The 144,179-nt window shown below is 42.6% G+C and overlaps 2 protein-coding genes across 8 annotated transcripts; one reads left to right on the forward strand and one right to left on the reverse strand.

Moving 5' to 3' along the window:
- Positions 1-204: 204 nt before the first annotated feature.
- Positions 205-45,878, reverse strand: LOC115835208 (uncharacterized protein C11orf96-like). The gene is made up of 3 exons (XM_030813586.1): positions 45,242-45,878; positions 3,076-3,201; positions 205-280 (listed from the first exon to the last, which is right to left on the reverse strand). Exon 1 carries the CDS (start codon positions 45,836-45,838, stop codon positions 45,248-45,250), a length of 591 nt encoding a protein of 196 aa, XP_030669446.1. The 5' UTR covers positions 45,839-45,878; the 3' UTR covers positions 205-280; positions 3,076-3,201; positions 45,242-45,247.
- On the forward strand, positions 10,458-91,601 carry IPO5 (importin 5). Of its 7 annotated transcripts, none has more exons than XM_030813579.1 (28): positions 10,458-10,882; positions 26,048-26,763; positions 38,169-38,276; positions 50,899-50,979; positions 53,833-54,025; positions 58,042-58,144; positions 59,107-59,203; positions 59,416-59,520; positions 61,829-61,951; positions 62,042-62,162; positions 67,104-67,191; positions 70,130-70,236; positions 71,513-71,637; positions 71,730-71,819; positions 71,910-72,083; positions 75,103-75,321; positions 77,014-77,097; positions 78,835-78,967; positions 79,057-79,178; positions 81,273-81,369; positions 83,110-83,282; positions 84,597-84,708; positions 84,793-84,848; positions 85,793-85,915; positions 87,583-87,802; positions 88,706-88,934; positions 90,120-90,261; positions 90,866-91,012. In XM_030813579.1, exons 5-28 carry the CDS (start codon positions 53,842-53,844, stop codon positions 90,950-90,952), a joined length of 3,114 nt encoding a protein of 1,037 aa, XP_030669439.1. In that variant the 5' UTR covers positions 10,458-10,882; positions 26,048-26,763; positions 38,169-38,276; positions 50,899-50,979; positions 53,833-53,841; the 3' UTR covers positions 90,953-91,012. The 7 variants fall into 7 exon arrangements, with proteins under 7 accessions (XP_030669439.1, XP_030669441.1, XP_030669443.1 ...); XM_030813581.1 differs by lacking the exon at positions 10,458-10,882 and having other exon boundaries at positions 25,753-26,281; positions 26,684-26,763; XM_030813583.1 differs by lacking the exon at positions 10,458-10,882 and having other exon boundaries at positions 25,753-26,281; positions 26,684-26,763; positions 38,172-38,276.
- The last annotated feature ends 52,578 nt before the right edge of the window (positions 91,602-144,179 follow it).

The raw sequence follows: 144,179 nt of genomic DNA on the forward strand, positions 1-144,179 counted from the left end.
AATGACGAGTTAATGGGTGCAGGAAATCAACGTGGCACATGGATACATATGTAACAAACCTGCACATTGTGCACATGTACCCTAAAACCTAAAGTATAATAAAAAAAAAAAAAAAAAAAAGTACTACACGCACCTGGGCAACGACTTCCACACGAACAAGCGCGTGTGCGAGGAGATCGCCATTATCCCCAGCAAAAAGCTCCACAACAAGATAGCAGGCTATGTCACGCATCTGATGAAGCAGATTCAGAGAGGCCCAGTAAGAGGTATCTCCATCAAGCTGCAGGAGGAGGAGAGAGAAAGGAGAGACAATTATGTTCCTGAGGTCTCAGCCTTGGATCAGGAGATAATTGAAGTAGATCCTGACACTAAGGAAATGCTGAAGCTTTTGGACTTCGGCAGTCTGTCCAACCTTCAGGTCACTCAGCCTACAGTTGGGATGAATTTCAAAACGCCTCGGGGACCTGTTTGAATTTTTTCTGTAGTGCTGTATTATTTTCAATAAATCTGGGACAACAAAAAAAAAAAAAAAAAGAAGGGCTCATAGAAGCTATAGTCATTAGGCCGGGTGTGGTGGCTCATGCCTGTAATCCCAGCACTTTGGGAGGTCAAGGCAGGCGGATCACAACATCAGGAGTTCGAGACCAGCCTGGCCAACACAGTGAAACTCCATCTCTACAAAAATGCAAAAATTAGCCAGGTATGGTAGCACACTTCTGTAGTCCCAGTTACTCGGGAGGCTGAAGCAGAAGAATCACTTGAACCTGGGAGGCGGAGGTTGTGGTGATCCAAGATCATGCCACTGCACTACAGCCTGGAGAACAGAGCAAGACTCCATCTCAAAAAAAAAGAAGAAGCTATAGTGCTATAGTGCTTGCATCCTGGGTGACTAAAACATATTTGTATGGAGGCCGAGTGCAGTAGCTCACGCCTGTAATCCCAGCACTTTGGGAGGCTGAGGCAGGTGGATAGCTTGAGGCCAGGAGTTAAAGACCAGCCTGGACAACAAGGTGAAACCCCTTCTCTACCCAAAATACAAAAATTAGCTGGGCGTGGTGGCACATGCCTAAAATCCCAGCTACTCGCAAGGCTAAGACACAAGAATCACTAGAACCTGGGAGGCAGAGGTTGCAGTGAGCTGAGATCACACCACTGCAATCCAGCCTAGGTGACAGAGTAAGACTGTATTAAAAAAAAAAAAGTATATTGCCTTTATATTGGAAAATTTTAGCTAGGTTTTAAAAAAAGTTTGTCACACTCTCTTTCTCTAAAGCTTTGTGAGCAAAGCTCCATTGTTTTCTAACACTGAATGTTTCCTGAAGAGTCAGAGGCCAACCTTACGTTTCCCCCTTAAAGGTGGATCAAGAATCTCCTCCCCACCAAAATGCCAAGGTCTCTGGCTTCATCTTTGTAGACTTATAACTTTACCAGATGTTACTGCTGTTGATTAGTCTGTATCAATTTTTTCAATAAGATGGATCCCTTCAAACTGCAGATTCATGTCTTCTATTTCTACTAAATAAATATCTGGAATTTTTTTTCTAATTTTCTGAGACAACTGCACATTCAAATTTCTTTTTACTCCTGGAAATGTTTATTAAACATTTAAAATATCTTTTTTTTTTTTTTTGAGACAGACTCTGTTGCCCAGGCTGGAGTGCAGTGGTGTGATCTCAGCTTACTGCAACTTCCACCTCCCAGGTTCAAACAACCCTACTGCCTCAGCTATCGGTGTATCTGGGACTACAGGCATGTGTCACCACACTTGGTTAATTTTTTTTTTTTTTTTAACTAGAGACAGGGTTTCACCATGTTGATCAGGCTGGTCTCCAACTCCTGGCCTCAAGCGATCTGCCCACCTCAGCCTCCCAAAGTGCTGGGATTACACTGCGCCCAGCCTTAACATTTAAATAGCTTCCAATTTTTTTGTGTTCGATTATTTTCTCTTTGTCATGTACACCTCTTATGCATGTATTAAACATCTTTTGTCTTTCATAGATCAGTTTCTCTCTAATCCTTCTTAAGCATGCTCATTTACATTACATTTTGTTTGCTTTTCTCAATATGCCATCCATATGCTCCTTTGAGCTACTTTTAATGAGGCTTTTATTTCTATAATAGTGAATATGTATTTTCTTCTTCTTCCCTTTAGTCTGTTAGTTTATGTTTCATCTCCTTATGTTGCCCTGCTATATTTTTCCTGAATTTCCTATATTTCTTCTTTAAGCCCTTGTTTTATAGACACAATTGAATCAAACATTAATTCTTTTTCCTTTTTAGGTTTTGAATGGTGCTGTTTGGCCACAACATTCACTTGCTTTGAAGTAACATTTTTCTGATGAGTGTTTTTTTAGCCAGCATTAGTGTTCCTCCTTTCCCCATTTTTTTCCTCATAGTATCGTTGTATGGTTCTCATTACTATTTGCTACAATTTGTTGCAGGTTACAAGTTACAAATGTCTAATTTTCCTTAGTAGTCATTGTTGAATTATTCAGTTCTTTTTATATCGAATAATTGCAGAAATATCATGCGAGAGGGGCTAGGGGATAATTTCCAGAGTATCAGGATCACAGTTAGGTTCCCTGAGTGAGGCTTTGGGTTCCAGGAGGGTTTTTCAGTGTCAACTTTTCCCCCAGGAAATCCAGACTGATAACTTTGCACTGCATGTGATAGCTTCCTCCGCTCCACTGGCAAACTGCTTCTAGCAAATATGGTGGGTCTGTGTGTTTCCCTTTGTTCCAAATTAGGTATTGTTGGTCTTGCTCTGCTGACGTTCTGAGAGATCTGTACTCCAGGCACCTTCTGTGGACAGCAAGCCCACGTTTTACTGTCGTCACTGAATTTGGCCACCCTCCCCCATCTAGTGTGCTTCAGTGCTACAGCTGTCCCCTCGTTTATTCAAACATGGAGTTTTCTTTTCTATTTATTTTTGTTTGGTGGCATTTTTAGAGACAAGACTGCAGAAGAACTTTCTTACTATGCCATTTTAAACACAGCTATCTCATGATTTTTGTAAAATCCAGATATAATTGTTGTCTTTTTTTATTCTTGTGTGAAGTGTGAAATCTTGCATACCTTCATGGTGTTTTGTAATCAGCCCCAGCCTATTTCATCTTCATCTTCTGCTGCTTCCTCCCACAACTTTTGCTTTGGCTACAAGATGATATCATACAAAATCTTCAGTGGCAAATGTGTTTTCTCCTGAAATTCATAACATAAAATAGCCATTAAAGGATGTTAGTCATACTTGATAACTATTACTGAAACAAAAACAGGACTCAGGCATAAGAGAGAAAAGAGTTTATCAAATGGCAATCAGATCAATGGGGATTGTCTCAACAGAGAAAATATTTGACAAAATAAAAGTGAATTCCTTCCCGAAGACACTGGGATATACAAATTGGAAATCCCAGATTTTGCATTAAAAAAACGTGAATTTCATCCTTTCTCAAATTCCTTTATTAATCTTGGGATTCCCTTTAAAAAAAAGCAATGTTTTTATTGAAGTATAAAATACATACAAATAACTTCATGAATCCTAAGTTTACAGCTCAATGAGTTCTCACAAAATGAACACACATTTGTAATCTCCAATATCAAGAAATAGAAAACTACCAGCCCCCAGAAGCTTACATGGGCCACCTCCTAGTCATTAGTCCGTCATTGCAAAGATATCCACTGTCCTGATTGTTCACCATACAATATGCTTTCTTTTGTGTTTGACTTTCTTTAACTTAACATTATGTTTGTGAGGTTTATCTGTGCATTTTCTTTCTGTATAGCATTGTACTGTATAAATATATCACAACTGATTTATCCATTCTACTGTTGGTGGAAATTTGGGGTGCTACGTGTTTGGGATTATTATAAATTGCTGCCGTGTACCTTATTCTACATGTGTTTTGGTGAGTACATATACAAATTTCTATTGTGTATACCTAAGAGCAGAACTATTAAATAATAAGGTCTATATGGCCAGCTTTTAGTGATACTACCTCAGTTTTCCAAAGTTCTTGGGAGACTCTTCTGGAAGGATTTTTATGCCTGTGGTGAATTTGCATCAAAAGCATTTATATTGGTTACTTTTGGGGTCATAACAATCCACACTGAAACTTAGTGGCTCAAATCAACTCTTTTTTGTTGTTCATGATTCTGTAGGTCAGCAATCTGGGTGGCATCCTAGTCCATTTTCTGTTGCTATAACTAAATGCCTGAGACTGGGTAATTCAAAAAGAAAAGAAATCCATTTCTTAATGTGGCACATATACACCATGGAATACTATGCAGCCATAAACATGATGAGTTCATGTCCTTTGTAGGGACATGGATGAAGCTGGAAACCATCATTATCAGCAAACTATCTCAAGGACAAAAAACCAAACACCGCATGTTCTCACTCATAGGTGGGAATTGAACAATGAGAACACGTGGACACAGGAAGGGGAACATCATACACCGGGGCCTGTTGGGGGGTGGGGGGAGAGGGGAGGGATAGCATTAGGAGATATACCTAATGCTAAATGAAGAGTTAATGGGTGTAGCACACCAACATGGCACATGTATACATATGTAACAAACCTGCACGTTGTGCACATGTACCCTAAAACTTAAAGTATAATAATTTAAAAAAAAGAAATCCATTTCTTACCGTTCTGGAGGCTGGGAAGCCTCAGGTCAAGGGCTGCATCTGGTAAAGGCCCTCTTGCTGGTGAGGACTCTGTGCAGAGTCCCAAGGCGGTTCAGGGCATCCCGCAGCAAGGGGCTGAGCATGCTAGCTCAGGACTCTCTTTCTCCTCTTATAAAGCCACTGATTCCCCATCCTCACGACTTCATCTAATCCTAATTACTTCCCAAAGGTCCCTCTTCTCAAATGCCACAGTCAGATTCCCCACCCTCTTAATATGGTTACAGTGGGGACTAATATTCAAACCATAGCAGGTGGCTATGCCAGTCAGGTTTTCTGCTGAGGTCACTAACGTAGCTGCCGTTATCTGGCAGCTCTACGAGGTCAGATGGGATAAAACGACCTCATTATGTCTGGTGGTTGGTTCTGGCTCTTGACTGAGCCGCATGTCTCCCACAGGTCAGCTTGGGTTTTTCAAATTAGCGTGGCATTCAAAGAGGAAGAGAGCAGACACTAAGATCTCCTGAGGCCTCGTCCTCGTCCAGGAAGCCACCCAGCATCACTGCAGCTGCATTTTATAAGTCAAAGCAGGGCACAGGGCCAGTCCACATTCAGGGAATGGGGGATAAGCTCCACTTCTTTTTTCTTTATTTTTTTTTTAACTTTTAAGTTCAGGGGTACAAGTGCAGGTTTGTTACACAGGTAAACTTGTGTCACGCGGGTTTGTTCTAGATTATTTCATCACCCAGGTATTAAGCCTAATACCCATTAGTTATTTTTCCTGATCCTCTCCCTCCTCCCACCCTCCACCCTCCAAAAGGCCCCAGTCTGTGTTGTTCCCCTCCAAGTGCCCGTGTGTTCTCATCATTTAGCTCCCAAAACTCCACTTCTTGATGAGAAAGTCAGCAAAAAAAAGTCAGCCATTTTTTTCCAATCTCCCATCATCTTTCATCTGACTACAATTATTTATTTTCCTCTCACAGCCAAAGTATGCTTGCCCCACCCTAGGAACACCAAGTGCCTCATCCAATTATGGCATCATGCTCAAGGCTATGGTCTAATCTGCATTAGGTCCAAGTGAGGCTCCTGGAGGACTTATCATCAGGTGCAGCACCCCTCAGTCTGGACACCTTCAAAATAAAAAGGCAAGTTTTCCACCCCACACATACCCAAAATATCATAGTAAAGCAGGATAACCACAATAAATAATCCTATTCAAAAGGGAAGGATGGAGGGACATAGAAGTCATTTTTCCATGGCAATTCTCAAACACAGCTGGACACATGTTGCCAGGTTCCCCTAAACTGGAAGCCGAGAAAGTTCTTTTTTTGTTTTTTGTTTTTGTTTTTGTCTTTGTTTTTGAGATGGAGTCTCACTCTTGTCGCCCAGGCTGGAGTGCAACAGCGCGATCTCGGCTCACTGCAACTTCTGCCTCTTGTGCCTCAGCCTCCTGAGTAGCTGGGATTACAGGTGTGTGCCACCACACCTGACTAATTTTTGAATTTTTAGTAGAGACAGGGTTTCACCATGTTGGTAAGGCTGGTCTTGAACTCCTAACCTCAAGTGATCTGCCTGCCTCAGCCTCCCAAAGTGCTGGGATTACAGGCGTGGGCCACTGTGCCTGGCCCTGGAAAAGTTCTTGATTAGGGTTCATTGCTGTTCCTTTGGCATGGAACCACCCAGCTCATATCTCGGAGTGGTTCTTGGTTCTACACTACACTAGGGGCCCTTAGCTCAGCCCTCTGAGACAATTTTTCATTTCTGTAAGAAATGGCCCATTTTGCCACTGAGTAGCTTTCTCAGTCTGCCTTCTACCTAGAGAACGCCGGGAGCCCACAGGTCATTTTCTTTTTTTTTTTTTTTTCATTTTGAACAGTCTGTTCCTTTTAGTGAAAGATGGCAGTGCTTTTACCAGAAAATTCTCTTAAAATTTTTGTGGATTTCTTGTGACTTTGCTACAGATCTTCATGTGGCAAAAGTCATATTGATAATTTTTGTTTAGACACTTCTTTTTCTACTTTGGGTCATAAGTCAGGCTGAGTGCAGCAATGCTCCTCTGTCTACTGAGAGTGTTCAGGAGACGCTGCCTTGACTCTTTTGGCAACCTTAAATATGATGTCACAGCTGTACACTTAATTTGGGACTTGGCCCCAGGTCTCATTTCATTTTGAGAATCTTCTATGAGCTGTGGAGACCAGGGATGATCAAACAGTTTTATCTTCCAACGCAGCAAATCTTGGATCCTTTCTTTTTTTATTAATATGTCATAGTTGTACACATTTGGGGGGGTGCATGTGATATTTTGATACATGTATACAATGTGTAATGATTTGGATCCTTTCTGTTTTCTCTGAATTCTACTTGCAAATGAAACAGCTACTTCTTGACTTCAACTCTCTCTTCCTCTACCTTATCATATATGTATTTTAGACCAACAAGCTGACACTTTCAACATTCTGCCTGGGGACTTCGTTAATGAAATCCAAAAGTTTATTAGTAGCATTTGCTGTCTTCCAAGTGATTGTAGACAACAGTCTTGCAGATTGCTCTGTCATTTACCTCAATTGCTGGAGCCATCTCTTCATTGCTTTTCCAATCTCCGCTAATGATTGGTTTGCCACTTACACAGCCTTGATGAAAAGTTTTATCATCACTGTCTGTTCTTTTTCTCCATGTCATTTCTCAGGATTGTTTATTCAGCTAGTAACTTTGAGAGATGAGATGGTGTCTCCCCCATGACAAATGGTATGCTGCTAACTGCTTGCTCTGAAAGTGTTGGGGTCCCAAAGCTCAGTGCTTCTCAGTGGCATCTCAGACCCACTGCATGGGTGGCATTCATCTAGGTCACATTGCATCGTCCCCATAGGACTTGGAGGCAGAGAAAACCAAAGCAAATATGCTGACGCCCATGCTGCTTGCTCTGCCATGAATAATAAAGGCCTTTATCTCTGACATAGGAATCTTTGTCTAGCGCCAGCATCCGTGAAACAGGCACAGGCTCACTTATCAGCTTGTAAGTAGGCCAAAAACAAATCCCAGATCCAACAGTCTCCATCTCCAGAAGGTATTCTCAGATTAATTTCCAACAAACCTCAAGTTAACACTACCAAAATTTGGACATGACCTGAAAAAAACTCACTTCCCTGAGATAGAATTGGAGGAAAAATTATGTTCATAGCATTTTTAAAAATTCAGAACCATGTCAGAATTCAGTAATGGAAGTAAATTCTATTAACATCTCTGTGGTCATGTTTCTGTGTGACCTCAGAGCTAGCCAGCCTAAGATCAAATGAAATATTATAGCATTGTCAAAAACCACGTATTCTCTTCAGGAAGTTTTATCTTCAGGATCATTTATCGATCTAGCAAGAAAAAAAATTCCAATAACTTGCCAACTGCAATGCTTTATGTAGTTTCTGAACAAACATTGTAATCTTTAACTCTATGACTCCCAAATAATGTCTGTGTTACAAAATAACAAGTCAGAAAAAAAAAAGATTAGAGACATAAGGAGGAAAAAAGATAAGTAGCATTCATATCTCACCTACCACATGCCAAGGAACTGTAGAAACTTTGTTGATATTTATGTAAAACCCTATGATAATTGCTACTGCAACTTAAAATAAAAGTTACATTAAAAAAATAACAATTACGTCAAGGATCCATGGCTCATGCCAGTAATCCCAGCACTTTGAGAGGCCAAGGCAGGCGGATCAGTTGAGGCCAAGAGTTCTAGACCAACCTGGCCAAAATGGCAAAACCATGACTCTACTAAAAATACAAAAATTAGCCAGGTCTGGCAGCACATGCCTGTAATCCCAGCTGCTCAGGAGGCTGAGGCACCAGAATTGCTTGAATCCAGGAGGCAGAGGTTGCAGTGAGCTGAGATTGTGCCACTGCACTCCAGCCTGGGCAACAGAGTGAGACTCTGTCTAAAAAATAAAAATAAACAAATAATAACAATTGCTACTGCTTTAATTTCACAATGAATAGTACAGCCTGGTGCCTAGGAACAGACTCTATGACAGACAACCTGGGTTTACAGCTCAGCTCACTGCTAATTAGCCCTAAATGTGGGGGCAAGTTACTCAGCTTCTCCAAGCCTTTGTTTCCTCATATGCAAAATGGGGATACTATTCATTCCTACTTCATAGGCTTACTGTGTTATTTGAGGTAAAAGGGTTAACTCCTGTAAAATGCTTGTAAACGTGCTGTTTAATTTCAATGAATAGTATCTAGGTCAAAAACACTGAATGAGGAGGATGAGAGAAAAAGAAAAAAAGTTACCATGTACAGGAACAGAAATGGCTGGAATACACTCTTAATGATCCAAGAGTCTGGGAGGAAGGAATGCAGTACTTCCAATGCCTGGATTTCTGGATGACTGCAAGTTGACTCCAGAAACTTTTTTTGCATTAGCATCTTTCTAAAATATAGAAATCTAATGTCCTTAATCTCAGACATCTAGCCTCAAAAACTATGAGACAATGCATTTCTGTTGTTCAAGCCATACAGTTTGTGGGTCTTTGTGACAGCAGCCCTAGAAAACTAACACAAAACACACTACGTAAATTTGCACTATCTCTTCTGATTTCTTTTCTTTTTTTCTTTTTTTTTGAGATGGAGTCTCGCTCTGTCACCCAAGCTAGAGGGCAGCGGTACGGTTTTGGCTCACTGCAAACTCCACCTCCCAGGTTCAAGCGATTCTCCTGCCTCAGCCTCCCAAGTAGCTGCGATTACAGGCACTTGCCACCATGCCCAGCTAATTTTTGTATTTTTAGTAAAGACGGGGGTTTCACCATGTTGGCCAGGCTGGTCTCGAACTCCTGACCTCAGGTGATCAGCCCACCTCGGCCTCCCAAAGTGCTGGGATTGTAGGCGTGAGCCACCGCGCCCAGCAGACTTCTTTTCTAAATGAAGACACAGTACAGAAGTGCTTATAATAACAAGTAACAATTCCCTACCCCATCCCTAGTCCCTCTCAGTTACAATCTAAAGAGCCTTTTAAATTGCTGTTAAATTTCCTTCTTCTTTAAAGCCTTTCCAACTACCTGGAAATGCAGTGTGGGTTTCTCATTTTTCTGATATGAATGTTCCACTTTGCAGCACACGAAACGCCTACGCAATGCATATGCATAATAAATTTTTTTTTTTAGTGTTTGAACAACTCCACGTCAGACTGCTTTGGAAGGACGTTGGCTTTATGAAAGTCTGTTTTACATGGAGGTGCTGTGGGCAGCTGAAAATAGCCCAGGCTTCATGGGGGGTCCACTGCCTGCCTGCTCTACCTGTAGCCAGGTGACTTCAGTGCCCCACACATGGTTGCCTTATTTTTTTAATGGATGTAGGAAGATAATATCTCAAAATATGAATCTCAGTGCTCTTCTTTTCTTTTTTTTTTTTTTTTGAGACGGAGTCTCGCTCTGTCGCCCAGGCTGGAGTGCAGTAGCATGATCTCGGCTCACTGCAACCATCGCCTCCCTGATTCAAGCGATTCTCCTGCCTCAGCCTCCCAAGCAGCTGGGATTACAGGCGCCCGCCACCATGCCTGGCTAACTTTTGTATTTTTAGTAGAGACAAGGTTTCACTATGTTGGCCACACTGGTCTTGAACTCCTGACCTCAAGTGATCCACCCGCCTTGACCTCTCAAAGTGCTAGGATTACAGGCATGAGCCACCGCACCCAGCCACCTCTTTTCTTATTTTACTGTGAAATACAAAACATTCACAGTTTAACCACTACCTAAGTTGGAAGATAGAACACTGCCCCTCCTCCAGTAATGTTCCACATCACTCGACATTAAGGAAGTGCAAATTAAGGCCATGATGATCTAACACTACACATGTATCAGAACAGGGGAAAAAAGTGTAATAGCAGCAATAGCAAATGCTGGCAAGGATGCAGAGAAATTGCACTTCTCACACATTGCTGGTGGAAATGTAAAATGGTGCAGTCACTTTGGAAAATGGTGTGTTGGTGTCTTTTAAAACTAAGCATACACTTACCATGAAACCCAGCAATTGCACTCCTGGGAATTATTTAAGAAGTAAAAATGTGTATACATACAGAAACCTATGCACAAGTACTCATAGTAGCTTTATTTGTAACAGGCAAAAACTGGAGGCAACCGAAATGTCCATCAAAAGGTGCATCCGTACAGTGAAATGCAACTCAGCAACACAAAGGAACAAACTATTCATAAGAACATGTGTCAATCTCAAGCGGATTCTCTGATTGTACAAAGCCAATCTCAGAAGGTCATGCATTACACAATTCCATTTATACAACATTTCCAATGACAAAATTACAGAAGAGGAAAATAGTCTAGTGGTTGTTGCCAGGGTCTAGGGATGGCGGGGAGGGGCTGGAGGGAGGAAACTATGAAGGAGACACACACGAGGAGCTTTGTGTATGTGTAATCAAATGACACAGAACTAGATCCATACATTGGACCAATGTCAATTTGTACTATCATTATGGGTGATCCAACTATTGGGGAAATTGAGTGACAGGTATGCAGGACATTTATGCACAGTGTTTGCATCTTCCTGTGAATTTATAATTATTTTAAAATACATATATTTTTAATTCTAAAGTAGCCACCACCTAAGTCAAGATAGGATAGTGGCTGGGCGCGGTGGCTCACGCTTGTAATCCCAGCACTTTGGGAGGCCGAGGCGGGCGGATCACGAAGTCAGGAGATCGAGACCACGGTGAAATCCCGTCTCTACTGAAAAATACAAAAACTTAGCCGGGCGTGGTGGCGGGCGCCTGTAGTCCCACCTACTCGGAGAGGCTGAGGCAGGAGAATAGCGTGAACCCGGGAGGCGGAGCTTGTAGTGAGCTGAGACTGCGCCACTGCACTCCAGCCTGGGCGACAGAGCGAGACTCCGTCTCAAAAAAAAAAAAAAAAAAAAGATAGATAGTGTCTCCTGTCCCACACATTCCTCCCCACTCAAAACCCTCTTCCTTGCCATTGACACCTTGCTTCCTATTATATATTGACCTCCTGTCTTCGTCTGTTTATATTGCTACAAAGGAATATCTGAGGCTGGGTGATTTATAAAGAAAAGATATTTGGCTCATGGTTCTGCAGGCCATACAAGAAGCATGGCACCGGCATCTGCTTCTGGTGGGGACCTCAAGCTGCTTCTGCTCATGGCGGAAGGGGAAGGGGAGCCAACATGTGCAGGTCACATGGTGAGAGAGAAGGAGGCAAGACAGAGTGAGCAAGAAGGTGCCAGGCTTTTTTCAACAACCAGTTCTCTCAGGAACTGAGAGTGAGAACTCACTCACTCCCAAGAGAATGGCACCAAGCCATTCATGAGGGATCCAAACACCTCCCACGAGACCCCACCTTCAACACTGGGGATTAAATTTCAACATGAGACTTGGCAGAGCTAAACAAACTGCATCCAAACCATAGCACCACCTACACATGCTTTCCTAAAAATAAATTATTTTTTGCCTAATTTAAACTTTATACAGATGGAAGCAATCATATGAAATCTTTTGACTCTGCCTTTTTTCACTAAACTTTTTCACTAAACAACATAATTGTGAGTGTCATCCATGGTGCGTGTAGCTGTAATTCTGTATTCCATCAAATGAATACACCACAATGAATGCATCCATTGTGTTGCAGATGACTTTTTGGGTTGTTTCTGGTTTGGGGCTATTATGAGCGATGCTATCAGGAGCATTATTGCACCCTGGTGCATCTGTGCATGCAGATTTCCAGAGAATATACCCAGGAAATAAGCTGCAGGCTCCTGGGGTATATTTATTTTCAACTTTACAAGAGAACAATAAATTATTTTCCAAAGGTTTGTACCATTTTTCACCTCCATTGGCTGTGTAGGTAAGTTCTTCTTGCTTTGTTTAGCTTTGAAAGACAGATTTAGCCATTCTGGTGGGTGCATAATTGTGTCTTGTTGTAGCTTTAATTTGCATTTCTCTGATTACTTTTTGGTTGAGCATCGTTTCATTTTGGATTGTCTCTGTTATGAAATGTTGGTTCAAGTTTTTGATCTTTTTCTATTGAGTGGCGCATCTTTTCCTTACAGATTTGTAAGAATTCTTGTATATTCTGAACACTAACCCTTAGTCTGTGGCTGTCCTTTTCCTTCATTCCCTGCTCTCCTTTCCCAATTCAGCAGGCATGGCCCTTCCTTTCTTCAGCCAAAGGCTTAGGTAAAAAGAAAACCAGTAATAGGAATATAACCAAAATTGAAATACTGTTTATTTTTGTCTCCTAAATAAATTCTTTAAACTATATTAGTTACACCCATGATCATAACAGCTCTATTCACAATAGTCAAAATGTGTCTGCAACCAAAGCACCCATCAATGGATGAATGGATAAACAAAATGCAGTATATCCATCCAATGGAAATATTATTCGCCTTAAAAAGGAAGGACATTCTGATACGTGCTATAACATAGATGAAGCTTGAAGGCATTATTATTGCTAAGTAAAACAAACCAGACACACAAAAAATAGCATCTTTGAGCAAAGTCTGTGGGATTCCACTTATATAAGATACCTAGTCAAATTCACAGAGACAGAAAGTAGAACGGTGGTTGTCAGGGATTAGAGGTGGGGAGAATGGGGAGTTAGCATTTAATGGATACAGAATTTCAGATTTGCAAGATGAAAAGAATTCTGGGCTGGGTTCTGTGGCTCACACCTATAATCCCTGCACTTTGGGAGGCTAAAGCAGGAGGATCACTTGAGGTCAGGAGTTTGAGACCAGCCTAGGCAACATAGGGCATGGACCAGCCCATCTCTACAAAAAATTTAAAAATTAGCTAGGCATGGTGGTGCACACCTGTGGTCCTAGCTACTTGGGAGGCTGAGGTGGGAGGATCACTGGAGCCTGGGAGGTGGGGGCTGCAGTGAGCAGTGATTGTGCTATTGCACTCCAGCCTGGGCAACAGAGTGAGACACTTTCAAAACAAAATAATTCTCAACATGAATGGTGGTGATGGTTGCACAACATTGTGAATATATTTAATGCTGCTGAACTGTACTCTTAAAAATTGGTAAGACGGGGCCGGGCACAGTGGCTCACACCTGTAATCCCAGCACTTTGAGAGGCCGAGGCGGACGGATTGCTTGAGACCAGGAGTTCGAGACCAGTCTGACCAACTTGGCGAAACCTCGTCTCTACTAAAAATACAAAAAATTAGCTGGGCATGGCGACTCACACCTGTAATCTCAGCTACTCAGGATGGGAGGCTGAGGCACAAGAATCGCTTGAACCTGGGAGGCAGAGATTGCAGTGAGCCAAGATCACACTACCATACTCCAGCCTGGGTGACAGAAAGAGACTCGATCTCAAAAAAAAAATTGATGGTAAATTTTGTCATGTATATTTTATCACAATACAAACTGTATTAGTACAGTCATTTAAAATAACCTTTTATTAATACAGAAAGAAGCAATATGTGTATTTTTAAAATTAGAAAAAATAGGCAACATGCTAAATAAATGAATAAAATGTTTTCATTTCTACCACCCTCACTGTGACACTGAATGTAGAACTTCTGATCCGAAATGAGCCTTCTGCTGTACCTGTTTGATAATCTACCTTATTGTATACATGATCTATACTTTTCTTTTTTTTAAATGGAGTCTCGCTCTGTCGCCCAGGCTGGAGTGCAGTGGTGCGATCTCTGCTCGCTGCAAGCTCCGCCTCCCGGGTTCAAGCAATTCTGCCGCCTCAGCCTCCTGAGTAGCTGGGACTACAGGCGCCCACCACCGCACCTGGCTAATTTTTTGTATTTTTTTTTTTTTTTTTTTTTAGTAGAGACGGGGTTTCACCATGTTAGCCAGGATGGTCTCGATCTTCTGACCTTGTGATCCGCCCCCCTCGGCCTCCCAATACATTTTTACATTCAATTTTTTCCAGTTGAGCTAAACACATAACAATCGTTTTAAAGCCAAACCTGAGTTTGGCGTTTTGGTGCTTGTTTTGTTTGTTTGTTTGTTTGTTTGTTTTTAAAGAGTCAAAAAGCAAGGCTCTAAAGAGGCAGCCTATAAGATTCATCCTTAAACAAGAGCTTGGGGCCGGGCACAGTGGCTCACTCCTGCAATCCCAACACTCTGGGAAGCCGAGACATGCAGATTGCCTGAGCTCAGGAGTTCGAGACCAGCATGGGCAACATGGTGAAACTCTGTCTCCACTGAAATACAAAAAACCAGCCGGGTGTGGTGGCAGGCGCCTGTAATCCCAGCTACTCAGGAGGCTGAGGCACAAGAATTGCTTGAACCCAGGAGGCAGAGGTTGCAGTAAGCCGAGATCATACCACTGCACTCCAGCCTGGGCAACAAAGCAAAACTCTGCCTCAAAAAAAAAAAAAAAAGAGCTTGGGAGGAAGTTAGAGCATGCTGGGGAGGAAGAGAAAATGGGAGGAGTTGAGAAGGAAAGAAGGTGGGCCCTCCACTCCTAGAGGAGCAGAAAGTGGCCTCAAGATGGCCTGTACCCTGTCAAGGTGAACACCCTTAGTCTCAGCCCCAGAAAGCAAGCTGGGACCTTGGCTAAAGCCAGCAACTTCATAGCCTTTAGTGAGCACTGCTTGTTGCTGTGCTAATAAACTACAGTGGTTTGCTGTGCCCTGAGTGGACATCCCAGTAGCAGCAGGCAATGTGCCAGGTGACCCCCAGCAAGAGTGACAGCTATCAGCAACTTCAGACTACACAGCCCATCTGGACTCTCCCATGGCCCAGAATATGTGTGGATATCCCTGAATGTCCCGTATTCCTGAGGAAAGTACCACCTGTCACAAAGGGTAGTTTTAAGGATGGAATAACACACCTGAAAGTATCTGGGACAATGGCAATCTCAGCTCTATGGATGTTTATTGTTCTTGATTTTTTTTTTTTTTTTTTTTTTTGTGAGACAGAGTCTCGCTCTGCCACCCAGGCTGGAGTGCAGTGGCGTGATCTTGGCTCACTGCAAGCTGTGCCTCCTAGGTTCACACCATTCTCCTGCCTCAGCCTCCCAAGTAGCTGGGACTACAGGCGCCTGCCACCACGCCCAGCTAACTTTTTGTATTTTTAGTAGAGACGGGGTTTCACCGTATTAGCCAGGATGGTCTCGATCTCCTGACCTCATCATCCGCCCGTTTCAGCCTCCCAAAGGGCTGGGATTACAGGTGTGAGCCACCATGCCCGGCCTATTGTTCTTGATTTTAAGCAGGCCTATCTCTAACTCCAATTACACAGTAATTTGCATGATCCCATTGTTACCTATTCAATGCATCCTATTTGAAGATAATAGCTTACAAGAGAGGAAAAGCAAACATCATTAATCACATTGCGTGGCTATAAGAAATGAGGTTGGTTTTCCTGAGGGATGGTAATCTGACTCTGGAAAGATTCCAAATTCCAAACAGGGGAATTTCCATGCTCTTTTGAGCAAAGGTGGTACCCCTGGAAAACCATACAGTCTCCCTGCTTGGAAGACCATCTCTCCTTTAAGTGTGTCAACTTCTGCGACTATTGTTCAGTTTCCTAAGTTTCATGATGTCATTGATCTCATGAATACCATGAGATATTTGTTATTGCCTAAGATGCTTTAAATTAGCTTTATGGTTCTCAGAAATCACTAGACCCACACACAAAAATTCTGTCTGGACTGCAAATTTTCAATGTCCTATTTACATTGAGCAGTTTAACCTCTTCCATTAGCAGGCAATAAATGTCATCAGTCTTTAATGAGTAAATACCAGATGCATGGCATTGTTACAGGCATTAAGGTGTAACAATGGAGAGATTTGACATGGTCCCTTGACTTCTGGTTCTACTCAGAAACATAAGACACCGGACATGGATGAAGCTGGAAACCATCATTCTCAGCAAACTAACACAAGAACAGAAAACCAAGCACCGCATGTTCTAACTCAGAAGTGGGAGCTGAACAATGAGAACACATGGACTCAGGGAGGGGAACATCACACACTGGGGCCTGTCGGGGGGTGGGGGGCTAGGAAAGGGAGAGCATTAGGAGAAATACCTAATGTAGATGATGGGTTGATGGGTGCAGCAAACCACCATGGCATGTGTATAACTATGTAACAAAACTGCACGTTCTGCACATGTACCCCAGAAATTAAAGTATAATTTTTAAAAAAGCAACATAAGACACCTTAACAATGAGAACAATATAGATGTGAGGGAAGTGGCAACTAGAAAAATGCTTAACAATTTTTATAATTAACATAGGCTTTTACAAAGCCAAATTTGGAAGGAAAATACTTTTTATTAATTTTTAATGCTCTTGTAAGCTTTGTTCACATTAACCATGATTTCATTAAGCTTTTATTTTTATATCTCTTTACATTTTACTATGCCATATTCATGAAGTTTTTTGTTTTGTTTTGTTTTTGAGACAGAGTCTTACTCTGTCACCCAGGCTGAAGTGCACTGGTGTCATCTCCGCTCACCCCAACTTCTGCCTCCCAGGCTCAAGCAATTCTTGTGCCTCAGCCACCTGAGTAGCCGAGATTACAGGTTGTCCCACCACACCCGGCTGATTTCTGTATTTTTAGTAGAGACGAAGTTTCGCCATGTTGGCCAGGCTGGTCTCGAACTCCTGGCCTCAAGTGATTTGCCCACCTCAGCCTCCAAAAGTGCTGGGATTACAGGCGTGAGCCACTGCGCCCAGCCTATATTCGTTAAGTTTTAAGAGGAGATGATAAAACCAAAATGAAATGAATAAAAAAAATAGGTATAGTAAATTTTCTTCCAAGGAAAGAATTGTTTCAATAACAGCACTTTTGTTGTGAACCATATATAAAATATTGTTATAATCTGTGCATTACAATAATATTTACTTGTTTAATCATTCAGTGAGAACATTGCTTAGAGAGAGGTAGGCAGGTTATATGATGCCCATTTTATAGAAAAGAAAATGTACTCAAGAGGTCATGTGACTTCTCCCAAATCTTACCATGAGTCATAAAAGCAGAGATTAAGTTTCCTGACTCTCAGGCCTTTGCTGTGCCCACTTCATGCTGTGTTCACTGATTTTAAAACTTGACTACCTCAGTCTGTTTCCAGCTTCTTTTCATAGCTGATCACAGTTTTGCCTTCCACGGCTCAGAAAAGTGTTTTCATTTGTACATGTTCATGCTTTCTCAAAGGATGCCGACATTCATCACAGGACTTCAGGCCTGCAAGGGGTCTTTGAGATCTAGTCCACTAGTCTCATTTTATAGGCAAAGAATCTGAGGCCCAGAATGGTTAAGAAGCTCCAAGGGAGGTAGAAAGGCAAATAACGGCATAAAAATGAATCCTATAAGAAAAGGTTAAAGGCACTGAAATCGTTTCCTCCAAATGGCTAATATAATGATGGCCTTTGAGTATTAGGTTAGAGGATTTTATGATTCAAGAACAAGGAAGTTTTTTTACTCTTCTCTGTCTCTACCAAAAACAAAACAAGTGTTTATTAGAGTGAGCAAAAAGAAAAATACTAAATATGGGAAAGAATTTTCTGGCAGCCAGGAAGAAACCTAGAGAGATTTCTTTTTCATTCACTCTTTCTTCTTGAGATATAATTCACATACCATACAACTCACTCATTTAAAGGACACTTCATGATTTTTAGTATATTCATAGCTGTGCAACCATAAACATAATCCATTTTAGAACACTTTTATCAATTAAAACCACACCCTATAGCTATCATTCTCCTGCCCCACCCCCAGCTCCACTAGCCCTAAGCAACCATTTAGTCAACTTTGTCTTTATAGATTTGCCTATTCTAGTTCACATAAATTAAATCATACAATATGTAATCTTTTGTGACTGCCTTCTTTCCCTTAGTGTACTGTTTTTAAAGTTCATTCAATGTTGCCACATATATATTTCATATTTCTTTTTATTGCTAAATAATATTCCATCATATGCATGTACCACATTTTATTTATCCATTCCTCAGTTGATGGACATTTGGGTTGTTTGCACTTTTTTTTTTTTTTTTAGAAACAGGGTCTCACTCTGTTGCCCATGCTGGATTGCGGTGCTGCAATCATAGCTCACTGCAACCTTGACCTCCCACGCTCAAGTGATCCTCCCACCTCAGCCTCCCAAGTAGCTGGGACTGCAAGTTCCCTTTTCTCTTGGGTATATGCCGAAGAGCAGAATTGCTGGGTCAAATGGAACTCTGTTTAACTTTTCAAGAAACTGCCAGACTATTTTCCAAATCAGCTGTACCACTTCACATTCCCACCAGTAGTGTAAGAGGATTCCAATTTCTCCACATACCCACCAACATTATTATTATGACTTTTTGATTATAGCCATTTTAGTTTGTATGAAGTGGTATCTCATTGTAGTTTTGATCTGCATTTCCCTGATGACTAATGTTGGGCATCTTTTTTTTTCCCCCCGAGACAGAGTCTTGCTCTGTCACCCAGGCTGGAGTGCAGTGACACAATCTCAGCTCACTGCAACCTGCAACCTCCACCTCCCGGGTTCAAGCGATTCTCCTGCCTCAGCCTCCTGTGTATGGGCATCTTTTTATGGGCTTATTAGCTATTTGCATATCCTCTTTGGAGAAATGTCTATTCAGATCTTTTGCCCGTGAAAAATTTCTTTTTAAAAGGTTAGGCCAGGTGCGGTGGCTCATGCCTGTAATCCCAGCAATTTGGGAGGCTGAGGCTGGCAGATCACCTGAGGTCTGGAGTTTGAGACCAGCCTGACCAACATGGAGAAACCCCATCTCTACTAAAAATACAAAATTAGCCGGGCATGGTGGCGCAGCACCTGTAATCCCAGCTACTCGGGAGGCTGCAGCAGGAGAATCGCTTGAACCCGGGAGGCAGAGGTTGCGGTGAGCCAAGATCGTGCCATTGCCCTCCAGCCTGGGCAACTAGAGTGAAACTCTGTCTCAAAGAAAGAAAGAGAGAGAGAGAGAGGAAGAGGAAGGAAGGAAGGAAGGAAAGGAGGGAGGGAGGGAGGAAGGAGGGAGGAAGGAAGGAAGGAAGGAAGGAAGGAAGGAAGGAAGGAAGAAGGTTAAGTGCAGATTAGACTCTTATTATCTGGATTGCTTCATATCTAGTCCTCTCTTACATAAATTATGTAAGTCCTAATTGTATCAATTAGAGTTCTTCTGGCCCTTTCTAGTTCAATGAATCTATAGTTTAAAAGAATTTTCATACCTGAAGTTTGATTTTTGTAGAACACAAGCTGAAGACAAAATGCTACAAAATGTCCCCTCTCCCACAGAGGTGAATTTTTGAGTAAGAGTCTGCGGAGATGCATTTCAGGAAGATCCTTTGTTTCAGGGGCAAGTCCTACAGAACAGAACAGCCTCTCCATATTGGTGCAAAACCTGGCACAGATCGGGGCCAGTGGGCTATTGGGCTTCATTTCCTCTGGCATTTTAGATTGCCTGCCTGAAAAAAAATAAACCTCGCTTTTGTCTGAATTACAACATGATGGGCTGATTCATCTTCAACCCCCACTGAAAGGGTGTAGCTGAGTTGCTTCACCAAATGTATGATGTAGCATGAAAATATGCGTCCCAAGAAAGGCAGTTCAGCAGGGTCTCTGTATAAGAATATGCTCAGCCTTGGTGGAAATGCCAACACTTGGCTTCCAGACCTTTCGCTTCCTCTCTAAATGAGTCGCTCCATTTATATGTGAACACTTTAAATTTTTTTTTTTTTTTGAGACAGGGTCTCTCTATAGCCCAGGCTGGAGTGCAGTGGAGCGATCTTGGTTTACTGCAACCTCTACCTCCCAGGTTCAAGTGATTCTCCTGCTCCAGCCTCCCCAGTAGCTGGGATTACAGGCGCACAGCACCACGACAGGCTAATTTTTGAATTTTTACTAGAAACGGGGTTTCGTCATGTTGGCCAGGCTGGTCTCAAACTTCTGGCCTCAAGTGATCCGCCTGCTTTGGCCTCCCAAAGTGCTGGGATTACAGGCGCAGGCATGAGCCACCGTGCCCAGCTAAAAATATTTTTTCAGTTGGATTTTTTCTTTCTTTCTTTTTTTTCCCCTGAGACATGGTCCCTCTCCATTGTCCAGGCTAGAATGCAGTGGGGTAATCACGGCTCACTGCAGCCTCAACCTCCTGGGCTCAAGCGATCCTCCTACCTCAGCCTCCCAAGTAGCCGGGACTACAGGTGTGTGCCACCATGCCTGGCTAATTTTTTATTTTTTGTAGAGGCAGGATATTGCTATGTTGCCCAGGCTGATCTCAAACTCCTGGGCTCAGGCAATCTTCCCACCTTGGCATCCCAAAGTGCTGGCATGAGTCACCATGCCTGTCCCTAAGTTGTATTTTTAAAGCCTGCAGGCTCAACATTAAAAAAACTAAGACTAATGATGTTAAAAAGGAAATAAGTATGTACCTGTTTGTATGTGGGTAGATGTGGTGTTAAGTTTAGGAGTTAGAGTAAAAAGTTATGACTACTTCAGGGGCACCTAAAGGCACCACAGTTAATCACTTGAACACAATATAAGCTCACTGAAGATTTTAAGAAATAAGGACAAACATTTTTCTTCCTTTCTCTTCCTTTTTTTTTTTTTTTTTTTTTTTGACAGAGTCTTGCCCTGTCACCCAGGCTGGAGTGCAATGGTGTGATCTCGGCTCACTGCAACCTCCGCCTCCCAGGTTCAAGCAATTCTCCTGCCTCAGCCTCTCAAGTAGCTGGGATTACAGGTGCGCGCCACAACACGCGGCTAATTATTTGTATCTTTAGTAGAGATGGGGTTTCACCATGTAGGCCAGGCTGGTCTCGAACTCCTGACCTCGTGATCCACCCACCTCAGCCTCCCAAAGTGCTGGGATTACAGGCGTGAGCCACTGCGTCCGGCCCCCTTTCTCTTCTTTTAAACAAAAAACAATGTACATTATTATCCATCACTAACACGGACACCACTGCCCATAATAGTATAATAGAATTAAAAGAAATGTCCTGGGCCCAGCCTGGTGGCTCACACCTGTAATCCCAGCACTTTGGGAGGCCAAGGCGGGTGAACCACCTGAGGTCAGGAGTTCGAGACCAGCCTGACCAACATGGTGAAACCCCGTCTCTACTAAAAATACAAATATTAGCCAGGCGTGGTGGCAGGTGCCTGTAATCCCAGCTACTGGGGAGGCTGAGGCAGAAGAATCACTTGAAACTGAGAGGCGGAGGCTGCAGTAAGCCAAGATCATGCCACTGCACTCCAGCCTGGATGACAGAGTGAGACTCCAAAAAAGAAAGAAAGAAAGAAAGAAACCTAAAATAATGTTAACTGAAGGACAACATATTAACATATCTAAATGATCATCAGAGGGCGGACATTTTAGAAGAAGAAAAAAAAACAGACCATGGGGTTTTCCGATTATCCAAGATTCTCACAGCCCATCTATGGCTACATGAAGTGAAATGAATAAAAGGCAAATAAGGCCATTCATATGGTTTGGCTGTGTCCCCGCCCAAATCACATCTTGAATTGTAACTCCCACAATTCCCATGTGTCATGGGAGGAACCTGGTAGGAGGTAATTGAATCATGGGGGCAGGTCTTTCCTGTGCTTTCTCATGATAGTGAATCAGTCTCATGAGATCTGATGGTTTTAAAAAAGTTTCCTGGTCGGGTGCCGTGGCTCACGCCTGTAATCCCAGCACTTCGGGAGGCCAAGGCAGGGGGATCACCAAATCAGGAATTCAAGACCAGCCTGGTCAACATGGTGAAACCCCATCTCTACTAAAAGTACAAAAATTAGGCCAGGTGTGGTGGCTCATGCCTGTAATCCCAGCACTTTGGGAGGCTGAGGCAGGTGGATCACCAAATCAGGAGTTCAAGACCAGCCTGGCCAACATCGTGACACCCCATCTCTACTAAATATACAAAATAGCTGGGCATAGTGGCACACACCTGTAATCCCAGCTACTCAGGAGGCTGAGGCAGGAGAATCGCTTGAACCCAGGAGATGGAGGTTGCAGTGAGCCAGGATCGCATCACTGCACTCCAGCCTGGGCGACAGAGTGAGACTCAGTCTCCAAAAAGACAAAAAAAAATACAAAAATTAGCCAGGCGTGGTGGCATGTGCCTGTAATCCCAGTTACTCGGGAGGCTGAGGCAGAATTGCTTGAACCCAGGAGGAGGAGGTTGCAGTTAGCCGAGATCGCGCCACTGCACTCCAGCCTGGGCGACAGAGCAAGAGTTTGTCTCAGGAAAAAAAAAAAAAAAGTATCCCTGCACAAGCTCTCTTCTCCTGTCTGCCACCATGTAAGATGTGCCTTTCACCTTCCGCCATGTTTGTGAGGCCTCCCCAGCCATGTGGGACTGTAAGCCCAACAAACCTCTTCCTTTTGTAAATTGCCCAGTCTTGGGTATGTCTTTATCATCACCGTGAAAACGGACTAATAAAGCCACAGTGCAAAATATCCACCATAGTGCTCTCTATATGTGACTTTCTAGCCTACCCTTATCCACCATGGTGATTCCTATTCAGTATTCCACTGGTTGTGCCTGCTGATGAAGAAATCAATATATATTCCCCTAAATCCTGTCTTTGGTGTAGGTTTGGAATGCCCAAGGATCAGCCAGTGCAGTCAGGTCTGCTGGCACCTTCCAAAAAACCAAGTGATATGGTTTGCCTGTGTCCCCACCCAAATTTCATCTTGAATTGTAGCTCCCATAATTCCCGTCTGTTGTGAGAGGGACCTGGCGGGAGATAATTGAATCATGGGGGTGGTTTCCCTCATACTGTTCTTGTGGTAGTGAATAAGCCTCACGAGATCTGACGATTTTATAAGAGGTTTCCCCTTTCACTTGGTTCTCATTGTCTCTTGCCTGCCACCATGTAAGATGTACCTTTTGCTTTCCACCATGATTATGAGGCCTCCCCAGCCACATGGAACTGTGAGTCCATTAAATCTCTTTTCTTTATAAATTACCCAATCTCAGGTATGTCTTTTTTTTTCTTTTTTTTTTTTTTTTTTTTTGAGACCAAGTCTCGCTATGTCACCCAAGCTGGAGTACAGTGGCACAATCTCGGCTCACTGCAACCTCCACCTCCTGGTTTCAGTGATTCTCCTGCCTTAGCCTCCCAAGTAGCCAGGACTACAGGCACCCACGACCATGCCCAGCTAATTTTTCTATTTTTAGTAGAGACAGGGTTTTGCCATGTTGGCCAGGGTGGTCTCAAACTCCTGACCTCAGCCTCCCAAAGTGCTAGGATTACAGGCATGAGCCACCATGCCCAGCCATGGTCTTTATCAGCAGCATGAAAACAGACTAATACACCAAGCAACTGGTCAATGTCATAGGCACTAGAGAAACTCCTAGGATTTGCTCTTTTAAAATGTTCTTCAGGACGGGCACAATGGCTCACCCCTGTAATCCCAGCACTTTGGGAGGCCAAGATGCTTCCAGCTCACTTGAGGCCAGGAGTTCAAGACCAGCCTGGGCAACACAGTGAGACCCTCCCCCAATGCACCCCCGACCCAACATCTACAAACATTTTTTTAGAACATTAACCAGGTATGGTGGGGCATGCAGTGAGCTATGATCGCATCACTGGACTCCAGGGTGGGTAACAGTGCAAGACTGTCCCTAAAAAAAACTTAAAAATAAACAAATACATAACTAAATAAAATGTTCTTCATACATTTTGCAGTAACCTTGTAACGTTCAATCACTGATTCTGAATCTATGTAAATTCTGGTATCAGACCCTTGGTAAGATGCTTGAGCAAAATGCCATGAAGACACCTGCCCACAAGCCAAAATGTTAGAAGTCAGGTGCAGTAGCGAGCTCCTGCAGTCCTGACCACTTGGGAGGCTGAGGCAGGAGGATCTCTTGAGCCCATAGTTCAAGACCAGCCTGGGCAACATAATGAGACCCCTGTCTCAAAAAAAAAAGAACCAGTGACATAGGATGAGGACGAAGAAGCAAGGAATAGTGCTGAAGAACTTTCAGGATATGTGGGGTGACACTAGAAAGTGCTTAGACATCACACGTTACCAAGAAAGAAATGTGACCTATAGAAAGGAGTCTGCAGATGTCCTATGAAACAATTTAAAAATCAAAAACAGGCCGGGCGCGGTGGCTCACGCCTGTAATCCCAGCACTTTGGGAGGCCAAGGTGGGCGGATCACGAGGTCAGGAGATCGAGACTATCCTGGCTAACACGGTGAAACCCCGCCTCTACTAAAAATATAAAAATTAGCTGAGCATGTGGCACATGCCTGTAATCCCAGCTACTTGGGAGGCTGAGGCAGAAGAATCGCTTGAACCTGAGGGGCAGAGGTTGCAGTGAGCTGAGATCACACCAACCTGGGCAACAGAGAGAGACTCTGTATCAAAAAATAAATAAATAGATAAATAATAAAAATAAAAAACATGGAGTTTGGCTTTAATTAATGATCTGAATTAACAAAAACAACAAAATGCTAGGCTAGCGCAGGGGCTCATGCCTGTAATCCCAGCACTTTGGGAGGCCAAGGCGGATAGATCACTTGAGGTCATGAGTTCAAGACCAGCCTGGCCAACGTGGTGAAATCCCATCTGTACTAAAATACAAAAATTATTCGGGCATGATGGTGGGCACCTGTAATCCCAGCTACTTGGGAAGCTGAGGCAGGAGAATTTCTTGAACCCGGGAGGTGGAGGTTGCAGTGAGCCGAGATCACGCCACTGCACTCCAGCCTGGGCAACAGAGTGAGACTGTCTCAAAAAAAAAAAAAAAGGCTAAATGTACAAAGCTAGGGCACTGAGAACCACGAGAATACAGGGCAAAATTGATGTTAATCTGTCATATAATAATTTAATTACATCCCATAAATATCTACAATTTTTTATTGTTTATTTCTTGAGACAAGGTCTCACTCTGTTGCCCAGGCTGGAGTGCAGTGGTGCAATCACAGCTCACTGCAGCTTCAACCTCCCCAGGCTCAGATGATCCTCCCACCTCAGCTTCCTAAGTAGCTGGGACTACAGGTGTGCACCGCCACACGCACCTAATATTTGCATTTTTCATAGAGATGGGGTTTTGCCATGTTGCCAAGACTGGTCTTGAACTCCTGAGCTCAAATGATCCTCCCACCTAGGCCTCCCAAAGTGCTGGGATTACAGGCATGAGCCACCCCCACCCAGCCAATATTTATAATTATTACATGTCAACTAAAATAAAAGAAAAAGTAATTTAATTACAAACCCAGTTCACATACATGTATGTAATATGGAATTTCCTGTTGTTTCTATACAAATTTATCCTTGTCTATTTGAGAGATCAATTTCTCTTTTCAGTATTGAGTAGTGAATAGAATCAAAATCTGTAGGTAAAGAAGCTACTCAGACAGTTTCAAAACTGAATTTGATGACACATTTGTACCTAATCTGAGTGGCCCCCAGCAACATGGGTTTTGAGTTCTCAAAGGCCAATAGATAGCTCCCTTTCCTTTCCACAGCTTTGGGAGCTTGGGCTACCCTGTAACGTCTAAATGCCTGTGCAGTGTGGGCCCGTGAAGCTGGCAGGGTGGGCAGTAGAAACGCCCACCAGCAGGAGCCAGCTGACCTCCTGCATGTCACAATAGCAGCCAGGTGTCTCCACAGTGACGTCTCTGAGCCAGGAGGGAAGAACTGTGGGATTGATACATCCCACAACTGGAGCAGCCTTAGTGCCGGGAACAGCTCTGACCACAGTAAGTTATCCCAAAACCTCACAGCCAGATGAAACCATTGAAGAATTTCATCTGCACCAAGGAACAATTTAGCGTGATACTGGAGGGAAAGAGTTTCCCTGTGAGATCCAGGAGGTCCCTTTAGCTCGTCTCCTGACATCACCACAGTCATACCCAAGAGGAAGGAAAGGTCAGAGACAATGATTTGGAGAACATTCTACACAAAAACCAAGTATGAAACAATGACGATTTCATGACGGCTCACTGTTCTTTGGTATCGTGCCTTACGTGAGCTGGGGACTAACTCCGTATCCTTAAGGAGGCATCACTTGATTAGAGTTGCCCAAAAGAATGTGGGTTATTATCCTAAAGGTCTGTGTAGCTATCCTGAAACAGTCAGAAATGAGTTTTTATTTCACTTAGGTGGTTCCGGGGAGAAGCCTTTCCAGGACCCATGTGTAGGCACAGCTGTTTTCCCTGATCAGGATCCTTGAGGCACTCAAGTGAGTCTAGAATTATCAGATTTTGTTCTGTCTCTGTTCACTGTGAATTCTATTCTTTATTTCCTTTAAAAAAAAAAAACTCCTGCTATTTTCTTCTATAATTACAATGTTTGTTTCTTGATCATTTTACCTTCTGTTCACCAATTAATTGGAATCCAACCCATCAGGATTATCTACCCTGCTTTCCTGTGGGGAAAATAAAAAGTGCATAGAAGCAGTCTGATTTTCACTGCCTTTAATTTCTCAAATCTCAAGATGTTCCGTTCAAAATCTTTAGAGTCTCTATTTTGTCTTCTGTACATTATGGTTGTATTCCCTCAGAGGCCGAGTATATTTTATCTTAGTTTTTAGAGATCACTAAAGTCAAGTAAATGAAGGAAATCAGAATTCATTTTCATTATGGGAAAACAAAATCAATCCCTAGGTAGCCAAAAGATTACTTACTTAAGGAACCACCTGGTTAACTTCTTCTCCTAGAACTTAATCCCCTAACTAGCGGTAAAAAAGGCTCAGTGTCATCTTATAAAGTATTAGACACCAGGGACTTGTCAAATGGGAATGCCTTTATTATAGAATGTTTAACTTAGACCTTCCTAAACAGTTTTGCTTTCTTCCGTCATTTGTCTGTGATGGAACCTCAAAGACACTAACTAGTATGCGGGACAGATTTGTGTTGGAACATTGTGTTAGCTTTCCAGCAGAGTTAAAATTCTGGAATGCAGTTATAAACCTCCAAATGAAAAATACCGGCTGGGCACAGTGGCTCACACCTATAATCCCAGCACTTTGGGAGGCTGAGGTGGGAGGATCACTTGAGCCTAGGAGTTTAAGGTCAGCCTAGGCAACATTGTGAGACCCTGTCTCTACAAAATATAGAAAAAAGTACCCAGTTATGGCGGAATGCATCTGTAATTCCAGGGACTCAGGAGGCTGAGGTGAGAGGATTCCTTGAGCTGGGGAGGTCAAGACTGCAGTGAGCCATGACTGTGCCACTGCACTCCAGCCTGGGTGACAGAGTGGGACCCTATCACAAAAAAAAAAAAAAAAAGAAAAATACCTAAGTGGCCAAATACCTTATAAAGTTCACGCATACTACTCTATAGGAAATATCCTCAGCTGTCTTCTCTGTGCCGGGTTCATGTGCTCTTGTGCCTAATTCATACGTGCTTGGTCATCTGCCTTCCAAAGCACACAGCAAATCAGATGATGAGAGCAGCTGACAAGTAGAGACAGTTGTCATTTTATGTTGGCAGCTACAATAAATGACACTGTCTGATGGAGAAAATGAGCGGGAAAAACACTTCCAAAACACAGGCAGAAATATAAGAGTTGAAATCCCAGAGTCCCAGACAATTTCACTTCAGGGCAAGCAAGCCTAAGTGGCCTCTGTATCCACCACTCTATTACAACCCAGTGACATAACCGACTTGATGGTCCTCAGATGCTGGAGCTGGGAGGACCCCCTAGGGCGCTGTCCAACTCGCCCCAATTTACAGATGAGGAAACAGAGGCCTCGGGAAGCATTGAGAGCCCAGTCCAGGATCACAGCTAGTTAAAGGGGAAGCTGCAACTACAGCCAGGATCCCCTGACCCCAAGGGCCAACCTCTATCCTATACGCCCCACTCTGGAAAGGTGAAAAATAATTCAGCGTTTTGGCCGGCCACGGTGGCTCATGCCTGTAATCCCAGCACTTTGGGAGGCCGAGGCAGGCAGATCACAAGGTCAGGAGACCGAGACCTTCCTGGCTTAACACGGTGAAACCCCATCTCTACTAAAAATACAAAAAATTAGCCAGGCGTGGTGGCGGGCACCTGTGGTCCCAGCTACTCGGGAGGCTGAGGCAGGAGAATGGCGTGAACCCGGGAGGTGGAGCTTGCAGTGAGCTGAGATTGCGCCACTGCACCCCAACCTGGGCGACAGTGTGAGACTCCTTCTCAAAAAATAAAATAAAATAAAAGTTAATAATAATTCAGTGTTTCAAAAGGTTTCAAAAGGCCAGTAAGGAATTAATACATGTTTAAAGAATTTTCTTGGCAAAATGGTTGAAGGCTCATTGGTTACATATGACAATTAAATGAGATAAAGCATAGAAGGTTATCCCTCAAACACAGAAAGAAACAAAAATGTTGTCAGTTATTATTATAACTTAAAAATCTGATACATAAAAAAGTGCTTTTTTATAGAAGTCAGAAGAAAGTAGGTTGAGCATTTTTAATACTAATCTTTTAAATACCTTTGCTCTGCCAGAAAATTAATTTTCATAAAGCAATACATTGTTGGATCTCACCCTGAGGAAGATCTTCCCTGGGCACCCTATTTTAACAGTACCCCATCACCTCTAGCTCTTTACTTTGATTTTGTATGCTTTATAACCTATTACCATATGAAACTAAAGATATGTATAAAATCTTTTCTCTAAAGCTTCTAAAGTTCACAGCTAAAATACTATGATTTTCTTCTGGTTTTTAAATAGTCCTCTTGTTAGAAAAGATTTAGCCCTTATCCTCAATCTCGCAGCCACTAAATAGTCAATTCACACAAGCCAAGTGATTTGTAGAATAGGAGTCTCTGCAAACTGAGTCCAACCAGCTTGAATAATAACATCATAACATAATGGGATCCCTTTATAGTGGTAGTGTCCGGGTCCAAATACCAAAATTCCTATTTTGAGCTGTATTAAGATTTTCTAAATGTAGCTATGTTTCAAGAGAAGCTTGGTCTATGGATAGCTGAAGCCATGTAAAACAAGCATTTTTTTTTTTTTTTTTTTTTTTTTTTTTTTTTTTTTTTTTTTTTTTTTTTATGCATGGTACTGCATCCCCCCCCCCCCCCCCCCCCCCCCCCCCCCCCCCCCCCCCCCCCCCCCCCCCCCCCCCCCCCCCCCCCCCCCCCCAAGCATTCTTATCACATGGGTCCAATATCACTGATTTTACATGGCAGATAGACCTTAAAATGCATTCCTACTTTTCCCACTCCCTCCCACATTCTTTAAAAGGGTAGGGTTTATTATCTCTCTGAATACTCAAATGAAAACTTAAGTGTATAAACAAAACTAGACAAATCCTTAGATTAAGATGGGAGGAAGATGGTCTTTTGACCTCTGAATATTAGTTTGATCTAACTTTTTTTTTTTTTTTTTTTGAGACAGAGTCTCATTTTGTTGCCCAGGCTGGAGTGCAGTGGCGTGATCTCAGCTCACTGCAGGCTCCACCTCCCGGGTTCAAGTGATTCTCCCACCTCAGCCTCCTGAGTAGCTGGGACTAAAGGCCTGCGCCACCACACCTGGCTAATTTTTTTTTGTATTTTTCGTAGAGACAGGGTTTCACCATGTTGGCCAGGCTGGTCTCGAACTCCTGACCTCAGGTGATCCACCTACCTCCCAAAGTCCTGGGATTACAGGCATGAGCCACCGCACTCAGCCTGATCTAAGTTCTTTAAATGATCACTCCATATTGTTAAACAATGTTTATAAGTGAGAGGTAGAGAATTATATTAGATGGTAGGAGGCCTGAAAGGTTGAAGACAATTTAGAGAAAACTAGTTATTTCCTTGGCACAAAGTAAATCCTACTACTCCTGAAGTATAAGAAAAAATAAAAATAAAAACAATAAAAATAAACAATTCTTTGATCAAATAATTTTTTTAATTGACTTGTTCTGATCATTAGTGCCTACTTGTTCAGCCCACTATCCTTACACGCATTAGTGGATTCCTTCTCCTTTTTATCTCTGAAGATTCCAGAAGTAGATCAGTGGATTCCTTAAATGTTAAAGAAACCCTGTCTTCTGTAGTCCCACCTACTCTAGAGGCTGAGACAGGAGAATTGCTTGAACCCAGGAGGTGGAGATTGCAGTGAGCCGAGATCACGCCACTGCACTCCAGCCTGGGTGACAGAGTGAGACAGAATGACTCTGTCTCAGAAAAAAAAGTAAAGAAAGAAACCCTTGCAATCAGAGAGAAAAAGAGAATTAGAACTTAAAGTGACCAATGTTAAATATACTATTATATTTGGACTATATATAAACTAGAAACCTCCGGGGCCTGGCCTCGGGTGGAGTTGTCTTGCAGCTGGTTGCTTGGCTCTCTTCTGTCTTCCCAACCTGATGTCATCCACTTCCCAATTTTAAATGCCATGAAAGTGATGGCTTGCCATTTCCAGCCCTGCCCTCTTCCTGGGCTCCATTGTCCCTCTATCCTCAGCCATGTGGCTGTTTCCTGAGTACCACAAAAGTGCCACGAAGGAAACCCAGCTCTTCTCTCCAGACCTTACCCCAAACACCTCCTTCTCATCTTAATAACACCATCAGTTGCTCAGTCACAAAACCTGGGCATTCTTGATCTCTCCCGACCTCACTCCCACCATCGGGGGAGGACTCACCAAAAAACTCCAGAAGCTTAAGTGTCAGGGACTCCCCTTTGCTCAGGACCCTCTATCTCATTTTGTATTATCCCATTGCAGGGTCCTCTATCTCATTTTGTGTTTAGTTTTTATTTTTTCTTATAGAAGGCCTCACAAACCTTGGATCGGCCTCTGCACCCTCTGTCCAGCTCATTTCCAAAAGAAAACTATCTCAAAAAATAAAAATAAAAAAGGAAAGAGAAAAGAAAACCATCTAAAACCGACCACCGTGAACACTGTTGATTGCTACCACCTCAGTCCAAGCCCCATCCTACCCCACCCCATACCGCAGCCAAGATGATCTTTGAAAGTTGAAAGCTTTTCAGGTCAGATCTCTTTCTTAACCCTCCACTGGATTCCCCTTTCCCCTAGAACAAGTCACACTACAAGAGGCAGGACACGGTGGCTCACATCTGTAACCCCAGCACTTTGGGAGGCTGAGGCAGATGGATCACCTGAGGTCAGGAGTTTAAGACCAGCCTGGCCAACATGGTGAAACCCTGTCTCTACTAAAAATACAAAAATTAGCCAGACGTGGTGGCGGGCACTTGTAGTCCCAGCTACTCAGGAGGCTGAGGCAGGAGAATTGCTTGAACCTAGGAGGCAGAGGTTGAAGTGAGCCAAGATCACGCCACTGCACTCCAGCCTGGGTGACACAGCAAGACTGTGTCTCAAAAAAAAAAAAAAAAGAGAACAAGTCACACTACAGAAGTATCACAATGACCTAGTGGCAGAACACGCTGCTGAACTATCAGGGTGCCCTGGGTGATCTGGCCTCTGCTGGACTCCCAACCCTCTCAGCTTTAGCTATCCCCTTCTTTCCTTCCTGGAATACCCCGACTTGTTTTTGCCTCTGTCCTTCGTATTGTCACCTCTGCTTGAGAGAGTCTCCTCCATTTCTTCATTTGCCTCATCTTTCATTGTCACCTCCTCTCAAAAGAGTGTCCCGGCAGGGCACGGTGGCTCATACCTATAATCCCAGCACTTTAGGAGGCCGAGACCAGTGGATCACAAAGTCAGGAGTTCAAGACCAGCCTGGCCAACATGGTGAAACCCCCGTCTCTACTAAAATACAAAAAAAAATTAACCGGGTGTGGTGGCGGGCGCCTGTAGTCCCAGCTACTCAGAAGGCTGAGACAGGACAATTGCTTGAACCTGGGAGGTGGAGGTTGCAGTGAGCCTAGATAGCGCCACTGCACTCCAGCCTGGGTGACAGAGTGAGACTCTGTCTCAAAGGAAAAAAAAAAAAGACTGTGTCCCTAGGGTATGACCCCACCCCCAATCCAGTCATTCGTGATCCCATTATCTTCTTTTTTCACCTATAACTATATGCAAGTATCTTATCAGTTTACTTGTTTATCATCTGAATTCTTTCAAAAGAGCTAATCTCCCTGAAGGTGGGAACCCTGTCCGCATGCTCACCATAGAATCCCCACAGCCTAGCAGCACCTCCCACAGAGGGGTGCCTAATATTTTTCTAAACAAATGAATGAAGGAAATGTTCATTAAACAAATACTACTGCAGTTAAATGTGGCATCAAGCAGTACTACACACAGGGTGCACGGAATTGAAGCCTATGAACCATTATAAGGTCCCTTTCATTTGTTCCTCATTAACTGTGGATGACTAAAAATCCATGCTGCCAATAGCTCCAACTATGAGATGTGGATTGATGTCACAATTCAGACTCCATGATGTATGTCCTCATAATGCAGGAGGTGAAATGTGTATGTGTCATGTGTCCAAATTGTAAGACACTTGCTGTAAGTAGCAAAAAGATGGGAAGGAAAATCTACAGGCCAAATCATATCTGAATCTCCCCATTCTCCCTCTCTACAAATATTGGTTTAGGAATTCTCCGAGGTTTGAAGGTTATGAATGGTTATCATTCAAGGATTCAGAACTGAGGTAAAAATACTGCGAATGATAAGGAAAAAAAAAATCACTAATTGAAGTCTAAATCAATATCCTTCAGCTCTCTGAGGAAATGTATTTTTAATATAATGGCTTTATCGAGATATTCATACACCATAAAGTTCAAACTTTTACTTTTTTATTTTATTTATTTGGTTTTTTTTTTTTTTTTTGAGATGGAGTTTCACTCTTGTCACCCAGGCTGGAGTGCAATGGCATGATCTCGGCTCACTGCAACCTCCACCTCCTGGGTTCAAGCAATTCTCCTGCCTCAGCCTCTTGAGTAGCTGGGATTACAGTCGCGCACCACTATGCCCAGCTAATTTTTGTACTTTCAGTAGAGACAGCATTTCACCATGTTGGCCAGGCTGGTCTCGAACTCCTGACCTCAGATGATCCACCTGCCTGAGCCTCCCAAAGTGCTGGGATTACAAGCATGAGCCACCACACCCGGCCTAAAGTTCAACCTTTTAAAGTGTACAATGGAGTGTTTAGTATATTCAGTGGGTTGCACATTCATCACTATCACTCTTTCCTCACCCTAAAAGAAAACTCCATACCTACTAGCACTCACTGATTCCCCTACCCACCCCATGCCCAGGCACATGGCGAGCACCAATCTACTGTCTATGGATGTGCTGATTCTGGACATTTCCCGTAAGTGGGACCAAAAAAATGTGTGGTCTTTGTGTCTGATTTCTTTCAGGTGGTCTAATGAGTTTAAGGTTCACTCATGTTGTTACATGTATCATTACTTTATTCTTTTATTGCCAAGTAATATTTCCTTGTATAGTTAGATGACATTTTGTTTATCCATTCACCAGTGGATGGACAGTTGAATTGTTTCCACTTTTTGGCTATGGTGAATAATGTTGCCATGAACATTTATGTTCAAGTTTTTGTGTCGACATATGTTGTCTTTTCTCTTGCATGTATACCTAGGAGTGAAATTACTGAGTCAAATGGTAACTCAGGCTGGAGTGCAACGGCACGATCTCTGCTCACCACAACCTCCGCCCCCCAGGTTCAAGTGATTCTCATGCCTCAGCCTCTCGAGTAACTGGAATTACAGGCGTGCGTCACCACACCCAGCTTATTCAGACTGTTTTCCAAATTGGCTGTAACATTTTATGTTCGTATTAGCAAAGTATGAGCGTTTGAATTTCTCCACATTCTTGTCAACACTTGCTATTGCCTCTTTTATTAAAACCATTCCATTGGGTATGAAGTGGTATCTTATATTGTGGTTTTGATTTGCATTTCCCTAATGATGAACGATGTTGCACATCTTTTCATGTGCTTATTGGCCATTTGTATATTTTCTTTGGAGAAATGTCTATTCAAATGTTTTACCCGTTTTTTTAATTGGGTTGTCTTTTTTTAATTGAGAGTAGGGCTTTTTAAATATTCTGAATATAAGTCCCTTATAAGACATATGATTTGTGGCCAGGCGCAGCGGCTCACGCCTGTAACCCCAGCACTTTGGGAGACCAAAGTGAGTGGATCACTTGAGGTCAGGAGTCCGAGACCAGGCTGGCCAACATGGCGAAACCCCATCTCTACTAAAAATACAAAAATTAGCTGGGCGTGGGGGCACACACCTGTAATCCCAGCTAATCTGGAGGCTGAGGCAGGAGAATCGCTTGAACCTGGGAGGCGGAGGCTGCAGTGAGCTGAGATCATGCCAATGCATTCCAGCCTGGGTGACAGAGTGAGGCTTTGTCTCAAAAAAATATATATTATTTGCATATATTTACTCTCATTCTGTGGGTTGTCTTTTCACTTTCTTGATGGTGTCCTTAAAAGCACAAAGGTTATAATTTTGTGAAGTTCAATGTATCCATTTTTCTCTTCTGCCTTTTGTGATTTTGATGTCATAGCTAAAAAATGATTGCCTACCCCAAAGTGATGAAGATTTAGTCCTATATTTTCTTGTAATAATTTTATAGTTTTAGCTCTTACATTTAGTCTATGATCCATTTTGAAGTTTTTATGATGTGAAGTATGGGTCCAGCTTCATTCTAATGCATGTGGATATCAAGTTGTACTGGCAACAATCTTTCCACAGTGAACAGTCATGGCTCCTATATTAGCCAGGGTCCTCAAGAGAAAATGAACCAATAAGAAATAGATAGGATGGGCACAGTGGCTCACAGCTGTAATCCCAGCATTTTGGGGGGCCCAGACAGGCAGATGACCTGAGGTCAGGAGTTCGAGACCAGCCTGGCCAACATGGTGAAACTCCTGTCTCTATTAAAAATACAAAAAATTAGGTGGGTATGGTGAGGCACATCTGTAGTCCCAGCTACTCAAGAGGCTGAGGCACAAGAATCACTTCAGCCTGGGAGGCAGAGGTTGCAGTGAGCCAAGATTGTGTCACTGCACTCCAGCCTGGGTGACAGAGTGAAACTGTCTCAAAAAAAAAAAAAAAAAAAAGATAGAGATTTATTTTAAGGAATCTGCCACATAATTATGAGAGATGGCAAGTTCAAACCCTGCAGGGCAGGCTAGCAGGCTGGAAATTCAGGTTTGAGTTGATGTTGCAGTCTTGAATTTGAAATCTGAAGGGCAAACCAGCAGGTGGAGATTCAGGTAGGGTTTCTGTGCTGTGGTCTTGTAGCAGAACAGTTTCTTCCCCCAGAAACCTCCATCTTTGCTATTAAGGCCTTCAACTGATTAGATGAAGCCCACCCACCTTGTGGAGGGTAATTTGCTTTAGTTAAAGTCAACTGATTATAAATGCTAAATTGTATCCACAGATACTTTCCCAGCAACATCTAGGATGTTTGACCAAACAACAGGGATCCAACAGCCTAGCCAAGCTGAAACATAAAATTAACCATCACAGTACCTTTGTCAAAAATCAATCTGACAACACATGAAAGGTTTATTTCTGGAGTCACTATTCAATTCCATTGATCTACATGTCTGTCCTTATGCCAGTAACACAGTATCTTAATTATTATAGCTTTTTTTTTTTGAGATGGAGTCTAGCTCTGTCACCAGGCTAAAGTGCAGTGGTGGGATCTCAGCTCACTGCAACCTCCGCCTCCCGGGTTCAAGCGATTCCCCTGCCTCAGCCTCCCAAGTAGCTAGGACTACAGACACGCACCCTCACGCCTGGCTAATTTTTTGTATTTTAGTAGAGACGGGGTTTCACCATGTTGGCCAGGATGGTCTCGATCTCCTGACCTCATGATCTGCCCGCCTCAGCCTCCCAAAGTGCTGGGATTATAGGTGTGAGCCACTGCGCCCAGCCATTATTACAGCTTTATAGTAAGCCTCGAATTCAGCAACTGTTAATCCTTCGAATTTTGTTTTTTTTGACTGCTTTGGCTACTCAGAGTCTCTTGCAACTCTAGATTAATTTTTAGAATCAGTTTGTCCAATTTACACTCCTACCAACAGTGTAAAAGCATTCCTATTTCTCCACAGCCTCGCCAGCATCTGTTGTTTCCTGACTTTTTAATGATCACCATTCTAACTGGCATGAGATGGTATCTCATTGTGGTTTTGATTTGCATTTCTCTAATGACCAGTGAGGATGAGCTTTTTTTCATGTTTGTTGGCAACATAAATGTCTTCTTTTGAGAAGTGTCTGTTCATATCTTTTGCCCACTTTTTGATGGAGTTGTTTTTTTCTTGTAAATTTGTTTAAGTTATTTGTAGATTCTGGACATTAGCCCTTTGTCAGATGGATAGATTGCAAAAATTTTCTCCCATTCTGTAGGCTGCCTCTTCATTCTGCTGACAGTTTCTTTTGCTGTGCAGGAGCTCTTTAGTTTAATTAGATCCTATTTGTCAATTTTGGCTTTTGTTGCAATTGCTTTTGGTGTTTTAGTCATGAAGTCTTTGCCCATGCCTATGTCCTAAATGATATTGCCTAGGTTTTCTTCTAGGGTTTTCGTGATTTTAGGTTTTACATTCAAATCTTTAATCCATCTTGAGTTAATTTTTGTATAAGGTGTAAGGAATGGGTCCAGTTTGTGTCTTCTGCATATGACTTGCCAGTTTTCCCAGCACCATTTCGTTTTTTTGTTTTTTTTTTGAAAATGAGTCTCACTCTGTCACCCAGGCTGGAGTGCAGTGCCACGATCTCGGCTCACTGCAAGCTCCGCCTCCTGGGTTCATGCCATTCTCCTGCCTCAGCCTCCCGAGTAGCTGGGACTATAGGCACCTGCCACCACACCCGGCTAATTTTTTTTTGTATTTTTACCAAAAAAAAGTAGAGACGGGGTTTCACCATGTTAGCCAGGATGGTCTCGATCTCCTGATCTCATGATCCACCCACCCTGGCCTCCCAAAGTGCTGGGATTACAGGCGCCTGCCACTACGCCTAGCTAACGTTTGTATTTTTAGTAGAGACGGGTTTTCGCTATGTTGGCCAGGCTGTGTATCTGCTTTTGAATACTGTTTGCATGGTGTGTCTTTTTCTATCCTTTTACTTTCAACCTATTTGTGTTCTAAGAAAAATCATTTAACTTAGAAATGAAATCTTTCTGCTAAGTGTGTGTATATATATATATATATATATATATATATATATATTTTTTTTTTTTTTTTTTTTTTGATACGTAGTCTCGCTCTGTCGCCCAGGCTGGTGTGCAGTGGCGTGATCTCAGCTCACTGCAAGCTCCGCCTCCCAGGTTCACACCATTCTCCTGCTTCAGCCTCCCGAGTAGCTGGGACTACAGGCACCCGCCACCACGCCCAGCTAAATTTTTTGTATTTTAGTAGAGACGGGGTTTTACCATGTTAGCCAGGATAGTCTTGATCTCCTGACCTCGTGATCTGCCTGCCTCGGCCTCCCAAAGTGCTGGGATTACAGGCGTGAGCCACCGCACCTGGCCTCTGCTAAGTATATTTTTATTTCAGGTTTTAAAATGCAACAAATGATTTTTAAAAATCCACTTACCACTTTTAAATGAAAACAACATCAAGAAAAGGTGTTTTTATTTTCTCCAACTCTTAACCAGTCTTCAATTTAACTGATAAGGATTTATTCTTCAAAATCAGATGTGATTTTTAAGAATATCATCTTCAAAATTTAGTACCATCTAATGGTCACCATTCTGTTTCTGTCAAATCAGCAGAGAAAAGAAATTCCTAAGGGAACACTGCTCAGAAAGTACTGTACCATGTCTTCAAATGCCTAAGGATTAAGTTGGAAAACTAGAAGCAACAGAAAACACAATAAGGTAACTGATTTCACCTGGGGAAAAGTCACTTCCTGTTTTGTTTTTTTTAAAAGAGACAAGGTCTCGCCATGTTGCCCAGGCTGGTCTTGAACTCCTGGTCTCAGGCAATCCTCCCACCTCAGCCTCCCAAATTTCTGGGATTACAGGCATGAGCCATCACACCCAGCCAAAAGTCACTTCCTAAATGTCAATGTACAAAGTATGTAGGACCCCTTGTGTAGCTAGTTGGCTATTTTATTCTCTAGCAAAGCACTACCCAATCGAAATATAATATGAGCCACAAATACAAATCACATATGCAATTTTAAAATTTCTAGTAGCCATATTTTTAACAAGTAAAAAAAGTGAAATTAATATATTTAACAATAGTTTATTAATAAATATAACTAATATATTTTATTTAACACAATATATTAACATTTCTACATGTGACCAATATAAAATTGTTATTCCTAATTTCCTACTAAGTCTTTGAAATTTACTGTGTATTTTACACTTAAAATATATCTCAGGCCAGGCTCAGTGGCTCACGCCTGTAATCACAGCACTTTGGGAGGCCGAGGAGGGTGGATCACGAGGTCAGGAGTTCGAGACGAGCCTGGCCAAGATGGTGAAACCCCCATCTCTACTAAAAATAAAAAAAAATTAGCCGGGCATGGTGGCGGGTGCTTGTAATCCCAGCTACTTGGGTGGTTGAGGCAGGAGAATTGCTTGAACCCGGGAGGCAGAGATTACAGTGAGCTGAAATCGTGCCACTGCACTCCAGCCTGGGCGACAGAGTGGGACTCCGTCTCAAAAAAAAAGAAAAAAGCATATCTAAGTTCAAACATGCCATATTTCAATTGGTCAACAGTCATAATGGCTAATGGCTACCATAATGAGCATTGCAACTGTAGCACTGAAAGCTGGAAATAGCCTTTAAATAGCTCTGTGATAATCAAATCAAACTTGATTTTTTTCTTAACCACAATTATTATGCATTCCTGTAACATGATCACTTATATAATGGGAATATAAAAATGCAATAGTCTAACAGGTAGATGTCCAATCAAAATTAAAGTTACAAATTTTAGAGGTTGCAATCTGTATTAGCAATGACAGCCACTATTTATTAAGCATTTACTCTGTGCCCGGCACTACTGCCAGGTATTTTAATCAGTAGTAAAAAATACTTCTATTACGCCCATTTCAGAGAAGAAGAAACTGGGCTTGAGGAAGGTTAACTTGGGCAAGATCACACAGCATGTAGGTTGTGAAGCTATCATTTAAACTTGCACGTTGGCCGGCTCTGGAGCCTCTGCTCCCAGCCTCCCTAAAATGAATCCCTCCACCTGCAGATATCCACTGAATCTCAAATATAAAACTAAGAAAGGGCGCAAAAGAAAACAATCAAGTCAAAATTTCCCTGGCCTGTGTTCCATTCCACAATTTACTGAGGGCCTATTGTGCACAATGTCCTTCAGGATTGTTAGGGTCCCACTTGCCCCTGGCTGGGGTGCACTGACTGTAAAGACTGCACCTGGTACTGTAACCAGACTTGACCATAGGTCAGGAGATCAGAGCCAGGAACTTGAAAAATTTTGATAAAAAGCAGTTGAAAAAAAAAAACTGTTCGAGGAATATTTTCAGCATGAATATTTCAATAATAATTTTTCAACCGTTCAAACTTTCTTTGCTGGCTCTTATCTAGGCAAGAGAAAACATCAATATTAGAGTCAGAAATCTTACTTATCAGCCAAGTGTCTATTGAATATCTGTAATCCATTCCATACACTATTTTACTCTGCACAATTGGGAGACTAATAGAAAATATGCAAGTAGATTTTATATAAACACAAATGTGATGCACATGACTATGCATCAGATGCAGCCTTAAGACTAATTACTTGTTTAAGGCCAGGCGCGGTGGCTCAAGCCTGTAATCCCAGCACTTTGGGAGGCCGAGGGGGGAGGATCGCTTGAGCCCAGGAGTTCAAGACTGTCCTGGGCAGTATAGCAAGACCCCATCTCTAAAAAAACAAACAAAAAGAGTAATTACTTGTTTAAGGTCACATTTAACTCCCAAATCCATCTTACTAATGAAAGAGATAATTATTGAGTATCTACTTATGCAGACACCATACTATGTGAATTTACATATATTATCCTAACTTTCAAAACACTCCTATGAAGAACTATCATTCCAATTTTACAGATGAGAAAACAAAGCCAGCATTCATTTTCATCGTACCAGGTTAATTATTAACAAAAATAATAATGCCATCAGCTTACGTTGGTGTAGTTACAGATTATGACACTTTGATTTATATCATCTAAATTGACCCTCATAATAAATTGTGATATCAAGAGCATAAGCGCTTACAACTACCAGGATGAGGAGTCATAGAAACCCGAGACAACTTAAAAAAATTAGATTATTCACTTGGGAGAATCATGTTATTTGCATTCAGCACTCTGCAAACCAGAAAGGGCAGACAAAACCAAATTCTATCCCAGTTGAGGAAAGCTTTCACAGAGGTCTTACAAGCCTAACTTCTCCAACCTTCTCCCATTTCCAGAACACTCCCGTCAACATGGGAGCCCATAAAACTAAGAGCAGTAGCGGGAGAGATTCTGATGCTCTCTAGTTAAGGAGCCTTGTCTCCTGCAGTATTACAAATAGGCGTCATGCCCAGGCTGCGCAGTACTTCCTAACAGCAAAAACCCTAAACTACCTAGATTTCAAGTACCAGTTGAGAGAGACTTCGTTTTCTTTCCCCCAACCTCACCCTTTTCGTAAGGGGTTGCAAATGCTCCAAGCAAATTTGCCTCCAGCACTTAATGGAAGTAATGTCAAGTCTAACAAACTGAAAGGGAAAGGAGCTGGCCATTCACAAGATAAAGCACTAAGTACATTACTTTGGGGCAGTTTTGTGTTTGTTTTTTTTATTTTAATGTGTCCAAAGCAATGGCAGCGAATACCGAGTGAGCAAAACTCAAAGTTTTCTACCCTTGCATTTTTACTTCCAATTATAAGTTAATGCTAGAAGAACTTTTATGATTAATAATATTATACTTTTTATTATCCCCATTTTATAGATGAGAAATTGAGGCTTAGTGACATTAAACACTCAAGGTTACACAGCTAGTAAGAGACTAAACATACAAATCCCCTAGACTCAAGGTCAACGCTCTTTACCTTCCACCATTTCATCTCCTTGGGAAATAAATAAGTCTGTACTCCTCCAGGCTGCCTTTATGCAATATCTTAGTTATTTTCTTTTCTTTTCCTTTTTTTTTTTTTTTGAGAGGGAGTCTCGCTCTGTCGCCCATGCTGTAGTGCAGTGGCATGATACTGGCTCACTGCAACCTCCGTCTCCTGGGTTCAAGCGATTCTCCTGCCTCAGCCTCCTGAGTACCTGGGATTACAGGCATGCGCCACCATACCCAGCTAATTTTTTTCTGTATTTTTAGTAGAGACGCAGTCTCGCCCTGTTGGCCAGGCTGGTCTCAAACTCCTGACCTCAGGGGATCCACCCGCCTCCCAAAGTGCTAGTATTACAGGCGTGAGCCACGGCACCCAGCCCCTGAGTTATTTTCTTATAAGAAAATGATACTCTTATAAACAATAAGGACACTGTCTATGGGAAATGGGCTTCTAAGTGCAGTAAACTTCCCAGAAGGCTGAGCATTATAAACTCTCCAAAATGGCAAGCCTGCTACCGAAAATACAGTCCCCACCTAGGAGGTTTTCTGGACACCAGAACCAGTCTCCATTGTCAGGACATCTGCTATCTACCCCAAGTTTACTGGAATTTCTCCCATTTTGGGTGGCGGGTGGTCTCTTCATTCATTAACCTTAAAATTCTTCTCCTTCCCTTTTGATTGGATATTTAAAACGTTAAAATAAGGCTGGGCTGTGATTTCGTGTTCTAGCAGTTGATGTCACCACTAATACAAAATTGTTTTGTTTTTAGCCTGCCTGAAATAATCTTAGGTTTACACTTTGCCTCATTAAAAAACAAGCTCCTGGCCGGTTGTGGTGGCTGAGGCCTGTGATCCTAGCACTTTGGGAGGCCAAGGTGGGAGGATCGCCTGAGCTCAGAAGTTTGAGACCAGCCTGGGTAACAGGGCGAAACCCCATCTCTACCAAAACTACAAAAATTAGCCAGGTGTGGTGGCTTGTGCCTGTAGACCAGCTACTTGGAGGGGCTGAGGTGGGAGGATCGCTTGAGCCCAGGAGGCGGAGGCTGCAGTGAGATCACACCACTGCTCTCCAGCCTGGGTCACAGAGCGAGACTCTGTCTCAAAATAATAATAATAACAATAATAATAATAGTAACAAATACCTGCAAACTTGATTGGAATTTCTATTATTTAGTAACTATTAAGCAAATATATGTAATCTACAGACTCATTGCCAATAAAAACACATACCACAACAGTTGTTAAAAAGTAACTGGAGATCGGGCCATGCCCTAAGCAGCCTCTAGGCAATTTATCATATTTCGCTGTTAACCTAGTCATTTGAAGGAGTTGTTTTTGTCTTTGTCTGTTTTTCTTTCCTTTTTTTTTTTTTTTTTTTTTTTTTGAGATGGGAGTCTTGCTCTGTGACCCAGGCTGGAATGCAAAGGCACGATCTCGGCTCACTGTAACCTCCGCCTCCCAGATTCAAGCGATTCTCCTGCCTCAGCCTCCCGAGTAGCTGGGATTACAGGCGCCCACCACCATACCTGGCTAATTTTTGTATTTTTAGTAGAGACGGGCTTTCACCATTTGGCCAGGCTCATCTCGAACTCCTGACCTCAGGTGATCCGCCCACCTCGGCGCCCCAAAGTGCTGGGATTACAGGCGTGAGCCACCTTGCCCAGCCTGTAATTCTTAAAACCTTAATAACCTTGGCTGATGATGAAACCTCCTCAGAATCCAGACACCCCAACTACCCACACACAAAAAATATATCAAAATCAAACCAAAAAAACCTGCCCCAAAGTAATGTGCATAGTGGTTTGTCTAGAAGAAATAGCGTGGCATAAGAATGAAATCTTGCCACATCTAAGAAATGTAAATTCAACAAAGATAGATCTGCAGACCTCCCGTGGAGAACTCATCATCGTCATGGCCCAAAACTTTCTAAGAGAATTTTCTCTAGGAATCAATTAGAATCCTTTAAAAAAAAATCTTGGCTGGCCATCACAACTGCACGTGGATCCCAGGGCTCAGCCCAGATTCTGGACACAGTGGCCAAGATTTAAAATCATTCACCAAAGAGCAAATGTTTTGACTTTCAAAGAGCAGAACTGCAGCAGAATAGCCAACAGGAAATTAAATTCCCTAAGTTAAATACTATGTACTGCCAGCGGTGTGGAACTACTCTCCATCTCACCCAATATGAAACCTCCTCACTAGAGATGTGGTGTCCCTTTGGGGCAGAAATGAATTGTTTTTGTAGCTGGGCGCGATGGCTCACGCCTGTAATCCTAGCACTTTGGGAGGCCGAGGCGGGGGGGGGGGGGGGTATCGCCTGAGGTCAGGAGTTCGAGACCAACTGGGCCAACATGGTGAAACCCCTTTTCTACTAAAAATACAAAGAAGTTAGCTGGGCATGGTGGAACATGCCTGTAATCCCAGCTGCTTAGGAGGCTGAGGCATGAGAACTGCTTGAACCCAGCAGGCAGAGGTTGCACTGAACCGAGATCGTGCCACTGCACTCCAGCCTAGGCTACAGAGCGAGGCTTCCACTGACACCCTTAGCCCAATGTATTGGATTACAACAGGGTCTCAACAAAAATACTCGTTGATTTGTACGCTGCTGCCTTTGGCAGCCCCAGGAATTAAAGAACATTGCGAGTATTATCTACGCATTAGAATGCTGAAATTGAAATTACGCCTCTAGGTTCCTAGACTGAGATTGAGATATCAGCCCTGTAAACCACTGCTCCTTTAGGAAGAAAGGTGTCTCTCTTGACGTTCCCCAATCATTGAGAGAACACAATCCCTAAACAAGGGATTCAAGGGAACAGTCACAGATCCTGGGGTGGGGGCATGTTTGCTACGTGGACATCCGAGGACGACCGCGGGCTGGTGACGGGCGGCCTGGCGGGAGAACCCCAGGCTGAGTAACCCCTCTTCCGGGCAAACCCCAGGCGTGAGTCACTGGCGAGCACGGCGGGAGGAAGGGGCGCCCTGAGTCCACAGCCCTGGGGGAGGTCGGAGGGTCTGAAAGCGGGGAGTCTGTGAGTGGAAGGTACGTAGGCAGTGGGTCTAAAAGGACTGCCTTCCTGGGGTGGGTGAAGGGCTGGATCCCAGGGGGCGAGGGACCAAAGGGGTGGGGCCTGCTCCTGCGGCCGCGGGGAGGGGCCGGGGGTCCGCGAGAAGGAGGCCGACCAGCCCGCGGCGCCGAAATCTCCCGCGCTCAGAAGCGGGCCCCTCCTCCCCGGCCAGGCCTCAGGCCCCTCGCCGCGGCCGTGCCTGCCGGCCGGCTCCTCCCGCTGTCCCCGCGACGCAGCCCTGGCCCCAGCCCAGGTCTCGACCTCGACCTCGACCCCGACCCCGACCCCGATCCCAGCCCTCGCCCGGCGGCGAAGCCGCCACCCTACCCCACCCGCGCACAGCCGGCGGCCCCCGGCGCGCGGCCAGTGACGGCACCGCAGGGTGCGTGGCCAATCAGCGCGGCCCCCGAGGAGGCGGCCTCGGCCCCGCCCCCTTGCGCCCAGGGCCAGTGAGGCGCCGGCGCTGGCGGCCGCGGAGGGGTGAGAGGCCGCGAGGCCCCGCCCCGTCCTCCCCTTTCCCCTTTGCCCCGCCCTTCCCGCCCGGCCCCCCCCCCCCCAGCCCCGCGCCGCCGCTGGTGCCGGTCCCCGCGCTGGGCCCGCCCCCGCCCCTCCCGCGGCCCGCGAGCGCGCCTCACGGCTCCTGTCTCCCCTCCCTCCTTCTCTCTCACGCCTAGCGCAATGGCGGCGGCCGCGGCGGAGCAGCAACAGTTCTACCTGCTCCTAGGAAACCTGCTCAGCCCCGACAATGTGGTCCGGAAACAGGCAGAGGTAACCGAGTTCGCCGCCCCCGTCTCCGCGCCCTGGCCGGCGCGCCGACCCTTTCCCGACGTCGGCCGCGCCGGGCCTCGGCCAGTCCGCGGCGGCCGCGCAGGCTGGGCCCGGCGGGCGGCGGCCGCGCAGCCCACGTGTGAGGCGGCCCGCGGCTCCCGGTCGTGCCCCCGGGCTTTTCCGGCCATTGCTGCGGCGGCGCCCGGCACCAGTTACCTCCCCGCCGCCGCTCGCACCCACGTGCGGCCGCTCCCGACGCGCTGCTCCCGTCCAGGTGCGGGGTGCCGGGCGGGCCCCGGGCCCCAACTCCTCTGGCCACCCCCCTTCCGAGCTCCCCGCTTGCCCCTTTCCCGCTTTCTCCCAGCGGGAGCCCCCACCGCCCTTCCAGCCGCTGTCTCCACCCAGCCTAGCGCTGTGGGTCTCCCAAACCCTGGCTGCTACCTGACCCGTCACGCCTGCTTCTACCCCCTGCTCATCTCCCACACCGTCTGTCCCTCTCTTTTTAAATGTGTGCCCTGCCTTGTCGCTACTGCCTTTTTCCATTTAGTTCTTTCTCTTTCTAGTTCCTAACATCAGAAGCCAGATTTCCCTGCCCCCTCCCACCCCCAGTCTTGTAAAGTTGCCTTTAGGGTTTCTTTCTATGCAGTTTCCTCCTTACTCTGGGCTTATAATACACTTACTGTGCTCTGCAGACAAATTTTCTTTGCTCTCTAGAGAATCGTGGGATAAATGGGATGTAGTGGGACTTCCGTTGTTTAACTGGGCCAGTACCATATGTTTAAGTCTTCAACTTCATTAAATCTAACCGTAATCTCTTTTTTTCACACCACCTCTTGTTCCTGGCCTCCAAAATGTGGAGATACTTTCAAGTGACAGTATTTTAAATATATCTGTAAGTTCATCTACCAAGTTCACTAGAAGACTGATGTTAATTGTCAGCGTTGAGACCACGATTCTTGTGGGATACTTCCAGGGGAGGGAGAAACTTTCCAGTTTCTTAGCTGACCGCCAAACTTGGTTATATATGGGGTTTTTGCAACCATGCGATTGAAGAGTTTTATAAGATTAAGTGAAGGATGTTCAGCCAGATATTTTTAAATAACAAAAGTTAATTTTAATTTAACAAAAGTTAAGTTTAATAGATGGTGGATATGCTGGTTGCACTTAGGGGTTTTATATTAAGTGAAGTAAACACACCCAAAATTCGGTCCTATGTGAAAGGGTTTTTTCAACTATTCACTTCATTAAGTTTTTATTTATTATACATGTAATACATGTTCAGGGTAAAAATTCAAACAGTGAATAGTTTCTTATCCCGTTTCCCAAAGGTAACCGCTTTTAAGTGTCTCGTGAATCTTCCCTGAAAATTTAACATACACATTCATTTTTTACTTAATGGGCTTCTAATACTATTTACACTATTTTGCAACTTGAATTTTCCACTCTATATTTCACATTGCCTCATGAGTGAGTTTTTTGGTCAGCTGTAGATTGTACATCGTATGGATAGATATTTATGTAAGCAACCCTCTATGAAATGGATATTGCGGTTTCCAGTGACCTGCTCTTTTAAAAATAGTACTATGCACAGGAGTACATGTATACCTATCTTTGCATACTTCGCCAGGTTTGCTTGTCGAATACTGAAAAGTAGCATTTGTTCCTAGAAGTAATATGCATGTATTGCACCAGTTTGCCTTGGGGATATGATGATGCTTAAAAAAAAAATTAATGCTTTCTGCTAACTCTTGAGATAATTTTTCGCCAAAATAAGTTTTCAATTCCAGCCTATAATAGAAATTTTCATGTGTTACAAAGCAGAACAGCATTGTAATTAGTAAGCTAGTTTAATTCTCCCTCTTCCCTCCAGTTGCTTAAGTCTCTATTGTCAAGCCTAGTGGGGAATCTCTCTTCTATTGAACTAAATGCCAGTGTCTGGTTTAGCTTGGATTCCAATTGGTGCCTGTTGTAAATCTTTTATCACTTACATCACTTTGGGGATAGTTATCAGCATTCAGCACATTTTCTCATAAAGAACAATTGGAAATAAGTACTGTTATTCTCTTAGTCTCTGTATTCCTAATGAAAACATTCAGATGCTAGGTTTTTACTTTCTTTGTATATCCTGAGAATATATTAATATGTAAACTAAATACTGTGATACAGAATTTTCTAATTTGACCCCCAAAAAAGTAAGTGTTAAGAGAAGCTCTCTGGTGCCATATAATGCCCCTTTTTTGCCTAATGAAATAAGCGTTTTATAAGAAATCAAATGAAATAAAATTAGCATCAAGTCTGATAGAGCAAATATAGAAATATTTTCTGTGAACTGAAAAATTGGCCAGGGCTCAGTAAATATCTTTGTAATTTACTCATTCAAAATAAAAGTACTTAGTCGACACATAAATACCAAGCTGTTGACTAAGGTGACTTCTTTTGTATTCAAATATGGTTATATATTTGGTTGAAATCATTGAAGGGACATCAAAACTCTAAAAAGTTAAAACTTTTTTCATCATATATGCCATTTAGTAGGCTTTATATTTATTTCTATTTTTAAAAATCTGTAAGGATATTTCTCTTTAACTTTATAGAAAATGTTTCTCATTTGAAGAAACGTATGTGAATGTCTCCGAGTCTCAGAATACAATAACGTGAATAAGCCATTGAATAAATAGTTGACAAGTAGTGCAAAGTAGAGTATTCATGGTATTTATCTCTAGACATTTTTATACGACATAAGCTTAAGTATTTATTAATTATATGCATGGATTTTATTTTCTTACTAAGGTTCTCCATACAGAATTTGTTCCTCATTAACTCTAATAGAGAATTTCACTGAGTGTTTTTTGTAGAGATAGGGTCTTGCTGTGTTGCCCAGGCTGGTCTTGAACTCCTGGCCTCAAGTGATCCTCCCATCTCCCAAAGTGTTGGAATTACAGGCATGAGCCACCACACCCAGCCCATTGTTGAGATTTCAATAGACAGAGGATAACATTGAAAAATATACCTGATTGTTGAGGAACCAGGGTGTTAATAGATAAAAGTCATGCGTCCCCTCTTTTACTTTTCCTCATACAAGGTAGGCTCGCTATAAATATTTATGGAATGAGATGAGTACATATGAGCATTTCTTCTTCGTGGGCAGGGAAGAGGCGGAGGAGAAGTCTTTGCATTGTGTAAATTGTATAAGGTGGAATCAAATCGAATTGAAATTTTGTTTGCCACAACTGGTAACATTCACTGAACCTAACTGGACTAGTGCTGGGAATAGTATTAGAAACAGTCTGTATAATGGTACTCAGATACAAAGATAAAGAGTTACCATCCCTGTCCGTGTGGAACTTAGACTGTTTAACTATTATCCTTGACCATTGTGATGGTATTGATGTAATCCTATATTTGGATTACCACAATGGAACATATCAGATGGAGAGAACCCTCGCTCAACAGACATCATCTGTCACTCGTATTAAACTCTCCCACCATTGGCTTCTAATTCATTATGGAGTAGAGATTAATATTTGACCCAGTGTTAAGTTGGGTCAAATGTTAAGTCTGCTAGTTACCATAGTCACACCAGCAGTTCCCCCTGGGCAGCCTCAGGATTTATATTAGGTTTTCTGAGAGTGACAGCCTAGTAGAGAAGTTTTTGGCCGGGCGCGGTGGCTCATGCCTGTAATCCCAGCATTTTGGGAGGCCGAGGCAGGTGGATCACGAGGTCAGGAGTTCAAGACCAGCCTGGCCAAGATCGTGAAATGCCGTCTCTACTAAAAATAAAATTAGCCGGGCGCGGTGGCAGGCGCCTGTAATCCCAGCTGCTCAGGAGGCTGAGGCAGGAGAATCTCTTGAACCTGGGCAGCAGAGGTTGCAGTGAGCCGAGATTGCACCACTGCACTCTAGCCTGGGCGACAGAGTGAGACTCCATCTGAAGAAAAAAAAAAAGTTTTTGCAAAAACTTGATTTAGACCACTGAAAATTTACGTGTTAAACATTGATCACATTACCAGTGTTAAAGTGGCTAAGCTGGGTGCTTTTTATTGTATAGTGAGATACTTTTTAAATGAAAACATACTACTGGCATAAGGAGCTGCTTTGGTAAATATTAAGTGAAAAGTCTCAAAGGTACATAACCATTTTTGCATTCAGCTTGTGAATATCTTTACATAAATTATCTCTTCTGGATAAATAAATTCAGACCATCTTCTCTCCTCAGCTGTGAATACTTTTTGGCACAGTTTTCAGCATTGTTATGATCCTATGTGCTTTTTACTAGAATGGGAACTTGAGGTTATCAGAAGATCTTGAATTCTCCTTTCCCCCAAAATCTGTTCTTCCCCACACAGATATGTTTGAAAAGTTTGAAAACTGTGTAGCACTGCATAAATAGAACTGGTTGTTTAATGAAGTGAAACAGAGCTTTCAGTACCAGAGAGATTTTGAATATGGTTGGCCTTAGAGGACCAGAGTTCTGTCTGCTGTTCATTGTCTGTGATCTTGGGCAAGTCACTAACTTATAAGCCTTTATTTCATTATCTGTTAATATCTCATGGATGCCATGGGGTGCTTAGTAAAAGGTTTAAGGTAGATGTGGATTCAAAATAGCCTTGTTTTTCCTCCCTTGTCACTTTGTTCCAGAGAAACCACGTAGATAAAGAGGTATGGTAACAATGGGGAGCAGGTAAGCTCTAAAGAAATTGTCACCCACATTAGACTCAACTCTAAATTGCTAGATAAGAATGGATTATCTATTTACTAAGAGGCTTCTTAGAGTAAGCAATTCCAAGTGTACTTAAATTGATTTCTTTTCCACAGTGAACGAATACCATTAGAAATCTTGCATATGAATCTGCACTTCTCTGGACAGCATATAGTTGGTTCTTGTCATTTAATCCATTCTGATCATCTGTCTTTTAATTGGTGTCAACTTTTTTTGTTAACCAGTTTGTTGTGATTTTACATTATTAGCAGAGGATAGAGTGTCCTGAGTCACAAACTTCTTGCTAATAGATCTGCAAAAGACAATAAAGCCTTCTGGCCAAATTTATCCTGACCACATTCATTTATCTATGTAGTAAGGTTTTAGTATGATCCTTGCTTGGAAGAAAATGTAGCATAAAGGATTTGAATACTTTGTTTCTCTGACTTACTTCCAGGTGTGTGTCTGGTGGTTCTAAGTAGCAGTAATTTGAACCAGTTGTACATCATCCAGTGTCAAAAATGTTAACAAAACAGTTTCTCATGATGTAAGGTGATTTTAAGTGAGCACTAAAGTTTGCAGCACAGTGGCTTAAGTCACATTTGGCAATTTTTTGGCCCTCTTAGGCCTTGAGTTTTGTTAACCAGGGAGCATAAGTTGGGAAAACATGCACACACATTAGAAACATTTAAGAAATATATGTAGAAAGGAACTTGATAAGTAAACCTTTGGACATCTTCTCTTCCCTAACGTATCTGAAGTATATTTCATGTCACAGAAGGTGTTAACACCAGACCTAGATTAAGTAATTTCTCATGCATCCTTCCCACTCTTTATTTCTTTCACTGGTTTACTCATGAAGTTTTCTAACATTCTTTCCTAACCATTTTTTTTTTCCATGCAGGAAACCTATGAGAATATCCCAGGCCAGTCAAAGATCACATTCCTCTTACAAGCCATCAGAAATACGACAGCTGCTGAAGAGGTACTACCTTAATATTTGTGACTTACATTCTTAGGAAATAAGTTATTAGATGATCATAGTACAAATGAGAATTGTGATTAACCACATAGACTTTACTAGAACTTTGTACTTATTATTTGCTAAAAGCTACTTAGGAGTTATAATGTAATTTTTTGAAGTACTTTGTATTAAGAATGAGAATTGCCTTTTTTCCGCATAAGATAATGTGTCCAGGGTAGATGAAGGTTAATGGTTTTATAAGTAATTGCATAAGAATTATTAAATTAAAGTGATTTGATTTGATTGATTGATTTTGAGATGGAGTTTCACTCTGTTGCCCAGGCTTGAGTGCACCGGCACCACCTCGGCTCACTGCAACCTCTGCCTCCTGGGTTCAAGCAATTCTCCTGCCTCAGTCTCCCGAGTAACTGGGATTACAGGCGTGCGCCACCATGCCTGGCTAATTTTTGTATTTTTAGCAGAGACGAGGTTTTGCCATGTTGGCCAGGCTGGTCTCAAACTCCTGTCCTCAAGTGATCTACACCCTTCAGCCTCGGAAAGTGCTGGGATTACAGGCATGAGCCACCACGCCCAGCCTAATTTAAGTGCTTTTTGCAGCTAAAAATTTTCTTTCCTTGAAACAATTTATTCTAAAGAAGTAAATTAGTTCAGTGTTTTGATGCGTTATCAATGTTTTGAAAAAATATTTTTTTCCAATCTTTAAAAATTTATGCTTATAACCATCTCTAGATGACGTATATGTACTAAAGATATACTTAGGAACAGAGACATTTTCTAGAATATTTTATTAGAATCATGGTTTTTAGCTAATTACCTAGTTCCTATACCAAATTCAAATTTGTTTTAATTTTAAGAATTACTTTTTCCTATGGTAAAACAAGGCTATTTCCTAGGATTTTATAGTTTCCTACTGCTGATTGGGGCATTTTGTAGCTAATTTTCTTCTCCCCCCCACGCCCATCCCTCTTATAAGTTAATATCCTCATAAATATTGAATGCCATTAAATATCTGTTTACTTTGGAAAAAGTATAAAAATACCCAAGTCTAAAAAACTGTTCTACCTACAAAACATTACATTTAGAGTTTGTAGTGTAAGACTTTTTTTGCTAGCAAACTGTATATAAAATGCTTATCCTTGATAGAAATAAGTCACACTAAACTTTTACATTATGTTTCACCTGACTTCTTCCAGTCAGTTTTCTCTAAGCAGATGAAGTCAATCAGTTTAGACTAGCCACTTCATGTTCTCTCAACCACTTTAAAAGCCATATAAAAGTATCCCAGTTTTTTTTTTTTCTAGATGACAAGAGGTACTTCTTTGCTTTTGTAACATGTTCTTTTCTGTAACTCAAAATGGATGTCAAATGTGAAGAACCCTATATAGGGTAACTTCTATCACTAAAAACAGATGACTTTTAATTCTTGAAGATCAGTGCAAGTTAGCTAGTAAACCAATTTTAAAGCCAAGAATACTGAATTTTTTTTAATAACTTGTATTAAGCCTTATTTAAATCTTAACTTGATTTAAGAATTAGATAATTGTTGTGAATTAGTGACAGCATCTTGATTGTGGCTTTATAGTTTTTGGTATATGTGTGAGAAGAATTGCACATGAGTTCTGAGTTTTAACCACTTTTATAAGAATTACAATCACTTTGAATTCTTTCTAGAGCATGTTAAATATTTGTAAAAGTTTCTACCTACCATAAATGTTTCAATAAAAAGATTTCTCAGTGAAAAGTAATGGAGGAAAAAAAATAGCCAATTTTATTTGTATAGCTTAACATTTTTTGTTGGTCAAATTCCCAAAGTAATTATAGTGATAATGAGTAACATCAGCTTGGAGAAATTGAGAGCAGGAAAGATTAGGTTCAATATTCCCAATAGTTTATTGGCTTGATTTGATAAAATTTTAGAATGGCATTTGTCTTAGCTTTTCTTTTGATAATCTCAAGAAACGTTATACAGAAAATGCCAAACTTAATTACATAGATTTGAAAATGAAAATTCAGCCGGGCGCGGTGGCTCACGCTTGTAATCCCAGCACTTTGGGAGGCCGAGGTGGGCGGATCACGAGGTCAGGAGATTGAGACCACAGTGAAACCCCGTCTCTACTAAAAATACAAAAAATTAGCCGGGCGTGGTGGCAGGCGCCTGTAGTCCCAGCTACTCGGAGAGGCTGAGGCAGGAGAATGGCGTGAACCCGGGAGACGGAGCTTGCAGTGAGCCGAGATCGCGCCACTGCACTCCAGCCTGGACGACAGAGCAAGACTCCGTCTCAAAAAAATAAAAATAAATAAAAATAAAAAAGAAAATGAAAATCCAAGAATACACATGTTGAGATGGATTAGCACTTTTTAGGTATTGGGAACTTGTAATGTTTGTTTGCATAAAAGAAGCATTTTATCTAAGATGCCATTGAAAGGGCAGGTATGTAACAAGTTAGCCCAGGCTAGGATCCTAAGGTTGGGTGGGAAAGGCGCTTGATATTCTAGAATGAGACCAGACAGAGAGGTAGGAAAAGAGCATTTGTTATAGGGTTTACAATTTAAGATTTGTTTTTCTCCCAAATAATATGTTAAAAACAGGGATGAAAGACAGATTTATCATTGCTAAAATACATGTTCCTAATTGAATTGTAATGTGATTAGGAGTTCTCCTCACCTTAAGTACAAATGGCTTATTTTGTGTCACTAACAAAATAAGTGTATAATAGACTAATGTAATTAGAAAGAGTTATATATTTACTTCTTTAGAAAATTAACAAGGTGCTTTTGAAATATAAAAATACTACAGTGAAATACATCAATGGCAGAGTGAATCTAGTTATTAACAATGTTATCTGTTTATAGGCTAGACAAATGGCCGCCGTTCTCCTAAGACGTCTCTTGTCCTCTGCATTTGATGAAGTCTATCCAGCACTTCCCTCTGATGTTCAGACTGCCATCAAGAGTGAGCTCCTCATGATTATTCAGATGGAAACACAATCTAGCATGAGGAAAAAAGTTTGTGATATTGCAGCAGAACTGGCCAGGAATTTAATAGGTGTGTATGCAGGTGCATTCATGTTACCAAAAACATGGGTATATCCTTCTTTTTTTTTTTTTTTTGAGACGGAGTCTTGCTCTGTCCCCCTGGCTGGAGTGCAGTGGCGCAATCTCGGCTCACTGCAAGCTCCGCCTCCCGGCTTCACGCCATTCTCCTGCCTCAGCCTCTCCGAGTAGCTGGGACTACAGGCGCCCGCCACCACGCCCGGCTAATTTTTTGTATTTTTAGTAGAGGCGGGGTTTCACCGTGGTCTCGATCTCCTGACCTCGTGATCCGCCCGCCTCGGCCTCCCAAAGTGCTGGGATTACAAGCATGAGCCACTGTGCCTGGCCTTTTTTTTTTTTTTTTTTATGGAATCTTTTAGAGTAAGATTCATAAGTACCTGAGTACCATTTATTCTGTTTAAAATGAGTGTGCTTATGGATTTTGCATTTAGAGCCAGAAATTACAGATAGATGTTTGTGAAATCCAGTAATAGGACTCACCTATTGGTATTCAAAATACCCATGTGAGGCTAGGCACCGTGGCTCACGCCTGTAATCTCAGCACTTTAAGAGGCCAAGGTGGGCACATTGCTTCAGTCTAGCAGTTCAAGACGAAACTGGGCAACATGGCAAAACCCCACTTGTACAAAACATTAGTGGGCATGATGGTGTGCACCTGTAGTCCCAGTTATTTGGGAGGCTGAGATGGGAGAATCACCTGAGCCCGAGAAGCTGGAGACTGCAGTAAGCTGTGATCATGCCACTGCACTCCAGCCTGGGCAACAAAGCAAGACTCTGTCTCAAAAAAAAATCCATGTGGAAAAGTAATTTTGTAATTTGCTTGAAAATTGGCAGTTACATTTCCTCCTAAATCTATAATGTTTTAGAAGCACAGGCTAATTAATGCTATAGCCTACTTTGTACATTAAACTTGCCAGTTGAACTAAAAATCAGTGACTCCAGTGCTTTTGCTGTTGTATATGTATGGTGACAAATACATACGTATACTGTTATGTGGCTATACTATGTACTTTTTTTTGGGGGGGGGGGTGGGGGGGACGGAGTTTTGCTCTTACTGCCTAGGCTGGAGTGCAGTGGTGCGATCTTGGCTCACCGCAACCTCCGCCTCCCAGGTTCAAGTGATTTTCCTGCCTCAGCCTCCTGAGTAGCTGGAATTACAGGCATGTGCCACCACGCCCAGCTAATTTTTTTTGTATTTTTAGGGTTTCTCCATGTTGGTCAGGCTGGTCTGGAACTCCTGGCCTCAGGTGATCTGCCCATCTCGGCCTCCCAAAGTGATGGGATTACAGGCGTGAGCCACCGCGCCTGGCCTACTATGTACATTTTTAATGCCCAAAAATTTTTTTAAGTGAGGTAAAAGGCAAACATCATAAAAAATGCATTTTACTAAAGGTAAAAATCCTTTTTGGTCAACTGAAAATAATAATGTAATTGAACATGGTACTTTTTTATCTTGCTGCAAAAAGCTTTATTTCCATTTGGTCTAGGGCTTGGGAGAGGACTCCAGCTTGGTTAAAAAGCTACCTAATGGCTGGAGGGAGAGGCTCAGGCAGAAGCCCTGATACATTGAGAGGGACCCTCAGAGGTCACTGGGCTTTTAGTGTTGTTTGATGATGAGCCTTTTGAAGAGACGCTTGCCCAGCTCAACATGGGAGCCAATTAGCCTGCGGAGGTTGGTCACGTGGTCCCCCATCTTAATGAGTTTTCACTTCTTCATCTAGGAAGTGGCTCTCCAAGAAGTCACAGAGATGGGGATCTGTGCAGGCAGAACCCAGGGCATGAAGATCCAAAAGGGCCTGGTTCCTGGTTCAAGTTCTTCAGGGCCGTGACAGCTTCCATGGTGTCTCGGGTTTTGTCCCACTCATCTTCATACTTCCTGCTCGTAGAAGAGAGTGTGGCCACCACTTTTTTTTTTTTTTTTTTTTTTTTTGGACAGAGATTTATAAGTGTGGTTGTAAGCGCAGCTTGTTTAGATGGCATTTTTAATAGTTGAAATGAAGATCAAGGTTAAATGGGAGATTACTATTGATTGAGCTTAGTACGTTATGACACTAATTTTAAAATCTCATCAACCAATAATACAGCTAGCAGATTGTATCCTTTCTTATGTCAACCATTTCTTAGAAACTAATGGGGAATGTGTCAATTCTTTATATTTTAGATGAGTTCAAATTAATTTTTTTTTTTTTTTGTGAGACGGAGTCTCGCTGTCGCCCAGGCTGGAGTGCAGTGGCGCAATTTTGGCTCACTGCAGGCTCCACCCCCTGGGGTTCACACCATTCTCCTGCCTCAGCCTCCCCAGTAGCTGGGACTACAGGTGCCCGCCACCTCGCCTGGCTAATTTTTTGTATTTTTAGTAGAGACGGGGTTTCACCGTGTTAGCCAGGATGGTCTGGATCTCCTGACCTTGTGATCCACCCGCCTCGGCCTTCCAAAGTGCTGGGATTACAGGCGTGAGCCACCACGCCCGGCCCAAATTAATTTTTTTAGACAGTTTTGCTCTGTTGCTCAGGCTTGAGTACAGTGGTGTGATCATAGCTTACTGCAGCTTCCACCTCCCAAGTTCAAGTGATTCTCCTGCCTCAGCCTCCCACACGCCCAGCTAATTTTTGTATTTTTTTAGTAGAGATGGAGCCAACTGGGTTTCACCGTGTTTGCCAGCCTGGTCTCGAACACCTGACCTCAAATGGTCTGCCCGCCTTGGCCTCCCAAAGTGCTGAGATTACAGACGTGAGCCACAGCAGCCAGCCCTAACTTTGAATATTTTTAAATTGTTTAGAAAATTCTACTTTCCAGTTTTAAGTATGCAGATACGAATTTTTACAGGTGACATCATTTCTCATTCAGAAACACTTAACAGTGCAAACCTTTCCAAAGTATTCAAACTGCTCTCTTAGATTTTTTTTTTAAGCTGCTGTTTTATTTCCCCTCAAGGCATCATCTTTAGGTTGAAGAGACATTTAATGTCAGCTTAGCAGCACAATTGTCATTTCACAAAAGTTCAAATATGGGGGGACGTTTAAAAAGAAAACATCTATAATTCATCTTTAAGTTGTATAACTCTTAAGGTCTTTGTGGCAATATAACCAGAGTCTTATAAGTGGCACAGTAGATTTTTGTGGTCACTCATTTTTATTGTAAAGTATTATTTAAAATCTCTTAATCTTGTTAAATAGTAAACATATTAATAACATCCTCTGGCACTATTTGAACCAAACTGCAAAATGTGAGCACCCTGTGTGGGTCCTGAGATTCTAACCCTGATGTCTTCTCAAGTTCCAAAGTAATGGTTACTTTGGTTTCAAGACCATGCCTCCAAATACTAGCTTTGCCTACTTTTTCAACTGTTCAATAGCAATGGTATATATAAAGGAGTCAATCAATCAGATATTTGTACAGTTAAAAGTGCTGCCTTCTCTTCAAATTCCACTCCTTAGAAATAATCTCTGCCAGCCAGGTGCGGTGGCTCACGCCTGTAATCCTAGTACTTTGGGAGGCCAAGGCAAGTGGATCACCCAAGGTCAGGAGTTTGAGACCAGCCTGGCCATCATGGCAAAAGCTCGTCTCTACTAAAAATACAAAAACTAGTCAGGCATGGTGGCGGGTGCCTGTAATCCCAGCTACTCGGGAGGCTGAGGCAGGAGAATTGCTTGAACCCTGGAGGCAGAGGTCGCAGTCAGCTGAGATCGCGCCATTGCACTCCAGCCTGGGTAAGAGTGAAACTCCATCTAAAAAAAAAAGAACCTCTGCTAATATCTGATTATCTAACCCAGATACAGAGTTGTTTGGTTTGTTGGTTTGTTTGGTCTTTTTTTTTTTTTTTTAAAGCAATTATGATGCCATTTTTATGGCTAAAGGACAGAATTTTATGGAGTTTTTAAAAATAGCAAAAGTGACATTTTTCACTACTCCATGTTTTGAATGAGGCTTGTGAAATGAAAGGATTTACTCTTAGTATATTGAAGTTCTGACTTAACACACTTTATGTCTGGATTTCTTTACTTTTAGATGAGGATGGCAATAACCAGTGGCCCGAAGGTTTGAAGTTCCTTTTTGATTCAGTCAGCTCTCAAAATGTGGGACTGCGGGAAGCTGCCCTTCACATTTTCTGGTATATACATGAATCTAGTTTTTTGAGACGTTTGATTTAACAAATGCCCTAAACACCTTTTAACTGATTATTTTAGCCTAATTTAACTTTATACTTAAAATGAAAATAATGCCTTTACATAAGTTTTGTTTGTATTTGTATTGGAAGCAATTTTTTTTTAAAAGGGCCTTTTATTTTACATTATGATCTTTTTTGTACACAAAGGTTCTCTACAGCTTGCTGGCTTTCTCTTTGTCTTTTATGATTCTGAAAGTTTTATTGAACAGTGTCCTCTCCTTTATTTGGAGATTAACACAATACTGGATGTAGCTTTTCGAAAACCACATTAATAATGGTGTCTTGAAGAGGAGAAGGAGAATGCAGGTGAATCCCCATTATGTTTTCTGGGTCTTCTGTGACCAAATTTTATAATATGTTAAGAAACCTGTATATTTATAAGCAAATAGTCTAAGTTTAGAATTAAGTGCTTATTCTTTGCCCCACTGTGCTATATTTTTCTACTACACCTAAATTGTGATCGAGATCATACACATTTTAGGCTTTATATCATTTTCTACTTTAGTTGTCATATATATCTTTGTTTATATCAGTAATTCAGATTAGAGAATGCAGATGGCCGGAGAGCATAGTTCTTGTAGTTTTCATCTGAAAACCTGTGGTTGCTCTTGTCCCATCCTGCGCTCCAGGTCAGCTTTCGACTGAGACAGAGTAATAAGGATAAAAGCATGTAGCTGGGAATGGGCTGCTGAGTAGCCTCTACTCCCAGCCCAGACTTCTCCAGTATGTTTTCATTCACTTAACCCAAAAACAGGATTGCTTAGAGAATGGGTAGATGATGTTCAACCTATGGATTAATGCATACTGAGTCAGGTAAACAAACAGTTCATTAGAGATTCTAGCTCATACTTTACCAAGATATTAATATAACGTAGCTTTTAAAGAATGTTTGGATTATCTTTTAGGAACTTTCCTGGAATTTTTGGGAACCAGCAACAGCACTATTTAGACGTCATCAAACGAATGTTAGTTCAGTGTATGCAAGATCAGGAGCACCCGTCGGTAAATAATTTCAATCCTATTAATATACCCATCTATTTTAATCTAATTTGTGAAAGAAATCAGTCTATTTTAGGAGGTTGTTTTTACTTTTATACTTTAAAATACAAACATCAGTTTTACTGATAAAGAGTAATTTGATCTTGAGTAAGAAAACTTGAATTTGCGTTTATCAAAAATTTCTCATGTTTGACATTTTTTCCTCTTGATTTTAGATCAGAACATTATCTGCTAGAGCTACAGCTGCATTTATACTTGCAAATGAGCATAATGTTGCTCTGTTCAAACATTTTGCAGACTTGCTACCGGGATTTCTACAGGTATGAAAACAATATAGAATAAATCATAATTATATCTTACTTGGTTATTTAATGCATTCAATCATTTATGCAATAAATTCATATTGCCTATTATGTTCTGGCACTAGGCATACAGCAGTGAACAAAACATGCAAATCTCAATCTCCATTAAACTTATGTTTACTGCCTTTGAAAGACATTTTTAGTCTCTTACAATATTTATATTTATAAAATTTTTCTGTAATGTAAATGTTGTAAGCGATTATATGCTTATTGTTGAATTTATGGTCATGTAGATTATTTCCATTAAATCAACCAAATAACCTGTGAGATTTAATGCCCATTTTACATAAGGAGAAGCTACTCTTAACTACAGGGTGTGTAATAGTTTGTATTATAATGTAAGAATACTTTCTGTTTTAATCAGAAAGCAAAATAAGATTAGACAAGATAGAGCATATATTCAGGGCAACTTGAATCTGTGCTCCTGGAGAAAAAAATTTTGTATTAATTAAAATTTAAAAGATTGGACAAGTTAGTGGTTCCCAACCTTGTCAGACTCCAAACTCCTTTTTTATGACAATCTTTTAGTAATTTTTCATAGACTCTTCTAAAAATGAAATGCATAAGTAATGTAATATATATGCACAATTTTTTAGAATATTAATATATGGCCTTAACTAAATACAAAAAAGAAATGCAAAGAAACATAAAATGGCTTGCTTTTCCTTATGTAAATGGTCAGACAAGACTACATTGGAAGACATAATAGACTAGGTGGTTTCCAAGTGATCTGTACAAATGCAATAGCTAAAACTGGACTAATAGCAAAGATATTGGCAAGTCAAATACCACAGTTCCCATTAGAATTGGTGATAAGATTTCCTAAAATAGTAAGGTTCTGAACAAAGCAAAGTAGAGGTTGAGTGTCTCTTATTCAGAATGCTTGGGAGTAGAAGTGTTTCGGATCTCAAAATTTTTTCAAATTTTGAAACACTATATTTGTGTTACACTTACCAGTTGAGCATCTCAAGTCAGAAATCCGAAATACTCAAATGCGCATTTCCTTTGAGTGACGTGTCTGTGTTCAAAAAGTTGAGGATTTCAGAGGATTTTGGATTTGGGATGTTCCACCTGTATGTATCCATTCTTGATTGATACAGTAGTTACATTGGAGGGGGGGATAACAGTTGTTAAAACCAGGCAAAAAATAATTTGTGAGTTAGGTTCTAGGTTCAGATGATTATAAAGAGTTTTTTCCTTTTTATAAATGTCTGGGATTTGTAATAATGTGAAATGCATAATGAGAAGATCATGTAAGTCCCTTGTGCTTGTGTCACAGGTGCAGGACATTTAGTATCCATGGCCTTTGCCCATCCTCAACCATGAGACCATCAAGAAATATCTCCTGGGTGAAAAACCATTCCTCTTGAGAACCACTGAGTTAGACAGGATTTAGACTAGCTAAAATTGAAGGTTTCCACGTGATAAAAAGTTATTTAAAGGATTTAGTGAAACTTCTCTCCCCATGTTTCACAATGAAAAGATAGTTTCGTGACAGAGCATAAACTATAACATACTATTGCTTTAGTAGTTTATTATCTGAAATCTCTAGTTACTGTTGAAATCTAATCCCAGTTTTCTTCCTCTGGATTTAGATAAGTTAAAATGTTTACCACAGCTTTTTAGAGTTGTTACTCTGAAATAGATAATGATAAACACAAAATGCATACTTTAATACCACAGTGACCAGACTTAACATCCAAGATAAAAAAAAATGGGTAATATTGGACACTTTAAATGTATTACAGGTTCTAATACTTACTATGCGTATGAAAAAAACTAGGACATGGATATAAGAAAGGACAGAAGAGCCAGGTGCGGTGGCCACACATGTCCTGGCTACTAGGAGTCTGAGGCACAAGAGTTGGAGGGTACTGTGAGCTATGATTGTGCCACCACACTCCAGCCTGGGCGACAGAGCGAAACCTTATCACTGAAAAAATAAAAGGACAAAGGAAAGGGACTCCTGGTTTTAAAAAAAGTAATTCCTTGGCAGCCTTAAGTATTGTAATGGTTATTATAGTTTCACTGATTTTCATTTCGACTTAGATGTAAATCTGTTTTGTATGTTTCTAGTTAACATCCATCAGAAGGAAGGTATACATGTGCCTGCAGGTAGAACATTTGTATAATATAGATTGCTAAATTATTTAGTGAAAAATAGTTTAGTAATATTTCTTTATTGTCAGCATCTTAGGAATGTTTTGGCTAATGAGGCATCATAAAGTCAGTCTTCAACACCGACTTTCTATTTCATCTTTTCTAGGCTGTAAATGACTCGTGCTACCAGAATGATGATTCTGTCCTAAAATCCCTCGTTGAGATTGCAGATACTGTTCCGAAGTATTTGCGTCCTCACTTGGAAGCAACTCTACAGCTAAGTCTAAAGGTAAATTAAGTATGTTAGTAAACGTTCTGTTTGTTATTTTCAGGGACTAATCTAAATTATTAAATGTATACAAATATGTCTTCTTTGTAGTTGTGTGGAGATACTAGCCTCAACAATATGCAGCGCCAGCTTGCCCTTGAAGTGATCGTCACCCTCTCTGAGACTGCAGCTGCTATGTTAAGAAAACATACCAATATTGTTGCACAGACGAGTAAGTCAGTGGTCTTCAGATAGTTTATGTGTAATGTGGCCAAATTTTTGGATAAATTTGCTGAGGGTTGTGTAACTTCTCAGATTGTTGAGAATATAATGAATATCCTTTTAGAATCAGATGAATTTGGGAAAATGCATCTCAATACATGCAAGCATGGACCCCCACATTGTGGTTATGCCTTTTTTTTTTCTTTTCGAGACGGAGCCTCGCTCTGTCGCCCAGGCTGGAGTGCAGTGGCGCAATCGCTGCTCACTGCAAGCTCCACCTCCTGGGTTCACGCCATTCTCCTGCCTCAGCCTCTCCGAGTAGCTGGGACCACAGGCGCCCGCCACCATGCCCAGCTAATTTTTTGTATTTTTAGTAGAGACGGGGTTTCACTGTGGTCTCGATCTCCTGACCTCGTGATCCACCCGCCTCGGCCTCCCAAAGTGCTGGGATTACAAGCGTGAGCCACCGCGCCCGGCCGGTTATGCCTTTAAGACTTTTCAGACACCCGGAAATCTAGTGTTAAAAATAACATTTCTAGAGTGGAGTGTGACAGACTCTATCATTTATATGTTAATATTGGGCACAGTTAATAGAATCAAAAACAATTCAGCGGGGATATATAGATGCATAGTAGCGAACTGCAAACCAAAATAGCATGTGTTGCTTACCAGTGAAGACAAGATTAGAAAAACAAGGTCTAACACTAGTCATGGCTCTGTTCACTATATTACATTGCTTTTGTTTTATAGACCCTCGTTGCAGCAGAAACTTAAATGGCTATTGTGCTATGGAAATACTACTTTAAAGTTTCGCTGTGCTGGGATAAGGAGTTGAGAACTAACCTGATCTTTTTCTGGCCTAGCCATTTCTTAATGAGCTAATGAATACTTGAACACTTAATTTAGAGGGTAAATACATCACCAGATTTATTTCGTAGTGGTACCTAACTTTTGTCTTACACTGAGATAGTGGTTGGAATTTTAGAAACATTCCCATTAAAGTCAGGAACAAGAAAAATACCTCCTTTATCACTGTTCATGTTGTACTGACTGCCCCAGCTGATGCATTAAGAGATAAAAATAAGTTATAAGCATTAGAAACAATGGCTGGGTGCGGTGGCTCACGCCTGTAATCCCAACACTTTGGGAGGCCGAGGCGGACGGATCACCTGAGGTCAGGAGTTCGAGACCAGCCTGGCTAACCTGCTAAAACCCCGTTTCTACTAAAAATACAAAAAATTAGCCAGGTGTGGTGGTGCACACCTGTAACCCCAGCTACTCAGGAGGCTGAGGCAGGAGAATTGCTTGAACCCAGGAGGTAGAGGTTGCAGTGAGCCCAGACCATGCCATTGCACTCCAGCCTGGGCAACAAGAGCAAAACTCGTCTCAAAAAAAAGAATTAGAAACAAAAATACTGCTTATTTGTAGGCTATGTGGTTATTGTCTTCAAAAAGTTTTAAAGACTCAACAGATAAACTGCTAATCAAAGGGTTAAGCAAGATCCTTAGATATGAGAACATTTTATTGTAAGTGTTCCATTATTCATAGTAATCATTTAGAAAATTTTATAGGCATGAGTTGTAGTAACTGGGAATAAATCAAAAGATGTAAGACTTATATGGAGAAAGTTGAATAACATATTGAAAGACTAATAGAAGAAGGAATTATCAGTTCTCAAATTAATCTAGGGTTATGATAGAACAATTCTGAAATTCTTCTGAAAGAACATAGGGCCTAAAGTAGCCAAGACAATTTTGACGAATGAAGTGGAGATCTTGTTTCATCAACTCTGAGTTTAGAATGCATTGATGATGCAGATGTTGACAATGGATTGGATGGGGCCGGGCACAGTGGCTCACGCCTGTAATCCCAACACTTTGGGAGGCCGAGGCGGGCGGATCACGAGGTCAGGAGATCAAGACCATCCTGGCTAAAACGGTGAAACCCCGTCTCTACTAAAAATACAAAAAATTAGCCGGACATGGTGGCGGGCGGCTGTAGTCCCAGCTACTCGGGAGGCTGAGGCGGGAGAATGGCGTGAACCCGGGAGGCGGAGCTTGCAGTGAGCCGAGATTGTGCCACTGCACTCCAGCCTGGGCCACAGAGCGAGACTCCATCTCAAAAAAAAAAAAAAAAAGACAATGGATCGGATGGAACAAAGGGTAGAGTGTAGGAGAGGATGCACTCACATGGGAACAAAGCCATTTTTAAAAACATAATTCATCAAAAGTTCTTGGGGCCAGGCATACTGGCTCAGGCCTGTAATTCCAGCACTTTGGAAAGCCAAGGTGGGTAAATTACATGAGCTCCTGAGTTTGAGACCAGCCTGGGCGACATGACGAAACCCTGTCTCTGCCAAAAACACTAAAATTAGTCGGGCATGGTGGCACACACTTGTGGTTCCAGCTACTCAGGAGGCTGAGATGGAGGATTGCTTGAGCCCAAGAGGTCAAGGCTGCGGTGAGCCAAGATCACACCATTGCACTCCTGCCTGGGTGATGGAGCGAGACCCTGTCTCAAAAAAAAAAAAAAAAGTTTCTGGGATAACTGGTTCATTCTTTCTTTCATTTTTTCTTTTTTTTTAATAGGTTTATGGGGAACAGGTGGTGTTTGGTTTAGTGGTGATTTCTGTGATTTTGGTGCACCCATTAAGGGAGCAGTGTACACTGTACCCAACGTGTAGTCTTTTATCCCTCACTCCCCTCCCACCCTTTCCCCTGAGTCCCCCAAGTCCGTTGTATCATTCTTACGCCTTTGCATCCTCATAGCTCAGCTGCCACTTATGAGTTGAGAATATAACTGGTTATTTCTATGGGGAAAAAAATTCCAACTCTAGACAACTTATTAAAAAAATAGGCCGGGCGTGGTGGGTCACGCCTGCAATCCCAGCACTTTGGGAGGCCGAAGCGGGCAGATCACGAGGTCAGGAGATCGAGACCATCCTGGCTAACACAGTGAAACCCCATCCCTACTAAAAAATGCAAAAAATTAGCCAAGCGTGGTGGTGGGCGCCTGTAGTCCCAGCTACTCGGGAGGCTGAGGCAGGAGAATGGCGTGAACCCGGGAGGCGGAGCTTGCAGTGAGCCGAGATAGCACCACTGCACTGCAGCCTGGGCGACAGAGCAAGACTCTGTCTCAAAAATAATAATAATAATAATAATAATAATAATAAAATAATAATAATAATAATTGGGGTCTGCTCAAGACCTGAATATTACCTTGCACGCTGGAACTAGTTAAAAAAGTTAAGGGCTAAATATTACAGATGTATTTTACAAGTAATGCTTAATAGATAATTTTTTAAGACTGAATCACAAACCATTGATGTAAACATTGCCAAATTTGCAAATGCTAAAACAATTTTTTGACCAATCAGATACACCATAAATGAACTGAAAAAATAAGCCACAAACTGGAAGAAAATAATTACAGTGCACACAATCAACAGTTTGTTATCTAGAGAATACACAAAGGCTGAGAAGAGGAAATTCATTGCTTTTTTCTTCTTTAAGATGGGGTCTTGCTCTGTCACCCAGGCTAGGGTGCAGTGACGTGATCTCAGCTCACTGCAGCCTCCCAAGTAGCTGGGACTACAGGCACACACTACCACACCTAGCTAATTTTTGTGTTTTTTGGTAGAGATAGGGTTTTACCATGTTGCCCAGGCTGGTCTTGAACTCTTGGGCTCAAGGGATCCTCCCACCTAAGCCTCCCAAAGTGCTGGGATAACAGGTGTGCACCAGCAGGCCCAGTCAGGAAATTCGTAAAAGAGGGATCTGAAATAGCTAATGAACCCTGCTAAGTCTCAATAAAAACAAGTGTAATTGTGGAATACAAGTTGTCCAAAAGTTTGACAATATCAATTGTTAATAAAAGATGTGGAACTGAGAGGACGCTTATTCCAGCCCCAGGGGACTTAACATATTTTTGTGAAATAACACAGACCTCCCCTTGAACTTCACATAGTTTATGCAACAGCTGTGCAGAGCACAGCTTGTTTGGTAATTTTTTTTTTTTTTTTTTTTTTTTTTTTTTTTTGAGACAGAGTCTCACTCAGTTGCCCAGGCTGGAGTGCAGTGGTGCCATCTTGGCTCCCAGCAAGCTCCACCTCCCAGGTTCACGCCATTCTCCTGCCTCAGCCTCCCGAGTAGCTGGGACTACAGGCGCCCGCCACCACACCCGGCTAATTTTTTTGTATTTGGGGTTTCACTGTGTTAGCCAGGATGGTCTTGATCTCCTGACCTCGTGATCCGCCTGCCTTGGCCTCCCAAAGTGCTGGGATTACAGGCATAAGCCACCACGCATGGCCTTGTTTGATAATTTTTTAGTACTATTTGAAGATAGTAATAACAATTTCATGCCTAGACTCATGCTTGTCAAAGAGAAGATGTAATAATCTCATCAAAGCAAATTTTATAGGAGGAAAAAATTGGAAACAACCAAAATGTTTATCAGCTAGACAGTGGGTAGTATGTGTGTATAATGGAATGCTATTAAATAAATTGAAATCCTTATGTGTTGAGAAAAAAGCAAATTGCCAAGGTACATATATTATGAAACCATTTATTATATAAAAAATCAAATCTTGAAATAGTACTATAATTTTGTATAGAGATATAGAAAATCTGTAGTTAAAGTGTGAAAAAACAGTTGGGGAATGGGAAACATTTGTGATGTTGCTTCTTACCTCTGGTGACGGGGGAGTATGTAATCAGATTTGGGAATTTCATAGGAGGGTTTGACTTATGAATGTTACTTTTTAAAGAAACGATAAAAGCAAATGTGACAAAAGGTTAAAATTTAACAAACCAGGTTTTGGGGGCACAGACAAATAATTGTTTTGTCTTGCTCTCTTAGAGGCAAAGTAAAATCTTAAAATTCTTGTTTATAAATAGTGATATGGATAAGATAAAGTCACAGTCTTCGGGTATGAAATAATTGTTTACTTTAGTTCCTCAGATGTTAGCAATGATGGTTGATTTGGAAGAAGATGAGGACTGGGCAAATGCAGATGAACTAGAAGATGATGATTTTGACAGGTAATCAAACATAGTGTCCAGGGTGGCAGTGAGAGCCCTAGGGCTCCAAGGTCCATCTCTTCACTATTGCACCCTGTAACCTGAAGGTAAACTGTTAAGCCTGGAATATGGGGCACTTTGCCTTGCTGTTGTATTTATTGCTGTGTCACATTTTATAAGTAGTATTTTCTTTAGTTTTCATGTATAATTTATATTAATAAAATTTATGTTTCTTGGAAGTTCATAAAAATACTTTAGTAGTTAATACGTAAAGTTGTATTTTATAATCAGGAACTGAAAGATACCTACAACAACAAACAAGGAAGTTTTTCTTTTTTAAAAAAAAGTATGATATGAAAACAGCAAATAAAGCAGCTATGTTTTTTTTTTTTTTTTTTGAGACGGAGTCTCGCTCTGTCACCCAGGCTGGAGTGCAGTGGCGCAATCTCTGCTCACTGCAAGCTCCACCTCCCGGGTTCACGCCATTCTCCTGCCTCGGCCTCCCGAGTAGCTGGGACTACAGGCACCTACCACCATGCCCAGCTAATTTTTGTATTTTTAGTAGAGGTGGGGTTTCACCATGTTAGCCAGGATGGTCTCGATCTCCTAACCTCATGATCTGCCCACCTCGGCCTCCCAAAGTGCTGGGATTACAGGCGTGAACCACCGCGCCCGGCCAAGTAGCTATGTTTTTAACTGTCTTACTCTAAATTATTTCCAAGTTTTTTGTTTGTTTTTGTTTAGTTTTTGTTTGAGTATCTTTTAAAACATGTATAAAGCAGCTTTTTTGTGATAAATGCTTTTACAGGCAGAGACTTCCCTTAGAATAATTGTTTCAACAAAATTCCCTGCAATACACGTCATATTTTCCTAGTAAAAGGCAGTTTAATTTTAGGATAGACAGCATCCAGTGGTGAAAAGATTAGAGTCACACTGGGTGACAGTAACACTGGAATTACTATTGCGCTTATTTATTTCAGCTTAGGAAGTCCCATGAATACAGGAAAAGTCAACCAAAATCTATATTCACTGTGCAGTAGTAATGATGGCCCCTTACATGTATATGAAACATAGCACCTCCGAGCTCTGTTACTTTAATGAACTTTATTGGTAGCCCCAGAGGTATATTATATTACAGATGCAGAAAGGGAGATTGAAGATTGAGTGATTTGTCTCAGGTTATGTAGCCAGTTAATGGGCTGGGGTTAATTACCATTTTTTTCATTCTTCCCAGTGCATTATACTACCACCTTTTCTTCAAAAAAGCTGAAATTGGCCGGGTGCGGTGGCTCACGCCTGTAATCCCAGCACTTTGGTAGGCAGAGGCGGGCAGATCACCCGAGGTCAGGAGTTCGAGACCAGCCTGACCAACATGTTGAAACCCCGTCTCTACTAAAAATACAAAAATTAGCCGGGCCTGGTGGCAGACACCTATAATCCCAGCTACTCGGGAAGCTGAGTGAGGAGAATCTCTTGAACCTGGGAGGTGGAGGTTGCAGCGAGCTGAGATCACGTCATTGCACTACAGCCTGGGGAACAGCGAGACTCCGTCTCAGAAAAAAAAAAAAAGCTGAAATTATTCCCCTGAAAGACTTGGAGTCAGTATAAACTACTAGGTTAATAAAAGTAAAAATTAAAGACATTTGGCTTTAGAACATATGGTGCATTTTTGAGACTTAATCCCATTATTAAAAATGACTGATTTCTGGCTTTAATACTATTTTGAAGCATATGAAAGTAGTCTTTCACTGGAATTCACCTGATAACGGCTGAAGAGAGGACCAGGGCTAGGTCAAATTTCCTTTGTGGTTCAGTTACTGTAATGTGCTGCTGCCTGTCCTTTAATTTGCCCTGTAAATGGCGCTTAAATTTATACAATTTAAGAAACTTTGTTTTCTAGACTAGATGAATAAGATTTTCTAATTTGTGAAACAGGGCATAAATATATTTTCAAGGTGAGCTTTTTTTAAGTCTAAAAACCTGTTCTGAAGATAATTTATAGTTTCACTTTTATAGTATTGTCTTTACACAGTAAAGATAATGCACATGAAATACACTACTGATCTTCTAGTTCTAAGCCAGGATAAGTCCAAATGCTTTTATGCCCACATCCCTTTGGCTTTCAGAGAAGACAATAGAATTAAGTTTCACATAGCTATGCATAGTTTGGCAGTGCAGTTTGCGCCCTTTTAAAGGTGAATAAACTCACAGTAGGGAAAATTATACATTCTCTGCACCCTTTTCGGTTTTCTATGTTCTGTTCATTGATAAGTTTGAAGACTGTATTTCTAGGAAATGAAATACATGAGGCTCTTTCAACACTGCTTTTACTGGAGTGTTGAAAATGTCAGAAGCTGTGTCTGAGAACAGTTTTTAGCCAGTAGCGGGTGGGGGTGGTCTTGAAAAGCAAGATTCAGGCTGGGTACAGTGGCTCACGCCCGTAATCCCAGCATTTTGGGAGGCCCAGGCAGACGCATCACGAGGTCAGGAGATCGAGACCATCCTGGCTAACACGGTGAAACCCCGTCTCTACTAAAACTACAAAAAAATTAGCCAGGCATGGTGGCGGGCACTTGTAGTCCCAGCTACTCAGGAGGCTGAGGCAGGAGAATGGCGTGAACCCGGGAGGCGGAGCTTGCAGTGAGCCGAGATCGTGCCACTGCACTCCAGCCTGGGTGACAGAGCGAGACTCCGTCTCAAAAGAAAAAAAAAAAAAAGAAAAATAAGATTCAGGCATGACTTTCTAAACTATGGTGGATCATGATAAAAACATTTACTCTTTTTTCTTTTCTAAGCTGTAGGGTTTTTAACCTCTAATTTCAATTCCACATTTAAAGACAGCTTGAATTCTTTCTCAGTCTTAGTTTAATAATAATATGGTTAGAAGTATGCCTGTAGAGTATACTATTTCTTTTGTGTTTCAGATATATTGAATACACAATTCTGTTTATGTGTTTAGCAATGCAGTTGCAGGCGAGAGTGCTCTAGACCGAATGGCTTGTGGACTTGGTGGAAAGCTCGTTCTGCCAATGATCAAGGAACACATTATGCAAATGCTTCAAAATCGTAAGCTGTGTCCTTCAAATGCTAGAATAGTGAAGTTGTGCCCTTTCTAAAGCTTAAATTCTAAGATATGTTTAGACCATTAAAAATTAATCTTTATCTTTTTATCACCCATATTTAACCCAATTCATTTATTTTACCTATAAAATTGTCAATCCCAAAGAAAATGTACAGATTTACTTCCTAGCCAAAAATATTTAGATTTGAATTTGAAAATGACGTTATTTGAATTTTTATGGAATATTAGAATCATATACTCTTCTTTCACCCAATATCTTTTATTTTTAAAAGAAGAAATTCTATCTAATGTTATCAAAAGAGAGACCACTTCTTTCTTTCTGTTTTTGCCCCTGACCGAGGTGATGGTGGAAGCCCACCTGCCTTGGAGGGCAGCTGTTGTTGTTGTTGACACAGGATTTCGCCATGTTGCCCAGGCTGGTCTCAAACTCCTGGCCTCAAGCAGTCCTCCTGCTTCAGCCTCCCAGAGTGCTTGGATTATAGGCATGAGCTACCACACCTGGCCATCCTTCTTTTTTATTTCTATGAATATTTCCCTAATATTTGGTCAGTTACCTTTGTACCTGTAATATATATATCAATCCCAAAGTTTATTGTTGTATATGTTTTATTTTCATTTGTCTTTTTTTTTTTTTTTCTTGAGATGGAGTCTTGCTCTGTCGCCCAGGCTGGAGTGCAGTGGCACAATCTCGGCTCACTGCAAGCTCCGCCTCCCGGGTTCACGCCATTCTCCTGCCTCAGCCTCTCTGAGTAGCTGGGACTACAGGCGCCTGCCACTACGACCAGCTAATTTTTTTGTATTTTTAGTAGAGACGGGGTTTCACCGTGGTCTCGATCTCCTGACCTCGTGATCCGCCCGCCTCGGCCTCCCAAAGTGCTGGGATTACAGGCATGAGCCACTGCACCCGGCCTAATTTTTGTATTTTTAGTAGAGACGGGGTTTCGCCGTGTTGGCCAGGCTGGTCTTGAACTCCTGACTTTAAGTGATCCACCTCCCTCGGCCTCCCAAAGTGCTGGGTTTACAGGTGTGAGCCACTGCGCCTGGCCTGATACATATTTTTAGAATCAAGTAGTCACGCACTTTTTCTGTTCATTTTTCTAAAAAGTAAATATACAAATGTTTTTATATTATATATACATATACCTTTCCGAAAAAGTTTTGTTACTCTTTTCCAAATAAGAACTTTTATACATCTCCCTCTACCAGAATGACATGTTTATAGTGTCTAATTGCTATTCCATCTGTAATTTTTTTCTGTAGCTGACTGGAAATACCGGCATGCAGGATTGATGGCCTTATCTGCCATTGGTGAAGGGTGCCACCAGCAAATGGAAGGAATTCTAAATGAGATTGTAAATTTTGTTTTACTTTTTCTCCAGGATCCTGTAAGTACCAGTAAATATTTGATTCAAAATGATTAGTGTAGCTTCGTGTGGAAACCTTCTTGCTTTTACTAATGAAAGGGAACGTTTTCCAGCATCCAAGAGTGAGGTATGCAGCCTGTAATGCCGTGGGACAGATGGCTACAGATTTTGCACCTGGTTTCCAAAAGAAATTTCATGAGAAGGTAAGTAACAAGTCCTCAAACACCCAAATCAGACTTTAGGAAGAGGGGTGGACATTTCAACATGTATGCCCGTTTGGTTTCATTTCACAGGTGATTGCAGCTCTGCTGCAGACCATGGAAGACCAAGGCAATCAACGTGTGCAGGCCCATGCAGCTGCTGCCCTCATTAACTTTACTGAAGACTGTCCCAAGTCACTACTTATTCCATACTTGGATAATTTGGTGAAACATCTGCATTCCATTATGGTACTGAAGCTTCAAGAGGTAAGTTTTAAGATCCATAGGCTGCTTTCTGTTTGTAGATTAATTTGGGTTGATTTGATGGGTAAGAACTGGAGAAAGAGGGACTTGCAGCATGACCATAAAGAATATAAAGTAAAAAAACTGAGGAGGCTATTCGGAGTTGTGGAATCATGAGTAGAGAAATTCAGATTTGATGAAAATGTGGGCTGATAATTGGAATTGGGAAAGATACAGCTAAAGGTCAGGTAAAATCAGTGTATATAGATCACCCTGAAAATAAGGCAGAGAAGTTTTTGAACTCTGATTTATGTAAAGTGTGAAAAACCATTCTATGTTCTTAAATGCTGCAAGAAATGATCATATGGTAAGAAATTAGTGTAGTAGCATTGGGTGAGGCATACACAAAAAAGGCAGAAGATGTAAGGCAAGACCATCATACTGTCATCGTCCAGGGAGCTTAGATAGTAATAGTGGAAGAGGTGATTCTAAAAGACATTTCATGGGAAGCACTAACAGTTTGTTTCTGGCAGCTTGAATTTTAAAAGATGAAAGGGCCCGGCATGGTGGCTCACCCCCGTAATCCCAGCACTTTGGGAGGCTGAGGCAGGTGGATCACCTGAGGTCAGGAGTTCGAGACCAGCCTGGCCAACATGGTGAAATCCCATTTCTCCTAAACATACAAAATTAGCCGGGTGTGGTGGTGCACGCCTGTAATTCCAGCTACTCGGGAGGCTGAGAGAGGAGAATCACTTGAACCCAGGAGGCAGAGGTTGCAGTGAGCTGAGGTGGTGCCACTGCCCTCCAACCTGGGCAATAAGAGCAAAATTCTGTTTCAAAAAAAAAAGATGGAAGAGAAGAAATTAAAAACCGTTGACTATTCTAACCAGAGTGACAGAAATACAGAAGTTGTAGAAACGTCATTTTTGAGTATCCAAGTAAAAATGATTATAGTTACAGCTGAAGTAAGGGATGCAACCTGAAAACAATTGACTTATGTTAGTCCAGCACAGTGCGTGAGAGATGTAGATGTGAAAATCAAGGATTTTAGCCCAGTTTATTGTCAAATGCAATGAAAATGGATTACTATTATAAAAATGAAATGAATAGAAGGCATAGAAAATAAAAGATATAAACCTGCTCTCAAATTGCTATTAAAGTTTCTAATGCCCTCAATTCTTATACTTAATATGAACTGGTAGCAAATAGTTAACAAACCACAGTTTGCGTAGCACTGGTGATTGGTCAGAGAGCAAGACAAACAAGAAATGCAATGTCTCAGAAGCCAAAGACAGAGGACTTATAAACAAAGGCCCAAGTTCTCAGTATCAGATGACAGCAGACTAAGAATATAATAAAGGAAATATTCATGTGCCCGAAGGCAGACCGAGGTGGACCCAAGTTGAAGGCAGATTGGTTGGTTAGTTAAATCAGTAATGGATGGATCCAACATGACTTTACAGGTTTGGGTGGATGGCTGTGGTATGATAGTCCCTGTGTACCCCTGTCCTTCCTTCCTGCAGTGAGGCACTATATGGGTTTTTAAAGATAAGTGGAAGGAGTTGTTGGGATGGGATGGTAGGAGGACAGTGTTCACGAGGAAGAGTTGTGCAAAGAGAAGGTAGCCTAGCGGAGGAGGAAAGACATTTCCTCTGAGGCCAGCAGCACAGTCCACACTAAACATGGAGCAGAGGCTGAGGTGCAGAAGCAGGAAGTAAGATAACTTCCTCAAGACATAGTTGAATGTGTAACACAAGGTAAAGAACTCTGCTGAGAGTGTGGGTGTAGTTGATGTGGGGAATTATGAAAATCTGGAGTAGTAACTGGGTCAGGTTCATATGAGTCAATAAATATTTTATTTTATTTATTTATTTTTATTTTGAGATGGAGTCTTGCCCAGGCTGGAGTGCGATAACGCAACCTCCGTCTCCCAGGTTCAAGCCATTCTCCTGCCTCAGCCTCCCGAGTAGCTGGGGTTACAGACATGCACCACCACACCCGGCTAATTTGGCTAATTTTTGTATTTTGAGTGGAGACAGGGTTTCACCATGTTGGCTAGGCTGTTCTTGAACTCCTGACCTCAAGTCATCCGCCCACCTGGGCCTCCCAAAGTCCTGGGATTACAGGTGTGAGTCACCGTGCCCGGCTTCCTCTTTTTTTTTTTGAGACAGAGTCTTGCTCTTGTCAACCCAGCTGGGATGTAGTGGTGCAATCTTGGCTCACTGCAACCTCTGCCTCCCAGTTCAAACAATTCTCCTTCCTCTGCTTCCCAAGTAATGGGATTACTGGGGTGTGCCGCCACACCTGGCTGATTTTTATTTATTTATTTAGTAGAGACAGGGTTTCACTATGTTGGCCAGGCTGGTCTTGAACTCCTGACTCAGGTGATCCACCCGCCTCAGCCTCCCAGAGTGCTGGGATTACAGAAGAACTACTGTAAAATATTGCTGGTGACAGGACGGGCCCAGCAGCAAATAGGTAGTAAGCATTTATTACTAGCTGGGTCAGAACACCAGATCTTTGGTGCAGAGAAAAAGGTCATCTCATCTGTTTTCAGCAAGAGAGATGCAAGAGAAGGCAGCAGGGTTCCTTGAGGGATCTTCTGGGGAGGGGGAGTTAGAAAATAAAGGAAGGGGCCAAAGAGGGAATTTTCTTTACGACATAGTAAGACAGCACAAAATATAATCATAAGTAGAGGAAATCAGTGAAGAAAAAAAATGAGTATGAAGTGTAGGCATTAAAGTTGATGAACACAAAAATTTTGATTCCGTATCTGTACTCAAGAATTAGCTGTGCTTTGAGATGAGACAAAAATGAGTAAGGGGTGTTGTGTTAATAGAAGAGAGAAAAAAAATCTCAAATAGTTCAACATAGATTCTTTTTATAGAAATTTCCTCCAAAACCTACAATCTCTACTTCTAGAGAGGTGGTCTCGTTCAGCTGTTTGAGAAAAGCATTCAAGAACTTGAAGGGAGTAGTAATTGTAAATTTAAATACTTCTTCCAGGTTTCCTTTGAAGTAATAATTTGTGTCTTCCTTCTAGTTGATTCAGAAAGGCACCAAGTTAGTTTTGGAACAAGTTGTGACATCCATTGCATCAGTTGCCGATACTGCAGAAGAAAAATTTGTCCCCTACTATGATTTATTTATGCCATCACTGAAGCACATTGTTGAGAATGCGGTTCAAAAAGAACTGAGACTTCTGAGAGGAAAAACTATTGAATGCATTAGCCTCATTGGTCTGGCTGTTGGGAAGGAAAAAGTAAGTAATTTCTTTCTTTCTTTTTTTTTTTTTTTTTTTTGAGACGGTGTCTTGCTCTGTCGCCCAGGCTGGAGTGCAGTGGCACGATCTTGGCTCACTGCAAACTTTGCCTCCCGGTTGACGCCATTCTCCTGCCTCAGCCTCCCAAGTAGCTGGGACTACAGGCGCCCGCCACCACCCCCAGCTAATTTTTTGTATTTTTAGTAGAGACGGGGTTTCACCATGTTAGCCAGGGTAGTCTCGATCTCCTGACCTCATGATCCGCCCGCCTCGGCCTCCCAAAGTGCTGGGATTACAGGCGTGAGCCACTGCGCCCGGCCAGTAATTTCTATTATGTTAAATTTACTGTATGTAACTTGGCTGTGGAGGCATTGAGAGTACTAGAGGGATTTTTTCCTTCTGATAAATGGTTTTCTGGATGCTTGTTTTTTTCCTTACTCCTTTCACATTGCTCCTGTTTTATATACAGATTAATTCCTGTCTTCATCTTTTCATTGTTTGTTTGGTTTGGTTTTTCTTTTTTTTTTTTGAGACCAAGTCTCACTCTATCACCCAGGCTGGAGTGCAGTGGCATGATCTAGCTCACTGTAACCTCTGCCTTCTGGGTTCAAGCGATTCTCCTGCGTCAGCCTCCAGGTAGCTGACATTACAGGCACCTGCCACCACTGCCAGCTGATTTTTGTATTTTTAGTAGAGATGGGGTTTTACTATGTTGGCCAGGCTAGCCCTGATCTCCTGACCTCAAGCAATCTGCTCACGGGTGTGAGCCACCGTGCCCAGCCCGTCTTTTTGTTGTTAATATTAGGGTTTCTTTTTAGCTCAGCTATGCTCTTGATGCCTCCTCCTTTCCCCACCACACACAGTGCATCTCGTGGGAGGTGTGTAGAAATCAGTATCCATGTTTGTTCCCTTTAAATATGTGCTTGGAAACATGTCATTTGCTTTCCTATTAATCTAAAATGCATCAAGTGTTCTAAGAGAAATCTATGCATATAGATCTTCAGAAAATAGTTACCAAGGACCATTGGCCAGTGTGTTTCTCAGCCAACATCTCAGAATTGTTCAAGCTAATGCAAAAGAAGTTTCTCTGTCATTGAACCCTCATGTTCTGACCCTCAGAATTATCAGCAGGGAAGCTCTGTCTTGCCTTCTTCAAAACCAGCATCAGTATTAATTTATATTTGGAACTGGTTTCTGTGAGACACTGACCACTAAAACATTGGTATGTTTTATACCAATAAAATATTTTTATGTCCCATACTCTATATATCTGGCTTTCAATGTCTCTTTAAAACGCTGCCTGTCTATACAATGGAGATTACCAGAACTGCAAAGAGTTAAGTGAAAATCACAGACAAAATTTTATGCAGTGAATTCTATAAACAATCCAAAATTTTCTTTCTGAATTTGAATTGTTTTACTGCTTGAAATGCGTAAGCCATAGACTAACACGTGATGCCATTAGAAGTACCTTTATACTGTAGTTCACTGCCCTTCAGTGGAAAATATATTTTTCTAGAAAGTGAACTGAATCTGTCACAATATAGATGAGAATTTTTCAATATGATAGTTTTATCTTTGGAAGTTATGACCTATGTGGGCAATGTAGTCGATTTTTTGGCAACGCTTTACTAATTACACAAGAAACAAAATTCAGTATCAACAAGTGTGTCTCTACATATTTTCCTCTAGTTCATGCAGGATGCATCAGATGTGATGCAGCTTTTGTTAAAGACCCAGACAGACTTCAATGATATGGAAGATGATGATCCTCAGGTAAGTGATCTTAATGCATTTGCTTTGATCCGCTAATGAGTTGTGGACAGCACACGGTTCAATATATTTAAAACAAAAGTAGTGATAGATTTCTTGACATACTACCAAACCCTGCTAGCAGAGACATTCTTCACTGATTTTCCTTCTGTTTCTCAAGCTACTTTTCTCAGTCTGTTGTAGGTTGCTCTTGCTTTCTCTGACTCTCACTCAAGTTTTGGTGTTTGTGGGTTCTGTCCAACGCTCTCTTATCTTCTCACTCCTGTGGAGCAGTGTCACTCACAGACATGGCTTCCGGTTTCCTCTGTGTGCTTGCAACTTTCAGATCTTCAGAATTGAAGATTCGTTTATCCAACATGTAGTAGACATCTCCATTTGGGTGTCTTCTAGCCCTTTGAGGGCTGCATGACCTCCCTCCCTAGCAGAAAATACAGAACCCAAGAATCTCAGGACACACTGCTTACCTCTCTGCCGATGAACAGACAAAGGCATTTCATTAGGAAGAACCCCTGCCTCTCGACACACACGCACATACACACATAGGTATACACACCCAGCTAACGCTTGCTCATGTTTCTCATCCTTTACAAGATTTTCCTGATCTGTTCAGTCTCAATGGTGGGCAGTGCCAACACTGTTATAGTAACATCATAAATGTTTGTCATATCTTGATGGTATTCCCAATGCCTAACATATAATAAGGCACTCAGTAAATAATTGTTGAGTTAAATTTTGACTTTACATAGCCACACTGTAATAGTTTAAGTAGGTAAACATACCATTTTGCAAAGAAAGCATGTTTTGTTGTTGTTTGCTTTCTTTGCAAAATGATATGCAAATATACATGTATGTTTTGTATGTACAGAGATAACAGGCAGGAGGGATACTTAGCAGACTGCTGACAGTAGGGAGGCTGAGGGGACTGTAAGCTGTAGGGAGGGGTGGTAAGGACGAGGCATGTTGCTCACCTTTGTATCAGCCAGCATATAGTTTAATGCCTGGCATGTGAGAAACACCCAGTACCTATCTGAAGAGTGGGTGGACTTTTACATATGAAATCATTAAGAGGTGGGGCATGTGTCCATGCATGCTCAATAGATAAATAGGTAGGTGGATGACAGATATCAGGGGATAAGAATCACTTTCTAGGTTGCAGGGATGGTGAATGGAACCGGATTCTCTAGGTAATTTGCAGATGATGAAGTCTGTGTAAACACAGTAATAGGAGAAGAGGTGTTTTAAATATATTCAGCCACTTACGAGAAAATTATAACAGCTAAGAGAAAAGGATGTTTTGTTTCTTGGGTTTTAATAAATGTTTAATGAATGGAGTGGCAGGCAATAGGGATACAGAGTCAGATAAAGTACATTCCTGTCTTCAAAAAATTTGTAACTGGGAGTTGGTGAAATGTTTGGTTTTGTTTAGGTGATTAGTTTCATTTAGGTGATTCAGATGCTTAGAAAGAAAACTATTATCACTTACTGAAAGTAGAAAGAAATACCCAAGGTTCTGGTCTTTGTCTTTTGCCTCACCTGCTGTCCATATCCCAGTGTAATGAGTTCACAGGAATTTCATTATTGATTCTGGACCTTTTAAGTACATAACCTTTAGAAATGCTCTTACTGCTTAAAGTACTGTGAACATATCAATAAAACATTGTTTCTATGAAATAAGGAAATGGCTTTATCACATTTACCCATTGTTTTTTAATCTATTTTAATTTTAAAATTTTTCCCCAGATCTCTTACATGATCTCAGCATGGGCCAGAATGTGCAAAATCCTTGGAAAAGAATTTCAGCAATACCTTCCAGTGGTTATGGGACCTTTAATGAAGACGGCTTCAATTAAGCCCGAAGTAGCCCTTTTAGATAGTAGGTGTCTTTAGAAGGACCTATTGGTTATAATAGTTCTCTCTTTGTTATTATTTTTAATATGCATTTGTTTTCTTCTCCGTTAATAGCCCAAGACATGGAGAATATGAGTGATGATGATGGTTGGGAATTTGTGAACCTTGGAGATCAGCAAAGCTTTGGTATTAAAACTGCAGGACTAGAAGAAAAATCAACTGCTTGCCAGATGTTGGTAAGAGAGTACTGTTTTTATTAAACTTTTATTTTACATCTTATATACATTTCATATGAGTGCTTTTAATAGCTGCTAAAGAAATTACTTTGGAGAGCCAGTAATATATTCCTTAAAAAGTAAAGTTTTCTTTCCATTTTAAAAGAAATCGTATGGATAAACCTTTCATTATCACTGCTGTTTTAAATAGCAAAAAAACAACAAATAGCCCAAATTCCTGTTAGTGGGAAGATGAATGATAAATTACTGTGCCTTGGAGTAATATACAGCCATTACGAAAAGTTTATAAGCTACACGAGGGAAGGATTTTTGTTTTGTTCTTAGTCTGTAGTAGGTGGCCATGGAATGTTTTTTAAACAAATGAACAGAAGTGTGTTCATGCTATTTAATGTAAAACAAACTTGTATGATTTCAATTGTGTAAAAAAATAGATATGGCAGGAAAATCAAAATGTTTGGTTATTGTCCCTTATGGTGTTTATGGTGTGCATATGTGTGTTTCGTTCCTAGTTTTCTTTTTGTTTTCTTTATGAGCATGCGTTTTAAAGTGAAGGATAATACTTTCTTTTTTTTTTTTTTTTTGAGATGGAGTCTCTCTTTTTCACCCAGGCTGGAGTGCAGTGGCACGATCTTGACTCACTGCATCCACCTCTGGCGTTCAGTTGATTCTCCTGCCTCAGCCTCCCGAGTAGCTGGGATTACAGGCGCCTGCAACCACAGCTGGCTACTTTTTGTATTTTTAGTAGAGATGGGTTTCACCATTTTGGCCAGGCTGGTTTTGAACTCCTGACCTCAGGTGATCCGCCTGCCGTGACCTGGGATTACAGGCATGAGCCACCGCACCTGGCCAATACTTATTTTTATTAGATTTTAGAAATTATAGTATATTACAAATTTAGCAGTTAAGTAAACCTAAATAAAAGTCGCTTAAATTTTATTTTTTGTATTTATATTACATGTTCTAGTTCATTTAAAGGTGTATTTCTTACTGTCATCTTCAATACTTAGTATCTATAAATTATAAACACTTTGGATTTGTGGGTTTTTTCTCCTGTCTCAACTGGAGAGCACATACAAATAATAACATCTTTAAACAGAATTAATCTTTAGATGTAGTAGAAGAGAATGCAACAATTGGGTTTTTTGGGCTTTTTTTTTTTTTTCTTTTTGAAACAGAGTCTTACTCTGTCGCTCAGGCTGGAGTGCAACGGCTTGATCTCAGCTCACTGCAGCCTCTGTATCCTGGGTTCAAGCGATTCTCCTGCCTTAACCTCCCGAGTAGCTAGGATTATAGGCGCACCCACCACGCCTGGCTAATTTTTGTATCTTTAGTAGAGACGGGTTTTCACCATGTTGGCCAGGCTGGTCTCGAACTCTGACCTCGCGATCCGTCTAGCTCTGTCACCCAGGCTGGAGTATAGTGGTGCCATCCCGTCTCACTGCCACCTCCACCTCCTGGGTTCAAGTGATTCTCCTGCTTCAGCCTCCCAGGTAGCTGGCATTACAAGCACCCGCCACCATGCCTGGCTAACTTTTGTATTTTTAGTAGAGTCGGGGTTTCACTGTGTTGGCCAGGCTGGTCTCGAACTCCTGACCTCGTGATCTACCAACCTCAGCCTCCCAAAGTGCTGGGATTACAAGCATGAGCCACCATGCCCAGTCATGATTTTTTAAAAATACAAAATAACAGAAGCGTTTTCTACAGATTTACAAAGTAAATGCTACAATTAACTGATGGTTTCAGGGTTTTTTGTATCTTTTACAATGATATTTCCTCAATTAAGTGGTACATTTTGTTTGATGTATTGCTGAAACTTGCTGAGTGGAATACGAATGATTCCAGCCTTTGAAGGACAATATATACAACAATAATTTCCTTTTTTTTTTGTCACTCACCAATACTACAATCATTTCATGACCCTTCTTTTAAAACACTTTTTAGTTGGAAGACTAATTTGACAGTTCTACATGCAACTTTAAATGTAGTTCTAGTCAAAATACAACCTCCTATAGTCCTTATGATTTTGCTGTTTGTTAATATTAATGCTTGAAAACTAACATGAATCTTTATTTCCTCCCAATACTTTGGTTACAGGTTTGCTATGCTAAGGAGTTAAAAGAAGGCTTTGTGGAGTACACCGAACAGGTTGTCAAACTGATGGTCCCTTTACTGAAATTTTATTTCCACGATGATATCCTACAACTTTTGAATACAAAACATGTCTAAATTTAGTGAACTTTTAGTTTCTTGGAGTATTAGACAGTGTTCACTGAAGTAGACTTCACCATGATTGATTGTATTTGCACTAAGTGTACTTCGAGATGATAAACTCGGTTCTCTGCATGTGCCTTTGTTTCCACTTGTGCCAAAACATGAAAAAGAAAACGTGACCTATCCTATGTTTGTCAGCTTTCTGTGGCCCACTTAAGGATTTAAGGATAACTAGCAAATGATTACAATTATATATAGTTGCTACTTTCCCCAAATATCTTTTGGTAAATGTTAAGAAAGTAAGACTTTTATTTTAAGAGATGGTGTCTCACTCTGTCACCTAGGCTGGAGTGCAGTGGCGTGATCAGGGCTTACTGAAACCACAACCTCCCAAGTAGCTGGGACCCAGGGGCACAACACTGAGCCCAGCTAGATTTTTATGATGATGATGATGATGATGAATTTTTTTTTTTTTTTTTTTTTTTTTTTTTTTTTTTTTTTTTTTTTGTAGAGATAAGGTCTCCCTATGTTGCCCAGGCTGGTCTCAAACTCCTGGGCTGAAGCAGTCCTCCTGCCTTGGCCCCACAAAGTTATGGGATTACAGGCCTGAGCCACTGTGCCTGGCAAGACCTGTCTTAATAGATTAGAGAACCACTGATAGATGGTCAGCTTTCTGTAGCAGTGAGAATCCTACATTTCAAATGTGGATAGCACCTTTAGCGGAAACATCGCTTGGCACATCTGCATTCTTTTTTGACACAGAGTCTCACTCTGTTGCCTAGGCTGGAGTGCAGTGGCATGATCTCAGCTCACTGCATCCTCCACCTCCCAAGTTCAAGCGATTCTTCTGCCTCAGCCTCCTGAGTAGCTGGGATCACAGACATGCGCTACCATGCCCAGCTAATTTTTTGTATTTTTTGTTTGTTTTTGTTTTTAAGTAGAGACGGGCTTTCACCACGTTGGCCAGGCAGGTCTCGAACTCCTGACCTCAGGTGATCCACCCACATCTGTGTTCCAGTATCCTTCTCAACATAATGATAGTCATAATTAATATTTTCCAGTACATTTTTATGCCTTTACACACGAGAGTGGTAGAGCCCAGACACAAACCCAGATCTGCCTGACTCCAAAGCCCCTTTGTCATTATTCCTCTTATGGTATCCTATAATGGTATCCTTTACAGAAGACAGCTTTTACCCAACAAAGACTTAACTTCCCAGGATGCCAGAGGACAAAGCAGGATTGCTTTTAAGAGGAAGTTATCAAGGCCTTATTTTATAAATGAGATTAGACAGGGAAAGGCAATTTAATCTTTATTGAAAACTGAAAAGGCCAGCATAGGAAGAGGTCCTCGGTAGTTTTTTTCAGGGAAATGCTTCAGTTGCATTTATTAGAAACAGATACTACCTAAGGTTTTGAGGTAGGTACACCTTGAGGCATGCTAATGGTCATGGGTCCTTTCATAGTCATTTTTGTATTTTGGTTTACATTTGAGCAGTAGGCAGCCCTTCACTGCTGCTGGACTCATTCCTGCCACTATTATAGGTGACAGGAGACAGGAGGTATGTCTTTTCTATTTTTATACATGCTTTATATTTAACACAAGCTCTTGGGTATCTTAGATAAACAGAAGTTGCCTAGCACTCCTATTAGTGCATTGAACCCTTTAACATTTAAGCAAAATAATAAACAGTCTTTTGAGGTTCCTTAACAATGAAACGTGTTCGAGTGGCAGCAGCAGAATCCATGCCTCTCCTCCTGGAGTGTGCAAGAGTCCGTGGTCCTGAGTATCTCACACAGATGTGGCATTTTATGTGTGATGCTCTAATTAAGGCCATTGGTACAGAACCAGATTCAGACGTCCTCTCAGAAATAATGCATTCTTTTGCAAAGGTGAGTATTTTTCTCTTAAAAAATAAGTATAAGGTTGTATGTTCATTTATTAGTCTTGCTAAAGTAAAAAAAAAAAAATTGAGACAGAGTATTGCTCTGTCACCCAGGCTGAAGTGCAGTGGCACAATCGCAGCTCACTGCAACCTCCACCTCCTGGGTTCAAGCAATTTTTATGCCTCATCCTTCCAAGTAGTTGGGATTATAGGCATGTGCCACCACACCTGGCTACTTTTTGTATTTTTAGTAGATATTCCCCAGGCTGGTCTCAAACTTCTGGCCTCAAGTGATCCACCTCGGCCTCCCAGAGTGCTGGGATTACAGATATAAGCCAGCTAAATAAATTTTTATATGCTGTAGTGTATGATTTTTTTAAAAATAAAAATGTTAAATTTTTTGTTGTAATATTTTGGTGGTATTATGTTTGTTTTAAAGAGGGTAAATTTGCCTTGGAAGGGCAGTATAGGTAGAGGGAATGATATGGGCAACGGCATGGAAGCATGCATTCTTTGGAAGAAGAGAAGAAATTCTGAATACTCTAGTATTTTCGTCTTGCACTTAATAATCCAACTATAGAAGCTTGGGTACCATCTCCAGTTTCTATTCTTTACACTTTCCTCAATTCTTCTCTGTTTTTTTTCATTGCCCCATCTCTTTTTCATGCCATTGAAATAGCCTCACTTGGTCTACTCCAGATGTCTCCTTTCTTTTCCTCTCAGTTCATTCTCCTTTCCTCAAGCACTGCCTTCCTCTTCATTGAGTCACTTCCTTTCTCATACAGTGTCACTCCCATTTTGCACAACTCTAGTTTGCTCCAATCTTGATTGAAGATTTACAGTTTCTCAGCATCTTTATGTGTCCTTATTTACACTCCTGTAATTCAGAATTCCTTCTGTTTTTCCAAAGACAGCATGCTTCCATACCTTTGCCTATATTATTTCTTCTACCTCTAATGCCCTTCCTTCAATGTTCTCCTTGTATGTTGTGTGTATGGAGTATGGATATAGCAATTGTGTTCCTTAGGAGCTGGTGTGTGTGTATATATATACGTGTGTGTTCCATCTTTGAATCCTCAGTACCAAGCATGATGCCTGGCACCTAGGTGTGCTCAGAAGTGTTTAAAAGAAAATATTTTTTTCTAACTCCAATCTTTAAAATGCTGTCATTCTAACAAATACAAGCTAAGCATATGTAAATAATTAATATTCCAGGATACTGAACTGTGTTCATTTTTCCATATGATTCTTAGTGGAGTTTAACTTTGGACTCTAAACACCCCTAATTTTATGGATTGCTTTCCTTCCTCAACCTCATTAGTGCATTGAAGTAATGGGAGATGGATGCCTTAATAATGAACACTTTGAAGAACTGGGAGGTATATTGAAAGCAAAGCTTGAAGAACATTTTAAAAATCAAGAATTACGACAAGGTAAGTTTTCCATGCTTTTATTTCTGAATATAATCCTTGACCATCTTGGTGATCAGTTAAAACATTTATTTGGGTGTGTTTCAGTTAAAAGACAAGATGAAGACTATGATGAACAGGTCGAAGAGTCACTACAAGATGAGGTAAATTATTCCCTTTGGAACTTACATGACCACTTGCATCTGAAAGACTTGTAAATGCCTCAGTTTCTGATTTATGTGACGTCATTCTGATGTAATTATCAGTCTTTAGCAGAGGAGTCAGATATATTTCCTCTCTTAATTTATGAATAAGTAATTTGAAATTAAACTGATATGTCTTTTGGTGCTATGTGCATTTTGTTGTAATACCTCACTCAACAAAACACCTTGAGGTTTACCTAGTTCATTTATATCCTGCTCACAACAACCATTTGTATTTTGTGGTGCTTTCACTATATTAAAGATGAGTAACCTAAAATTCCAATGTTAAATGATTGCCCAGAGTCACACTGTTGACAGTCTGGGGCCTTTTCCACCATGTTACTTAGTTCTCTCATCAAACCATCTAGGACTGTCAAGCATACTTCATTGTGTGGTTTAGAGTCTAGCATCTCATATGTGGCCGCTTGGTGGGCCAGTGCTACCGTGTAGGTAATACCAGCTTCCTGAAGGTGCCCACGTGCTTGTAGGCCCAAATTGCCACTAACAGCAAGACCCCATTCTCCCCACCATCCACCCCGAAACTACGATTATTCTGCTGAAAACAAAGTAAAAATAGTAAAAACACCTTCGTTTCAGAATGTAGAAATTAGAGATAATTTTTCAACCCATCTTATTTTAAGTATGTTCCAAGGAAAATCTTTGCAATAAATACAGTTCTTGCCACACACCTTTGTCTTTCCAGGTAAGACTGGCCTTTGATTAGTAAGAGACATGATAACCCACCCTTGAAGGTTACTCCAGTCTCTAGACTCTTGATTTACCCTTAAGACAGGAATGAGAAATTGATTTTCTGCATTTTTTAAGGTTTTTATAAATGTTAACTATTGATAATAGAAAATATACTTTTTAATCCATATGGGTGTGTATGTGTGTGTTTTTTTTAGGATGATAATGATGTTTATATTCTGACCAAAGTGTCAGATATTTTACACTCAATATTCAGTAGCTACAAAGAAAATGTGTTACCATGGTTTGAACAGCTGCTTCCATTAATTGTCAACCTCATTGTAAGTGTTACCTCTCTTAATAGTTGTTTTGCATAGTTTACCTGGAATTCTTTTCACTGCAGTGTAAAATCTAATGCTTGAAGTTAAAATGGGTCTCAGAAATGATTGTTTCCATTGTACATCTTTGATTTTATCAAGTTGACTGCATTACCCTGGATATTTTCTCATTCATTATATGCTTGAAGATTCCTAACTTGGTTTTCCATAGGCCAATTCAGTTCTAACACATCTGAAAGATATACAAGTGATTTTTTTATTATTTCAGATTATCTGTGCCCTCCTAAATTAATAAAAGGAAACAGAATGGTTACTTCTTTTTTAGTGGACCATAGATAATTCAATTATCTTTGTTATATACTACCAGCAATCATGGATTATGGATAATGGGCATATATATATACATATATATTTTTTTTTTCTCTCACCCATATATTTGATTTTTTAAAAAATGTTTTATAGACTTTTTTTTTGTTTTTTGTTTGTTTGTTTGTTTTTCTCAAGATGGAGTCTTGCTGTGTCGCCCAGGCTGGAGTGTAGTGGCACAATCTCGGCTCACTGCAACCTCTGCCTTCTGGGTTGAAGCAATTCTCCTGCCACAGCCTCCCGAGTAGCTGGGATTACAGATGCACGCCACCACACCCGACGAATTTTTTGTATTTTTAGTAGAGATGGGGTTTCACCATGTTGACCAGGCTGGTCTCCAACTCCTGACCTAATGATCCACCCGCCTCGGCCTCCCGAAGTGCTGGGATTACAGGCATAAGCCACTGCGCCCAGGCCTAGACTTCCTATTTTAAAGCAGTTTTAGAGTCACAACCAAATTGAACAGGAGGTACAGAGATTTCCCATGTGCCTCTGCCCCTGTGCATGCATGGCCTCAGCACCATTAACACCCTCCATCACAGTGGTAGATACATGTGTTTCCATTTATGGACCTACATCAACACATCATATAATGGCCTATGTGTATTCAGTTTTTTTGTTTGTTTGTTTGTTTGTTTATTTTTAGTTGTGTTTTTTTGTTGGGTTTTTAGTAGAGATGGGGTTTCACCATATTGGCCAGACTGGTCTCCATCTCCTGACCTTGTGATCCGCCCACCTTGGCCTCCCAAAGTGCTGGGATTACAGGCGTGAGCCACCTCGCCCGGCCATGTATTCGGTTTTTTAAAAATATATTATAAAGTAGCAGCTATCATCAGATGTTTAGAATTTTTCTTTTTGGCTTTCAGTTTTGCATTTTATTGTATTAAGTAGTGCATTACATTTTTTAAAAGATTCAGGCACACATGACTTAGCCTGTTGAATAAATGCTATAAATTAAGATCTTTGCAGCTTTTTTTATTACTGTATTTTTTAATGTAGCATTACCATTGTCTTTTTTACGAAGTAAATTTATATACAATGCTGCCACTGTCAGTTCTTCTGTGTGATAGTGTCAGATTGTAGAGTTCTGTAACAAATCATACAAGTCTTTGAAACCTAAATTTTATTAAATCTATGTATTTGATTGAATATCGTTGGTCACAAGAAGTTGTTGTTACTATGTTTTCTTTTTTCTTTTGCCTGTATCAGGAATATCAATGTAAGCAGATAGTCTATAGTGAATAATTCTTTACATTGTTTGTGTACACCAGTATTTGAAGCTTAAAAGAGAATTTCTTTTGTAGTGTCCACATAGACCATGGCCAGACAGACAATGGGGATTATGTATCTTTGATGATGTCATAGAACACTGTAGTCCAGCCTCATTTAAATATGCAGAATATTTCTTAAGACCAATGCTCCAATATGTATGTGACAACAGCCCAGAAGTCAGGCAAGCAGCTGCATATGGCCTGGGAGTCATGGCACAGTATGGTGGAGATAATTATCGCCCTTTTTGTACAGGTACCTTTGCTTTTTCAGTTACGTGCATTTCATTCCAGACATCCTGTGAATCCCTACTTTACTCTCTCTACCACACTCCCAAACATTATTTGCCTATTTCTGCTGTAGTCTGTTTTCAGACATCTCATCTGTAGCATTTAGGATTTTAGATGATAAAAAGATGATTTATTCTCATAGAAATAGAATCAAAGACATCCCCTGCCCCCAGCCTTCCAGGGTGCATTTCTCTTTGCGTTTTGGCAATATACAATAGCCTTAGAATAGGACTTTTTTTTTTTTTTTTTTTTTTTTTTAATTGAGACGGAGTCTCACTCTGTCACCCAGGCGGGAGTGCAGTGGCACAATCTCGGCTCACTGCAACCTCCGCTTCCTGGGTTCAAGCAATTCTGCTTCAGCCTCCCGAGTAGCTAGGACTACAGGTGCCCGCCACCATGCCTGGCTGATTTTTTCTATTTTTAGTAGAGATGGGGTTTCACCGTGTTAGCCAGGATGGTCTCGATCTCCTGACCTCATGATCGGCCCGCCTCAGCCTCCCAAAGTGCTGGGATTACAAGCATGAGCCACCACGCCTGGCAGAATAGGACTTTTAAAACTTACTGGGGAATATAGTTAGGCAGCTTTTAAAGCTTAAGGACCCTCGGAGGATATGGTGAGTACTATAAATCTGGAGGCCACTAATCTCTCTGGGTCTCTCAGTTAGTAGAGGGCTAGTGCTCCTGTCCATGCTGGGGCAGTCCCCCTTCTGTTGCCATTCTGTAATGACATAGCCAAGAAGACAACACTTCCCATACACTTTAACATTTCTTTACCATAGTCAATATCTGAACCAAATACAAAAATATATTATTCATTTGCATGAAAATGTGAGGTTTTAGCTGAACTTCTTTCAAATGCTTATTTTAGAAGCACTTCCCCTGCTGGTAAGAGTTATTCAGTCTGCGGATTCTAAGACCAAAGAAAATGTCAATGCTACAGAGAATTGCATCTCAGCAGTAGGGAAAATCATGAAGTTCAAGCCTGACTGTGTAAACGTTGAAGAGGTCCTTCCACACTGGTTGTCTTGGCTGCCACTACATGAAGATAAAGAAGAAGCTGTTCAGACTTTCAATTATCTATGTGACCTGATTGAAAGGTAGGAAAGCAGACTGTGACCTTATTTCCTTCCCCTCCACAGTGCTTCCTGGTTTTTCTTGCCTAACATCAGTCTTAAGGTTTAACTGCATGATCTCTGCACAGTCCTCAGTTGTATAGGTTTATAATAGTGCTGTCTTTATAAATCATATTAAGAAACCATATCACAGTTAACATTGCCCTTATAATAAGGTCTAATTGTGAGTTATTCTTTATGAAATTAGATTCAACAGATGAGGCACTTTAGTGATTTCTTTGTTTTTAAATTTTTTTGGTAGCGACAAGGTCTTAACTGTTTTGCACAGGCAGGTCTCAAACTCTTGGCCTCAAGAGATCCTCCCACCTCAGCCTCCCAAAGTGCTGGGATTACAGGCATGAGCCACCAAACCCAACCTAAGGGCATATTGTTTAGTGTCTGTTTTCTAAGTCCAAGTTCCCCCCAAATATCAGTCAGATCTAAGCTCTGTCGCTATTAATTATTATTTTTAGGTTATGAATAAATTCAAGGGCTACAACCACTGCCACTATTGTAGCAATAGGCCTAGGCCAACAGATAGATTCTCCATGCTTGTTTAAGTTCAGGTTCACGTAAGAAATGGGTTTGAGTCTTCCATTGAGCATATCATTAAGGAATATAACAGCCATCCTGCAGACTACATGCTCCTTACCTGCTCCTGCGTCTGAAATGACCAGGTCTTAATCATGCTATTTGATCATCTCCCTTGGAAACGACCACTCTGAAATTCTCTTAGTGACAAAGACTAGAACTCTTAAATTCGCTGTTAGGTTTTTTCCCATTAAACTTGCCTGAGTTTATTTCCCAGTTTATTCTTGAAATGTTTATATAATTTTTTTTAACTTCAGAGTTATTTTAGAAGCTATTTTGTAGTAGCAAAATAAAATTTGTATTAAGAAACTTATTCTTAATAATACAATACATTTTTTTAACACATCACAAATTATTTATAAGGTATTTAGAGCATTCTGTTTGGCCCTTAAAACAATCCTGAGAGATGAGCCCAGTATTTTTTTTTTCTAATTTATATAGAAAGAAACTAAAGAGTTCATATATAAGATTGGCTGGTTTTCTTCCTACGGAATTTAAAAGGCCATTGATTTTAGTGAACACATAATCACATTTCTCCTTATAAATTTCACTTACTCAGGTTTTCTTCTCATTTGTCAGTAATCATCCAATTGTTCTTGGCCCAAACAATACCAATCTGCCCAAAATATTCAGTATAATCGCGGAAGGAGAAATGCACGAGGCAATTAAACATGAAGATCCTTGTGCCAAACGTCTGGCCAATGTCGTTCGCCAAGTACAGGTAAGCTGATTTGGTTGAATTGGGGAAGGGGAGATAAAACCTTTTTTTCTTTATATTCCTCTATGAGAAGAAACTAGAAATCTAATGAGCTACGGGAATTTTATTTTTATATTTTCATAGTCTCTTGTCTCCAAGCCTCAAATGGATTATACTTGATGTAATCCATCCATATGTTATTATTTATTAGAATTAAAACCTTCATCTTAGGACATCTTGAGCCTACCAGTTGGTGCTTAACACAAGCTTATTTTGTGTAGTTTTTCTGCCTATCTGAAGAAAAAAAACGAGATTTAATAATAACTTGTCACCTCCAAAAAACTTTGTATGATTTTTACTTCCTATATTCATGTGGTATGTGGGTTACTTTAAGATGTTACCTGCTTAATGTAGCTTTATCAATGCAAAAATGAAGAAAACTTACTGGAAATGAAATGAACTTTAAAGAAATGAACAGATTTCTTGCTTTTACAGTGATACTCATCAAAATAATCTACCTAGGGAGAAGGTATTTTGCCATTATTACGGTCTACCTATGATGATGATTAAAATCCTTCCAAATGACATTTCGTCCTGTCTAAGTCTGTGAAAATGTTTCTTTCCCTAGACTTCTGGAGGACTGTGGACTGAGTGCATAGCACAGCTCAGTCCTGAGCAGCAGGCCGCCATTCAGGAGCTCCTGAACTCTGCGTGAAGGGCCTTAATGTCACCCACCAGAAAACTAACTCCAAATAAACGCTTACCCTTTCGTTTAGGTTTCTTTGTTTTGTTTTTGAGCAAAAGAGATTGGTAGTGTTGTGTGTAGGCCATTCTTCTGGAGAGCCACGAGCAGGAAGAGCAGCGCTGTGTTGCAGAATGGAGTTTCCATGGATTTCTACCAGACCACTGAAGGAGTTCCTGGAAGTCCTGCGGTAGCACTGGAGAGTATTTTTCTATTGGTATAACCCACCACCTGAAGGGGAAAGGGAAATCAAATTAATTTTTCTCATTAGACATAAGGAAATTTAAGGAAAAACAGCTTTAAGAACAGTTACTCAGTATAGACGTGTGTTCACACAAATTGCTCTGTGTTCATTGTGAATTGGAGTGTGAGTCTTTCTGTGGGGTAGAAAGAAGCCTACTACCCAGCAAACCAGTAGACCCAAAAGTTGAAAAAAACTGATGACAAACAACAAGCATGAAGATGGCATATTTGATGTCACTTTGGTTCTTTTTCCCAGAAGGCTTATACAGTGACTCAGTCGGGAAGCTTTCCAGCTTCCAGCCCTTGAATGTGAAGTGTCATTGGCATGTCTGGCAGTAGTCTCTCGTTCACTCCTCAATAAACAACATTGAATACAAAAGAGGCTTGTGTAAAAACTCAGTACTGTCTGGCTTGGATTCATTTCATGTTTTTAATATAAGAATGATCTAATATTTTTTTAAAGTAATGGCTATCAGTAATAGCTGAGTGTTTTTCCCCCTAATATTTTCCTTGTGCAATTCAGACTTAAGCATCGAGTTTTTACCATCTTCCACTTTAAGCTAAGTTATGATACCTATTCCATTCACAATTGGTGTTCTTTTTAAGGTTTGCAAATTTCAACGAATTTTGTAGCTAGGATTGTTTTGATCAGCTCAAAAAGATTTGGCTTCGTGTTTTCATTGCAAATTATAATTGCTGTAGAGCCACACACAACTTTTGAACTTTTAATTGTAAGTATTATGGCTAAAGTTATTTACTGAAAATTTCAGTAAAATGTATGAATGTTTCTTTATGTATTAACCTCATAGCAGTAAATGACTTGCTGTTGTTTAATTTTTCTAAGGCATCTTATAGACTTCTGTTGAAAACTTCAGTGTTAACATTTTTATAGTTTGTACTAAATTTAACCGTGATATAAAAATGAATTTTATGCATAGATCAGAATTTTAAATTAAAGGTTTTTTCTTTAAATGATTTGTATTACTTTATTAAAACTAAATCTGAAATGGAATTAGAAAATAGAATGAATTACATACAGATGGTTTACTTGTTAGCAGATGCCCTTCAAATATATTTTACGTTTGCAGCACAACACCATTGCCTGGAGGCTTCCGAATCTAGCAAAAACAGCGTATTAAATGACTCCACCTGCGCAGTCCTTGTTTTCAGTGGATGAATACCTGTGGGCTCTTGTAATGTGTGGTAATATTTGGAGCTTTATAGCCTGTATTCCTTGGGAGAAAAAAATGGGAATTGGGAGTAAAAAATGTGTCAAGACAACCCCTTTCTGCTTTCTTATGTAGCATCTGCAAAGCCGATTCATGTACTGATGCCAATCAGCTAGAGCAATGTAGGCTTTTTTTAATTTAAATTATTACTACACTTTATTACTACACTTGCAGAAAAGAAACTTGTTAAAAACATGGCACACCTGCAGAATTTCAGATGACAGTGTGGTCAGAAGATGTTTTTTGGGAGAACCTAGTGTTTGCTGGGCACTATGCTAAGCACTTTGGGAGCAAGAACCTTCCAGTTTAAACACCAGTGGTATTGTCAGATACTGTTAGTATCTGAGATGTACTTACAGCAGGGTTCTAAGAGCTCTGAAAGAAGTGCTCTGTTAATTGCAGACTGGCAGCATCCTCCTTGATAAAAGCAGAAAAGCAAAGAGGTAATTGGAGTTGAATCAAGTTAATAGGGAAGGTTGGTAGTAAATGCTGTTAGTGTGACATGATTCTGAAATCCAGAGCTCAGAACTAAGATGTACCGTGAACTAACAATTCTTTGAAAGGACCTGCAGAAGCATTTTTAATACCTCATTCTGTCTATGCAAGATGAAAATTCGTGGAGTTTTTTCTTGGCTTTTGTACCAAATTTAGGGGTCTTGCATGTCAGCAAGTGATATATATTGTTTATAAATGCAAGCTATTTCTGGAGGGGAAAAATGTGTGTGGCTCTTACATTTTCTGGGAATTTTGTAACAAGTTACACGCACAAGTGTTAGAAACTTTGGCATAACTCAATTTGGAGTATTTTTTAAATGCTGTATCTTTAAAGAAAAGTAAAGTTGTCTTAAAGCTAATTTGACACTTCTGTAATGAGAGGCAACCTTATAACTCTGGAGTTGTAGTTTGACAGAACCATCAGTAAAGACATAAGCAAATAAATGGTCTTGGTGCACCTGGTCTGATAATAAATAAGGGGGGGTGCTTACTTACAGTCTTGCAAGCGTTATATTTTTATGTCTAATCCTTTGAGTAGGTGCCTGTTTAAGCAACGTGAAAGGCTAAGGAGCTAGCTAAATGTTTTACTTAATAACTGCTTCATTCTGCCTGGAGAATTGTTGCATCAGTTTTCTGTGTTGCACAGAAATCACGTTGCAGGCAGGCACGGTGGCTCACGCCTGTAATCCCAGCACTTTGGGAGGCCAAGGCAGGCGGATCACCTGAGGTCAGGAGTTGGAGACCAGCCTGGCCAACATGGTGAAACCCCATCTCTACTAAAAATACAAAAAGTAGCCAGGTGTGGTGGCAGGCCCCTGTAATCCTAGCTACTCCAGAGGCTGAGGCAGGAGAATCACTTGAACCCGGGAGGCAGAGGTTGCAGTGAGCCGAGATTGTGCCATTGCACTCCAGCCTGGGCAACTGGGTGAGACTCCATCTCAAATAAAAATAAAAATTAAAACGAAATCACTTTGCTTCTCTTAACCTTCTTTGCCACAAAAGATTAACAGCCAAAACCTGCCATGTTTGCTATTCCTAAGGAGATTTTCTTTTTCAGCCCTAAAAGTATGAGTACCACTATTTTAGAATAAGAAAGTGAATGACCCGCAATGTATGTACATCACCCTTGGGAGGAAGCATGGATATTTATTTCCAGCACTTGGAATTTCTGAATGGTGATGCTGAGGAGCAGGGGTTAATTCTAACAACATCCTGCCCTAGATTTGCACCCTTTTTTCCCCACACAGCTGTAAGCCTTACAGTGTATGCCAGACAACATTTGGGCTGATTATTTCTATGAATCATATTTAAATGGATGAATACAAACATTTTTAAGATAAATTATAGCTATATTATTCACTTCTCAGAATGAATCCAAAAGTGGTACAATATAATTTTTTTGTAAAACATTACAAAAATTTTTTTCTAAATTCCACTAAGGCAGCAGAGTATAATTCTGAAATGTGTTCCTTCATGATTCAGGAGCGTCCATTGTGTATTTCCTCTTGATTGATCTATCATTTGTGTCCTCTTGACTAGCATTCAGATTGTAATGGAAACCAGAATAATGCCACTTGCTATGAATCAGAAATTAGTTCCCCTATTTCCCTAAAAGTTTTGTAACAGATGGGTAGAAAATGTAAGAATTTGGATCAGCCTGACAACTTGCTCCTGTGATCTTAAGGTGCACCTTGAAAGATCATGGTGCTGTATGGTTAAGACCAGAGGTTGGCAAATGTGTTCTCTAAGTTTGAGATAGTAAATATTTTAGCACTCGTCACCGAACAAGTATGTGTTTGTAAGCTATAGAGTCTCACAAACCGCTTAGCCGTTGCAGTGCAAAAGCAGCCATGGACCATAGTAAACAAACGGGTTTGGCTGTATCCCAGTGAAACTTGACAAAGACAGGCTAGCCATAGCTGCTGACCTCTGAATCAAATCACTGCGTCAGTTAAAAAATCCCGGTCTACCTTGTACTCAGCTTACCTAAACTCTGTAACATGCCTTAGTTTCCTTCTCTGTAAAATGGGAACAATAATAGTACATACCTTATAGAGGATTGGGATGGATTTAGAAGCCAGGCACATTAAGCATTAGCTATCAGAATTACACCTAAATTCTATTAATACTTGCAGATAATTTAAGCAAACTTTTTTTTTTTTTTTTTTTTTTTTTTTTTTTTTTTTTTTTTGAGATGGAGTCTCCCTCTATCGCCAGGCTGGAGTGCAGTGGCATGATCTCGGATCACTGCAACCTCTGCCTCCCAGGTTCAAGTGATTCTTGTGCCACAGCTTCCCGAGTAGCTGGGACTACAGGTGTGAGCCACCATGCCCAGCTAATTTTTGTATTTTTAATAGAGACAGGGTTTCACCATGTTCGTGAGGATGGTCTCTATCTCTTGACTTCGTGATCTGCCTGCCTCAGCCTCCCAAAGTGATAGGATTACAGGTGTGAGCCACCGTGCCCAGCTGCAAACTTTTTTTTTTTTTCAAGTTATCTAATCAGCCTTGGCATTAGGAGGAAGCCTAGAAAGTTGTGGAAAATATTGGGAAACTTTGCAAAGTCAGTGAAGTTGTGCCATAAACGTGGTGTGTGTGGACTACTTTACTTTCTTGACACTGTGATTCTGGTGTTTGAAGATGCCTGATCTGCATAAGACATGGCCCTAAATGCACCCATTGCCTCATCTGGAGCTCCCCCCTAAAAAGCAGCAGTCTGTCCCTGTTTGGAGAAGACATTCAGACAGTTCGCTGCAAGAGCTGGTTTGTTCGGTACACTGAAGTGTAGGTCACCAGGGACTTTTGCCACCATGCTGACATAAATCTGGCATCTATGTAGGATGAGATTACTGTCAAGGCCATTGTACAGGAGTGGACAGCTGGAAAGCTTTGTCCCCTGGGGTCACACTTCCTGCCTGGCTGTGGCCCCTTGCGGGAGCTCCTTAATCTCCTATGTAAAACAAAGTTAACGGCTACCACACAGGGTTGTTGTAAGGCTTAATATATGTATAAAGCACCTAGAGCAGTGCCTAGCATTGTAGATTTGATATTATGAGTACACATGCCGAAGAGATGGAAGTACATTTGGATAGCATTTCTTTTTGTTAGTGTCAACCCAAAAGAGGATCATCTCTAAAAAGAAAACATGTTTATTTGGGAGTAGAGCATTGCAATGGGAATGTACATGTCATCATAGATGATGAGTATATTCAGGAAGAAAAAGGTTTTTGTAGGTTTTTTTGGTTTTGTTTAATTTTGTGATGACAGAGTCTCCCTGTGTTACCCAGACTGCTCTTGAACTCCTGGGCTCAAGTAGTTCTGGTTCAGCTTCCCAAAGTGCTGAGATTACAGGCGAAAAGAGAAAGGTTTATAAAGGAAGAAATGAGGATTACATCGTTGTTTTGAGATAATTATCCTTGACTGCACAGGTCAGTAACAAGGGTGATGCCAGTACAAGGTTGACAAGCAGTTGGATGTGTGCTTGCAGAAGTATTTTTTGTGTGAGGTTGCAAAGGCCTTTGCGCAAAATTGTGATTTTTGCGGTGTTTGTCATGCGTACAAACATGAGAACCCTCTATAACCTTCTCCAGCTGTTTGTCCAGGTGTTCTTAACATTAGTGACTCCTTTTTTTTTGAGACAGGGTCTCGCTGTGTCACCCAGGCTGGAGTGCAGTGGCACAATCTTGGCTCACGGTAACCCCCACCTCCTGGGTTCAAGTGATTCTCCTGCCCCAGCCTCCTGAGTAGCTGGGATTACAGGCGTGTGCTGCCATGCCCGGCTGATTTTTGTATTTTTAGTAGAGACGGGGGTTTCACTATGTTGGCCAGGCTGAACTCGAACTTCCAACATCAGATGATCCAGCCACCTTGACCTCCCAAAGTGCTGGGAGTACAGAGTGAGCCACCAAGTCTGGCCTAGTGACTCCATTTTGATTCTGACAGTTTTCAAATTAGTTACCTATGTCATAAAACATGCAAACCATGGAAAATGGAAGTACTTGCTAATCAATAATTTGATTGACTTTTATTAAGCTATTGACTAAAACTATGTTAGGCTTGCATAATAAAGGGCTAAGTAAAACACATGGTCTCTGCTACAGGGGACACATCATTAAGGAAAAAAATGAAAGGGTGCACTGGGTGTACCCTTTGGTGAAGAAATCAAAGAAGTAAATTCACTTAATATTGCAAATAGGATGTGCATTGAGCCGCCTCAGTTTCAGCGTTATAGCAAACTGCACCAAAGATCAAAATACATGTGCTCCTGGTCATTGACAAATCCCTCCCCAGGTGATGCATTTTCCAGCCTTGCTACTCACAATTGGTTGTTCTTGGGATGCTGCAGAGGTGACCCAGAGTGGGGCATTTGTAACCAGACAGGTCACCGTATGTGCTCCCTTGGAAGGTGAGGGAGCCAGAGAGGCAAACAGGAAGTTTTGGTCTCCCAAACTGCCTTACACCCAACCCCAGATCCTTCCTAGGGGCAGTATTGCTATGAGATAGTCCCCTTTCAATTAACTGACAATTGGGTTGGCAATGAAGAAAACCTGCCAGATTATTTGTAGCCATTTAGAAAGTTGGCCCCAACCCCCAAAGCAGTTACTGTCTTGTTTCATCCGTTCCTAGAAATCACGTAATGGGGTATGTGGTCTTGTTTGATGTGTCTGTTTCTGTCCCGAGTGTGCTGCTGCCGCTTAATCACACTCCTGAATTTTCTCAAATCTATGATTTAGGGATTAACTGGCATGTTTTATCTAGTTTTAAGAATTTAGCCAGCCGGCGCGGTGGCTAATGCCTATCATCCCAGCACTTTGGGAGACCAAGGTGGGTGGATCACAAGGTCAAGAGTTCGAGACCAGCCTGGCCAATATGGTGAAACCCCATCTCTACTAAAAATAAAAAAATTAACCGGGCATGGTGGCGGGCACCTGTAGTCCCGCTACTCAGGAGGCCAAGGCAGGAGAATTTCTTGAACCTGGGAGGCAGAGGTTGCAGTGAGCCAAGATCACACCACCGCACTCCAGCCTGGGTGACAGAGTGAGACCCTGTCTCAAAACAACAAAAAAAAGAATTTAGCCATTGAGGCTGGGCGCAGTGGCTCACACCTGTAATCGCAACATTTTGGGAAGCTGAGGTAGGTGAATCATTTGAGCCCAGGAGTTCAAGACCACCCTAGGCAACATGGAGAAACCCCATCTCTACTAAAAATGCAAAAAAAAAAAAAAAAAAATAGGCATGGTGGTTCAGGTATGTAGTCCCAGCTACTTGGGAGGCTAAGGTGGGAGAATAGCTTGAGCCTGGGAGGCTGAAGCTGCACTGAGCCATGATTGCATCACTGCACTCCAGCCTGGGTGACAGAGTGAGACCCTGTCTCCAAAACAAAAGCCATTTAAATAAAGTCCCTTTTGATTAGGAAATATTGAAAGCGAACAAATTTAAGCAGTTAGGACCCTATTGCATTTTCTAATTTAAAAAAGAATGTACAGTTTATTACTGAAGGGTCAAAGAAGATAGTTGTGTTTGAAGAAAAATACAGCCCATCACTATCTTGAGTGTTCTCCAATTGGTTCTCATGGGCAAAGGCTGCCATTACTACAAATGGTCAATAGCCAAAAGACAGGCTCACGTTGTAGCTGATATTTCAAGAAGAGTAAAAATATGAAACAGCAACACTAATATGGAGACTGGCGATGGGCAGAGACAATGACTGCAGTCGGGTCTTTAGTGCAATGACTGGCCCGAGCAGCAATGACAAAGGATCCCAAGGAAGGCCTCGTGGAGGATCTGAGGATACCCCAAAGCTGTTTCACAGAATGGTTTGCCCTTTGCTCCAGAGATAAGATCCTTAAGAGTCTTGGGACCGTGTTGTCGGGGCCGCAATCATCTGTCCAGTTACTTTAGTGGTAGGGTGTGTGAGGGGCCCGCACTGGCCTTCAGGGCAGCCACTCGCCCAAAGCTGCTGCCGTTCCCCAGCAATCTGCCCATGCAGTGGGAAACACCAGGAGGCTATTCCCGAAAGCAGGGCTGATTCCATCCCAATCATCCAACTCATTACTTAAAGCCTCTCCTGCCCAAACTCCCCAACAGACTTCTGCCTGATGAAGGAGCTTGCACCCTCAGGCTTTCTGCTGCTTCCAGAGCTGCTGCCTGGGCCTTCAGGTAAGGCGCTGTTTTCCCAATCCTTGCTTGTGCTTTATGGCACCAGGAGAACATTTGCCCCTTCCCCAGGCCTGTTTCCCTTGCAAACTTGCTGTCCTAGCAGCACTGCCTTCCGCGAGCGAGTGATGTAGAAGAGAACACATTCTTTGTAAATAGTGTCTTCTGGGAGTCCCTCTGGTTTCTGGTGAGAATTAAATGGAAGTCTGTAACTGACGTGCTCAGGGCAGCACCTGCCCAGCACTGGCAGCGGCTAAAGTGACAGCTATGCTCAGACCCCAAGGACCAGCCCCCCAATCATTCGAACATTCTAAAAGCCAACCAAGATTGAGAACCTGCTGGAAATCTGAGCTTCCCGCTTCTAAACTCGTCTGAACAGATGAGAAAAGATTTCTCAAATCCACTGGCAGGGGTGTATAGAGAAGGAATGCGTCTTCCTTTTGTTTTCATGTTATAAACTATAGGGTTATTTTCTCTCTCTCTCTCTCTCTCTCTCTCTCTCTCTCTGACTTTGGAAGAGAGAGTGTTACTTTGTTGCCCAGGCAGGTCTCAAACTGCTAGTCTCAGGAGATCCTCCTGCCTTGGCCTCCCAAAGTCCTGGGATTACAGGCATGAGCCACTGTGGTACCAGTCTATATATGAGTATTTTAAGATAAATTCTAGAGAGCGGTAATTGGTTTGTTTTGGTTTTTTTGTTTGTTTGTTTTTGTTTTTTTGTTTGAAACAGAGTCTTGCTCTGTTGCCCGGGCTGGAGTGCAATGACGCCATCTCAGCTCACTGCAACCTCCACCCCCCGGGTTCAAGCGATTCTCCTTCCTCAGCCTCCCGAGTAGCTGGGATTACAGGCACCCGCCACCACGCCCAGCTAATTTTTTGTATTTTTAGTAGGGATGGGGTTTTACCATGTTGCCAAGACTGGTTTCAAACTCCCGAGCTCAGGCATTCCACCCACCTCGGCCTCCCGAAGTGCTGGGATTACAGGTGTGAGCCACTGTGCCCTGCCGGTTTGTGGGGTTTTTTTTTTTTTTAATTGTTTTACTTTTTTACACAATAGGCCACCTGTACATAGTTCAAAATTCAAGACTTACAAAACATTATTATTCAGTGAAAAGTATCTTCTCTTACTCCTCAGCCATCCCCACCCAGCTTCCTCCTCTTATGAAAGAAAAGTCCACAAACGATCCTGACATAACCTTTTTGCTTAATGTAATTCATAACCTCCTTCTGGAAGGAAATTAATGAAATGCCTACATGTCTTTCTGATGGGTAGGAACTATTCTAAGAAACCACCTGCCCACCTGGTTAACCCAACCTGAATTCTTTAACCAGACATTATGTAAGTCAACAATGAGGCCGGGCATGGTGGCTCATGCCTGTAATCCCAGCACTTTGGGAGGCCAAGGCGGGCAGATAACAAGGTCAGGAGATTGGGACCATCTTGGCTAACACAGTGAAACCCTGTCTCTACTAAAAATACAAAAAATTAGCCAGGCGTGGTGGCGGGCACCTGTAGTCCCAGCTACTCTGGAGGCTGAGGCAGGAGAATGGTGTGAACCCAGGAGGCGGAGCTTGCAGTGAGCCAAGGTATTGCCACTGCACTCCAGCCTGGGCGACAGAGCAAGACTCTGTCTCAAAAAAAAAAAAAAAGTCAACAATGATTATCTACATTTATTTTTTGCCTCTAAAATATCTCTACAACAAAATAAATCTTTGAAATTTACTATAAGTAAATTTATAACACTCATAACTAAATTATCTGAAAAGGGTTTTTTTTAAAACGTCCTCCCAGAAGGAAAGATGATCAATTCTTATCTATCGTTCTAGGGATATAAATATTCAGGAGGCTTTTCAGAATAAAAGTTAAATCATTTTAGCTGGGAATTCTCAAAATTTAACCCTGTTAAAGATGAAACTTGGCTGGGCACGGTGGCTCACGCCTGTAATCCCAGCATTTTGGGAGGCCGAGGCCGGTAGATCACGAAGTCAGGCAATCGAGACCATCCTGGCTAACACGGTGAAACCCCGTCTCTACTAAAAAAAATACAAAAAAAAAAAAGATGAAAGTTAAATATCTTTTGCCCTTTTCAATAAATGACAACCTATAGATTAGTATGGCCAGTGCTGGTGATCATCAAAATGTTAAGAATAGCATCACCATACTGAGTTAGAACCTCATTTCATCTTAAACTAAGTGACATTGGGCTGTCTTCTTTATTACGATTCAGCATATGAAGTTCCATTCTCATTGGGGAGCATATTTTCAAGTATGCGTTTTTATAAAGTATAACGATTGCTTATTTTAAAAAATTTAATAACATTGTTCTGTTTTTAACATTTATTTTATGGTTACCTTCTATTTATGACAAATGGGTCAGGCTCGGTGGCTCATCCCTGTAGTCCCAGCACTTTGGGAGGCTGAGGTGGGAGGCTTGCTTGAGCCCCGGAGTTCCAGGCTGCAGTAAGCTATGATTGTACCACTGCACTCCAGCCTGGGTAACAGAGTGACATTCTTGTCTCCAAAACAAAAACAAATACCAGTTTTTCATTTGTAGTCATGATTTAAAATTTTCTTTTCAAACACTTCAAAAAAATAAGTCAGTGAGTTATTTTTAATGTTAATGTAAACAGAGTTACAGTTCTGAGGACGTGGCAAAAATCATGCAGATGATACAGATGATGGAAGTTCAGGAAATCGTTTTTCTTGGCGGAGGGTAGCCGTGCAAATATATGTTTGAGAAGTTTTGTTCTACTTAGTTTAAAGAGAGACAATGATTCTGTGGGATTGGATGAACAAGGCTCAGTCAGCAAGAAGAATCTGGCTCTGCCAACTTTCCCCATTTAACAGTAAATTCCCACCCACCACCCAAGCCCCTGGCAGCCCCCATTCTACTTTTTCTGTCTCTGTCAGTTTGCCTACTCCAGATGCCTCGCGGTAAGTGGAGTATGGACACCGTATCTGTCTTTTCGTGTCTGCCTTATTTCACGCAGCATTATGTCCTCAATGTTCATCCTGTTACAGGATGGGTCAGAACTTTCTTTTTAAGGCTGAATATGTTGTCTCTCTTTTTTTTTTTCTCTCTCTCTCTCTCATCCTTCTAACATCTATATGACCAGTTTGCTCTACTAAATCCCTGTTTGAAATACCTAGTAAGATCTCTGTTTTTCTGATTAAATCTTGACAGATACTAAACGTACACAACAATTTATTTAGTTTATTCAATGTGTATATTTTTATGAGTAAATTAATAAGAAAAATACATTTTTTACTCTGTGATCCTCAGTTTTGACAAGTTAAACGTTCCTTAACATACTGGTAAGAAGAAAACAATGTATTCAAGAAGGAAATATTCATTTAATATTTTCAAGAAATGAATTCATTATAACAAGTTTCAGTTAATCAGTTCATTTGATAAATTCAGATCATGGATAGTGGGCAAATCGGTGTTTTAGTAACATAGCTTTTGGCAAATTGATGTTTGGTAAAGTGGCCCCACTATTCTCTTTCACCCCCAGCCTGGCTCAAAAGTTATTTCTTTTGTTGTTGTTCTTTTTTTTTTTTTTTTTTTTGAGATGAAGTCTTGCTCTGTCACCCAGGCTGGAGTGACAATCTCGGCTCACTGCAACTTCTGCCTCCCAGGTTCAAGTGATTCTCCTGCCTCAGCCTTCCAACTAGCTGGAACTACAGACACATGCCACCACGCCCAGCTTATTTTTTATATTTTAGTAGAGATGGGGTTTCACCATGTTGCGCAGGTTGGTCTCAAACTTCTGAGCTCAGGCAATCTGCCCGCCTCGGCCCCCCAGAGTGCTAGGATTACAGGCGCGAGCCACTGCGCCTGGCCCCAGCCTGAATTTGAATTGCATGTATATTCTCTATATTTCCAAATATCTGGATTTGGAAAGTGGACTTAACATCATTTTCTGCCTCAGTTCGCTCATTGGGAAATGGGGAAAAGCCTCCTTGGTATGGTTGCTGAGAGAATTGAGTGTGGGCAGGAATGCAGAAGGCCTGGGAACCACGGGCAGATGCCCTGTGCTGTGCTGAGCCAGCAGCAGGCCTGCCTGGCCCTTGTACCTTACATCTCCATTCCTATAAGAAAAGGAGAGTTTCACAGTTTCTAAAAATTAACATCTACGGTGTCTGCTAAATTATTTTATCTTGGAACAAAAATGTAACAGAAAGGTTGATAGTGTACACAGTAAAATAGTAAAATGGAATTTGTGATGACTGATTTATACTGTGATTATCTTAAAACCTAAGAACATTTTATATATATATATATATATATATATATATATATTTTTTTTTTTTTTTTTTTTTTTTTTTTTTTTTTTGAGACAGAGTCTTGCTCTGTCGCCCAGGCTGGAGTGCAGTGGCGCAATCTCGGCTCACTGCAAGTTCCGCCTCCCGGGTTCACACCATTCTCCTGCCTCAGCCTCTCCGAGTAGCTGGGACTACAGGCGCCCGCCACCACGCCCGGCTAATTTTTTTTATTTTTAGTAGAGACGGGGTTTCACTGTGGTCTCGATCTCCTGACCACGTGATCCGCCCGCCTCGCCCTCCCAAAGTGCTGGGATTACAGGCGTGAGCCACCGCGCCCGGCCAAGAACATTATATTTTAAAAGTTTTGCTCTTTTATCTGAAAATGCATGCAAAATGTGTTTTTTATTATATATTTTAAGGATTCATCATCCCTGAATTATGCTACAGGAAAGGCAATTGCCACCCCACAAAATCAGTATATGGAAAGTCTTATTACTGGGTTTTTTTCATAATTCAGACTATCAATAGTTTGCATTCTGAGCAGCTTATGTGTGGTTTTCATATTGTATTTTGAATGGCCTTTTTGGTTATTTAAAAATGTGTCTCAGCCAGGTGCGGTGGCTCACACCTGTAATCCCAGCACTTTGGGAGGCCAAGACAGGCAGATCACAAGGTCATGAGATTGAGACCATCCTGGCTAACACGGTGAAACCTCGTCTCTACTAAAAATACAAAAAAAATTAGCTGGGCGTGGTGGCGGGTGCCTGTAGTCCCAGCTACTCAGGAGGCTGAGGCAGGAGAATGGCGTGAACCTGGGAGGCAGAGTTTGCAGTGAGCCGAGATTGCACCACTGCACTCTAGCCTGGGTGACAGAGCGAGACTCCGTCTCAAAAAAAATAAATAAAAATAAAAATGTGTCTCTCTGGCCAGGCATGGTGGCTCACACCTGTAATCCCAGCACTTCAGGAGGCTGAGGTGGGCAGATCACTTGAGCCCAGGAGTTTGAGACCAGCCTGGCCAACATGGTGAAACCCCGTCTCTACTAAAAATACCAAAATTAGCTGGGTGTGGTGCCAGGCACCTGTAATCCCAGCTACTCAGGAGGCTGAAGCAGGTGAATTGGTTGAACCCTGGGAATTGGAGGTTGCAGTGAGCTGAGATGGTGCCACTGCATTCCAGCCTGGGCAACAGAGCGAGACTCCGTCTCAAAAATAAATAAATAAATAAATAAATAAGCCTCTCTGGAGAAAACTGAGAACCTTGAGGGGGCAGCAGAGGAGCATCACTCACTGCTTTAAAAAGTTAGAGAACGACGGCTTCCGGAGCTTCACTGTCCGAGGGAAAAATGCTTATGTGGAAGCATGTCTAAAGAGTATACCAATTAGATGAGAAACACATCAAAGCTGAGTACTTCTCTCCAGGTGTACGGCGTGGCTGTCGTTTCAGCTGCTGGTCAGGGCCCTGCCTTCATCCTTCCATGCTCAACTGAATTCAGAGGGCAGACAGGCGAGAAGGAAGCTCATCATGAACAATAGAACCCTAGGGGCAAGAAAGGTACAAATGATTCTCTAACGGAGCCATCCTGGGTTAATTATTAGTGTGTCTCCCACGAAGCCGTCCTGGGTTAATTATTAGTGTGTTTATACTGTCTCTTCTGATCCCCCTCCCTTGTTGGGGAAAATAATCTCACTAACAACATAAAATTGGCAAGGCTTGAGGTCTGAGCTATTATTTAATTAAAGTTATTTTGAAATTTTTGTTGTTGTTTTTTGAAACAGGGTCTCACTGTCACCCAGGCTGGAGTGCGGTGGCATGACCTCCACTCACTGCAGCCTCTACAGCCCGGGCTCAAACAGTCCTCCCACCTCAGCTTCCCGAGTTGCTGAGACTACAGGCACAGCCATATCCCTGGGCTAATTTTTTTTTGTGTTTTGTGGAGACGGGGTGGGGCGGGGGGTGGAGGGTCTCAGTATGTTGCTCAGGCTAATCTTGAACTCCTGGGCTCAAGTGATACACCTGCCTCAGCCTCCCAAAGTGCTGGAATTATAGGCATGAGCCACCACACCTGGCCTGAAAGTATTTTTAATTGGGAGATATTTTAGAAACCCTTTCTATACATTCAGTGCCGAATAAATGCAGTCATTAATATATGACAAATAATTAATTGCCATTTGATTATCTAGTGTTATTTTTTAAGTGCCTTTTTCTTTTTTCTTTTGAGACAGGGTCTCACCGTATCACCCAGGCTGGAGTGCAGTAACGTGAACACAGCTCACTGCAGCCTTGACCTCCCAGGCCCAGGTAATCTTCCCACCTCAGCCTCCCAGATAGCTCAGATACAGGTGCACCACCACGCCCTGCTAATTTTTTATACTTTCTGTAGAGACAGGGTTTCTCACTATGTTAGCTGGGCTGGTCTCGAACTCCTGGACTCCAGTGATCTGCCTACTTTGGCCTCCCAAAATGCTAGGATTGTGGCCATGAGCCACCACACCCGGACTTTTTTTTTTTTTTTTTTTTTTCCATCCGGACTTTTTTTTTTTATTTTTTTTAAGAGATAGGATCTCACTCTGTCACCTCTTTTTTTTTTTTTTTTTTTTTTTTTTTGTCACCCAAGTCTGGAGTGATGCAATCATAGCTCACTGCAGCCTCAAACTCCTGGGTTCAAGCCATCCTTCCACCTCAGCCTCCCAGTAGCTAGGATTACAGGCATGTAGCACCACACCCAGATAATTTTTTCATTTTTTGTAGAGATGGGACCTCGCTGTGTTGCCCAGATTGGTCTCAAACTCCTGGCCTCAAGCAATGCTCCCACCTCAGCCCCTAAAAGTGCTGGAATTATCAGCATGAGCCACCACACCCAACCTTAAGGCAATATTGAGATTCCAGATTCCACACATTCCCACTAGAATTATGGCCTGCTACAATATGGTAAGCAAATGAGTAAGAATTTGGAGAAACCTTGAGAGTTTTAGGACCACAAATAGTAACATGGTAGGATTAAGGGAAACATTGAGGATAAATATTAGAAAATGTAAAAAAAAGAACTGTTACCCTAAAATGCAGGTTAAGCTAGCTCTATGTACTTAACACATTTCTGAAAAAGAATGCATGTTCCACATGGTGAATACCTTTTATATTGTTATAAATGTGGCACATGCCCATGGAGAGAATGACAGCCTTTATGCATGATGAAACCCATCATTTTGACATCACCCTGGACTTGCTCAATTATGCCTTTTGCCATTAATACCCATTTTAATGCATTTAGCTCTCCCACTCAAAGTGGGCAAAAAGAATGCTCAATTTATTGATTTCTCTGTATAACCAAAGGCAGACATGGGGGTGCACACCTGTTAACTACTTGAGAGGCTGAGGCGAGAAGGTTGCTTGAGCTCAGGAGTTCAAGGCTGCAGTGAGCTATGATTGTGCTATTGCACTTTAGCCTGGGCAACAGAGCAAGACCCTGGTGACAGAGCAAGACTCTGTCTCTGGGGGAAAGAAAAAAAAACTTGTGTGTGCCAAAATATGTGGCTGTGTGGTGGTTTTCTTTAGAGCAAAAGGGCAACCCCATGACTTCAAGACTTCGAGAGTCAGCACAGAAATTTCCCCTGTGTGGAGTGAACATTTCCATTTCCATCACCCTGGAAAAAGGCAGGTCCTAGATTCGGAACTGGGCACTGGCGAAGCAGGCTTTTGATGAGAAAGTTTGAGACCTAGTCGTGTGGGTCTGGTCTCTGACTGGCCCAAGCCCACGCAAGGGCACTTTCCCATTGGAAGCTCAACCAGCCTTTGCCACATGGAGCCAGCCCAGACTATCAGGGAGACTCTGTTTCTTTTGAGATTAAGTCTCACTCTGTCACCAGGCTGGAGTGCAGTGGTATGATCTCGGCTCACTGCAACCTCCGCCTCTCAAGTTCAAGGGATTCTCCTGCCTCAGCCTCCCGAGTAGCTGGGACTACAGGTGCATACCATCACACCCTGCTAATTTTTTTGTATTTTTAGTAGAGACGGGCTTTCACCATGTTGGCCAGGATGGTTGCGATCTCTTGACCTCGTGATCTGCCTGCCTCAGCCTCCCAGAGTGCTGGGATTACAGGTATGAGCCACTGCACCCGGCCGAGACTCCATTTCAAAGGGCCCCGGGATTGGTTCTGCTCACAGTAGCTGGTGGACTGATGTAGGTGAGCACTAGGATGTGCTTCCCTCCATGATTTCCAAATTGTAAGTGTAATTGTATCCAAGGTTGCAGTCTGGTCCCTGCTCAGCCACTTCTGGAACACCACCACAGAACAACCCTGCTGCAGGGGTTGCTACCTGTGCCATAGTAGAAGGTGAGAAAAACAAGGAGTTACCACCCAACCGTGGACTCTGGAGTGACACTGCTTCGGCTGTGTGCAGGCAACAGGGAGCTGTGGCCCGGCTGCTCTCTCCAGACTTGTTCTGCATTCAGGTTCTGCCCCCACAAAATGTGGACCTGGCCTGCTGCTGCCTCTCACCCCACTCACTTCCACTCTCAGTTCAGACCCAGTGTGAAGGCATCAGATTGGTAGAACTCAAGTTCCATCTGAAAACCTAGGTGTGGCCGGGCGCAGTGGCTCACGCCTGTCATCCCAGCACTTTGGGAGGCTGAGTGGGGGTGGATCGTTTGAGGCCGGGAGCTCAAGATCAGCCTGGGCAACATAGCAAGACCTCGTCTCTACTAAAAGTACAAAAATTAGCTGGGCATGGTGGCACATGCCTGTAATCCCAGTGACTTAGGAGGCTGAGGCAGGAGAATCACTTTAACCCGGGAGGTGGAGCTTGCAGTGAGCCGAGATCATGCCACTGCACTCTAGCCTGGGCAACAGAGTGAGGCTGTGTCTCAAAAAAAAGGCCTACATCTAGGCCTGACGTTGTGCTATAGGCTGGCTGTTTATGTCTCCCCAAAATTCATGTTGAAACCTAATCTCAAACGTGATGGTATTGGAGGTGGGGCCTTCGGGAGGTGATTAGGTCTGGAGGACAGAGCCCGCATAGATGGGATTCGTGCCCTTATAAAAGAGAGCTTGTGGGGAGCTCCCTCACCCACCTGCCAGCAACAAGACAGCTCTATGAAGCAGGAAGCAGGCCCTCTCCAAACACTTAGTCCACCAGTGCCTTGGTTTTGGACCTTTGGACCTCTCAGTGTCCAGAACTATGAGAACTAAATTTCTGTTGTTGACAAGTCACCCAATCTATGGTAGTTTTTGGGGTTTTGTGTGTGTGTGTCTCTGTGTGTGTGTGTGTTTGTTTTTTGTTTGTTTGTTTGTTTTTGACAGAGCTTTGCTCTGTCGCCCAGGCTGGAGTGCAGTGGTGCATGTTGGCCCATTGCAACCTCTGCCTTGCAGGTTCAAGCGATTCTCCCACTTCAGCCTCCCGAGTAGCTGGGATTACAGGCGCCCACCACCATGCCCGGCTAATTTTTTTATTTTAGTAGAGACAAGGTTTCACCATGTTGCCCAGGCTGGTCTCGAACTTCTGACCTCAAGTGATTTGCCAGCCTTGGCCTCCCAAAGTGCTGGGATTGCAGGCATGAGCCACCGCACCCAGCCTATAGTAGTTTTGATACAGCAGCCAGAACAGACTAAGGCAGGTGGGGAGGGTGCTCCAGGTGGAAGGAACCGCACAGGCAGAGGCCTGGCAGTGGGACCACGTGGTGTGCTCTAAGAGCGGAACTGGTGTAGGAGCTGGACAGAACAGTAACGTCAGAGCAGGCATTTCTGTTTCCATCTGGACAAAGAGAAGTCATGGGTAGGGAGATTCAAAAGACACAATGGTTTTTCTCCCTCTCATGATTAATTTGAGATAGATTCAGTAGCTGAGAAGCTGTGGCAAGCTTGGCATTTTAATACTTCCAGAGTGAGTGAAAAATGACCTCCATGCAGAGGGGAAAGCTAACAAATTGAGGGTTGATGGATAGCTTCTCTCTCTTCAAAGAGGGGAGCCCCTTGAAAGGTTTCTGACGTGAAGGTGAGGTTCTAGAGCTGAGCTGTCCAACCCGGCAGCCACCAGCATATGTGGCCTTGAGCTTGAGACGTGGCTAGCACTTTGGATGGCATGTGCTGCAGGTGTGAAATACATACCTGACTGCAGGAGACAGAGCATGGGAAAAAAAGGAATCTCAGTAATAATGGAATATATGGATTCCATGTTGAAATGATACTATTTTGGATATATTCAATTCAACAAAATATATTGTTAAAATTAATTTTACCCCTTTCTTACTTTTTAAAGTGTGGCTACCAGAACTTTTTTTTTTTTTTTTTTTTTTGAGACGGAGTCTTGCTCTGTCGCCCAGGCTGGAATGCAGTGGCGCAATCTCGGCTCACTGCAAGCTCCGCCTCCCGGGTTCACGCCATTCTCCTGCCTCAGCCTCTCCGAGTAGCTGGGACTACAGGCGCCCGCCACCACGCCCGGAGACGGGGTTTCACTGTGGTCTCGATCTCCTGACCTCGTGATCCGCCTGCCTCGGCCTCCCAAAGTGCTGGGATTACAGGCGTGAGCCACCGCGCCGGGCCTCGTTTTTTTTTTTTTTTTTTTTTTTTTTTTGAGACGGAGTCTTGCTCTGTCACCCAGGCTGTCACCCAGGCTGGAGTGCAGTGGCGTGATCTCGGCTCACTGCAAACTCCACCTCCTGGGTTCACGCCATTCTCCTGCCTCAGCCTCCCGAGTAGCTGGGACTACAGGCGCCTGCCACCACGCCCGGCTGTTTTTTTGTAATTTTAGTAGAGACGGGGTTTCACGGCGTTATCCAGGATGGTCTCGATCTCCTGACCTCGTGATCTGCCCGCCTTGGCCTCCCAAAGTGCTGGGATTACAGGCGTGAGCCACTGCGCCCGGCCCATTTTTTTTTTTTTTAAGATGGAGTTTCTCTCTTGTTGCTCAGGCTGGAATACAATGGCGCAATCTTGGCTCACCACAACCTTCGTCTCCCGGGTTCAAGCGATTCTCCTTCCTCAGCCTCCCGAGTTCAAGCGATTCTCCTTCCTCAGCCTCCCGAGTAGCTGGGATTACAGGCATGCACCACCATGCCTGGCTAATTTCGATGCACAGCTAATTTTTTTTTTTTTTTTTTTTTTTTTTTTTTTTTTTTTTTGTATTTTAGTAGAGACAGGGTTTCACCATGTTGGCCAGAATGGTCTCAATCTCCTGACCTCATTATCTGCCTGCCTCGGCCTCCCAAAGTGCTGGGATTACAGGCATGAGCCACCGTGCCCGGCCACCAGAACATTTTTAATTACACACACGGCTAACATTATATTTCTTTTTTTTTTTTTTGAGATGGAATCTCACTCTGTTGCCCAGGCTGGAGTGCAGTGGTGCGATCTCAGCTCAATGCAACCTGCACCTCCCAGGTTCAAGTGATCCTTCTGCCTTAGACTCCCAAGTAGCTGGGATTACAAGCATAAGCCACCACGCCCAGCAAATTTTTTTATTTTTAGTAGAGACAGGGTTTCACCCATGTTGGCCAGGCTGGTCTCGATATCCTGACCTCAAGTGATCCACCCACCTCGGCCTCCCAAACTGTTGTGATTACAGGCATGAGCTACCACACCAGGCCCTAACATTGTACTTCTACTGGACAGTGCTATTTTTGAGTGCCTTATTCTACCTAAACAAAATTCAAAGGAATTTGTTTAAAGTGGTTACCTCTGAAACCCCAGAGCCTCATGCAATTATTTTTCCCTGTAAATTTCAGGTCTGCCATCTCCCTAGCCCTGTCTTGCTTGAGACTAGATTTTTATGTTATAAACCATGCTTCCAATAATATATTCATCTTTGAAGAATGAATTTTGAAGTTACAGAGTTATGCTTTTGGTAACAAAGAATATAATTTAAAATTTTTTTATGGGTCCTTAATATCTTGTGATGTGAATCCTGCTCACTCAGGGCTATCAAAGCACAGAAAGCAGCTGCTCCACTGCCCCTGCAGCCACATCCCTGGAGCCCGAATGGGCAGTTCGAGCCTTGTCTGCCCACATCGCCCTGGCTCAGGGCCAGCTGCAGTGGTCTCCAAGGGAGCAGGAAGGTGGATTCTTCAAGCAGCCATTGCAAAACAAGAATACCTGAGAAGTTGGCTGGGCACGGTGGCTCATGCCTGTAATCCCAGTATTTTGGGAGGCTGAGGTGGGTGGATCACTTGAGCTCAGGAGTTCGAGACCAGCCTGGCCAACATGGTGAAAGCTCGTCTCTACTAAAAATACAAAAAAAAAAAAAAAATTAGTTGGGTATGGTGGTGGGCACCTGTAATCCCAGCTACTCTGAAGGCTGAGGCTGGAGAATCGCTTGAGCCCGGGAGGTGGAAGGTGCAGTGGGCCAAAATTGTGACACTGCACTCCAGCCTGGGCAACAGAGTGAGACTCTGTCTCAAAACAAACAAACAAACAAACAAAACCCCACAAACCTAAGAAGTCCCTCTAACTGAATTCCCTTCTTCCAGTCACTTCAGTGAAATTCTCATGCACACCAGCATTTGACCACCTTCTTCTCTCGTCCTCTTCGTCCCAAAGCCCTTGGTTTCTCTTGTCCTGTTTGTCCCAAAGCCCTGGGTTCCCTTCTTGCCCCCAGGAGCTCATCGTCATGGTTCGCCCCATGTCAGCAGCTCTAGACCACCTCTAGGGGTTACTCACCCTCTCCTCCTTTCCGGCCCATTGGCTGTACCTTATCCTCCTTATTGCTGTGCACACTTGCCCCTAGATGGGGCATTTTCCAGTACAGGCAGCCTTCACCCAGCTGCTCGCGATGGCGACACCTTACATATCAATAGGACAATATCAAAACCTGGGAATTGACATGGGTGCATTGCTATTAACTAGACCTTATTCAGTCTTCACCTTCTTAAAAAATAATCTTCATGTGTGTGTGTGTGTGTGTGTGTAGGCTATGCAATTTTGTACACGTATAAGTTGTGACTTAACCACAATCCATTCTGAATGTTGCATCAGCACCGAGGGACTCCCTTGGGCCCCCTCTTTGTATTCACACTAGCCTCTCTACTCAGCCCCACCCTGGCAACCAATAATCTGTTTTTCATCTCTATAGTATTGTCATTTGCCCGACAGTGGCTCACACCTGTAATCCCAGCACTTTGGGAGGCCAAGGTGGGTGGATCACTTGAGGGCAGGAGTTCGAGACCAGCCTGGCCAACATGGCAAAACCCCATCTCTACTAAAAATACAAAAATTAGGTGGCATGGTGGCATGCGCCTGTAGTTGGGAGGTTGAGGTATGAGAATCACTTAAACCTGGGAGGCAGAGGCTGCAGCGAGTCAAGGTCACACCACTGCACTCCACCAGCCTGGGCGACAGAGAGAGACTCTATCCCCCACCACTCCCCCACCCCCAAAAAATATATATAGTATTGTCATTTCAAGAATGTTATAGAAATGAAATCATACAGTAAGTAACCTTTTGAAATAGACTTTTTTCACGAAGCGTAATGTCCTCAAAGTCTATCCAGGTTGCTGCTGGTTCATTCCTCTGGTGTTCTGTGGTAGGGATATAACAGAGTTGGTTCAACCACTCGTCCACAGAAGGACATGTGCGTTGTTGGCCATAATGAGTAAGGCTGATGTGACCACCCGTGTACAGGATTTTGAGTAAACTTAAGTCTTTATTTCTCTAGAAAAAAACATGCTCAATAATGTGATGGCTGGGTTGCATGGGAAGTGCATGTTTCACTGTGTTAGGAACTATCAAACTGTTTCCAGAGCAGCTGAACTATTTTATGCTCCCAACAGCAAAGTATGAAAGATCCAGTTTCTCGGCACCCTCGCCAGCATTTGGTGTCATCACCGGTTTTTTTTTTTTTAGCTGTTCTAATAATTGTATAGTAATATTGTGGTTTTAACTTCATTGCCCAGGTGGCTAATGATGTTGAACATCTTTTCATATGCAAATTTGCCCTCTGTGTCTCCTGTTTGGTGAGATATCTGTTCATATCTTTTGCCCATTTTACATTTGAATTGCTAATTTTTTGTTTTTGTTTTTGTGTTTTAGTGTCAGATTTGGAAAATTCTTTCTATATTACGGATATAAAGTCGTTGTCAGATACATGATTTGCAAATACTTTCTCAGTTGGTAGCATGTCTTTTCATCCTCTTACCAGGATCTTGTGCAACACAAGACAATACAGGCTTTGTATGCTGAAAAGCACAACAAATCGATGAAATAAATCAAAGATCTCAATAAATGGAGACATCTCCTGTGCTCATGGATTGGAAGACTCAATATAGTAATGATGCCAGTTTTTCTCAAATTGATCTATAGATTCAACACAGTTCCTATCAAAATCCCAGCAAGATTTTTTGTAGATATAGATATTCTAAAATTTATATAGAAATGCAAAGGAACTAGAATAGCTAAAATAATTTTGAAAAAGAAGCATTAAATGAGAAGAAATACTCTACCTGATATTAAGACTTACAATATAGCTATAGTAATCAACACAGCATGGCTGGGCGCGATGGCTCACGCCTGTGATCCTAGCACTTTGGGAGGCCAAGGCGGGTGGATCACTTGAGGTAAGGAGTTGAAGACCAGCCTGGCCAAGATGGTGAAACCCCAACTCTACTAAAAATACAAAAATTAGCCAGGCATGGTGGCATGTGCCTGTAATCCCAGCTACTCAGAAGGCTGAGGCAGGAGAATCGCTTGAACCCGGGGGACGGAGGTTGCAATGAGCCGAGATGGCAAGCCACTGTACTCCAGCCAGGGCAACAGAGCGAGACTGTGTTTCAAAAAAATAAAGAGAGCATGGCAGCAGAAGAGGGACAGAACATAGATCAATGGAACAGAATGGAGAACTTGGAAACAGACCAGAGCAATAGGCATAATGAATTTCTAGGAAAGGTGCAGATCAATTAAATAGAGGAAAGATAGTCATCTCACAAATGATGCTGGAAAATTGAACATCTGTAGGCACAAAGTGAAGTTTGACTCAAACCTCATAGTGGATTCAAAAATTAATTTTAAAATGCCATGGTCAGGCATGGTGGCTTTGACCAGCTACTGGGGATGCTCAGGCAGGAGGATCCCTTGAGTGCAGGAGTTCTGGGCCAGCCTACTAGACAACATAAGGACACCTTGTCTCAAAAAAAAAAAAGTCATGAATGTTAATGGAATACATAAAACACTTTTAGAAGAGGGCATATGAAAATGTGTTTAGGACCGGCCGGGCGCAGTGGCTCAAGCCTGTAATCCCAACACTTTGGGAGGCCAAGGCGGGCGGATCACGAGGTCAGGAGATCGAGAGCATCCTGGCTAACACGGTGAAACCCCGTCTCTACTAAAAATACAGGCGTGGTGGTGGGCGCCTATAGTCCTAGCTACTCGGGAGGCGGAGGCAGGAGAATGGCGTGAACCCGGGAGGCAGAGCTTGCAGGGAGCCGAGATCGCGCCACTGCACTCCAGCCTGGGCGACAGAGCGAGACTCCATCTCAAAAAAAAAAAAAAAAGAAAGAAAATGTGTCTAGTACTTAAGGCTAGGCAAAGAGCTCTTTGACATGACATTAAAAATATAGACCATAAAAGAAACATGTTTTAAATTGGATCTCATCAAAATTTTTACGCCCATCTTTTGTTTGTTTTTGTTTTTTGAAATGGAGTCTCGCTATGTCGCCCAGGCTGGAGTGCATTGACCTGATCTCAGCTCACTGCAATCTCTGCCTCCAGGATTCAAGCGATTCTTGTGCCTCAGCCTCCTGAGTAGCTGGGATCACAGTGTACACCACCACTCCCTGCTAATTATTTGTACCTTCTGTAGAGGCAGGGCTCAGTGTGTTACCCAGACTGGTCTCGAACTCCTGGGCTCAAGTGATCCACTCACTTTGGCCTCCCAAAGCGCTGGGATTATAGGTGTGGGCCACCACACCTGGCCTTTGGCCTTTTATTTTATTTTAAAGATAGGATCTCATTCTGTCACTCCAAGCTGGAGTGCAGTGGTGCAATTATAGCTCACTGCAGCCTCGAATTCCTAGGTTTAGGCCTTCCTTCCACCTTAGCTTCCCAATAGCTACAAGGCCTCCCAGTAGCCACAGGCATGCAGCACCACACCCAGCTAATTATTTTATCTTTTGTAGAGATGCAGTTTCACCATGTTGGTTAGGCTGGTCTTAAACTCCAGCCCTCCAGTGATCTGTCCACTTCAGCCTCCCAAAGTGCTGGGATTACAGGCGTGAGCCACCGCTCCTGGCCCCCATCTTCTTTTAAGGAACTGTTCTTTTTCCTCTCTGAATATGGAAGCTGTCATTTCTTAAGTGATCCCATCGTTACAGGACATCAGACCCAAGCTGGGCCAATTGAAGTACCTAGTCCCCTAGTCAGGGGACTTGGTGCAAAGCATGAACACAAGATGCAAGTGTTAAAGGAAAAAGAAAAAAACTATTTACATTTGTTAAAGCACAGAAAGGATGACTTTATTCATGACCATCACAGTAGGTGAGACCACAGCAATGGGATTTTGCTGTGGGAGAGAGAGAGTGAGCTCACCTCCAAATACAGCATGGGCAAGTAGGAAGTTACAGCCTAGGAGCAGGGGAGGAGTCAATGGATGGAAAATTACTAAAGAAAAATCAGGGTAAGAAGTAGATTCTGACTAAAGCCACCTAACAGGGTTCTTGCTGAGGACAGGCCAGGGCAATGAGATATCATCACCTGGCAGGAGGTAGAGGCTGAGGACCCCGACCAGATATCAAAGGTGATTAGATACTGGTGGTCAGGGCGTGGACGGGGGTGGGTCTCGCTAAACTGACTTAGCAGGGTTCTTGCTAAAACTGGATTTTTTTTTTTTTTTTTTTTTTTTTGAGATGGAGTCTCGCTCTGTCGCCCAGGCTAGAGTGCAGTGGCGCGATCTCGGCTCACTGCAAGCTCCGCCTCCCGGGTTCACGCCATTCTCCTGCCTCAGCCTCTCCGAGTAGCTGGGACTACAGGCGCCCGCCACCATGCCCGGCTAATTTTTTGTATTTTTAGTAGAGACGGGGTTTCACCGTGGTCTCGATCTCCTGACCTCGTGATCCGTCCGCCTCGGCCTCCCAAAGTGCTGGGATTACAAGCGTGAGCCACCGCGCCCGGCCTAAAACTGGATTTTATAAGCAAGTGCAGAGATGGGCCTAGGAGAAGGTTCGGGAGGCTGACTAAAGTTTTGTCAAGCAGAGAATCTTTGCCACAAGCCAAGCCAATCAGAGTAGCCCTGGGAGTGCTCTACCTGGAGCCTGGGGAAGCAAATTCCTTTCTTTTCTAACCACAGGCTGTAAAGATAGGAACCAAGCGGTGTCAGTGGTCACATGAGACAGCAGGTGTGCGGTGGCAAAGACGCTGGCAAGCCTAGGAGAGCAGAGTGACCGCCCTGCACATTCCTACCTCGAGGGGCCTGCCCTGGTTTGCCCGCCCCCTCCCTGGGGCCAAGGGGAGGAACCTCCCAGCACACGTGTAGCCCAAGTGTGGTCCACTCTTCAGGAAGCTCCGCAGTAACCGGCAAAAACCCCTTTTATGTGTAGGCTTTTGGGATTGGGTTCCTGTCACTTGTGATGGGGAATTCTGGCTCCTTTGTGGGGCAAAGACAGTTTGGGGACCCAAGGCCATCTGGTTTCAAAGGCTGTGCCCTTCCCCACCACATGACAGTCTACCTCCTGCACGGATGCCCTCAACATAGAACTACATTTCTGAGAGGTTTTTTGTTTTTTGGTTTTTTGTTGTTTTTTTTATCTGGGATACTCCCTTTCAGGGAGGTCATCATTTGTTAGTCTCTCATGGTTTTCACAACCTTTTCAACTATAGCCAATGCTCCTGTGAGTAGAGAATACTGGCCAGGCATGGTGGTTCACGCCTCACCCATCGTGGCTCATGCCTGTAGGCTGAGTTGGAAGGACCACTTGAGTCCAGGAGTTTGAGACCAGCCTGGGCAACATAGTGAGACCTCATCTTTACCCACCCCCCAAAAAAGAATATTGAGTTTCAGCTAACAGTCGTTGATCGTTTATACTGTGCCACAGATTATGCTTTTTCATATAATACTCAAAGGGATTCTGTGATGTCATAGTTTCTGCATTTCGCCAGTGAGGAAACTGGAGCTCCATGAAAGTGAGGAACTGGCCCAAGGCCATTGGTAATTTCCACCTCACTGATACTCCAGTGTTCTCTGTGAGCACTGCCCTTAATGAGCTCCAAGACATATATGGCTATCCCTGGTACCTTTCCCTTTTTTTTTTTTTTTTTTTGAGGTGGAGTTGTCCAGGCTGGAGTGCAGTGGCACAATCTCAGCTCACTGCATCCTCCCCCTCCCGGGTTCAAGTATTTCTCCTGTCTCAGCCTCCCGAGTAGCTGGGACTACAGGCACACACCACTGCACCCAGCTAATTTTTTGTATTTTAGAGATGGGGTTTTACCATGTTCGCCAGGCTGGTCTTGAACTCATGACCTCAAGTGATCCATGCACCTCAGCCTCCCAAAGTGCTTGGATTACAGGCATGAGCCACAGCGCCTGGCCGCCTGGCCAATAAAGGAAGTTGGAAACTTCCTATATTGCTGATGAAAATGCACAATTATTCAGCCACTGTTTGACTCAAAAACGTTAAACACAGAATTACCATATGACCCAGCAATTCCACCCCTCAGTCTACACCCAAAAGAATTGAAAGCAGGGACTCAAACAAGCACACGTGCACCCATGTTCATAGCCACAGCCAAGTGTCCATCAATGCATGAGTGGATGAACCGATTGTAGTATATACATGTGATGGGGTAGTATTCAGCCATGGAAGGGGGTGAAGTACTGATACAGGTTACTATTAGAGGAACCTTGAAAGTATTATGCTGAATTAAAGAAGCCAGATACAGAAGGCTGCACACTGTGTGATTCCATTTATATGAAATACTCAGAATTAGTAAATTCATGGAGACAGGATACATGGTGTTTGCCATGGGCTGGCAGAGGTGGGGATGGGGTGGGAGGGAACAGAGACAAACCGCTTAATGGAAAAAGCTTTATTTTGGAGCGATGGAAATGTTTGGGATCTAGATAGAGGCGTGGTTGCACAGCATTGTGAATACAGCAAATGCCACTAAATTGTTCACTTTAAAATGTTTAACTTTATGGTATGTGAGTTTCACCTGCATAATATTTTTAAAATTTGTATATATGCATACATATTATTGCACCAAAATGCATAAATATCATCATAGCATATCTCTTATTTTTGGTTTTGGTTTTGTTTTGTTTTTTTTTGGTACAGGCTTTACCTTTTTTTTTGTTTTTTGAGATGGAGTTTCACTCTTGTTGCCCGGGCTGGAGTGCACCGACACAATCTCGGTGCGCTGCAACCTCTCCCTCCTGGGTTCAAGCAATTCTCCTGCCTCAGTCTCCTGAGTAGCTGGGATCACAAGCATGTACCACCATGCTCAGCTAATTTTTGTATTTTTAATAGAGATGGGGTTTCACCATGTTGGCCAGGCTGGTCTTGAACTCCTGACCTCAATTGATCCGCCCACCTCGGCCTCCCAAAGTGCTGGGATTACAGGTGTGAGGCCACTGCACAGCCCAGTCTTTCTTTTCTTATGTAGCTTGGTTTCTCCCCTGTCCCCTCCTCCCTATATCCTCACATCAGCTGTCCCCACCACAGGTAACACATGTCCACACACTGTTTCTCTGTGCTCTTAGAATCACATACAGACATTGTATATATACATAGATGAATACAAGAGGTTTTAGTCGTTTCATAAAGTGGGATCATACCATACATACCTTCTACATTTTGTCTTTTTCACTCAGAAATTACTGCTGAAATATTGACTCAAGTGCTGGTATAACTCTCATTTGCTCTTTTTTTTTTTTTTTTTTTTTTAGACAGAGTTTCACTCTTTGTCGCCCAGGCTGGAGTGCAATGGTGCTATCTTGGCTCACTGCAACCTCCGCCTCCTGGGTTCAAGCGATTCTCCTGCTGCAGCTTCCTGAGTAGCTGAGATTACAGGCACCCGCCACCATACCCAGCTAATTTTTGTATTTTTAGTAGAGATGGGGTTTCACCATGTTGGCCAGGCTGGTCTCAAACTCCTGACCTCAGGCGATCCTGCCCGCCTTGGCCTCCCAAAGTGCTGAGATTACAGGCATGAGCCACCGCGCCCAGCCTAATTTGCTCTTTTTGATGGCTATATATTGCCTTTCTAACAAACATTGAAGACCCCCATCCAATCGACGGTATTTATTGTTAGTCCTTATTTTATTCTCCCCTCAGAGATCCTTAAAAGTTCTCTAATCTTGCCCATCACAAAAGGACTCTGAAAACCCAAGATCAATGAATCATGTACTTGTAAAGTGGTTTTCCGATCGTGCAATGGACATGCCCATGGTGTCCCATTCCGGCCCTCCAGGGACTGGTGACATGCATTTTTTATTTATTTATTTTTCGAAACCGAGTCTCACTCTGTCGCCCAGGCTGGAGTGCAGTGGCGTGATCTCAGCTCACTGCAGCCTCCACCTCCGGGGTTCAAGTGATTCTCCTGCCTCAGCTTCCCGAGTAGTTGGGATTTCAGGCACCCACCACCACACCCGGCTAATTTTTGTATTTTTAGTAGAGGCGGGGTTTCGTCATGTTGGCCAGGCTGGTTTCGAACTCCTGACCCCAGGTGATCCGCCTGTCTAGGCCTCCCAAAGTGCTAGGATTACAGGCGTGAGCCACTGCGCCCGGCCAACATACATTTTTAAGATGGCCAAGGTCGAGGTACAGTTTGTGTCAGGAGCAGAGGTCACTTGTCTACATAGGGACTGAATCCAGGGCTTCTGCCCCTTTACTGCCATGCTTGAGCTAAGGAGACAGTCAGTGGCTGAAAATAATTGTGGTGCAGACAGCCTCTCTCTTCCCATGGGTCTGTAATAACCAAAACAATCTTTTGAAGCAAATAGAACAAACTCAGATTCTTTTTCTGTGTTGGAATGGAATTATTTTCCTCAGCTTCCTCCAATATAAGACTTACTAATAAGGATTGCTTAGGTTAGTCGCACAGGTGGTTTAGGAAAAAAAAAAAAAAAAAACGAAGAAAGAATCCCTGATTTTCTCATTTGACTTGCTGTCAGTGGAAGCCATTTTCACTTCCTTTCTGCAGGCGCAGAGAACGCAGGCCGGGATGCTTTCTTCTTAGATTCTCAGAGCACACCCGGCACAGCGGGCTGCCTTCATCCCAGGAAGGTGCCAGCGTGGTGATTGCTCTGAGGAATGAATGAGTGGTCTTCGCTAATGAAGATTGAGCCATGTGCCAGGTAAGTCTGTCATCCTCAAGGGGGAGATAAAAATGAGATGTGGCCTCAGGCTGAGCCTTGCAAAGTCACCTCGGCCTCAGATGTTCCACAGGCTTCTCCCAATAGGTGGAAAACATGATATTGCTATTTATCAAAGGCAGGAAAGTAACGATAATGTTTTAGCAGGAGAACTTCCAGATTTCCTGGGGTTTTCAAGTCATGCAATTCAAGGGGGCTCTTTTTAAAATAAAATACAAAAATATATTGCCTTTGCAAATTTTACAAAAGTTGGTGACAGGGGAACACATTGGCAGGGGCCTTGGAAAGAACTCCTGCTGGGAGGGACCTCTGACGCTTATGTTCCATAGGCTTTAGTGTAAATGCGCCCTGACTTTTGAGGACCTACTATGTGCTAAAGATTTTCACGCGTGCTTTCATTAAACTCTCCCAACAATCTTGTGATGGTATTAGCACCTCCATGTTTTCAGGGTGTTGAGAAAATTACTCGCTTTTTTTTTTTTTTTTTTTACTTTCTCTTCTTTGAATTTTCTTTCTTTTTTTTTTTTAATAGGGACTGGGTCTCAGTATGTTGCCCACACTGGTCTCAAACTCCTGGACTAAAGCCTCAGCCTCCTGGACCCACCTCAGCCTCCCAAAGTGCTGGGATTACAGGTGTGAGCCACTGTGCCTGGCAATATGTCTGTTGTTTGTTTTTTTTTTTTTTTTTTTGAGACGGAGTCTGCTCTGTCGCCAGCTGAGTGCAGTGGCGCAATCTCAGCTCACTGCAGCTCCCTCCTGGTTCACCCATCTCCTCCTCAGCCTCTCCAGTACTACACGCCCCCCCCCCCACTATTTTTTTTTTTTTAGAGACGGGTTCACGTGTTCGATTCTGACCTCATGATCCTCGCTCAGCTCCAAGTGCTGGATACAAGTTGACCACCCGCCGTTTTTGTTTTTTTTAATGGTCTCACTTGTCAGCCAGGCTGGGTTGACCATCCTGGTTCCTGCAGCTCCCTTCCAAGCTTAGTGATCTCCTGCCTCAGCCTCCGAGTAGCTGGGACTACAGGCCTGCACCACCACACCTGGCTAATATTTGTATTTTTAGTAGAGACGGGGTTTCACCATGTTGGCCAAGCTGGTCTTTTCTCCTGACCTCAAGTGATCCACCTGCCTTGGCCTCCCACAGTGCTGGGATTACAGGTGTGAGCCATCGTGCCCTGCCTGCATTTAGCCTTTTTTTTTTTTTTTTTTTGAGATGGAGTCCTGCTCTGTCAGCCAGGCAAGTCCAGTGGCACAATCTCAGCTCACTGCAACCTCCAACTCCTGGATTCAAGCAATTCTCCTGCCTCAGCCTCCTGAGTAGCTCGGACTACAAGCATCTGCCACCACACCCAGCTAATTTTTTGTATTTTTAGTAGAGATGGAGTTTCACCATGTTGGCCAGGTTGGTCTCGAACTCCTGACCTCAAGTGATCCACCCACCTTGCCCTCCCAAAGTATTGGGACCGCCCCCAGCTGCATTTAACTTTCTATTATAGAAAATTTCAAAGACTCTCCAAAATAGAGAATTCAAAGACTCCCCCAAATAGAGAAAACAGGCTAATGAATCCCTGTGTAACTGCCACCCAGATTCCACAATTATCAACATTCTGCCACTTTGTTTTATTTTCCCCCCACTTTTTCTTGAGTATTCAAAAGCAAATCCCAGACATGAAACATTTCACTTGTAATACTTTAGTACATCACACCATTAAAAAGTCATTCTGGAGAGGTTGCTTTTCTTCTTTGAGGATAAATATGTACCGATTAGTGGCAAAAGTTGGTCACCAAAAACAAACACAAGATACAAAGTTAAGCCTTGATACAGACAGATCAAATCTGTGTTGGACTGTAACTCTGGCAGGATGTTTGTTTAAGCATCAAATGCTGTTTTCCGTGACTGCTGCGTACTGGCACTATGCCAGGTCCTGGGAGCCAGAAGACAGACAAGTCACTGCCCATGTTCGAGTGGACAGCACGGAGGACTTGGTAGAGAAGGACCGTGAAGACATGAGCAGCTGCCATAGAGCAACTAAAGATACACATGATGGACAGAAAAGGCCTGTAAGCCTGTAAGTTCACACAGCTAGCAGCAGATGAGGGGCAAAGGAAACACATCCACAAAAATGGTGGGAATCAGAAAGGAGGAAGGAAAGATCTGCAGTGCATGATAGAAAGAATCAAGAGGAAAAAAATGAGCTCACAAAATAGCCCGAGAGGATTGCTACTGTGGATGTTGTTGTTGTTGTTGTTGAGATAGAGTCTTGCTCTGTCACCCTGGCTGGAGTGCAGTGGCGCAATCTCAGCTCACCACAACCTCCACCTCCCAGGTTCAAGTGATTCTCGTGCCTCGGCCTCCCTAGTAGCTGGGATTACAGGTGCACGCACCACCAAGCCTGGCTAATTTTTGTGTTTTTTAGTAGAGACAGGGTTTCGCTATGTTGGCCATGCTGGTCTCGAACTTCTGGCCTCAGGTGATCCGCCCACCTCGGCCTCCCAAAATGTTGGGATTACAGGCGTGAGCCACCATCCCCAGCCAATTTTTGTTTGTTTGTTTTGTTTTTTGATTTCTTTCTTTCTTTCTTTTTTTTTTTTTTTTTGAGACAGAGTCTTACTCTGTCGCCCAGGCTGGAGTGCAGTGGTGCCATCTCAGGTCACTGCAACCCCTGCGTCCCAGGTTCAAGTGATTCTCATGCCTCAGCCTCCTGAGTAGCTGGGATTACAGGCACATGCCACCTAATTTTTTAAATATAGCCGAGTTTATTAATCTTTACTTATTGCCTCTGGATTTGGGGTCATAATTAGAAAGTCTTTCCTTATACCAAATTTAAAGAGAAATTCACTCCATTTTTTTCACCTAGACTTTGTATGTTTTCATATTTTACATTTAGAGTCCTGATCCATTTGGAGTTTGTGTTTGTGTATGGAGTGAAATGAAAGTTTAATTTTTTCTTCCTCCAAATGGTTATGTAATACTCCCAGCACCATTTATTAAAAAGCCCATTCTTCCCCTAGTGATTTGAGATGCCACCTTTGTTGTATACTAAATTTCCCTGTGTATTTGAGACTAATTCTGTACTTTCCATTCTATTCCAATTGTCTACTTACCTATTTATGTATCAGCACCACACTGTTTTAATTATAGTGGCTTTAGCCTACACTTTAATGTCTGATAGAGTGAATCTACCCTTTATTTGTCACTCTTTCCCTGCTATTCTTGCATGTTTGTTTTCCATAGAACCCGAATCACATTGTTCAACTCTATAAAATAGCTTGTTGGTATTCTTATTGGGTGGGCTTGTATTGAATTTGTAAATTAACTTAGGCACAACTGACATTTTAAAAATGTCAAGTCATCCTATCCAAGCACAGGGGATGTCTTTCTTTTTGTTCATCTATTTTTGTGTCTTTCAGGAGTATTTTAAAAATTTTGTCATATAAGCTGTGCATATATCTGTTCTGCTCTCCTCCTGTTTACCCCATTGGTGAAGAAGGGATTCCCTGCCTTAAACAGCCTGTGATCACCAAACACGTCACCCTGACACTGGACAGATGAGCAGGGGAGCAGCTCGTTAGTCACATATGCTCACAGCCCAGGGGAAGAGGACACTGCCTGCCACGCAGAGTCACTTGGAGCTGCCCGCCGGAACAATGAACCAGCAGGGACTCTGGGAGGCAGACTTCATAGTAACAAAGGGTGGAGGTGCCCCCTGGTTCCCACGGGAGGATGTGATCGGCTTGTTTGGGTGAAGATGGGGAGCCGTTGCAAGGTAAGGGGGAGTCATGGTGGAGCCTTTGAGGCCCTTGAGAACCAAAGATCTCAAGGCAGTGTGGAGTTGCAGTCCTACATGCAATGTCTTGTTAAATTTATTCCTAAGTTGTTTCTCTTATTTGCAGCTTTATAAATGGGGTTGTTTTTACCCCATTTGTTATGTTCCGTAGCTAAACAATATTTTTAAAAGGTTAACACAGGCTGCAGAGTAAAGCAGCTACGATTCAGAGACACAAAGACAAGAAAACTTCAGTTTTACAACTGAAAAATCAGAGAAGATATTTACAGAGCAATTAGGACCAAGCATTACCATCCCAGGTCAGCTCCCTTGTCAAGCTGTTCTGCTTTGAAAGTAGAAGAGCAACCTTTATAAATCCTCAGGAACAGAAAGGGCTATCATTAAAAATCGTTCATTTCAAGGATCATTAAAAATGGACAATTTAATTTGCATTTCAAAAGTAGACTCAGAAAAGATAAATTTGTCAGGATGACTAATGGGAAAAGTTTCATGGTGCAAATTATCTTTCGTCTTCATGGAATATATGGTATATGGCAACAAGATATAAAAAGGGAACTAAAAAGATTTAAAAGCCTTAATGATTTAACAAAGATCAGGGATAAGACGATGAAACCAACTATCCCTCAAAAGGAACTTCAAAGCATTTTTTAAATCCATAAATGGCAACACGAATGTCTCACTCATTTATTTATTCTGCAACCATTTATTGAGTGCCTTCTAGCAGCCAGTGTTCTTTCTAGGAGCTGGCATTCAGAGGTCAAGTTTACAATCCTGGCCCTCAGGTTGCTCTCAGGACTTACAGGGAAGATGAACCAGCAAACAGATGTTACAGGTAACAGGTGCCACAACCAGCAGGTGCGATAGGGCTCTACTTGAGCTATAGGAAGAGGTGAGGAACGGATCAGGAAGAAAAGACTTCTCAGTGGGGTAGAGGGGATTTTAACCAAAATTTCAAGGGTAAAGAAGAGGTATCCAGGTAATGAAAGAGGGGAAAGGAATTTCTGGCAAAGGGAGGAGGGTCAGCATTCAGGGACATGGGAAGTGAGACAAGTGGCTGGGGCTTAGTATAGAAGGAGGTTGTGGCTGGGCAGGTGGGCACATTTTGCATAAGAAGGATCCTGCATTTCATGGGAAGACTTTGGATCCAATTCTGAAGGTAATGAGGAGCATGGAAAGATTCTCAGCAGGGGGAGAGAGGATCAAATTTGGAGTTTTGGAAAGTCCTCCAACTTCATTGAGAGGGGCAGGCTGTAGGCTGGGAGGGCAAACAGGATGATGACGTAGCAGTCTAGAAGAAAAGATCTCAGGGACTGGAGGAAGAGGGGTTGGAGACCAGACAATAGGACAGAGATGGGTTGTTTTACGGAAAGAGATGCAACAAGACGTGGTCATTTACTAGACTTGAAAGGTGGGGCCCTATGGGGTGGAGGAAGATTGTCCCAAAGTTTTTTTTACCTGGATGGCTGAGGTTTTAGGGAGCAAAGAAGATGGTTAAGTTATATTTGTCATGTGCTGAATTTATTAAACTTGGAAGTGCTAAAAAGTTCACTAGACCAGTGGATCTCAAACTTCTATGTGCTTCTTGATCTCACCTGAAAGATAGGAGTAGATATACCTAATTTATAACATCTGAAATGTAATACAGATAAAATGAGGTGAAGAAGAATAAACTCGAAGAATTGCTTTGGGAGAAATGCTTCCATAAATGCTTGGGGTGGGAGGTGAGACTAGGAGAAGCAGGTAAGGAACTGTGTGGCGCAGGCTTTGCGAGGGGACACCCACCTGGAAAGGGGAGTGCGATGGTGTGGTGCTGTGGGCAGGGCCTGGGGGCCAGCCTCTCATTCTCCTGATCATCAGGGAGGATGCATGGATCCCTGGTGGTCTTGTTGGGTGGTGGGGAGAGGGGGGACATGTGTGTGCATGTGCATGATTGTGTGTATGCATGTGTGTGTGTGCATAAGTGTGTGGATGTGTGTGTATGCATGTGGTTGTGTGTGCATAAGTGTGTGCATGAGTGCATAAGTGTGCATAAGTGTGTGTGCACGACTGTGTATGCGTGTGTGCATGAATGTGTGCGTGTGTGTGCATGAGTATGTGTATGTGTGGGCGTGTGTGTGCATGAGTGTGTGCATGTGTGTGCATGAGTGTGTTTATGCATGTGCACGAGTGTGTGTATGCATGTGTGCATGTGTGTGCATGAGTATATGTGTGTGTGCATGTGTGTGTGTTTGAGGCAAGCCTGAGTTCTGCATCCAGGCAGTGCACAGCCAAACACAGATCCAGCAACAGGGACAAAGGGCCCGGCGACCTCTGAGTTCCATAAAGAGCATCTCAACAAAGCAAAATATCCTCGATGATGAAGGATAGCACCATGTCACAGTTACACAGGAACCAAATTCTCCGAAAAGGAAGAGTCCCGAATGGCTTTAAAACCCAAACCCAAGGATATGATGGATCCAAAGACAAGTTTAAAAAAAAAAAGGCAGACTAAAATTACCCTGAGCAAATGTAAGAAACAGTAGTTTTTACAATGGAATTTTTCTTTGTATATATTTAGGCAGGACAAGCGCAGGTTCTTACATGCATATATCACATCGTGGAGGAGTCTGGGCTTTTAGTGTCTCCATCGCCCGAACAGTGAACACTGCACACAACAGGTAGTTTTTGAACCCTCACCTCCCTCCCACCTTCTGCAGTCTCCAATGTCTATTATTTCACTCTGTGTGTCCACTGTTAAGCTCCCACTTGTAAGCGCGGTATTTGACTTTCCTAAGCAGGAGGTTTAATCATGATCTCTGACACAACAGACTTTACACAAAAGTGTGGGGAGCTGTCAACAATGACACATCAGAATGATCAAAGGCACAGCAAGTAATGGAAACACAGCATTAAGTGCCACACATTTGGTAGCAAAAAAAAAATTGATGAAAAGATGACAGATATCTGAGAAGAAATAGAATGAAACTCTACTTGGATTCCTTAGTACCCTGCTTTCAGAATATAGCAAATCAAATAAAAGAACGGTCAAAAATTACAGAGCTGAACACCACCATTAATAAGATAGAATTAACAACAGCTACAGATAATTCCATTTAAAAAATTAGAGAATGGCTGGGCGCGGTGGTTCACGTTTGTAATCCCAGCACTTTGAGAGGCCAAGGCAGGTGGATCACTTAAGGTCAGGAGCTCAAGACCAGCCTGGCCAACATGGTGAAACCCCGTCTCTACCAAAAATACAAAAAATTAGCCGGCTGTAGGGGCATGCACCCGTAATCCCAGCTACTCGGGAGGCTGAGGCAGGAGAACAGCTTGAACCTGAGAGGTGGAGGTTGCAGTGAGCCGAGACTGAGCCACTGCACTCCAGCCTGGGCAATAAGGTGAGACTCTGTCTCAAAAAATAAATAATAAAAACTTAAAAATAAATAAATAGAGAATGTACCCTTTAAAAATGTATACTCTCACACCTCAAATAATTATATTTTAGGTTAAGAATTTTCAAGGGGCTGGACACAGTGGCTCATGCCTGTAATCCCAGCACTTTAGGAGGCTGAGGCAGGAGGATTGCTTGATTTTTGCTTGAGCCCAGGATTTGAGACTGGCCTGGGCAACAAAGTGAGATTCCACCTTTACAAAAAATAAAAAAATCAGCCCAGTGTGGTGGCAGATGTCTGTAGTCCCAGCTACTGAAGTGGCTGAGGCAAGAAGATCACTTGAACCCAGGAGATCAAGGCTGCAATATGCTGTGATCACACCACTGCACTCCAGCCTGGGCAACAGAGTGAGATGCTGTCGAAAAAAAAAAAAAATTCAAGGAAATAATAAAGAATATACAGATAGGCCATACGATGACAGAATTAGAAACAGAATAGCAAACGCAAGGAGCATATCATGTAACAGGCATTCTTTTCTGTGTTGACAAATTTTTTTTTTTTTTTTTTTTGAGACGGAGTCTCGCTTTTTCACCCAGGCTGGAGTGCAGTGGCTCAATCTCGGCTCACTGCAAGCTCCGCCTCCCGGGTTCACGCCATTCTCCTGCCTCAGCCTCTCCGAGTAGCTGGGACTACAGGCACCCACCACCACGCCTGGCTAATTTTTTGTATTTTTAGTAGAGACGGGGTTTCACCGTGGTCTCGATCTCCTGACCTCGTGATCCGCCCGCCTCGGCCTCCCAAAGTGCTGGGATTACAAGCGTGAGCCACCGCGCCCGGCTGGTATTATTTTTATTAGCATCATTTTAGAGGTGAGAGAACAGAAGCAGACAGAAGTTAACTGTCCAGAGGCCTCCCTGGGAAAGTGACAGTCACTCCACAGTGAACAGGTAGGTGTAGCCGCCCAGTTCACAGTGCTCCACTCTGTGACCCTTGACCCTCAGAGGCGGGCCATGTCTGTGTCGTAAGACTCTCTCTTCCCACTGGACCCAGAAGTGGACATCTGACCCAAGCTGGGCCAATCAGATTTCATCTCCAGGAGTTTAACCCTGGCCCAGAGAGCCCCTGAGGCTTGACAACTTTCCAGCTGAGCCCCATGAAAGCCACGGGCTCTAGTGGACCCAGGCCTTGGGCTGCCAGACACCTGCGTCCTGAGAGCCATTGTTGGGCTCTTCCTTTACTGTTAGGAGCCGCCCAGGGATCCTTCCAGTACTTTCTAGTTTTGCCTAAGTTACCCAGTGACCCAAAAAGCCTTAATACCCACACTAAATTTAAAAACACTTCCCCAATAGCAATGAAATCACAGAGAATATTCACAAACATTAATAACATACCATTTAAGAAGCAAACTCCACCCATCAAAATTCGTGAGTGCAAGGTTTTATCTAGAAGAAAATAGGTTTCTCTAGAAACATATGCTGATAAGAAGGCAAAGGGAGGATATAAACTAGATCTCATTACAGGATTTAGAAAGAGAACAAAGTAAGTTGTTCAACAGAATAGCATTGAACAAAATAGAAACTAACAAAAAATAGAAAATGTAAACAAACCAATGATTATTCAACAGATCAACAAAGTAATATATCATTGAATCAACTTTTTTAAAAGACAGGACAAAAATTAAAGTGAGAAGGCGATTAATTCCCCAAGAGAGGAAGTTGGCAGTAAACCTAAGCCCACAGCTGTGTAATACGAATGTGTGGATTAGCTGCGCTTATACGCTTAAATTACACATTTATTAAATCTGTGTATCCTTAAGCCCTACTGTATCTTTGCTTCTTACCAGCTAATTCCTTTGTTTTTTGTGGGTTTTTTTTTTTTTAAGTGCCTGGCTAAAGAAACCTGCCAGGAATGATAAATCAGAGTTCTCGAATCTCAGAGGATGGAAACGGCTCAGCTTGGGTGACACAGCGACACAGCTGTGCTCACTGGCCAAGGGCCTGGGGTGAGTAGCCTTCACCGCCACCCAGGCCACTGTCTATAGCATCACGCTGCTGTCACGTGGAGTCCCATCCTGTGATTCTGGTGCTACTGGGCTGTCTGCTAAAGGCAGAAATCCGGCCGGGCGCGGTGGCTCAAGCCTGTAATCCCAGCACTTTGGGAGGCCGAGGCGGGCGGATCACAAGGTCAGGAGATCGAGACCATCCTGGCTAACACGGTGAAACCCCGTCTCTACTAAAAATACAAAAAATTAGCTGGGCGTGTTGGTGGGCGCCTGTAGTCCCAGCTACTCGGGAGGCTGAGGCAGGAGAATGGCGTGAACCCGGGAGGCGGAGCTTGCAGTGAGCCGAGATCGCGCCACTGCACTCCAGCCTGGGGGACAGAGAAAGACTCCGTCTCAAAAAAAAAAAAAAAAAAAGGCAGAAATCCCCATACTTCCACGTTGCCCTGTCTCAGGGGAAGCCCAAGGCACCTCTCTCGCTTCTGGCTCTCCCAAGCCTCAGAACCCCTTTCTCACTCTGGCTTGCTGCCATCTTTTGAGAGCCTTTGGCTTTCCCAACCACGATGGGGTGAGCATTCTCCCCTGGACACTTGGGATTTCTGCTCTTGGCTCAGGGTCCCCAAAGCCTTTCATGAACCCCTGAAGCAATGAAAGGCAAAATCTTGCTTCTGAGGACTAAGCTCTAATTTTTTTATCTTGCCCAAATTCCTATCTAAGAGGTCTGGGTGAGTCATGCCCTACAAACCATAAATTCTCATCAGATGGGTTTTATTTGACCCTTTATATCGTGACTTACTTTCCAATCTGACTCTGGAATAACATTATGAGACAAGGAAAAAAAAATCAAAATATTTCACCCCAAAACATGCTTCTCTGCCATATCTTGAAATGGCCCTGCAAAGCCGTCCTTTGTGGGGGGGAAAATATGCATCTGTAAAAGAATCTCTATTAACATAGCTAGATCTTTTTCTTCCAGGCCCTCCCAATCCTGAAGAAATGAACTAAAAGTCTAGCACCTTTTAAAGATCTGAGTAGGAAACATTTGTCATCTCTTGTCTCTAAGGGCAGCCACTATAAAACTTCAAAAGAACCTTGGTCTCTACAATCTTTTATCTTACCCTGAACATTTCCTTTCTATAGATCCCAAGACTTTAGACAAACTCAACCAATTGTCAACCAGAAAATGTTTAAATTTACCTACAGCCTGAAGGCCTCCCTCCACCAACCCCCCTGCTTTGAGTTGTCCCGCCTTTCTGAACCAAACCAATGTATTTCTTAAATGTATTTGATTGGTATCTCACGCCTCCCTAAAATATATAAAACCAACCTGTATCCCAACCACCTTGAGCACATGTTCTCAGGGTCTCCTGAGGGCTGTGTCATGTGCTGTGGTCACTCATATTTTGCTCAGAATAAGTCTCTTAAAATATTTTACAGAGTTTGACTCTTTTCGTCAATACTTCCTTGGAACAGAAAGAAGGAAAAACACAGCAGCAAGAGATCAACACAAATTAAAATTGCTGTAAATTATCCTGGTGTGGTCCTAAAGGGTTGCTGGGAGGATCCCTAAGCTCCGTGAGAACTACCCGTTGATGTGAGGCTGTCGGGAGTGAATCCTTGGGCTTAAACCGAGAAGGCAGTTTCTGGAAAGGAGCCGGGAGAGCTGGCCACAGAGAGAGGTGTTGGAACCCCTGACAGCATGGTTGCCATTCTTGCACGTTCTCTGTTTCATGCGCGTCCATGTGAAGAGACCACCAAACAGACTTTGTGTGAGCAATAAAAGCTGTTCATCACCTGGGTGCAGGTGGGCTGAGTCCGAAAAGAGAGTCAGCAAAGGGTGGTGGATTATCATTAGTTCTTATAGGTTTTGGGATAGGCGGTGAAGTTAAGAGCAATGTTTTGTGGGCAGGGGTGGATCTCACAAAGTACATTCTCAAGGGTGGGGAGAATTACAAAGCAACTTCTTAAGGGTGGGGGAGATTACAAAGTACATTGATCAGTTAGGGTGGGGCAGAAACAAATCACAATGGTGGAATGTCATCAGTTAAGGCTATTTTTATTTCTTTTGTGGATCTTCAGTTACTTCAGGCCATCTGGATGTATACGTGCAAGTCACGGGATGCGATGGCTTGGCTTGGGCTCAGAGGCCTGACACTCTGTAAGAAGAAAAACACAGTTTCTAAGAGGCCAGTAAATATACCAGCCTAAAGACAAATATATTTTTCCTATTTTTTAAATAAAATAAGTATAGGCTGGGCGTGGTGGCTCACGCCTGTAATCCCAGCACTTTGAAAGGCCGAGGTGGCGGATCACCTGAGGCCAGAAGTTCGAGACCAGCCTGGCCAACATGGTGAAACCCCATCTCTACTAAAAATACAAATACTAGTCAGGCATGGTGGCGCACACCTGTAATCACAGCTACTCAGAAGGCTGAGGCAGGAGAATTGCTTGAACCTGGGAGGCGGAGGCTGCAATGAGCTGAGATTGTGCCATTGAATGCCAACCTGGGCAACAAGAACGAAACTGTCTCAGAAAAAGAAAAAGAAAAAAGAAAAAAGTATATTTTAAAGAATAAGTTAAGGTAACAGCTAACTATAATAATCTCAAAAAAAGAAAAAGAAAAAAGTATATTTTAAAGAATAAGTCAAAGTAACAGCTAACTATAATAATAGCTAAAAATCCGCTGCTTTATGAATTTTCTCTGAGAAAACTATTGTTTTGTTAGGAATGTATTATTGCAAATAGAAAATCATTACTAACGTATGGTTATTCATAACTCTTATTTTTGAAGATATGGCCAGCATTTTAGATATTTATTATAATACAACCATTGTGATTTATCAGATTAATAATACTAGACATTCAGATTGATAGCATTTCGTTAAGGATTTTTGTTTACATTCATGAGGATATTAACCCCTTTTTTTTCCTTGTAAAGTCCATCTGGTTGTGATATCAGGGTCATACTGGCCTTATCTAATCTTACTAAGATCTTCTTGAGAATGTTGAGGGTTTTTTCCTCTTTCGTTTTTTCTTTCTCTCCTCTCCTTCTTTCTCATGAAAAGGCAAAATTACAACAAATGTAGTTTTAGATCTTACTGGCTTGTATTTGCAATTCATGAATCCAGACAGCCGCCAATCTACAAAATAGAACGGTGGCTCCCACCAGGAAATGGCAGGTTTTTAAGTGCAGAACAAGGAAACAGAACAATAGAGGGAAAAAACGGATTGGTTAATATCAGGTTACTTTTTGGAAGGGTTAAAGCAGAAGGAACATCCTTATTACTCAGGTAGACTGAAATCTCATGTTTTCAGGAAAAACTGATCTGTTTTGGGATCTGTCTACTTTCTTAGAGCTTCAGTTTGATTATGTGACATTTAGCCTAAGTGACGCCATTTGCTTTGGTCTGGTGGACTGGGGCTTCATGCAAGAGCTCAGTTCAAGAAAATAGTCTATAATCTCCCCTCCCCTCCCCTCCCCTCCCCTCCCCTCTCCTCCCCTTCCCTCTCCTCCCCTCCCCTCCCCTCTCCTCCCTCTCTCCCTAGTCTGTAATCTCCCCTCCCCTCCCCTTCCCTCCCCTCCCTCTCTCCCTAGTCTATAATATCTATAATATCCCCTCCCCTCCCCTCCTCTTGCCTCCCCTCTCCTCCCTCTCTCCCTCTCTCTTATCAGGCAATCAACCCAACCCAGTTAGGCTCACATAGAAGTTCTGTCTGGCTTTCTGTGGATAGTGATTCCTGTCTCCTTTCAGTTTTCAAAGGCAGTAGTGTTGTTTGGGGTCTGTCCCATGCCTGGGTAGCTCCGAGGGGAGCTCAGACCTTTGTGGTTTCATATGCAGGATAAGGGAACCCCTTTTACCCGCTTTCTTCTATGATTGTCTCCACGTTCTTCAGCTGACAGGATCCCTTATCCCCCTACCCCCAACTCTGGTGCCCAGAAACATGGGATTTTTCTGAGTGTTGACTTCTCATTCTGCCCCTAACAGAGCTCTGCCGCAGATGTTTGCCCCTGGAGCAAAGCCACGAGAGAAAGGAAAAAAACAAAATGGAGATTCCAGCCCCCTTCCCTTTCCCACACACATACACACACTCTTCAGACAGCACGGGCCACTTTTCTAGATGACTTTGACCGAAATACCGGGATGCCATCTGACTTTAGTCCCACAGCTCCATGACTGGAACTCACCTTCAAGGCAAAGCCATGAGAGAAATGAAAAAAAGAGAGGAGGAGAAAAAAAAATCTGGCAAACTCATCTCCACGTTTAGAGACCCCTCCACAATCACTATTGCCTTTTTTCTTTTCTTTTTTTTTTTTTTTTTTTTGAGACAGAGTCTCACTCTGTTGCCCAGGCTGGAGTGCAGTGGCACAATTTCGGCTCACTGCAACCTCCGCCTCCCTGGTTCAAGTGATTCTCCTGCCTCAGCCTCCTGAGTAGCTGGGATTACAGGCGCCTGCCACCACGCCTGGCTAATTTTTGTATTTTTAGTAGAGATGGGGTTTCACCATGTTGGCCAGGATGATCTCCATCTCTTGCCCTCGTGATCTGCCTGCCTCGGCCTCCCAAAGTGCTGGGATTACAGGCATGAGCCACTACGCCTGGCCACCTGCTTTTCTTTACTTTGCAAAGTCCTTGGAAGGTTGCTTTTGTTGATGAAAAGGGTCAAACTCCATAAAATATTTGAAGAGATTTATTCTGAGCCAAATTTGAGTGACCAGTGGCCAGTGATACAGCCCTCAGGAGATCCTGAGAACACGTGCCCGAGGTGGTTAGGATGCAGCTTGGCTTATTTTAGGGAGACATAAGCATCAATCAATGCTTTTAAGATATACATTGGTTCAGTTAGGACAGTCAGGGCCACTAAAAGGGAGGTGGGGCTTCCAGGACATAGGCAGATTAAAGATTTTCTAATTGGCAATTGGCTGAAGGAGTTATCAATAAAAAGGATTGCTTGGCTTACGATATGGGGTTGTGGAGACCAACGTTTTATCATGCAGGCGAAGCCTCCAGGTGACAGGCTTCAGAGAGAATAGATTGTAAATATTTCTTATCAGACTTAGAGTCTGTTCTGTCAGTATTTTCAAAAGGGAGGAGGGTATCATGAGGCATGTCCAGCTCCCCCTTCCCATCATGGGCTGAACTAGTTTTTCAGGTTAACTTCATCTGTTCAAATGGTTGGGGGGTCTTAGAATTTTATTTTTGGTTTATAGCTTTTGTACTCTGTCCAGACTTTTTGCTATTGTTGGTGGCAGAGACAGGCCACATAGGCTCACTCTATCTTGTCTGGGACCAGAAGCCCGGCCACAGGCTGTGATCTGCTGGCAACTCTGTTGCATTTGGTCAATATGCCGGCAGTGTTGAGGATCTGGCGGCACTGACTAACCTGGGAAGAATCTGAGTGGTCACAAATGCTCTTTTTTTTTTTTTTTTGAGAGGGAGTCTTGCCCTGTTGCCCAGGCTGGAGTGCAATGGCGTGATCTCGGCTCACTGCAACCTCCGCCTCCCAGATTCAAGCAATTCTCCTGCCTCAGCCTCCTGAGTAGCTGAGATTACAGGTGTGTGCCACCACACCTGGCTAATTTTTTGTATTTTTAGTGGAGACGAGGGTTTACCTTGTTGGCCAGGCTGGTCTTGAACTCCTGACCTTGTGATCCACCTGCCTTGGCCTCCCAATGTGCTGGGATTACAGGTGTGAGACACCGAGCCCGGCCCCACAAATGCTCTTTTACCTCCAAGTCAAGGAAGGAAGTTCTTTGTATTGAAACATGTCACAGAAAAGCTCTGTCAGACAAACTTCTAATATTCAAACTTCCAAGTCAAGTTTGAGGGTGTTTCACCTTGTAGTTGAACAGTTGCCTTTCCTACAAAGCTCCCAGGCTCATAAACCACACTGATAGGGCTTGGCTGTGTCTCCACCCAAATCTCATCTTGAATGGTAGTTCCCGTAATTCCCACGCATTGTGAGAGGGACCCGGTGGGAGGTAATTGAATCCAGCCATATGGAACTGTGAGTGCATTAAACCTCTTTTTCTTTATAAATTACCCAATCTCGAGTATGTCTTTATCAGCAGCGTGAAAACAGACTAATACACACAGCCTCCTTTCTAAGGGACATAGCCCAAGTTTAGCAGGAACCCACCACTTGTGAGGGAGGCTGTGTTTGGCTGTTGCCATTAGTCACCTGTACAAGAAAAACTCCTAGGCCGTCTTTCCTTCTGGCAGAGCCTCCTTCACTACCTTCCCGTTGTGGAAGTGAAAATACCTGTTACTTACCTGCATCCTCATAATAAACTCTATTCTTCTTGAAGTCACTTGAGTGAATCTGTTTCGTCCAATGAAGAGAAGCCAACTAAAACTGGAACTCTGCACAATATAAGACGAGAAGAAACAGAAATAAGAGGCATCAATATTGAGAAGGAGAAACCGAATTAACGTCATTTACAGGAAATAATAGCTAACATTCGGCGCATTCCCTGTATGCCCAGCACACCATTCACACTTGCGTGTGTTATATCACTTAATCCTACAGTGCCTCACTGTGCTGTGTTGTGTTTTTGGGTAGTCACTCTGCTTCCTGGGATCATAATTCCACACCTAGAGAGGCTGTTCTCCCAATTAGAGTCCACTAAAAGATTGTACATTTCTCTAATTTTTTTTTCTTTTTTTTTGAGACGAAGTTTTGCTCTGTCACCTAGGCTGGAGTGCAGTGATGTGATCTCGGCTCACTGCAGCCTCCACCTCCAGAGTTCAAGCGATTTTCCTGCCTCAGCCTCCCAAGTAGCTGGGATTATAGGCACCCACCACCACCAGGCTAATTTTTGTGTTTTTAGTAGAGATGGGGTTTCACCATGTTGGCCAAGCTGTTCTCAAACTCCTGACTTCAAGCAATCCACCCGCCTTGGCCTCCCAATGTGCTGAGATTACAGGCATGAGCCACCCCACCCGGCCTGTCTAAAATTTTTAAAACTAATTTTTTAAATATTAAATGTGTAACATACTGGCAAAAAAAAAAGTTTAAAACTTTGCAAAAAGGTATTCAGCAAAATATTAAAGTACCATTATGATCCACCCCACCTTGCAAACAGGTTCTTTTCTATCTATCCAGTGAGGTTTCAGGCACATACATGCATTTATATAAATATAACAGTTTAAGTGGAACTAGGTTATTATTATTTTATTTTACATAACTGGCATATTACTCATACTGTTCTACAACTGTATAAAACAAATCTTAGCATATCTGGGCCAGCTTTCCATATAAAAAATTTAGATCTAACTTGTTCCTTTAAAAAGCTGTATAGTGGTCAGGCGCGGTGGCTCACGCCTGTAATCCCAGCACTTTGGGAGGCCGAGGCGGGCGGATCACGAGGTCAGGAGATTGAGACCATCCTGGTTAACACGGTGAAACCCCGTCTCTACCAAAAATACAAAAAAAATTAGCCGGGTGCAGTGGCGGGCGCCTGTAGTCCCAGCTACTCAGGGGGCTGAGGCAGGAGAATGGCGTGAACCCGGGAGGCGGAGCTTGCAGTGAGCCGAGATTGCGCCACTGCACTCCGGGCTGGGCGAAAGAGCGAGACCCCGTCACAAAATAAATAAATAAATAAATAAATAAATAAATAAATAAATAAATAAATAAATAAATAATTTTTAAAAAGCTGTATAGTAGGCCAGGCGGTGGCTCATGCCTATAATCCCAGCACTTTGGGAGGCTGAGCTGGGTGGATTGTTTCAGCCCAGGAGTTTGAGACCAGCCTGGGCAACATAATGAGACCCTGTCTCTACAAAAATTTTAAAAATTAGCCAGGTGTGGTGACATGCACCTGTAGTTTTAGCTCCTGGGGAGGCTGAGATGGGAGGATAGCTTGAGCCTGGGAGGTGGAGGCTGCAGTGAGCTGTGATTGCGCCCCTGTACTCCAGCCTGCTTGGGCAACAGAATGAGACCTTGTCTCAACTAAATGGATAAAGATCTGAATAGTATTTCACTGTCTGTGCATATCAGCACAGTATTTATTTTATTTTTACCACGTCACTCTTGGTGGACATATAGATCGTGTTTTAGGTTTTATTGTTATCAATAATACTGCAATAAATATACTTTTAAAAATAGATCTTTGTAACACAAGCTGATTATGTGCATTTCAGAGTTCATAGGAAATGGCAAATCATTGCAAATTTGTAATTGTTTCTATTTCACAGTTCACAATGAGTTTCCTGAAACAGACTGGACTCCCCTCAGACTGAGAACCTCAGAAAACTCTTCACAGGGAAGAGAACAGAGTCCACACTCCACTACCTGCAGGGTGTTTGCCATGCCCACTCCACACGGACTTGCCAGCACCTGCCTTCCCACCATGCACCCTGTTCTTCAGGAATGCGGAGCATCCTGCAGTTCCCTGATGACGTCAGAATATTTAGGAGTCCATAGCTATGCACAGGTTTTATTCTCTGCCTTGAATGCCTTTCTCGTTCTGATATGGTTTGGCTGTGTCCCCACCGAAATCTCATCTTGAATTATAGCTCCAGTAATTATAGCTCCCTCCCAGGTGCTGTGGGAGGGAATCAGTGGCAGATAATTGAATCATGGGGGCGGTTTCCCCCATACTGTTCTCATGGTAGTGAATAAGTCTCACGAGACTGTCTTCTTTTATAAAGAGAAACCTCTTCTGCTTGATTCTCAGTCTCTCTTGCCATCACCTCGTGCGGTATGTCTTTCGCCTTCTGTCGTGATTATGAGGCTTCCCCAGCCACGTGGAACTGTGAGTCCACTAAACCTCTTTTTCTTTATAAATTACCCAGTCTCAGATATGTTTTTATCAGCAGTGTGAAAATGGACCTCCTTCTCACTCTTCAAGGGCCTTAATTCTTGTGAAGCCTTTTTTAAAATAATTTATTTTTTATTTTTTGAGACAAAATCTCGCTCTGTCACCCAGGCTGGAGTGTAATGGCGTGATCTCGGCTCACCGCAACCTCTGCCTCTCGGGTTCAAGCGATTCTCCTGCCTCAGCCTCCCAAGTAGCTGGGATTACAGGCACCAAGCCCGGCTAATTTTGTATTTTTAGTAGAGCCGGGGTTTCTCCATGTTGGCCAGGCTGGTCTCGAACCCCTGATGACCTCAGGTGATCCACCTGCTTCAGCCTCCCAAAGTGCTGGGATTCCAGGCCTGAGCCACCGCACCTGTCTGTGAAGGCTTTTTAAATTGATACTCCAGGCAAAATCAGTCACATCACTTTCTTTGTCCCCAGAGCTCTATCTATAGCCCTTGTTACCGTGTATTGTACTTATTGGCTTTAGATGTCTTCTACCACTAAACTATAAGTTCCCTGAGGCCACTTTTTATTTATTTTTGAATCCACAGTGTCTAAGCCTGTTGCAGGGCAGGTGGGAGCAGCTTGATAAGTGATTGCTGAATGAATAAGCAAACATGCAGGGGAAGAGGAGGAGATCTTAAATATATCTGTTACAGTCTTGCAAATGGTTATTCAGAGCAAATGAAAATGGACAGCCATGCACAGCAAAGACTGTAGATCTAATTACCTTGTCTCTGCTAAATTGGGCTAGGAGGTTTAGCATGAATACAAATAGTAGCAGATGGGCTTATTTAGAATATACCTTTTCCATTGGTTTAATGTGATATTCACACACTATTTTCTTAGTACACGTGCTATAAATAGCCCATAATTTGATTAGGTGTTAAATAAGTAACCATATCAATCCAGTAACACAATGATAGTTAATAAGGTTACCAATTAATGTAAGAAAGAACACTTTTTAGCTAGGTGTAGTGGCTCATGCCTGTAATTCCAGCACTTTGGGAGGCTGAGGCAGGAGGATCGCTTGAACCCGGGAGTTCAAGATCAGCTTGGCCAACATGGTGAGAAACCATCTCTACAAAAAATAAAATATAAACAAATTTGCTGGGTGTAGTGGTGTGCACCTGTGGCCCAAGCTGCTTGGGAGGCTGAGGTGGGAAGATAACTTGAGCCCAGAAGATTGAGGCTGCCATGAGCTATGATGGCACCACTGCACTCCAGCCTGGGTGACAGAGCAAAACCCTGTCTCAAACAATAAAATAAAATAAAATAAAGAATTTTATATAAATATTTCCTATAATAGATTTAGATATTTGTGGCTGGGTGCAGTGGCTCATGCCTATAATCCCAGCACTTTGGGAGGCCGAGGCGGGCAGATCACTTGAGGTCAGGAGTTCAAGAACAGCCTGACCAACATGGTAAAACCCCATCTCTACTAAAAATACCAAAAAACACAATTGGCTGGGAGTGGTGACGCGTGCCTGTAATCCCAGCTACTCAGGAGACTGAGGCAGGAGAATCACTTGACTCCGGGAGGCACAGGTTGCAGTGAGCAGAGATCGTGCCACTACACTCCAGCCTGCACAAGAGCCAGACTCCATCTAAAAAAAAAAAAAAAAAAAATTTAAGTATTTGTAAATTTTACTGAGTACCTAATATGTCCTTGGCTCTATAGTAGCCTCTTTTGTGTCAAGTTAGTTATTATGACAAGCAGAGGGTTTAGTATTATTCCAATTTTATAAGTGAGGAAATAGGCTCAAATAGGCTGAATATTTTGTCCAGCACCAAACATGCTACTTTGTACACCAAGAGATAAAAGTTTGGATGCAGATTTTCTGATTTCAAGTCCACTGCACTACTCACTATCCTGCAGTTGCCTTAAATGGCACACTTCCTCCACTTCTGAGAATTTTTACCTACTTTACTATGTGGCCGTGATATGGAAAGATCTACTCTTCTAAGACACACAGAGCTGGTCAAACCCTGACACTAGCATAAATGCGTCTGTGTGGAACCATCACACATATCTGAGGGTTGGTGAAACAGGTCAGTGTTTCCCAGAGATGATACCAGGAATGAGATGGGTGATTATCTCATGAAATAGGAGCCAGGAAAAATCATTTGTGTCTGTGTGAAATAATACAGAGCCAAAATTCTATCTTCTTTTCTGGTAAATGGTATTTGTAAAAACAATTACTTCTAGTTAGAATAATGAAAATGAATTTCAAACTCTGTCAATTTCAGGTTGCTTATTTCACAGTCACTGGAAGCGAGATGACATTTAAGGGCCAGGACTTAGCAAGACTAATTTCAAGGATTTTGTTTTTGCTGTTTTTAATAAATCTTTTAAATGTTTTCCTAGAGGCAGAAGAGGGTTTTGTTTGTTTTGTTTTTTTTTGTAGAGGTGGGGTCTTGCTATGTTGACTGGGTTGGTCTGGAAATTCTGACCTCAAGTGATCCTCCCGCCTTGGCCTTTTTAAAAAAAAAGAATCATAAACAAACATCCAGAAAGACAGATTCCAACAAAGATTCCAGCCAATCTTTGTTAGAAGCAAAGATTGATAGGTGAAATTTTGCAGGAGTCCAGTTAGATTTCTTCCTCGTAATAGCTGCTTGCCTCACTGTATGGCCATAATTAAGACTCCAAAGCAGTTACATCTTGTGAAGTCCAAGAATTACAATTGTAATTATAAATTATTTAAAAATATATCTTTCTGGCCGGGAGCAGTGGCTCACGCCTGTAATCCCAGCACTTTGGGAGGCCAAGGTTGGTGGATTGCTTGAGGACAGGAGTTTAAGACCAGCCTAGCCAACATGGTGAAACCCCATCTCTACCAAACATATAAAAATTAGCAGGGTGTGGTGTAGTCACACCTGTAGTCACAGCTGAGGCTGAGGCATGAGAATCACTTCACCCAGGGGGCAGAGGTTGCAGTGAGTGGAGATCGAGCCACTGCACTCCAGCCTGGGAGACAGAGCAAGACTAAAATAAAATAAAATAAATCTTTGTGATTCCATTGTACCATGAGGAATTACAGTTAGGGAAACCGTGCAGTTCTGACCTAAAGTCTAGATGAAATTCAAGGAGCTGTTCCAGGAGGGAGGGTAACATTGCTCCCTTCATATCATTCCTTTCCACCACTGCTAGACGAGGGTGAGCTACCGGAGGTGTTAATGCTCTTAGTGGGCGTGCCAACTCTCAACTTACCGCCCTTGAGCTCCAAATCCACCTTTCATTGCCCTGTTTGTGATACTGGAACATTTCTCCCTGGCCAGCTGGCATGAGCTTAAGCCTTGTCAGTCCAGAAGGCTGGAGGAACACTGCAGAAGGAAGACACTTGCATTGGTCTGAATGTACTCCCCAGATTCATATGTCGGAACCTAATACCCAATGTGATAGAATTAAGAGGTAAGGCCTTTGGGGAGTGATGAAGCCATGAGGGCTCCACCCTCATGGATGGGATTGGTGCCCTTATGAAAGAGGCTCAGGTAAGCCTTCTGTCACGTGAGGATGCAACAGAAAGGCGCCATCTTTGAAGCCAAGAGCCAACCCTCACAAGATGTTGAACCTGCTGGTGGCTTGATCTTGGACTTCACAGCCTCCAGCATATAGGCAGTAAATTCCTATTGTTTATAAATGATACAGTCTAGCATATTTTGTTATTGCAGCCTGAATGGACTAAACCAAGGATCTTCTGTTTGTTCTAGACACCCAGTGGTGCTCACCCTAGTGAGTTTCAGAGCCACCACCCCTCCAGTGGATTCCCAGTAATTTCCACATTTCAGCATCTCCCTGTGGGCAGTCATCTTTTTCCTGGTTCTCCAGTAGGCAGAGACTCATTGGGTTCCACCAGCATGGAACCTTAGCAAATATCTCCATCACCCAGTGGGCATGGCTATACTGTCTTCAACAAGGTCTGGATCCCAGGCCTGGCTGGGGACGAGTTCCCTCTTCTGGGTTTCTTCCTTTCTTGGGTGCTCCACCTTGACCCTGGAGGTAGTGGCTGTTCCTTCCACTTCCTTTACCTATATTCTCTCTATCCCTTAGGAGGTAATCCTCTGTTACACTGAATCATTCTATACATTGAACTCCTCATTCAAGTGACATGGTGGTTCGTTTATCTTGACTGGATCCCAACTGACCCAGTGAGCTATACCCCTAATAGTTCATAGTAAAGGATATCATAGCAAAGGACGGAGTCTCGCTCTGTCCCTAGGCTGGAGTGTGGTGGCACAATATCAGTTCACTGCAACCTCCGCCTCCTGGGTTCAAGCGATTCTTCTGCCTCAACCTCCCAAGTAGCAGGGACTACAGGGGTGCACCACCACACCCAACTAATTTTTGTATTTTTAGTAGAGACAGGGTTTCACCATGTTGGTCAGGATGGTCTCGATTTCCTGAGCTCGTGATCCACCCGCCTCGGCCTCCCAAAGTGCTGGGATTACAGGCGTGAGCCACCGCACCTGGCGAGGGTTTCTTATATGATGACACTGTGTTAAGCACGTTACAAACATCTGATTTAACCGTTCCAATAGCACTACAATGTAGATATCATTATCTCCATTTTTAGATGAGGAAATTCAGGTTCAGTGTTGCCCAAGTAAGAAATGAGAGACCTGGTCTAATTGACTCAAGGCCTGTGCTGTTAACCGCTGTACTCTGAAGAATTACCATTAAGGAGGCAATGCAGGCCAGGCGTGGTGGCTCATGCCTATAATCTCAGCACTTTAGGAGACCAAGGTGAGCGGAGCATGAGGTCAGGAGATCAAGACCATCCTGGCTAACACAGCAAAACCTCATCTCTACTAAAAATACAAAAATAAAATTAGCTGGGCGTGGTGGCAGGCACCTGTAGTCCCAGCTACTCTGGAGGCTGAGGCAGGAGAATGGCATGAACCCAGAAGGCAGAACTTGCAGTGAGCCGAGATGGTGCCACTGCACTCTAGCCTGGGCGACAGAGCAAGGCATAAATGCCAGTGCATGAGTGCAGTCTCTAATAGGCAGAGATGAACATGCCACTTTCATCCACAGCTGAAGTCACACATTTTCTTGGATAAAACATAAATAACTTCAATTGGCTTCCCTCGTAAGTGAAGTCAGTCGGCTCTAGGGCAAACTGCCTTCTTTAATAGTTTTCAGCCAATCAACTTGTCCAAAGACAAAAAAATAAGGGCAATCTCTGGTTGGTCCACAGATAGTCTGTAGTTTTTATTCCATAAACCTTCCCTTGCCATTGTTCAGTGACATTTGATTTATAGGTGATTGATTGCCCTAGTATGCAAGTAAGTTTCAGCTGGGCTTTTAACTAAACTCATTCATCCGAATTATTCTTTGACAGTTATTTCGGGAGGACCTACTGAGATCTGCTCACTGGAATGTATTCATAGGAGCCTACAGAGACATGCAGTTTGTGAGCACTCCTCATCGGGACCCCGTGGGTCAGAGCTTGCCTTGTCTGGGTCCCTCTGGTGAGTATCATTTTGTGCCACTTAAGCTCTTCAGATCCTGGGTGCTGATTATACTTCCTGGCCAAGTCTAGTTCTTCTGTGTCCAT

This window comes from Nomascus leucogenys, chromosome 5 (assembly GCF_006542625.1).
Source record: "Nomascus leucogenys isolate Asia chromosome 5, Asia_NLE_v1, whole genome shotgun sequence".
Lineage (NCBI taxonomy): Eukaryota > Metazoa > Chordata > Mammalia > Primates > Hylobatidae > Nomascus > Nomascus leucogenys.

Coding starts and splice junctions, on each gene's coding strand:
- LOC115835208 (XM_030813586.1), bottom strand. CDS start 45,838: ATGGAAAAAGGCAGTAGCGACAAGGCAGGGCACACATTTAAAAAGAGA.
- IPO5 (XM_030813578.1), top strand. CDS start 45,206: ATGGCGGCGGCCGCGGCGGAGCAGCAACAGTTCTACCTGCTCCTAGGA. Junction 70,237..71,512: donor TATGCAAATGCTTCAAAATC/GTAAGCTGTGTC, acceptor TTTTTTCTGTAG/CTGACTGGAAATACCGGCAT. Junction 75,322..77,013: donor TGGCTGTTGGGAAGGAAAAA/GTAAGTAATTTC, acceptor ATTTTCCTCTAG/TTCATGCAGGATGCATCAGA.